Genomic DNA, 144179 nt, shown 5'->3' with positions numbered 1-144179 from the left:
ACGATAACATCTCTTGGGATACCTTGCTTTAAATTAGGGGGCTTCCTTATTCTGTGTACCCTGTCGATCTTCAGGACCTCTTCTTCTCGTCTTCCCAGGATAGGGTTGAATATCTTCCTCATCTTCTCACCCAGGTCCTCGTTTTGTTGTTCTGGGATGAATCGGATGCGCAGATTTTGCCGCCGGCTCTGGTTCTCCTGTTCTTCTAATCTAAACACCAGTAAACGGTTTTCATTCTGCATTTGCCTGACTTGATCTTGTAAGTCCGAGATTTTTTTGGCTTGAGTTCCTGAGACCTCTTCTACTTCCTCTACCCGACAGAGGAGGTGTCCCATGTCCGAACGGACATTTAGAATCTCAGCTTTTATCGAATTTTCAAGTTTAGTAAACATTTCGCTCAGGTCTGTTTTACTTGGTACCAGGGCCATTATTCTTTGCTCATCAGCAGCACTCCACGCAGATGCACCCTCTAAGTCAAGCTCTTCACGGGTTCTGTCCCCCTGTCCTCCCTTTTGTTTCTGCTGCTCCTTCTTCTTGTCCTTCATTCCTAGTTGTTTCGCCTCCATTCCGGGCTCTTTGTACTTGCTTCTTTTAAGTATTTTTGAATAGAGCTAGTATTTAAGCTCTCTCTAGTTCTGGGGTTCCGTAGTTCTGGATGAATGACCTCTCATGCTTCCTCTCCTTATCAACAGATCACCCCTAATAATACGTAAATGAGTAGGGGGGAAACTAAGTCGCTACCACTATGAACTTCACTATCCGGAAATCTCCTTCCTGCCCTATGCTGTAGGTCTGGGAGGTCTGCTGCCCTTAAAAAAAACAAAAAACTGTAAGTTGGTGCAGACCGTCCTGCTTATACCTGCCTAGTCAGCCAGGTGAACTAGTAGGCAATAACTATACGAGAGAGTAGGCAGGTAGTAGATGTACACCAGACAGTCACAACAGGAGCTTCAGGGCAAGAGCACAGCATCACCAATCATTAGGTTTAGGTCCCTGTTTACACAAATTTAATAGTAGCTTCGGCCCTAGACCGTACGTTGGTAAAGCTATCTTATTTATTTAGCCGTATGGAATGTCGGCACACCAGAGACCATATGTTCACAGCTAATATTCTGGGGGGGGGGACCAGGGGGAATCTCTGATTTCATTCGACCCCTTCCTTAGTAAAGCTAATAACTATAGACAGGTAGAAGTCCTGATAATATGTATCCTCCAGGCCTCGCTCTCTCACAGCAAGCAGCTCAGGACGGATACCATCAGTTCTTAAATGAGGATTGCTTAAAGGGTAGAAAAAGAACTGTAGAGCTTCCCATACCTTGCTTTCTCCGTCTCCAGACGTTGCCACCATTCAGTGCCTGGCTAGGTTCACTTTATTGTAGTACTGTGCTCATACACCGGATTCTTTTAGTTAGCAGCCGCTCCTGCCCGAGAGTCCACAGACCCGGACTCACAGGCTCTCCCGACTCAGCTTGTCCTCCGCGTCTCAGGTTTCCAGGGGGGGAAGTCGCAGCTATGATCGATTCATCTCTCACCAGCCAGAAAGCATAGGGAGATGATCTGGCACTACTTCCGCAGCCTCAGCAGAGGGGAAGGGAGGGAGCTAGGCGAACAAGCGGCCGCTCACTCGTTCTCGGCCGGCCGTCCCGCGGGCTCTCACCCCACACCGCATCGCCAAGACTCTTGGATGCTCCGTCTCCACACCTCCCCCAGAGCCGACGCTAGGCTCCTCTCCCGTACAGACGCCACATGTGCATCACGTCCCTCCCAGTCCCTCAGACTAAACAGTCAGATCTTGATAGAGAATGAGATTTTTAAAGGATAAATCTTACCTTATTATAGTCCTTCTGCAGGACCTAGATGATGGCAGAACAGGTCTCCGGGATAATGATCCCCAGAGCCTGGGGGGAGATGCCTGTCGAGAACTTGAGGTCCTGCAGGCTTCTCCCTGTCGCCAAGTACCGCAATGTGGTGACTAGCCTCTGCTCCGGAGTGATGGCTTGCCTCATGCAGGTATCCTGCCTGCTGATATAAGGGGTCAGCAAAGCCAACAAACGGTGAAATACGAGGTCCGTCATCCTGAGAAAGTTCCTGAAATCATCAGGATTATTCTCACGGATCCCACAGGGCAAACGCATGTGACAGAATTGGTCACGCTGGAGCAACCAATTCTCAGTCCATGAACTCCTCCCCACCCTGTTCATGGACTGGGCTTGTGTCAAAGTAAGAACCCGAACACCAAGCCCCCACACAGCACGAACTCTACGATGAGTATGTACACGCAACATGGCTTCAAAACAGTCGGCTGGTCAGAACGAAGTAACAGAATGCACTGAAGAACAACAAGGCCTGTGAAGAGCGACCTGAAAATCAATAATGAGTGGACAAGAATACACTGAATAAACCAATGGGAACTTACTGCACGCACTGAAGACCAGATACAAACCAACAAGCACAAACTGAACAGCAGAAAAACGATCTGAAAACCACGAGTCTGAAAAAGTGCAAATCGTCTCTCACCAAACTTTTACTAACACGAGATTAGCAAAAGGAGCCCAAAGGGTGGTGCGCTTGGTATTGAACTGCCCTTTTATAGTCTTGTCGAATGTGTTGTACGTCACCGCGTTCTTGACGTTTGGAAATTCCGTCAACTTTGTGCGACCGTGTGTATGCAAGACAAGTTTGAGCCAACATCTGTTGGAAAAAATCCGATGGATTTTGTTGTCGGAATGTCCGATCAATGTCCGACCGTGTGTACAGGGCATTTCTTTCCAGTATGTATTTGTTATTTACAGCTAACATTAAATTAAATCATGTTATGGTCACAGATGTTCTTTCATACAAACATTATTAATAAGCTCTGCATGGTTTGAGATTACCAGGTCCAGCAGAGCATCATTCCTAGTCTGGGCCTCTATGAACTGTACCATAAAAATGTCTTGTAATAGGTTTATACATTTTTGCCTTTTAACTGTTCCTGCAGTGCCATTACTCCAGTCAATTTCCGGGTAATTGAAATCTCCCATTATTATCACTGTTCCAGCCCTTGCAGCCCTTTCTGTCTCTGCAAGGTGCTGAGTCTCCACCTCCCCATTAACACTGGGTGGCCTATAACAAACTCAAATGATTACCTTTGTAGTATGCACACCCATGTGCAGTTCCACCAAGAATGCTTCAGCCTCATCACACTCTTTATTAGGGGTAGACAACCTTTGAGAGGTGGAGATTAACCCAGACAACATGGAAGAGATCAAAGATCACCCGAAAGGAGAGGGCTATCTCAAGTTCTTTTCAGTGGCGGTGGATCATCTTGAACATTTTCCCATCTTCTTTCTAATCCCTTTTCATCTTTGGATTGGATTTACAGATCACTTCATGTGGACTTTGCACACATATATGTTTGCATTTATTATGTGATTTTTATTCATGTAGATTACCTCACGTGGACTCTTTATACACGTATCTATACTGTTATTTATTTTATTTCTTTTCAGATTTATTAATTTGTGTTTATGAACATTACTATTATTCACTTAAGGTTTGTTTAAAGTTCAATCTTATATAGTAGCATGACTTTTTCCATTTTTATACAGGCTGTCTCTGCAGGCTGGAATTGGTTGAGTGTGCACCTGCACGCTATGAAGCTGTCGGGGAAAACAGAGTGTTGGCAACCTGGGGATCTCTTTGCGATCCACATGTCATCTGCCCGCAGTCCACAGGTGGGCTGCGATTGACGGATTGCCAACCCCAGCTCTTCATCAAAATTAGGTCCTTATTCGCACTTGCTTTGAGATCACTTCTCATATAGAGACAAACACCACCACCTCTCCTTTCTACCTTGTCTCTCTGAAAGAGAGCATAGCCAGCAATAATAATTACCCAGTCATGTGAAGAATGAAGCTAAGATTCAACAATACCAATTAAATCCTAGTTCTCTTCCTGCACCAAAGCATTCAATCTATTTTGTTTGGCAGACTTCTGGCATTGGTGAACAAACACTTCATTGTCACATTTTGCACATGTATTTTGCATTTTTTTTATTTAAGAATAAATAGTACCATTTACAATGGTTGTTTATAACATTGGAACCTTCTTATCACCTGCCATAGCCCTCCCCTATCTTTCCCCTTTCCACCCACCAAAAGGGACTGACCCCTGTCTGACCCGTATGCCCCTTTATAATCAAATTCTCCCTCCCCCCAATCCTAGTTTAAATACTCATACAGCCTTCCCATAAACCTCTCCCCCAGCACAGCAGACCCTCTTCCATTTAGGTGCAAACCATCTTTAGTATATAGGTTGTACCCCAATGAAAAGTCAGCCCAGTACTCTGGAAACCCACATCCTTCCATCTTAAACCATGTATTTAGCCATGTATCCAGTTCTCTAATCTCCCTCTGTCTTTCCTGTGTTACATATGGCACAGGCAATATTTCAGAGAATATGAGGTCCTTCCTTTGAACTTGCAGCATATTTCTTTAAATCTATTCTCAAGGAGACTCCAGACTCCACCTTCCATGTATTCTGTCATTATTTCCATCATGGGCCAAGACAGCCGGGTTATGCCCAGCCCCTCCCATTATGTTATCTCAAATTGAAGTGTAACTGAGTAAGGTGAGTGATCTGAGAGGACTTGGGTACCAAATCCGGCATTAATGAATTGCAACAGGAGGCTCCTGGACAACAAAATAAAGTCTATGCGTGATATAGTGAAGTGGGAGGAGGAGAAACAGGAAAAAGGTTTAGTAGTGGGGTATTTGTATCTCCAGGAGTCCACCAACATAAAATCAGAGCTGCCAGCTAAATCTAGTGGGGGATGACCTGGTCCTACTCTGTCTAAGTCAGGATAATGTACATTGTTGAAATCCCCCAGCCAAATAGCGGGGAATGTAGGGTACTGTGTCATAAATTCCAACCCCTCTTTCATAACTGTACATGTATAGGGTGGGGGAATATAACATGCCAACACTAATACAGAAATCTGAGCATGCATAAATATGAAGTGACCCTAGAGATTAAACTGAAGCGACAGCAATTTTAATTGAACTGTTTTGGCTACAAGTATAGCAACGCCTCGAGAGTTAGAAGTATACAGAACATGATAGGCCTGTCTACCCAAAGTCCTGTAGCCTCCCTGATGGTATTCCCGAGTGTGGCTCGGGGTTAAATTTCAGTACCATTAGCGGTAACCCCGAGCCACACTCGGGATTACATCTCAGGATCCTGGTGAAGGTTACTTACCTTGTCCCCAGGATCCTGCAATGTCCCCCCGCGCTGTCTGTGGGCTCCACCCTCTGCCTGAAGCCTCTCTGTGCCAGGCTCCGTTCCCTGCGAGCGTTGCGACGCATGGGGGTGGGGCCTGGTGGCAAATTAAAAAATGTAAAAATCATAACACATACAGTACTGTAAAATTACAGATTACAGTACTGTATGAAATCATTTCACTTCCCTTTTGTCCCCAGTGCTTTGGCCCATGCCATGCATGCAGTTTTATATTAAATATACTGTTCTTTCTGCCTGGAAACTTGAGATTGTCCATAGCAACCAAAAAGTGTCCCTTTACATCAAAAGTGGCTTTAGACCAGCTAGAAAATAGCGATAGTAAATTAGAACACTTGCAGAATTGAGCGATAATAAATCATGGGGAAATTTATTTTATTATTATTATATTTTTTTTTTAATTATTTATATTTATTTATTATATTATAATTTATGATTTTGTGTTTCAAACTTCATCATGCCCGGGATATCTATTAGACTCTTGGTGGTGTTATTGATAAGAATTACAGACCTACAATATAAAACGCCAAATTTCTATCCAAAATAATTGTACCGCTTTGAGATGCAAAAATTTGAAATAATCATACCACCAGGGAGGTTAAGGAAGAGCTGTAATTGACCAGTAATACTGTATGGGTTTAACCACTTGACCACTGGGCACTTAAACCCCCTTCATAACCAGACCAATTTTCAGCTTTCGGTGCTCTCACATTTTGAATGACAATTACTCAGTCATGAAACACTGTACCTATATGAAATGTTTGTCCTTTTTTTCACACAAATAGAGCTTTCTTATGGTGGTATTTAATCACCTCTGGGTTTTTATTTTTTGCGCTATAAGAGAAAAAAGACCAAAAATCATTTTCCGTTATAAAATTTTGCAAATTAGTAATTTTTCTTCATAAATTTTGGCCAAAATCTATACTGCTACATTTCTTTGGTAAAAATAACCTAAATTGGTGTATATTATTTGGTCTTTGTGAAAGTTATAGAGTCCACAGGCTATGGTGCCAATCTCTGAAAATTGATCACACCTGATGTACTGACGGCCTATCTCATTTATTGAGACCCTAACAAGCAAGGAAAGAACAAATACCCCCCAAATGACCCCTTTTTGGAAAGTAGACATTCCAAGATATTTAGTAAGAGGCATGGTGAGTTGTAATTTTTTGGAAAAAACAGAAAAGAAAGAGGGCGCACCAACCTAGTGCATTACCACTGATAAACTTTAATGCAGCATAAAAACAGTAAAAATTTATACTCACAAACGAGCTAATAAAGATAGCTTTCAAAAGGGCGCAAAAGCGCTGTTTCTGTGGATCGACACCCCAGGACCTGTTGCCGAGAGGATCAGACCAGCGCAAATGGCTGATGGCTTACGCGTTTCGGGGGAGCACCCCTTTCTTCAGAGCCTAAGCGGGCAATGGTTGGTCTCTCGAATTGCTCTCTCTATAAATGTAAATATGTGCCTGTGTCTACCCCACCCCAATTAGTGACAACGCCCACTCCCACAGATATTAGGCAGCACCCACCCATTAGGGTTAACCCTCCCTATCCCATCCCTCTGAGTGTGAGTCCCCATTTGTAGCCAAAATATAGAGGGCAAACATCTCTCTATGTTATCTGCTATAAGAATCATAATAATAATAATAGTACAAAAAGATTAAAAATTAAATATAAATATAAATATAAAATCACTGAGCCAGCAGAGCAATTTCACTCTCAGCATAGGCTATATACAACAGGGCAGGGGAAGGGGGATTGGGTGCGCCAAAACAAAGACACCTCACCTCCTGCATGCAGCTCTAATTGTGTCCCCATGCCTCCTATCTACTGGGTGGATGGTGCAGGGCTTCTCCGGCTCCCAGGAGCCATAATAGTGCCACATACCGTGTGTGGAACGCACGCTATTCAAAAGACCAGGAAGTGCGGGCGTTCCTGCGTTCCACCCGCAACTTCCGGCCAATCGTGGCGTCATTTCCCCCTCCTCCACAGGCGTCAGAGGTCACTGTGCGCCAGGAACACGGGCCGGAAGCGTGGGTGTGTTTGCGTTCCATCCACTGCTTCCGACCGTCATACCTGTGGTAAATAGTGCGCGCGCATCTCAATAAGGCCGCGCGCTCTCCACTACTCGCTCCACTACTACCATTACCATTGGCAGAGACGCGATCTGGCTATACAGGACAGGCAGCATTCTGGCGGGGGCTACTAGCAGCGCTCAGCCCACTTTTCTCTAAGCCAAAAACCATTGGTGAAAAATGGAGGGGGAAAGAAATGTATAATTTAAAAAATTAATTAAAATAAAAATAGAATTGAAAATAATATAATATAAATGTCGATTCCAAAATAAGGAAGGGGAAAAGGGATAGTGGAAAATGGATTCAAACCCATAATGTTGATCAAAATGTAAAATAGTTAAATCAATGACAGAAGTCCGCAGAAGTATCCTTCCAAGGTACAGTAGATCATACCATATCCATACAATTCATAGATTGGAATATAACATAAAATATACTTAATGTTAAAAGAACAACACATGGAAGTCCATAACAATTAGTCGTCATGATATCAGCATGATACTAATCTAGAGGAAGAAGGATTATAAAATAATAAATAATACATAGTAGAAAATACATAAAAATACATATAGGATCTCAAAGTGAATACTGAACCTCATCTGCCTATACCAATGTTATTCACCATTAGACACAGCAATAGAGTGTTCCTACTCAGAGGCTACACCCCACTCCATGTAGATATAAAATATATATAAATATAGTGACAAATATGTATATAAACCATATAATAGTAAGACATACTATGCCAAATGGCAGTGGTACCCATCACCTCAGCATATACCCTGGAGGATACCTCTGCGGACCGGCATACCATAGACAATAGAGAGAGAGAGGCACCATTGCCAGCTAGCATCTGGTGGGAATAGACACTAAACTGCAATGGCAGTAAATTATATTGGTGGTAAATTACATAAAATTACAAAAAGTACATCATGTAGTCAAATAAGCCAATAGGCGACTATCTAAAACCAACCACAACCTAAACCTAATAATAGCTCCTAAACAAATAACTAGCGGCTAAAACCTATTACTACACCTGCCAATGGTCTACCCAATTCCTAGTCCTTGACCTTGGTGCATCCCATAAACCCCAAAAGTACACCCCTACCAACATAGTGGAGGCGAAGGACACACTAGGGAAGTCACATCATGTTTAACTAACTGATGTTAACAATGGCTCGAAAGCTTGGACGGGAACTGAAGGAGTTATGCTACATTATTTAATAGAGATATTCCTGCGCTATCAAATATGGAGATGGCTAAAGGTGGAACAGCTGCATGCACCTATTAGGATAAACACCTGACCTAAATAGATATTGTATGGATGGGTGGTGCAGCGCTAATCCTATATGTAAACCTCTGGTGGCTTAAAATTGGGTCATATTAAAGTACACTAAAGTGTGTATAAATAATCTGGAAAAAACAGTGACGTGTTCTTACAAGTGATGTATCTCACTAAACAAAAAATAAAAAATAAAAATGTGGGTGTAAACAAAATATCAGCCTTAGGTCATCATTTCAATAACTAATTCACCATAAATGACCATACCAGTGACTGGTTCAGCATAAGTGAGAAAACTTTTTGCAATAAAGTGCAACGTGAATTATACTAATTAATTAGCAATTCAAAATAAGCAAAGTGCATTGTGCAAAACACTGTGCAACATAAATAACTACATCACATATTGGCTTATAGTGTTAGACAACAGGCATTTCATATAAAGTGCAAATGTGCAAAAAAACTCCAAACTATGTAATTAAAATGTTAGTGAATGTCCCAAAAAATTCTGATGCATAAAAAAGAAAAAATCACACAAAAAAACGTCCTTATTCTTGATGAAATGTGTGATAATAAAGTGCTGACATGCGTATGTGGCAGTTAGAGTGCCTGGTGACTCAAAATCTCATGCAGCTTCGTGTGCAAACACTACAGTGGGTAGTGGCCCCTTACCTCAAAGTAATGGGGCAACAGCTTATGACTAAACAAGTTCTTTATCTCTTCCACCTAGGGGCTCCTGCGCATTCCTCACCGTCCAGGGGTAAGGTTCCCTCAGATGTGATGCAAGATGGTATTTATAAATAAAGTAGAGTAGAAAAGAACCCAATAGTGTAATTCTGTTTTCATGGGTACTGGTTTATTAGGTAAAGAAAACAGGTACTCACATTGGCAATTAAATGATACAATGTTTGTATCCGACGAGCGGCGAGCTCGTAACCTTCTCTCAGTGTATCCAGCCTATCCTGTCCCTACGCGTGACGTCACACCACACGTGACTTCTTCAGGGGATAAGTATAGGCTGTAATAGTGTCCTTAAATAGTTTAGTATTGGCCGGCAATGAGCGGCCATTTTCCTGAAGTCTAATTTAGTATGTTACGGCAGCCATTTTCCTAGAGGTTTTTTAGACTCTGATTCCGCTTGAGATGTATGTCAGCTGACAGTTGATGGCCAATAAGGGCTGTCAGCTAGTTTGATGCCGCTTGTACTGTCAGCAAAGGGGGACAGGAATTCCTTCTAATGATAAAAGCCGAACGGGCAGGGCAATCAGATTAAAATTTAAACTACAAGTATGGGATTGCCTACAGAATACTGTATAAGGTCTAATAATGCCCTGATTGGGTGTAAATCGGGCAGAATTTATAACATGATAATATATAAGATAATAAAGACGAAGGAAGAGAGAGGCAGCAAACACTGATAGAGTGCTGGATATACATAATAATAAGTAAATAAAATTGAATATATATATATATATACAAAACAATATTACATAAATATTGAATATTAAAATTAGCATTAAATTGATACCAAAAACCTAAAAATTTGTTATTGGAGAAAAAATTAAAAAAAAAAAAAAATGTATAACTTTATTAGTATATATATAAAGGTGTATAAAAATCAATTATAATTAAGGTTAAAAAAAAGTCCCTACACTCGGTTAAAATTAGAAGAGAGGCTATTCTTATAGAAGCTAATGGCATACTCCCCTGAATGACACATCCGTAATCAGGGGAAGTATATAGAGGGGGATGTAAGAGGAAGGGAAAAATTCCAGAGAATAAGATCTTTACCCAAACATCTCCAGATGTTTTGGGATTGAGTACACTTTATATCTAATGGTGGCTAACAATAGGCCTACGTGAGTATTTAAAACTTGCCTAATAGGCAAGACAAATAAATAAATATACAATCTTAATTAAAATGGGTTTTGAATCTAAAAATATATTATTATAATTAATTTAAAATTATTTTGAAATATTTTAAAAATCACTCAGGAAACAATTCAAATCAAACTCGATGTTTAGGCCACGGGGCCAGAAAGTATCCAAGGTGAAGATCCATTTGGATTCCAATTTACTTAGGGTTCTCACCTTGTGACCCCCCCGCCAGTGTTTTATATAAGGGGTAATGCCCCAAAAAGTCAAATGGGTGGGGTCTTTGTTATGACAGGTGAGAAAATGTTTTGATACGCAGTGTTTGTCATAGCCGTTAAGGATATTTTTGACGTGTTCCTTGATACGGACTCTGAGGGGTCTTTTGGTACGACCTACATACTGAAGGCCACAGCTACATTCAAGTGCGTATACTGCCCCTTCTGTGTTACAGCAAACAAAGTCTTTAATTTTGTGGCTCTCTCCAGTACTGGTTGAAGTGAAATTAAACACTTTCTTATTTGGTCGTTTGGTCCTGAGGCACGCAAAACACCTCTTGCATGGAAAAAATCCCTTTCTGGAGAAAAAAGTAAAGGGTTTCTTGGGTGGGTCCACAACATTTTTTACTAATATATCTCTAATCGTAGGTGCTTTTTTGTATATGAATTTCGGGTTCTCAGGGAGAATGTCTTGTAATTGCCTATCTGCCCGTAGGATATGCCAATGGCGCTTAATTATCCTTTCTATTTTCCTATATTGTATATTGAAGTCTAGGATGAGAGGTATTCCTTCAATTGTGTTTTCTTGTTGAGTAGTTTTTTCTTTAATCAGTTGGTTCCGGTCTAGCTTGGCAACTTCATCAATTTTGGTCTTGATAAATTTTCGATCATAACCTTTTGTGGTAAATCTTTCGCCCATCTTTTCCGCCTGTTCAAAATATGTATCAATTTTGGTGCAGTTTCTCTTTATTCGCATTAATTGTCCTTTCGGGATGTTAAAAATCCAGTTTTTATGATGGCAACTTGTTGTTGGGAGGTAGCTGTTCCTATCAACTCCCTTAAAGTGCGTTTTAGTGCTAAATGTAGAGTTATTAAGTGAAATCTCTAGATCCAGAAAGTTGATTTTTTCCGAACTAATATCCCAGGTTAATGAGATGTTCCTATCATTGTCGTTAAGCTTCATAAGGAATTCGATTAGATGTCCTTCTTCTCCATCCCGTAATATAAAAATATCGTCAATATATCTTTTATATATGACGAGTTGGCTTGGGCGTTCACTAAAAACATTGTACTCTTCCCACTGTGCCATAAAAAGGCCGGCTATGCTCGGGGCAAACCTGGCACCCATGGCCACCCCAGTCTGTTGATGGTAATATGATTTGTCATACCAAAAATAATTGTTTTTAAGGCTGAATTCCAGACATTTGATTAGGAACTTCCTCTGTATGCACGGGAGTTGGGTATATTTCCTTAAACCCCATTTTGCTGCTTCACAGGCCTTATGGTGAGGAATAATTGTGTATAACGCCGACACATCAGCAGTGGCCATGACCCATGATCTATTCTCTCCCTGGATGTTATCTATGACCCGTAACATTTCTTTACTATCTTTCAAATACGCTTCAGTTTTTTGAACCACCGGTTGTAAAAAAACATCTATGTACTGGCCCATCCTAGCTGTTATTGACTCGATGCCATTCACTATCGGCCTTGGGGGTGGATCAGTTTTATTTTTGTGTAATTTAGGGACTGAATAGATAATTGGTGTCCGACAGGATTCTGGTATGAGGAATCTTGCTTCCTTTTTATTCAGTATCGCCTTTTTAACTCCCAGATGGACAACTTGTTTGAGCGCCTTGCGGCATCCAAAGACTGGGTTTTTTAATAATTTTATATATGTATTGCTATCATTCAGCATAAGGGTCATTGTGTTGTGATATTGTTCTTTAGAAAGTATCACAATCCCTCCTCCCTTATCGGCCGGCCGAATGACAATATCGCGCCTTTTGGATAGTTTGCGGATCCCACTTTTGATATAATTAGGTTCTTCTTTTTTCTTAATTTTTACATCTTTTATTTCATCTAAAACAATCTTTTTAAAAACATCAATATGCTTATTATCTTTCACTGGCGGGTTAAAAACAGATTTGTTCCTGAGTGAACTATGTAAAATCCCATTGTCTGGTAATTGTGTAATTCTAGATGTTGGGGGATTTCCTACCATATATTTTTGTATGTTTAATTTTCGTACAAATTTTTGAATACCTATGTAGGTCTCGAATTTATTAAGGTTTTTTGTGGGTGCATATTTCAACCCTTTATCGAGTACCCCAACTTCTTCATGTGACAATGCCAACCCACTGAGATTAAAAATCCCCTCTCCTTTTACTGTCTCTTTCTTTTGCTTTCTCTTGCCGGATCTTCATCCTCTCTTCTTTCGGGGCTTTTTCTGAGGCCCCGTATTTCGTCTAAATTTCTCACCGGGTGATTTTCTCTGCTCCGGTCTAAAAAAGGCTTGTTTAATTCTTGCTCTCCACATGGTGGAGGGTAGGATCTGGCTGATCTTTCATCTCCTTCTCTATTTGCCAAAGGGGCATAATAATTGTAAGTAGGGATTGGGCTGCGTTCCTCCGGCCGATAGTCCCTATAGGGTTGTCCTCTTCTATCATCATATCTGTATTCTTGTATGGGACTTCTCTCTCTTGGTCTGTAATATTCCAAATCTCTGTTCTCTCTATAATCTTGCATAGGTCTCCTTTGGTCTCTGTATTCGTATGGTGGGCCTCTATAGTCGCGTTCTTCATATGGGGGTCTATACCAATGATTCCGGTTGTTAGGTTTTCTGTAATTCTTCCCATAAAATGGTTTTCTACCTCCATTGCGTGGTGTCCGATTATTTTGTTGAGGCCTCCTTTCATTTCGGTATGGCGTGTAATTTTGATATTCGTAATTCCTTCTATCGCTCTCTCTTTGTCTGGGGGTCTCAATTCTAATTTCTTCTCTAGGATCTTGGTGGCTTCTAACTTCTGTAACTGGCCTGAGTGGTTCATTCTGGGGTTGAGGGTAGAGTCTTACAGTTTTTTCAGGTGTAGAGTATGTGGATGAGCATTCTATTTTTCCTACTTGGCTTTGCCATTTGAACACTTGGTCATTGCGAAAATCATTTGTGTCCCTCGTGTGTTTCTTACTTTTCCTTTGTTGGACTTCTTTATCTTTTTTAACAAGGTCCTTGTTCAGTTGAGTCATTAAAGTTTTGTATTCATTCGTGTCTATGTATTGTTCAATGCTTCCTTTGAGGTCTGCAATATTCTGGTCTATTATCTTTTCTTTCCTCTTTTTTCTGTCTAACAAAAAGCCTATGAGTTCAAGGCCTTTTCCATTGAAGAATTTGTACCACTCTTCGTTAGATTCCTGATCGGTGAGCCCATCGTTTGGGGGGACATCCCACCTTAACCTTCTGGGGACAATACTTTCTTTAAGATATGTCTCGAAGGTGCAGATGTCCCACCACAGGCTCACTTTCTTTTTCATATTGTGTCCTAGCTTGCGCATAAGACTTTCCAAATCTAGGTTGCTATTGGTTTTAGTTTTATTAATATTGAATACTTCTTCTAAATTTACTTGCCTTTTATCCATATATGAAAAAACATCCATGATTGCCGCAAGAATGGAGAGTGTATATAGTAGACAATTATTTAATAGAGATATTCCTGCGCTATCAAATATGGAGATGGCTAAAGGTGGAACAGCTGCATGCACCTATTAGGATAAACACCTGACCTAAATAGATATTGTATGGATGGGTGGTGCAGCGCTAATCCTATATGTAAACCTCTGGTGGCCTTAAAAACAATTATTTTTGGTACGACAAATCATATTACCATCAACAGACTGGGGTGGCCATGGGTGCCAGGTTTGCCCCGAGCATAGCCGGCCTTTTTATGGCACAGTGGGAAGAGTACAACGTTTTTAGTGAACGCCCAAGCCAACTCGTCATATATAAAAGATATATTGACGATATTTTTATATTATGGGATGGAGAAGAAGGACATCTAATCGAATTCCTTATGAAGCTTAACGACAATGATAGGAACATCTCATTAACCTGGGATATTAGTTCGGAAAAAATCAACTTTCTGGATCTAGAGATTTCACTTAATAACTCTACATTTAGCACTAAAACGCACTTTAAGGGAGTTGATAGGAACAGCTACCTCCCAACCACAAGTTGCCATCATAAAAACTGGATTTTTAACATCCCGAAAGGATAATTAATGCGAATAAAGAGAAACTGCACCAAAATTGATACATATTTTGAACAGGCGGAAAAGATGGGCGAAAGATTTACCACAAAAGGTTATGATCGAAAATTTATCAAGACCAAAATTGATGAAGTTGCCAAGCTAGACCGGAACCAACTGATTAAAGAAAAAACTACTCAACAAGAAAACACAATTGAAGGAATACCTCTCATCCTAGACTTCAATATACAATATAGGAAAATAGAAAGGATAATTAAGCGCCATTGGCATATCCTACGGGCAGATAGGCAATTACAAGACATTCTCCCTGAGAACCCGAAATTCATATACAAAAAAGCACCTACGATTAGAGATATATTAGTAAAAAATGTTGTGGACCCACCCAAGAAACCCTTTACTTTTTTCTCCAGAAAGGGATTTTTTCCATGCAAGAGGTGTTTTGCGTGCCTCAGGACCAAACGACCAAATAAGAAAGTGTTTAATTTCACTTCAACCAGTACTGGAGAGAGCCACGAAATTAAAGACTTTGTTTGCTGTAACACAGAAGGGGCAGTATACGCACTTGAATGTAGCTGTGGCCTTCAGTATGTAGGTCGTACCAAAAGACCCCTCAGAGTCCGTATCAAGGAACACGTCAAAAATATCCTTAACGGCTATGACAAACATTGCGTATCAAAACATTTTCTCACCTGTCATAACAAAGACCCCACCCATTTGACTTTTTGGGGCATTACCCCTTATATAAAACACTGGCGGGGGGGTCACAAGGTGAGAACCCTAAGTAAATTGGAATCCAAATGGATCTTCACCTTGGATACTTTCTGGCCCCGTGGCCTAAACTTCGAGTTTGATTTGAATTGTTTCCTGAGTGATTTTTAAAATATTTCAAAATAATTTTAAATTAATTATAATAATATATTTTTAGATTCAAAACCCATTTTAATTAAGATCGTATATTTATTTATTTGTCTTGCCTATTAGGCAAGTTTTAAATACTCACGTAGGCCTATTGTTAGCCACCATTAGATATAAAGTGTACTCAATCCCAAAACATCTGGAGATGTTTGGGTAAAGATCTTATTCTCTGGAATTTTTCCCTTCCTCTTACATCCCCCTCTATATACTTCCCCTGATTACGGATGTGTCATTCAGGGGAGTATGCCATTAGCTTCTATAAGAATAGCCTCTCTTCTAATTTTAACCGAGTGTAGGGACTTTTTTTAACCTTAATTATAATTGATTTTTATACACCTTTATATATATATATACTAATAAAGTTATACATTTTTTTTTTTTTTTCTCCAATAACAAATTTTTAGGTTTTTGGTATCAATTTAATGCTAATTTTAATATTCAATATTTATGTAATATTGTTTTATATATATATATATATATATATATATTCAATTTTATTTACTTATTATTATGTATATCCAGCACTCTATCAGTATTTGCTGCCTCTCTCTTCCTTCCTCTTTATTATCTTATATATTATCATGTTATAAATTCTGCCCGATTTACACCCAATTAGGGCATTATTAGACCTTATACAGTATTCTGTAGGCAATCCTATATTTGTAGTTTAAATTTTAATCCGATTGCCCTGCCCGTTCGGCTTTTATCATTAGAAGGAATTCCTGTCCCCCTTTGCTGACAGTACAAGCGGCATCGAACTAGCTGACAGCCCTTATTGGCCATCAACTGTCAGCTGACATACATCTCAAGCGGAATCAGAGTCTAAAAAACCTCTAGGAAAATGGCCACCGTAACATACTATATTAGACTTCGGGAAAATGGCCGCTCATTGCCGGCCAATACTAAACTATTTAAGGACACTATTACAGCCTATACTTATCCCCTGAAGAAGTCACGTGTGGTGTGACGTCACGCGTAGGGACGGGATAGGCTGGATACACTGAGATAAGGTTACGAGCTCGCCGCTCGTCGGATACAAACATTGTATCATTTAATTGCCAATGTGAGTACCTGTTTTCTTTACCTAATAAACCAGTACCCATGAAAACAGAATTACACTATTGGGTTCTTTTCTACTCTACTTTATTTATAAATACCATCTTGCATCACATCTGAGGGAACCTTACCCCTGGACGGTGAGGAATGCGCAGGAGCCCCTAGGTGGAAGAGATAAAGAACTTGTTTGGTCATAAGCTGTTGCCCCATTACTTTGAGGTAAGGGGCCACTACCCACTGTAGTGTTTGCACACGAAGCTGCATGAGATTTTGAGTCACCAGGCACTCTAACTGCCACATACGCATGTCAGCACTTTATTATCACAGATTTCATCAAGAATAAGGACTTTTTTTGTGTGATTTTTTCTTTTTTATGCATCAGAATTTTTTGGGACATTCACTAACATTTTAATTACATAGTTTGGAGTTTTTTTGCACATTTGCACTTTATATGTAATGCCTGTTGTCTAACACTATAAGCCAATATGTGATGTAGTTATTTATGTTGCACAGTGTTTTGCACAATGCACTTTGCTTATTTTGAATTGCTAATTAATTAGTATAATTCACGTTGCACTTTATTGCAAAAAGTTTTCTCACTTATGCTGAACCAGTCACTGGTATGGTCATTTATGGTGAATTAGTTATTGAAATGATGACCTAAGGCTGATATTTTGTTTACACCCACATTTTTATTTTTTATTTTTTGTTTAGTGAGATACATCACTTGTAAGAACACGTCACTGTTTTTTCCAGATTATTTATACACACTTTAGTGTACTTTAATATGACCCAATTTTAAGCCACCAGAGGTTTACATATAGGATTAGCGCTGCACCACCCATCCATACAAAAAGTTATGCTACATTGTGTAGTTCGATTTCCTCGTTCAGACCTTTCGGGGCCAAAGTTCCTAGGGAAAATATCCAGAAGGCCTCTCTATTACACAGCATTTGATATTTTTTACCACTATCTAGGTCGCTCGGCATTGCTTCTATGCCGAACACTTTGAGGCCCTCTGTGCTGCTACTGTGGGTTTCTTTGAAATGTTTCGGTATTGAGTAGTTGTCCTTTTCTGTCAGGATACTACTCCTGTGCTCGTTCATTCTTATCCTCATGACTCTTGACGTCCGTCCAACATAAAGGAGGCCACAAGGGCACAGAAGACCGTAGATGACATACGGGGTACCGCAGTTAATGAACTGCTTAATCTTGTGGACCCTACCGTCTGTTCCAAAGACTTCTTTCTTTCTGTGGCACATATGCACGCAGTTCCCACAGTTGCTGCTCCCACATCTGTAACTGCCCTTCTGGTCAAAAATTGTACTCCAGGTGCTGCTGAGTCCTCCATTTCTTTGTTTTCTCACCCTACTAGGGGCAATAATGCTCCTAAGGTCCTTCGGTCTCCTAAAGACCAAATTTGGACACGAAGGAAGGCTTGTCTTTAAGATGGGATCTGATTCAAGGATTCTCCAATTCTTTTTGAGGATTTTTTGTATTATGGGGGCCTTATTGTTATACCTAGTGCAAAACCGTACTTGTGGTTGTTCATCCACATGTGGGTTTGTCTTTTTTTCTTCTTCGCCAACACAAGTATTGTCGTACAACACAAGGTACTTTTGGAATGCCTCCTCTATATGCTCCTCTTCATAGCCCTTTTCATTGAACTTATTCTTAAGGATAAGGCTCTGTTCTTCATAATCTTGCTTCAGGGTGCAGGTTTGCCTAAGCCTGCAAAACTGACCAAAGGGGACATTCCTAATCCATCTAGGGTGATGATGAATGCATCGAGTTCACTTTGACCCACAACTACTTCACTTTCTTGGACAGGTACTATAGGCAGATAAGGGGTACAGCTATGGGTGCAAGGTTTGCCCCCAGCTATGCGAACCTGCTTATGGGTTATTGGGAACTCAACCACATCTGGGCCAATAACCCTTATGGGAAGAACCTGGTGTTGTACTCGCGGTACATAGAGGACCATCCTCTCAAAAACCCACTTTAAACCGAGCGCCGGTAATTCTTATCTCCATGCCCGGAGCCACCATCACCCTAGATGGATTAGGAATGTCCCCTTTGGTCAGTTTTGCAGGCTTAGGTGAACCTGCACCCTGAAGTTAGGCACTGGTGCTGGTGTCACAATACAGCAACCCCTCACAGATACTCTAGTTGGAGTGCAGGAATGAGCCCTGCTGCAAAGTATTGCATCAAAAATTGTAATTACACGCCCCTGTTAAGCAGGGGCTGAAAAATTGGGCCTTAGGCACTGGTGCTGGTGCCACAACACTGCAACCCCTCACAGATACTCTAGTTGAACGCAGCAACGAACCCTCCTGCAAAATATTGCACCAAAAATTGTAATTACATGCCCCTGTTAAACAGGGGCAGAAAAATTGGGCCTTAGGCAATGGTGCTGGTGCCATAACACTGCAACCCCTCACAGATACTCTAGTTGGAGTGCAGGATGGGGCCCTGCTGAAAAGTATTGCATCAAAAATTGTAATTACACACCTCTGTTAAACAGGGGCTGAAAAATTGGGCCTTAGCCACTGGTGGCGGTGCCCAGAACCAAAAATGTTCTTACAAGCTATTAGCATGATCATTGAGGAGGAAGAGGATAATCACTCAGCATAACAGGATAGTCACTCAGCATCAGCATAGGCAGTCTTGAAGGGATCTGACATTACAAAAAAAAATTATTCGGTTACATCAGCATCAGGTGCTTGGTAGCTGGTGATGATCCAAGACTGATACATTTTTATGAAGGTCAGTCGATCGACTGAGTTGGTGGACAGACGCACCCTGTGATCAGTTACAAAGCCTCCAGCAGCACTGAATGTGCGTTCCGAAAGAACGCTGGATGCAGGACAGGCCAGTAGCTCAATTGCATACTGTGCAAGCTCTGGCCAGTGATCCATCCTCAAGACCCAGTAACCCAGAGGATTTTCGGCGGGAAAGGTGTCCAAGTCAGATCTTGCCCCTAGGTATTCCTGCACCATGTAAAACAGATGCTGGCGATGGTTGCTGGAACCAATCATACCTTAGGGCTGCGGACTAAAAAATTGTCTGAACGCATCGGTCAGACGGCCACCTTCTCCACCACTCCTTCTTTGACTGACCGAAGCCTCAGCAACACGTTGTCCAGAAACAGGAGTTTGTAACCTCCACAGACCTTTCTGCAAGGCCTCCCGAAGATGTTTCATCCTCTGCTCCCTCTGCAACAGCAAGATAAGGTCCACAACCTTACCCTTGTAACGTGGTTCAAGGAGGGTTGCCAGCCAGTATTGATTCCTCTCCTTGATACCACGAATACGAGGATCCTTCCACAGGCTTTGCAGGATCAGGGAGGCCATGCAGCGTAGGTTTGCTGAGGCATTCGGTCCGGAGTCCTCTGGGTCATTAAGGACTATATGATCCTCAGCCACCTCCTCCCAGCCACGTACAAGTCCATGAGTTTCTTGGGACTGTAATCCCTTGATCCCTTGAAGACTGCTGCTGATGCTGAGTGCCAGGCTCCACCTCCATCATGACACAATCCTCCTCCTCCTCCTCGTTCTCTTCCTGTGTGATAAGTGGGCATGCAGGAACACTTTCTGGATAAAGGGGCCCTGAGAGCTAAGGAAGTCCTCCTCTTCCTGCCTCTGTTCTGCCTCAAGTGCCCTGTCCATTATACCACGCAGCGTGTGCTCCAACAGGTGGACAAGGGGGACAGTGTCACTGATGCATGGACTGTCACTGTTCACCATCCTTGTGGCCTCCTCAAATGGTGACAGGACAGTGCATGCATCCCTGATCATGGCCCAGTGGCGTGGGGAAAAAAAAACCAAGCTCCCCTGACCCTGTCCTGGTGCCATAGTCACACAGGTACTCATTGATGGCCCTCTGCTGCATGTGCAGCTGCTGCAGCATGGCCAACATTGAGTTCCACCTGGTGGGCATGTCACAGATTAGGCGGTTCTTGGGCAGGTTAAATTCCTTTTGAAGGTCTGCCAGCCGAGCACTGGCATTATATGACCAGCGGAAATGCACACAGACTTTCCTGGCCTGCCTCAAGACATCCTGTAAGCCCGGGTACCTGCCCAAGAACCGCTGCACAACCAAGATAAGGACATGAGCCAAACAGGGCACATGGGTCAGTTGTCCCTGTCGGAGGGCGGAGAGGAGGTTGGTGCCATTGTCGCAAAACACCATTCCTGCCTTAAGTTGGCATGGTGTCAACCACCTCTGAACATGCCCCTGCAGAGCTGACAGAATCTCTGCCCCGTGTGGCTCCTGTCCCCCAAGCACACCAACTCAAGCACCGCATGGCATCTTTTGGCCTGCGTACTTGCGTAATCCCTTGAATGCCTACGGAGCACCGCTGGTTCCGAGGACAAAGCACAGGAAGAGGCTATGGAGAAAGAAGAAGAGGAGGGGTGGAGGAGAGAGGTGTGCCAGAATCACCAGTAGTGGCATTTTGGAGATGTGGTGGCGGAACAACCTCCAACACTACTGCACCTTGTCCTTCATCCTTCCCAGCTGCTAGCAGAGTCACCCAATGCGCCGTGAAACTTAGGTAATGACCCTGTCCATGCTTGCTGGATCATGAGTCAGCAGTAATATGCACCTTACCGCTGACCGCCCTGTCCAGGGAGGCCAAGACATTGCCTTCCACATGCTGATAGAGAGCTGGAATCGCCTTCCCTAAGAAAAAGTGGCATTTGGGAACCTGCCACTGAGGAACCGCACATTCCACAAACTCACGGAAGGGGGCAGAGTCTACCAACTGAAAAGGCAGCAGTTGAAGTGCTAGCAATTTTGCCAAGCTAGCATTCAACCGCTGGGCATGTGGATGGCTGGGAGTGAACTTCTTTCTGCGGTGCAGCAGCTGGGGCAGGGAAATTTGCCTGGTACAATCTGACCTCGGTGTACAGATAGCAGATTGCCCCCAAGTACTTGGCTGTGACACACCTAATTCTACACCTTCATTCCTCTTAGTGCAGGTCTCAGAGAGGACTGAAGGTATAGTGGGGTTGGAGATCCCAGCTGATGAGGAGCAAGGAGAGGTCCTCTTTGTTCTTTGGTACTCTTGCCAATGAACTGCATGGCAGGTCAACATATGTCTGGTCAAGCATGTGGTGCCCAAGTGGGAGATGTTTTGGCCACACAAGATACACTTGAGACATATGTTGCAAATAGCGGTGTGATCTGATGCACTCGTCTCAAAAAAGGCCCACACCAAAGAACTTTTGGAATAACACGCAGAGACAGAAGCACCCTGCACATGCGGAGCTCTGTGGTGTGATGCAGTCAGTGTGCTGCCCTTAGGCTGGCCCCTGGAGGACATCCTGCCTCGTTGGTGATGTGCCTCCTCCTCCTCCTCCTCCTCTCTCCTATCAGGCACCCACATGGAGTCAGTGACCTCATCATCCCCTCCCTCCTCATCACTGGAACAAACCTGGCAGTATGCTGCAGCAGTATTATTAGTATGATAACACCTGCACTTGTCTTCAGGTAGCTATACTGTAGGTGCAACTGTGCAGGGTACACAGTACAGTAACTGGAAATACTTCAAAGAGCCTACACAAGCACTTGGCTGCAGGTAGCTATACTGTAGATGAGACTGTGCGGGGTACACAGTACAGTAACTCAAAATACTTTAAAGAGCCTATACAAACACCTGGCTGCAGGTAGCTATACTGTAGGTGAGACTGTGTGGGGTACACAGTACAGTAACTGGAAATACTTCAAAGAGCCTACACAAACACCTGGCTGAAGGTAGCTATACTGTAGATGAGACTGTGCGGGGTACACAGTACAGTAACTGGAAATACATTAAGAGCCTACACAAGCACCTGGCTGCAGGTAGCTATACTGTAGGTGAGACTGTGCAGGGTACACAGTACAGTAACTGGAAATACTTCAAAGAGCCTACACAAGCACCTAGCTGCAGGTAGCTATACTGTAGGTGAGCCTGTGCAGGGTACACAGTACAGTAACTGGAAATACTTCAAAGAGCCTACACAAGCACCTGGCTGCAGGTAGCTATACTGTAGGTGAGACTGTGCGGGGTACACAGTACAGTAACTGGAAATACTTCAAAGAGCCTACACAAGCACCTGGCTGCAGGTAGCTATACTGTAGATGAGACTGTGTGGGGTACACAGTACAGTAACTCAAAATACTTCAAAGAGCCTACACAAACACCTGGCTGCAGGTAGCTATACTGTAGGTGAGACTGTGTGGGGTACACAGTACAGTAACTGGAAATACTTCAAAGAGCCTACACAAACACCTGGCTGAAGGTAGCTATACTGTAGATGAGACTGTGCGGGGTACACAGTACAGTAACTGGAAATACATTAAGAGCCTACACAAGCACCTGGCTGCAGGTAGCTATACTGTAGGTGAGACTGTGCAGGGTACACAGTACAGTAACTGGAAATACTTCAAAGAGCCTACACAAGCACCTAGCTGCAGGTAGCTATACTGTAGGTGAGCCTGTGCAGGGTACACAGTACAGTAACTGGAAATACTTCAAAGAGCCTACACAAGCACCTGGCTGCAGGTAGCTATACTGTAGGTGAGACTGTGCGGGGTACACAGTACAGTAACTGGAAATACTTCAAAGAGCCTACACAAGCACCTGGCTGCAGGTAGCTATACTGTAGGTGAGACTGTGCGGGGTACACAGTATAGTAACTGGAAATACTTCAAAGAGCCTACACAAGCACCTGGCTGAAGGTAGCTATACTGTAGGTGAGACTGTGCGGGGTACACAGTATAGTAACTGGAAATACTTCAAAGAGCCTACACAGGCACCTGGCTGCAGGTAGCTATACTGTAGGTGAGACTGTGTGGGGTACACAGTACAGTAACTGGAAATATGTCAAGAGCCTACACAAGCACCTGGCTGCAGGTAGCTATACTGTAGGTGCAACTGTACGGAGTACACAGTACAGTAACTGGAAATACGTCAAAGAGCCTACACAAGCACCTGGCTGCAGGTAGCTATACTGTAGGTGAGACTGTGCAGGATACACAGTACAGTAACTGGAAATACTTCAAAGAGCCTACACAAGCACCTAGCTGCAGGTAGCTATACTGTAGGTGAGCCTGTGCAGGGTACACAGTACAGTAACTGGAAATACTTCAAAGAGCCTACACAAGCACCTGGCTGCAGGTAGCTATACTGTAGGTGAGACTGTGCGGGGTACACAGTACAGTAACTGGAAATACTTCAAAGAGCCTACACAAGCACCTGGCTGCAGGTAGCTATACTGTAGGTGAGACTGTGCGGGGTACACAGTATAGTAACTGGAAATACTTCAAAGAGCCTACACAAGCACCTGGCTGAAGGTAGCTATACTGTAGGTGAGACTGTGCGGGGTACACAGTATAGTAACTGGAAATACTTCAAAGAGCCTACACAGGCACCTGGCTGCAGGTAGCTATACTGTAGGTGAGACTGTGTGGGGTACACAGTACAGTAACTGGAAATATGTCAAGAGCCTACACAAGCACCTGGCTGCAGGTAGCTATACTGTAGGTGCAACTGTACGGAGTACACAGTACAGTAACTGGAAATACGTCAAAGAGCCTACACAAGCACCTGGCTGCAGGTAGCTATACTGTAGGTGAGACTGTGCAGGATACACAGTACAGTAACTGGAAATACGTCAAAAAGCCTACACAAGCACCTGGCTGCAGGTAGCTATACTGTGGGTGAGACTGTGGGGGGTACACAGTACAGTAACTGGAAATACTTCAAAGAGGCTACACAAGCACCTGGCTGCAGGTAGCTATACTGTAGATGAGACTGTGCAGGGTACACAGTACAGTAACTGGAAATACTGTAAAAACACCTGTCTGCCTGTCAGTATATTAGGAAGAGAAGAACAGAATCTAGATAAACTGAATACAGTGTGTATATATATATATATATATATATATATATATATATATATATATATATACAACCCCTGGCAAAAATTATGGAATCACCAGTCCCTGAGGATGTTCCTTCAGTTGTTTATTGTTGTAGAAAAAAAGCAGATCACAGACATGGCCAAAAACTAAAGGCATTTCAAATGGCAACTTTCTGGCTTTAAGAAACACTAAAAGAAATCAAGAAAAATAATTGTGGTGGCCAGTAACAGTTAGATTTATAGAACAAGCACAGGGAATAAATTATGGAATCACTCAATTCTGAGGAAAAAATTATGGAATCACCCTGTAAATTTTCATTACAAACACTAACACCTGCATCAGATTAAATCTGCTTGTTAGTATGTAGGTAAAGAGGGTAAATCATCACGCAGTGTTGCACAAGATGTTGGTTGTTCACAGTCGGCTGTGTCTAAAACATGGACCAAATACAAACAACATGGGAAGGTGGTTAAAGGCAAGCATACTGGTAGACCAAGGAAGACATCAAAGCGTCAAGACAGAAAACTTAAAGCAATGAAAACAGAAAATGTACAACAAAACAAATGAGGAACAAATGGGAGGAAACTGGAGTCAACATCTGTGACCGAACTGTAAGAAACCGCCTAAAGGAAATGGGATTTACATACAGAAAAGCTAAAAGAAAGCCATCTCTAACACCTAAACACAAAAAAACAAGGTTACAATGGGCTAAGGAAAGGCAATCGTGGACTGTGGATGATTGGATGAAAGTCATATTCAGTGATGAATCTCGAATCTGCATTGGGCAAGGTGATGATGCTGGAACTTTTGTTTGGTGCCGTTCCCATGAGATTTATGCAGATGACTGTCTGAAGAAAACATGCAAACTTCCACAGTCAATTATGATATGGGGCTGCATGTCAGGTAAAGGCACTGGGGAGATGGCTGTCATTAAATCTTCAATAAATGCACAGGTTTACATTGAAATTTTGGACACTTTTCCTATCCCATCTATTGAAAGGATGTTTGGGGATGATGAAATCATTTATCAAGATGATAATGCATCTTGCCATAGAGCAAAAACTGTGAAAAAATTCCTTGAAGAAAGACACATAAGGTCAATGTCATGACCTGCAAACAGTCCAGATCTCAATCCAGTTGAAAATCTGTGGTGGTAGTTAAAGAAAATGGTCCATGACAAGGCTCCAACCTGCAAAGATGATTTGGCAACAGCAATCAGAGAAGGCTGGAGCCAGATTGATGAAGAGTACTGTTTATCACTCATTAAGTCATTGCCTCAGAGACTGCAAGCAGTTATAAAAGCCAGAGGTGGTGCAACAAAGTACTAGTGATGTGTTGGAGTGTTATTTTGTTTGTTTGTTTTTCATGATTCCATAATTTTTTCCTCAGAATTGAGTGATTCCATAATTTATTCCCTGTGCTTGTTCTATAAATCTAACTGTTACTGGCCACCACAATTATTTTTCTTGATTTCTTTTAGTGTTTCTTAAAGCCAGAAAGTTGCCATTTGAAATGCCTTTAGTTTTTGACCATGTCTGTGATCTGCTTTTTTCTACAACAATAAACAACTGAAGGAACATCCTCAGGGACTGGTGATTCCATAATTTTTGCCAGGGGTTGTATATACAACACCTGGGATGCATATATATACACAATACACTGTAACTGCAGCTAACTCGACCTGCCTACTCTATCTAACTTAAATCAAATGACACTGTCTATCTCTCTCTCTCTGTCTCTGTCTCAATGCCGGAATACACTACACAGGGCCGACGTGCAGGCGGCCTTATATAGTGTGGGTCATGTACTAAACCCCCTGAGCCATAATTGGCCAAAGCCTCATTGGCTTTGGCCAATTACGGCTCTCTGTACGCATAGCACTGTGATTGGCCAAGCATGCGGGTCATAGTGCATGCTCGGCCAATCATCAGCCATCAATGCACTGCGATGCCGCAGTAATTTATGGGCCGTGACGCGTCACTCAAATTTGGTGCGAACGGACCATATCGTTCGTAATTCAGCGAACGACCAAACACACAATGATAGCCCATCCCTATCCACTGTATCCAGTTTAGCTAGATCTCACTGCAGACCGTTCCTGGTGTACGTATTCAAATACACTTTCAGGCAGGCAGGCAAGTGATTCAGTTAGCTGCAGTGCATTAAATACATATACAGTGTCATGGACACTGGCTACAAGGACCTTTTTCTGTCCACATTCACCCTGTTATTTGGTTGTTAATTCTGAACAATACATGATTCTTGAAAGAGCTGATCACATTGACATGCGGAGACGAACTGTCTGGTCACCAGGGCTGCCTTAAGTGTTGTGTTAATTAACATGTTAATTATATAATTGTCTTTTAAGGTTTTGCTAGAGGAGAGGGGGGGAGTATCCATGAGTCAGCCCTACCTCGTTATATAACCCCTTGTGTTAAATGTGTATAAAAAGGCTGTGTTCTGTCCAATAAAGGATTCAAGATTCTACAAGCTATTTTTGGCTAGACTTGTATTCAATGCAGCTATAAGAATATATCTTTCTAATGGTCAGACTGGAGGAAGCAGTATTACTGATGGATGCACTCAGCGGAGTGTGGGATAGGATCCGTCACAATTGGTGGCAAGCTCTGGGATGCTTCCTCTTGCCTAGGCACACCCAAATCACCACCGGGACCCCCTGCTCCTAACAGCAGATGGAACATCACTACGCCAGACTCAAGCGCAGCACCTTGAAGGATCTCTTGGAAGCCCGTGGAAAAGTCTCCAGCAACAAATCCAAAGCAACTCTCATCACTGAACTAATAGAGATTGACCAGGCCAGCAACCCACCAGCAGATACCTCAGAGGCGACAGAGTTCCAGCGTGATGTCCAGTGGTGACTGGCCTTGTATGGTACTAACCCCCCCGCAGGAGGTTATCAGTCAAGTGTCACAAGAGGTGTCCCAGCTGCGAATGGCTGAACTCCAACGGGACCGAGGAGCTTCAGTTATGTTCAACCGGGAAGCTCCAGCAGCCCGCAAAAAGCTACCCTATGCCGCCTTCCGCATGTTTCAAGATGGTGAAGATGAGATGGATGTTTACCTGCAAATTTTTGAGCGGAAATGCGGTCTCCAAGGTGTTAATAAAGCAGATTGGGTCACGCTCCTGGTCAGCCGGCTCACAGGAAGGGCTGCAGAGGCATACAATAATGTCCCTGACAAGATCAGCCAGGACTATGACCGGGTAAAAGAAAGACTATTGGCTCGCTTTGGCATTACTCCAGAGGCACACCGCTTGAGGTTTCGCAACCTCCGCTGAAAGGAGAGAGAGCCTTACACAGAATGAGCTCATCAAATGACCCAAGCAGCGAAGAGTTGGATGACCGGGTGCCAAGCTGTTACCATGGCAGATGCGCTCCAGCTAATCCTCCTGGAGCAATTCTACGAGCATACCCCACATGGAGTTAGAGACTGGGTAAAGGATCGGTGGCCAGTCACAGTAGATGAAGCTGCCACCCTAGCTAACCAATACGTTGATTCAAGGCGGACTGTACAACCAGAGCACACCAAAGAACAAGGCAGACCTCTCCTTGCTCCTCATCAGCTGGGATCTCCAACCCCACTACACCTTCAGTTCTCTCAGAGACCTGCACTTCAGGCCTCTCAGAGACCCAAGCACTTGCGGGCAATCTGCTAGCGGTACACCTAAATCTGATTGTAGCAGGCCAATTTCCCTACCCCAGTTGCTAATCTGTCGAAAGAAATTCAGTCCCAGCCATCCACATGCTCAGTGGATGAATGCTAGTTTGGCTAAATTGCTAGCACTCCAACTGCTGCCTTTTCAGCTGGTAGACTCTGCCCCTTTCGAGAATTTGTGGAATGTGCGGTACCTCAGTGGCAGGTTCCCAAATGCCATTTTTTTTCTCGGAAGGCCATTCCAGCTCTCTACCGGCATGTGGAAGGCAATGTCTTGGCCTCATTGGACAGGGTGGTCAGCGGTAAGGTGCATATTACTGCTGACTCATGGTCCAGCAGGCATGAACAGGGATGTTATCTTTCTTTCACGGTGCACTGGGTAACCCTGCTGGCAGCTGGGGAGGATGCAGGACAGGGTGCAGTAATGTTGGAGCTTGTTCCACCACCATGCCTCCAAAATGCTGGTAGTGGTGATTCTGCCACACCCCTGTCCTCCACCCCAGATTTGACCTCAGAACCAGCGGTGCTCCGTAGGCGTTCTAGGGGCTACGCAAGCACTCAGGCAAAAAGATGCCACACAGTGCTTGAGCTGGTCTGCTTAGGGGACAGGAGCCACACTGGGGCAGAGATTCTGGCAGCTCTGCAGGGGCAGGTTCAGAGGTGGTTGATGCCACACCAGCTATAGGCAGGAATGGTGGTTTGCGACAATGGCACCAACCTTCTCTCCGCCCTCCGACAGGGACACTCGACCCATGTTCCCAGCTTGCCTCACGTCCTTAATTTGGTGGTGAAGCAGTTCTTGTGCAGGTACCTGGGCTTACAGGATCTCCTGAGGCAGGCCAGGAAAGTCTGTGGGCATTTCCGCTGGTCATATAATGCCAGTGCTTGGCTGGCTGACCTTCAAAAGGAATGCAACCTGCCCAAGAACCGCCTCATCTGTTACATGCCCACCAGGTGGAACTCATTGTTGGCAATGCTGCAGTGGCTGCACACGCAGCGGAGGGCCATCAAAGAGTACCTGTGCGAGTATGGCACCAGGACAGGGTCAGGGGAGCTTGACTTTTTTGCCACACCTGTGGCTAATGATCAAGGATGCATGCACTTTCCTGTCACCATTTGAGGAGGCCACGAGGATGGTGAACAGTGACAGTGCATGCATCAGTGATACTGTCCCTCTTGTTCATCTGTTGGAGCACACGCTGCATGGAATAATGGACAGGGCACTTGAGGCAGAACAGAGGGAGGAAGAGGAGGACTTCCTTAACTCTCAAGGCCCCCTTTATCCAGACAGTGTTCCTGCAGGCCCGCCTATCACACAGGAAGAGGAGGAGGAGGAGGATTGTGTCAGCATGGAGGTGCAGCCTGGCACTCAGCATCAGCAGCAGTCTTCAAGGGATCGTTTTCAGTCCCCAGAAAACCATGGACTTGTACGTGGCTGGGGATCATGTCGGCCTTAGTGACCCAGAGGACTCCGGACCAAATGTCTCCGCAAACCTATGCTGCATTACCTCCCTGATCCTGCATAGCCTGTGAAAGGACACTCAGATTTGTGGTATCAAGGAGAGAGATCAGTACTGGCTGGCAACCCTTCTTGATCCACGTTACAAGGGTAAGGTTGCGGAACTTATCCAGCCTTCGCAGAGGGAGCAGAGGATGAAACATCTTCGGGAGGCCTTGCAGAAAGGTTTGTTCAATGCGTTTCCAGAGCCTGGGAGGTTTCAATTTCCTGGTCCTCCTGGACAACGTGTTTCTGAGGCTTCGGTCAGTCACAGAAGGAGTGGTGGAGAAAGTGGCCATCTGACCAATGCGTTCAGACAATTTTTTAGTCCTCAGCCTTAAGGTCTGATCAATTCCAGCAACCATCACCAGCATCTGATTTACACGGTGCAGGAATACCTAGGGGCAAGATCAGACCTTTCCAACCGAGAATTCACTGGGTTACTGGGTCTTGAGGATGGATCACTGGCCAGAGCTTGCACAGTATGCAATTGAGCTACTGGCCTGTCCTGCATCCAGCGTTCTATCTGAACGCACATACAGTGCTGCTGGAGGCTTTGTAACTGATCACAGAGTTCGCCTGTCCACAGACTCAGTTGATCGGCTCACTTTCATAAAAATGAATCAGTCTTGTATCACCAGCTACTAAGCACCTGATACTGATGTAACCAATTAATTTTTTATGAATGTGAGATCCCTTGAAGACTGCCTATGCTGATGCTGAGTGACTATCCTGTTATGCTGAGTGACTAAACTATTCCTCCTCAATGTTCATGTTGATACCTTCTAAGAACATTTTTGGTTCTGGGCACCACCACCAGTGCCTAAAGCCCAATTTTTCTGCCCCTGTTTAACAGGGGCATGTAATTACAATTTTTGCTGTAATATTTTGCAGCAGGGCTCGTTCCTGTGCTCAACTAGAGTATCTGTGAGGGGTTGCAGTGTTGTGGCACCAGCACCAGTGACTAAAGCCCAATTTTTCTGCCCCTGTTTAACAGGGGCATGTAATTACAATTTTTGCTGTAACATTTTGCAGCAGGGCTCGTTCCTGCACTCAACTAGAGTATCTGTGAGGGGTTGAAGTGTTGTGGCACCACCACCGCTGCCTAAGGCCTAATTTTTCTGCCCCTGTTTAACAGGGGCACGCAATTACAATTTTGATCTAATATTTCACAGCAGGGCTTGTTCCTGCGCTCAACAACAGAATCTGTGAGGGGTTACAGTGTTGTGGCACCACCACCACTGCCTAAGACCCAATTTGTCTGCCCCTGTTTAACAGGGGAGTGTAATTACAATTTTTGATCTAATTATTTCACAGCAGGGCCCGTTCCTATGCCCACCAAGAGTAACTGTGAGGGCTAACAGTGTTGTGGCAACACCACCACACCACCACCAAAGGCCCAATATTTCTGATCCTGTTCAACAAGGGCATGCAATTACAATTCTTGATATAATATTTCACAGTAGGGCCCGTTTCAGCGCCCACCAAGAGTAACCGTTGAGGACTTATGCCCCGTACACACGGTCGGACATTGATCGGACATTCCGACAACAAAATCCATGGATTTTTTCCGACGGATGTTGGCTCAAACTTGTCTTGCATACACACGGTCACACAAAGTTGTCGGAAAATCCCATTGTTCTGAACGCGGTGACGTAAAACACATACGTCGGGACTATAAACAGGGCAGTAACCAATAGCTTTTGTCTCTTAATTTATTCTAAGCATGCATGGCACTTTGTGCGTCAGATTTGTGTACACACGATCGGAATTTCTGACAACGGATTTTGTTGTTGGAAAATTTTATAGCCTGCTCTCCAACTTTGTGTTTCGGAAATTCCGATGGAAAATGTGTGATGGAGCGCACACACGGTCGGAATTTCCAACAACAAGGTCCTATCACACATTTTCCGTCGGAAAATCTGACCGTGTGTACAGGGCATTACAGTGTTGTGGCAACACCACCACACCACCACCAAAGGCCTGATATTTCTGATCTTGTTCAACAAGGGCATGTAATTACAATTCTTCATATAATATTTCACAGCAGGGCCCGTTCCAGTGCCCACGAAGAGTAACTGTTGAGGACTTACAGTGTTGTGGCAACACCAGTACACCACTACTAAAGGCCCAATTTTTCTGACCCTGTGCAACAGGGGCATGTAATTACAATCCTTGATATAATATTTCACAACTGGGCCCGTTCCTACGCCCACCAAGAGTAATGCCCCGCACACACGGTCGGATTTTCCGATGGAAAACGTCCGATCGGAGCGTGTTGTCAGAAATTCCGACTGTGTGTGGGCTCCATCGGACATTTTCCATCGGATTTTCTGACACACAAAGTTTGAGAGAAGGCTATAAAATTTTCCGACAACAAAATCCGATCGCGTCAATTCCGACCGTGTGTGGCCTGTTCCGACTCACAAAGTGCCACGCATGCTCAGAAGAAATTCCGACACGGAACAGCTCGGTCTGGTAAACTTAGCGTTCACAATGGATACAGCACTTTCGTCACGGTGCAATGTAAAAAATGGTTTAATACAGCGCACTCTCTTCTTCTTTAATACAGACTTCTCACAAACTTCTTTCTTTATTATTTAGCGGGATTCCCTTAATATATTTTGATTTGTCACATCTGACAACATTATTTTGGTGTAGGATTTTTTTTTTGTTTTGGTTTTAAGGCAGATTAGTTATTTTTGGTTTGTATTTTTTTCAAGGCTGATCTTTGTTTTATTGGATTTTTATTTGGACTCCAGAATATTTTTGTGTGTGTTTTGTGTGTCAAGTTACCACAACACCATTGATATCTTATATTATTTAATCTGTAGGAGATTGTTTGGTGTTGTTGTCTCTTAATTTCACATTGTACTTTAGAAATGTACCTGAATCCTCACCAACAAACTGTCCTTTTTGAATGAAAACACACATAGGCAAGTATAATTTTCATTAAAAAAACATTTATTAAGGGCTCACAACTAAACAAAGAGGGAGGCAACACTGGAGAAACAGCTGAAATGGGTGAAGCCTTGGACCCCCAGGGCACACATCAACTATTTTGAAGCAAAATTAGTGGCCTGAGGAGTCCATATCTAAGGGAGTGCAGTCTGGTCCAGAAGTCCCAGAGATCCGGAAAGCAACAGATGACATGTATGTCCCCAGGCTGTGGTCATACGAGAGACTGCATCTTTTGTCAGACCAGACTGAACCCAGAGTCATCACTCTCTTGTCTTCTTTCCATGCCTCCTTCCATGCTGTGGCTCTGGTGGAGGAGTTGTGGCAGCAGGAGGAGGAGGAGGAGGATGGTCCAACTCAATCACATCGGTCTTGGGTGTTAGTTCCCCACTCACCCCCTTACTTAGGACTTTATAAAGAAGGTCCTCACATAGCTTGCGTTGACCCTCCTGCATGCCCTGCAGTTTTGTGGCAGCCATGCAGGCAAAGGCCTCTTCAGGAGTGGGTAAGGCTCGGAGGGACGCAGAAGCCTCCTGAATCAGCCTGAGTGCAGAATCCTGCATGTGAGTCGCCTTCCTCGCCCTTTTGTATGGAAGGCGGAGGGGAGGAACCTGCAATTCAGTCAGGCTGCAACTTGTCCCAGGCTTCTCTTGGCTGACACTTAGCCCCGCCTCCTCCTGGCTGCCACTAATCCCCGCCTCCTCCTGGCTGCCACATTCCACAGCCTCCTCCTGGCTGAGGTCTTCCTGTGTATGAAAAAGGGACATTGTTTTATTTTTTTATTCATCAATCACACACAATTTTCACCTCCTGACTGTTGCAAATTAAATGTTAACAAATATAACAGACTATTATTCTGAGCCCAGCATTTTTCATTCTTGTCCCAATTTTGGGTGCCCACTACTGTCTATTGATATGTAAAACACTTTTTTCAATCATCAATTAGTGATCAATAATAACATCTAGTAAACATCATATATTTATTGACCAGAAATCTGTAGAACAATGCTATACCTGACTCAAGCTGGGCTCCTCCATTTCTTCCTGGCTGGAAGGCCCAGGTTGGACATCGGAAGCTTCAGCTGGGGTGGAAGGAAGAGTGGAAGGAAGAGTGGAGAGGGATTCCCTGACTTCAGTCTGGTCTGACAGAAATCGCAATCTCTCATAGTACCACAGCCTGGGGACATAAATGTCATCTGCTGCAGCTCCGGACCTCTGGGAATCCATGACCTTCTTGCGCTCCCTAAGATAAGTGCTCCTCAGGCCACCAATTTTGGTTTTTAAATAGGGGATGGTTGCTGTGGGGACCACCGGCTTCACCAACTCCAGCAGTTTCTCCAGCGCTGCCTGCCTCTTTTGTTTATGATTATAATGGGGATGTCTCACCTGCCACAGACAGGGCAGCTCCCTGTATTTGTCTATGAACAGGGGGAGGAAGTTGTGGTCATTGAAGCCATCCATTTTCTCTGCAAGACACAACACGAGACAAACCCTAAGGTCAGGCCAAACTCTCCTAATCTTGTTACAATATAGGCTTCAATTTCGAAGCAGTATAGGCCCAAGTTTAGATCTTACCTTCGTTATCACGATCGGCGCCTCCGATGCTCCTTCCCCCGCTCACAGATCGTACGTAATATGCACGCGTGTTACGCTTTATACACACTGCACATGCGTCTAACTCCACCTGCCCCTGACGTTCGTGTTAGGCTATTGCCCGCCCCTTTTCATTCTGCGCAGTGGGGGAGAGCACATGGCGGATACACAGCAGGTGCGTGCTAATTACAGCAACGAGGAGGAGGAGGAGGAAAGCCCGGAGCCTGAAATGTCTGGATCCAGAAGGAGACGATTTAAGGCCTCAAATATGTCCTTTGGGGAGATGTTGGAGATGGTTGACATCCTGAAGAGGGCCGACTATGACGGGAAGTATGGACCTTACCCCAACCCCAATGTCAGAAAGGCCAAGATCATGGCAAAAGTGGTCAGGAGTCTGCACCGGAATTTCGGGGTATGACGATCAAAAGATCAGTTCAGGAAGCGGTGGTTGGACCTGAAATTACTAGAACATGAGCAGTACAGAAAGATCCGGAGAGTGCTGCAAAAAAGTAAGTAGTTGTCCTGTGTTCCTAATCTTTTTCTGTACATTACGTTCTAAAAGTGTACATTTTAAAATGGCAACTTTCATGTTCATGGGCACATTATTCGTTCGTATCAAACATTTTTATTTCGGACTATAAAACACCATTGTTTTGGGCATATGCATTTGGCCACATGTTTGATGCCCTACTTGTATGAAACTAATTTGGTTGTGTAGATGGGTTTATTACTAGAATGAAATGCAAACTAGATTCTGTGTAAGGAGAGGACACTCAGCAGCAGTTTTCACATCTGGACACTGGAGTACTAGTGTGGGACACAAGAACACCCTTTTTATTAGGGGGCCCACACAGGTGCTCCAGTGTATACTATAGGGGGGTCTCCATCTATGAAGCTTGTTTAAAACAGGTAAAAAGTATTGAAGCTTGACAAAGGACACTGAAAATGCTACATTTTGGAACTCGGCCAAAATAGACAATTGTACCCAACTTCCAAGCAATATTTCCTATTTATAGTTCTGCCATCAAATATCTGTGTGCTAAGTATACCATTTTTATTTTGCATAGGGGAGAAAAGACTCAGAGGACACCCCTCATCCGAGGAGACCAGAGACCCCCTACCTCTGGAAGAAGGGGAAATACCCCCAACCCAAGCAGAGCAGGAGGAGGAAGAAGATGTGGTGGAAATTGTCACCACAACAGGTGAGTGTCTGTGACCACAGGCTCAGGTAAGAGATTGATGCCGGCATATTTTTGATACCTGTTTTTGTTTGGTTTCTCTCTTTTTAGGTGATCGTGATGTTGTGGATTCAGATCCTTTCATATCAGAAAGTGCCCAGATCCTGATCGGGGAGATCATGGGGTGTAATTTAGAATTGGAAACCTCAAGAAAAACATCAATGATGTTATTCAAAAAACTAAAAACATCATTGATGTTTTGGGGCGAGTTTAAAACGCCTCCAAATCCCTTTGTTTTGTTGTGTGCTACAATCTTAAAAATGTTTGAGCGGTTTTTAGAAAAGCCAAATTTGGAGGATGCACACAGTGTGTCAACATGTGCTATCTGCCATTACGGGAGATCGATGGACGCGTTTTGGGGGTGAAACCCCTTCCTCAATAATAAAGTAGCTGAGAGGAAGGGGTTTCTCCCCCAAAACACATCCCTTGATCCCCCGTGATGGCAGCTAGCACATGTTGACATTGGCAAAATTGTGTGCATCTTGCAAATTTGGCTTTTCCTGGGGTGACTTCACCTCATCTGAACGCAATATCAAACACAGTTCCTAAATACTCATGTATGATATTGCCTTCAGGTTCTACCAAATGTGAACTTTGTAAGTTCAAGATTTGTGTCTTTCTTGTTGGTTTTACACATGCCTGTTTTAGCTTAAATGGATATTTCTCTTTTTGATAATGTCACCCCAAAAAAGGTTATACAACAAACATGTTAGTTTGTTTTAAAAACCTTTTCTAAATGCACATGTGATTGTGCAGGTATTAAAAAGATTGTGAATCAAGAATGTGTGGATTATTGTCTCAACGCTACAACACTTTTGTAGTGATGTAACTGCTGCTTTCTGTGAAAATGGGGGTTATTTCCTAAGGGCAAATCCGCTTTGCACTGCAAGTGCAGTTTCAGTGCAGTTTCAAGTGCACTTGTAGTGCAAAGTGTCTTTGCCTTTAGTAAATAACAGCCAACAGTGCTTTGGATAAGGTTACACAATCACACCATTTTCAGGACTACCCACATTTCAGTCAGGGTCAGCTAAAACAAACACAAGCAGTAAATGTCACCAAAGATTTATTTTTTTTCTTTTGTTTTTATTTGATAAAGGCTTCACAAATTGTCTGGCATATTGATGGCCCCCCTACCCGCAAAGAACTCAAGGTATCTTAACCGGACATCATGGGCACTCAGGGAGGGCAAGCCAGGACGGCCACTTTCAAGCGCCATCAGGGTTGTTTCATTTAGAATTCCGGCCTCAGGCCCAACTGAACCAGCATAGTTGGCAGAATGTTGGCGTAAAAAGTTATGGAGAACACAGCACGCCAGGATTATATGATTAAGTTTATACTCCGCCATATGGATGGGTGTCAAAAATAGGCAGAACCGGCTGGCCATAATTCCAAATGTGTTCTCCACCACTCTTCTGGCTCTGGATAGCCGGTAATTAAAAACCCTCTGTTCCGGGGTGAGGGTCCTCATCGGGAATGGCCGCATAAGATGGTCCCCCAGCGCAAAGGCTTCATCCGTAACAAAGACGAATAGGAGTCCTTCCACATTGTCTTCTGGAGGTGGCAAGTCCAAGCTGCCATTCTGGAGATGCCTGTAAAACTCCGTCTGGGCGATGACTCCACCATCGGACATCCGGCCATTCTTCCCCACGTCCACATACAGGAACTCGTAATTAGCCGACACCACCGCCAACATCACAATACTATTGAACCCCTTGTAATTATAATAGTACGACCCCGAGTTGGGGGGTGGGACAATGTGGACGTGTTTCCCATCAATTGCCCCTCCGCAGTTAGCAAAGTCCCACTGCTGGGCAAAGTGGGAGGCCACAGTCTGCCATTCCTGTGGCGTTGAAGGAAACTGTTGAGGAAAACATAAAAAAATTAGTATTTTTGAGCATAAACATGGCAAGCAGATTAGACACAAACATTCTTGGCCAACATCCAGATAACATTTATTAAGGGGAATTTTACAACACCAAAATATAAGGTACACCTATCATATCCCCCCCCCTTCTCATGGGCCATTTCTAACATTATAGGGGGGGAATCTTGGACAGGTAACCCTCTCCACTTCATTGAGAGATGAATGCCTAAATACAGGGTATTACTTGGAACAGCCCCTCCTTAGTTACACTATTGGCAGACCACAGGACAGGTAAGAAGTGTCATAATACAAAGATATAAATACTCTCTGTACACATTTGAGCACATTTGGACATTCTGCTATTACCTATCAAGATAATAATAGGATACAAAAACTTTAAACAGTACCATTTGAAAGTATACAGGCAGGCCCTTGCACTACATGCTTTGGGGAATTCATCAATAATTCTGAGCACAAAAGAGAGGGGTATAGTGTGTATGGGTTTCACAAAGTCAGCAGATAGATGATTGAGGATAGATAGAGAATTGGGATCAGCTGACTTAGCAGTTGGGGGAAGGGAGGGTTACTAAAAATGATTTGGGGACACCACAAAAAAAAGTCTCTGGCACTCTGCCTGAATTTATAGCACAAATCACATTTCAAAACATTTTAGGGGGTGTTTGGGGTAAAGCACTACTATAGAGCTGACAAAATGCATTGTTAAGTGACTACATGAGGTGAATATAGGGCAGGAGAGCATGCTGGGGAGGTTAGTGAAGGCAAATATGTATGAAGGACAAAAAAAATAATTACATAAAAATCCAGCATGAATGAGGACAAAGGGGACATTCACAGCATATTACAATCATGGTAATTAGGGAATGAGGAAAGAAATACATTACATTAGCAAACATTATATACAATAAAATGTGATATTAAAGGATAAAAATCTTACCTTCATATACTCCTTCTGCAGGACCTGGATGATGGCAGAACAGGTCTCTGGGATAATGATCCCCAGAGCCTGGGGGGAGATTCCTGTCGAGAACTTCAAGTCCTGCAGGCTTCTCCCTGTCGCCAAGTACCGCAGGGTAGTGACTAGCCTCTGCTCCGGAGTGATGGCTTGCCTCATGCAGGTATCCTGCCTGCTGATATAGGGGGTCAGCGAAGCCAACAAACAGTGAAATACGGGGTCCATCATCCGGAGAAAGTTCCTGAAATCATCAGGATTATTCTCACGGATCTCACGGAGCAAAGGCATATGACAAAACTGGTCACGCTGAAGCTACCAATTCTTGGTCCATGAACTCCCCCCCACCCTGTTCATGGACTGGACTTGTGTCAAGGTCAGCACCCCAACACCAAGCCCCCGCACAGCACGAACTCTACGAGGAGTACGTATACGCAACATGGCTAGAAAACGGTCGGCTGCTCAGAACGAAGTAACAGAAGGCACTGAAGAACAGCAAGGCCTGTGAAGAGCGACCTGAAAAACAGTAACGAACGAACAAGAACACAATGACTAAGTCACGCGGAACTTGCTTGCGCGCACTGAAGAACAGATACAAACCCACAAGCACAAACTGAACCGCAGAAAACGATCTGAAAGCCACAAGTCTGAATAAGCGCGAATCGTCTCTCACCAAACTTTTACTAACACGAGATTAGCAAAAGGAGCCCAAAGGGTGCCACGCTTGGTTCTGAACTGGCCTTTTCTAGTCTCGTTGTACGTGGTTGACGTCACTGCATTGTTGGCGGAAATTCCGACAACTTTGTGCGACCGTGTGTACGCAAAACAAGTTTGAGCCAACATCCGTCGGAAAAAATCCTAGGATTTTGTTGTCGGAATGTCCGATCAATGTCCGACCATGTGTACAGGGCATAACTGTGAGGGCTTACAGTGTTGTGGCAACACCACCACAACACCACCAAAGGCCCAATATTTTTGATGCTATTCAACAAGGGCATGTAATTACAATTCTAGATATAACATTTCACAGCAGGGCCCGTTCCAGCACTCACCAAGAGTAATTGTTAAGGACTTACAGTGTTGTGGCAACACCACCACACCACCACCAAAGGCCCAATTTTTCTGACCCTGTTCAACAGGGGCATGTAATTACAGTTCTTGATATAATATTTCACAGCAGGGTCCGTTCCAGCGCCCACCAAGAGTAACTGTGAGAGCTTACAGTGTTCTGGTACCACCAACACCTAAGGCCCAAATTTCTGCAGAGTATATAGGGCAGGACATATAGTATATACAGGCGGTCCCCTACTTTCAAACATCCAACTTACAAATGACTCCTACTTACAAACGGAGGAAGACAACAGGAAGTGAGAGGAAATCTACCCCTGGGAAAGGAAATTCTCTCCTGTAAGAGTTAATATGGGAAAAAGGTGTCTCCACTGATGCTTTATTATCACCAATCCTTGTTTCCCTAAAAACCCCAAATTTTCAAAATCCAACTGTCATTGGGACAGAACAAGAGGTGAAATCTTCTGAACAGGGGCACAGACAGCAAAACAGGGGTTACAGGGGTGATGATAACCCTTCCCTCTATGTTATCCAAAAAGCTTTAAATTTTTTTGGCTGGAGCTACACCTAAAAATGTACCTGTTCCAAATTACAAACAGATTCAACTTAAGAACAAACCTACAGTCCCTGTCTTGTTTGGATCGCCTGTATACTGCTGTTCAGAGTATATAGGGCCTGGGGGCCCCACGCCTTTTCTTTTTTTTAATTTGGGTGCGGGGTTCCCTTTAATATCCATACAAGACCCAAAGGGCCTGGTAATGGGCTGGGGGGTTACCCATGCCGTTTTTCTCAATAATTTTCATCCATATTGCCAGGACCTGACATTACATTACAGACGCAAGCAGTTTTGAATTACTTTTATTCCTTTAGAAATGTCATTTTGTGCAGGGACTGTCCTAAACATGGGAAACATGTGCCACTTTACAGGCATAATATAGATATGTACGATATTTAAAGGAATATTTCACTTTTATTCTTTCACTTTAAGCATTATTAAAATCACTGCTCCCTAAAAAACGGCCATTTTTAAAACTTTCTTTTGCATTGATACATGTCCCCTGGGGCAGGACCATATTAGCACTTTTGATTTCTCACGTTCGAGTCCCATAGACTTTAACGGTAAAAAAGAGCTGGAAGTTGAGGGGATTTTTGAGGTGCCAATGAAGATGCAAGAAAATTACATGGGTTAAAAAGAACAATAAGTTTTATTACTACAAAGATTTAAAAAAATATACAAAATATGTATTCGCAATAATGACAAATATTGGTGGTCATATTGAATGATCAATTCAAAATCGGTAGAAAATACATTGCACACTAGCCCAACATATTTCACTATTTGCTTCTTCAGGGGTTGTGCAAAATCAATTGAGAACACTAAACAAAATGAAAACACTAAATTATTATAACAAACATATGGATTATATGAATAAATTAAATGAATAGGATAAGTGAGCTTGGTTTCCAGAGAACACCACAGGTAAAGCCACTTACCCAAACAACTGTTACCACCAGCAAACAAACCAGGCCGGACTCAACAATCACCTCAAATACCCCAAATTGAGGAAATCGGTCAGAGATGTGGCCATAGAGGACAGAAGGATGAAACTGTGGAACAGAAAATCATTGTAGAATTAATAACTGAATTGGTGAATGTCTGATTCAAAAAGGTATAGAACAACAGAGGACAATTGTCTCATGTATTAAATGCTTACTGAAAGATATACTGTATTTATTGGCGTATAACACTCATTTTTTCACCATGAAAATCGGGTGCAAATAGCGTGTGCGTGTTATATGCCAATACTTCAATTTCGGCTGCCTCGGAGGCAACGGGGGGGGGGATGGGAGGAGTGCCGTCAGATTTCATACAGTGAGAATCTCCTGTTTACTTGGCGGCCTCTGTAATAGGAAGTCAATAGATGGCAATGGCGAGGCTGCTGCATTGATGGCAATGGCGAGGCTGCTGCATTGATGGCAACGGTGAGGCTGCTGCATTGATGGCAATGGTGAGGCTGCTGCATTGATGGCAATGGTGAGGCTGCATTGATGTGGACTAAGGACTAATAAGGCTGCATTGATGGCACTTGTGAGGCTGCAGGTGGGCATTGGTCAGGTTGCATTGATGGCAATGGTGAGGCTGCAGGTGGGCACTGACCCTTATTTTGCTTCAAAGTTCCTTATTTAAAATTTAAGTTTTTTTCCTGAAACTTCCCTCTTAAAATGAATGTGCGTGTTATACACCTGTGCGTGTTATATGCTGATAAATACGGTATATGTTTAAGACATATAAGGCTTAAAAGCAGCTTTAAAATACCTGCTTGGAATTAAGTGCAGACAAGCTGAAAAAGACATAAAAAGGGAGAATCTGAATTATAGTATGGGAAACATAGATGTAAGACTCAACTGTTGTCAAAAAGTAAATATTCTGATATGTAATTTTGAAAGATATAAAATAGCAGAGATAGCTAAGTTTATTGAAGAGTTAATAGAGAGAAAATGTCTCCAATGAGTCCAGATTGATTGGATAGAAGAGGCGCTAATAATAAAGCGATCCTGGGTTGTATAAATAGGTAACAACCATAAGGCAATTGTGAGGTAAAGTAAATAGAGATAGTTGTACAGTGGGAGTAAATAAATCATGGAAACAGCAAACACATAGCAGGCTGGGGCCCGGCTTACCAGTTTCACAAGCGCCCCATGTTAGAGTGTCACCCTCCGGCTCTGGCTAAACAAACAGCCAGATAAGCCGGTTTTATCTGTCCTCCAGCGAGCCAGCGTGTGACGTCACCGTCTCGAGAAAACGCCAATGCACATATGCAAGAACTCGGGAAGTCCCTCAAACTACATCACCCATAGGGCTTTGTGAGGGAGGGAGGAGTCAAGTCCATCCATGAATATCATGGGACGGACGTGAATAGACCCAGCTTCCCTGCAACAGCCCAGAGGATGCAGAGATGGAAATACAAACATCAATGATGGTGTAATCCAGGGTAGCAAGAAATGCCATCCATAGGATTAGGGAGGCCTCGAAGCACAGCCAGGCGTAGAGGGGGCATGAACTAGGATGACAGAGCATGCCCTGGGCATCCGTATGACCAATTAAGACCTAATCCTCAAAAGGGAGAAAAGGGGAACCGAGGACCGGCATGGGTAGGCTAGATAGGGAACACCAAGAGAAGGCAAAGGGGCACAAGAGCAAGACCACAAAAACTCTAACCTATCTGGGTGTCTATGTGGGGGACCAAGCTCACTCATAGAAAGTATGTAATATATTACGAATAATATTTGAGTAAAAAATGAAACACATATATATACTTTTTGATAAACATAATACTATTCATAAACAATAAGAATACCTATATAACAATAAATTTAATAAATAAAGGCAATAGCACATGAGAACAGGGGGAAGGGGGAAAAAGAAAGAAGGGAAAGGGTGGGGGGAAAAAGACCAGGGGGAAGGGGAAGGGAACTACACAGTTGGGATAAAATAAAAGAATAGACAACCAAACATGGAAAACAGCCAATGAAGAGAAATACCCTAGGGGGCAGACATTCATTGAAATTAAAGAAAGGACTTGAAACTTAGGCTCTCCTTAAATCCAGGGAATAATGTAACTTTGAGGTCATAGATCCAACGAGCCTCTAGCTGTAATAAAGTGCGGTCAACACTACCCCCTCGGGAATCCAGAGGGACATGTTCAAGTGCCAAAAATTTGATATATTGGGGATTGAAGTTATGATGTATGCCAACATGTCGGCTAATGGCAGTGTCCATCCTATTTTTTTTAATTGGTTTAATGTGATCTTGTATTCGTTTGAAAAACTGACGTTTTGTCTTCCCAATGTAGAAGCCACCGCTCAGACACTGAGCCAGATAAATAACCCCAGGTGTCTTGAAGGTGACCCTACACTGGGTAGAGTGTCATTTGCCATTAGGGAGTCTAAATTTGTTTTTTCGATCAACATATTGGCAGACATCACAAGCTCCACTGGGAAAAGTGCCCCAATTAGTTTGAGTTATAGAAGCTGGAAAATTTTCAAAATGGCTATGAACCAGACGATCCCTGAGGGACGGAGCTCGTCTGAAGGTAATCTCAGGAAGGTTCTTGATATATTTGCTTGCAATAGGATGTGCTGACAAAAGTGGCCAAAATTTAGTCAGTATTTGTCTAATTTCTTTGTGTTGAGTTGAATAGCGAGTGATAACTCTTATGCCCTGTACACATGGTCGGACATTGATCTGACATTCCGACAACAAAATCCATGGATTTGTTCCGACGGATGTTGGCTCAAACTTGTCTTGCATACACACAGTCACACAAAGTTGTTGGAAAATCCGATCATTCTGAACGCGGTGATGTAATACACATATGTCCAGACTATAAATGGGGCAGTAGCCAATAGCTTTCATGTCTTAATTTATTCTAAGCATGCGTGGCACTTTGTGCGGCGGATTTGTGTACACATGATCAGAATTTCCGATAACAGATTTTGTTGTAGGAAAATTTTATAGCAAGCTCTCAAACTTTGTGTGTTGGAAATTCCTATGGAAAATGTGTGATGGAGCCTACACACGGTCGGAATTTCCGACAACAAGGTCCTATCACACATTTTCCATCAATCCTATCGTGTGTACAGGACATTACTGTATCAGGTTTGGCAATCTGTTTATTAGAAAAAATCAGTGAGCTTCTATTTTTGGCATTGGCCCGATTGAACGCTTTTTTAAGGCAAGCGTGGCTATAACCTCTAATTCTGAGTCTATTATATAGATCCCTAGCGGCAATTTGGAAGTCAGAGTCCTTGCTATAATTTTGTTTGGGCCATAGGTACTGGCTGTAAGGGATACTTTTGATTAGAGAAGTAGGATGCGAACTTTGGGCGTGAAGGATAGTATTTCCCGCTGAAGGCTTTCTATAAATAGATGAAACGAGTTTACCTTTTGCGTCAATAGAAATTTCCAAATCCAGGAAGCTGATATTATTCTGACTACAGTGCATGGTGAATTTCAAATTAAAGTTATTAATTGAAATTATTTGTATAAATTCATTTAATTCAGATTGAGTCCCAGACCAAAAAAATAAGGACATCATCTATAAAACGATACCATGCAATGATTTTGTCGTGAAAATGATTCAGATCCTCCCTAGAAAGAACCTCTTTCTCCCACACCCCCAGGTACAGATTTGCATAGGAGTCCAGCAGTCCCAACATTCAGGGGAGATTTCTGATCAGGACCTGGACCAGGCCTTTCTTAGACTACAACGCCTTTTAAAACGTAAAGTAAGAATATTTTGGCATAAGAGGTACTTCCAGAAATACATAGACAACAATATAGTCCCCTGGGGACTTAGAATACAAATTTTTCCCAATCTGAAAAAGATAGAGGAACCATTGAAATCTAGTTGGCAGACAAATTTACAATCTTGTTCATGTGGTATGATGTCTCTACTCTGTACACAGTATGATGTTGAGCTAAAATCACTTGATGACTCCATTCCCAGGTGGTATGAGGACTATGAACTCATAGTCACAAGCACCCGATTTAAGAAAAAGGAACAAAAGCTCAAAACACATACTGTATAGAAAGATATACTTTGGATATTATTTGCACAAAAGAAAATAAATTCATACAGGATATGAGTGCACATACCAATGGTTTTGCCTATAAACGGGCTCAAAATACAAACATAAAGAAAAACCCCCCTAACTACACTAATGAATGTAATGTTAACAAGGATGATAACGTTACTAATTTGTCCTCTTCTTCTTCATCCCTTTCCTCCAATCAATCTACCATTTATCGTGATCTGTCGGGTGACTGTCAGGTTGCCCAAAAGGCGCAAAGGCAATTCAGACGCAGCTTCCACCAAGTCACTAACACATCATTTCGGTAACTCTTCATCACATAGCTCACAATCTGTCCAACCTAAACAGGCACCTGCATGTTCGGTACCCATATCTCACCCTTCACTTCCGGTCACTCATGGCCCTCAAGTATCGGCTTCACATACCATGGTTTCCATGGCACCTACTACTTCGATCACTGCTTCTCCTATGCATTCCAATATCTCTAATAAGGTAAGCACTACTGAGGTAATTATCTCTCCTTCTGGAACTCCCTTACCAACCGACATTAAATTAGCACCCCTTTTTTTAAGGAAGGATTAGGACCTGGGTCCTTGCCAGATTCTCTATCTACTCAGACAAATGCTACCCACAATGATCAGCAATTATCTATTGTTAATCTGTCCTCTTATGATTTAATGGATGTAGAAACACAAGTCTTACAACTAGGCCTAACGTTCTGTCCCGATTCCCAATTTGAAAAATTTTCACTTATCAAAAATTTGCATCTATTTGCACGTAGGCTTTTATATAGGATTATTTTTGACAAACTCCCACTAGAGACGCACTCAGCAGATTCCAACTCAAACATTCAGGAGAACATTGAGGAACATCAAGCCCTTAAGGATCTGATGGAACCTTGGGAGGAGGGACATGCCACCGACGATGACGCCGCTGTTATCCCCCCAGCAGCTTTGTCGGTCGCGGGCGTGTCCTTCCCCCCTCCCCAATCCTTTAAACCTAAGTCTAGACTTTTTCCACTTTTGAATACTAATCCCAATATATGGGCATTTATCCAGCAAACATCCAAAGCGATAGAGGAATTAAAAATTTCCTCCATCAGGACCTCTAACTTGACTTTAGAACAAAAAGATGCCATTAAATCCTTGCAAACAAATTCTAAAATAATAATCAAACCCTCTGACAAGGGCAGAAACCTGGTTGTTATGGGTATTTCCCAATATGTAACTATGTGCAAGAAAATTCTCATGAATCATAATTGGTATCGTCCCATCTCAAAAACAGTCATTGATAATTATAATGCATAATAAGAATTTTTTGAATGATCCGAGGATCCCCACCTTTTACCCATTACCCAAGGTGCAGAAATCTTTGACTGAACCCCCAGGGCGTCCCAAAATCTCAGGCTGTTCCAGCTTCACTGAAAATGCCAGTTCTTTAGTAGATAGTTACCTTCAACCTCATGTTATTTCACTTTCTGCGTATATTAAAGATACTATTGACCTCTTGAGAACTATTGAAGGCATCTCCCTCCCCCTAACACCTGGCTAGTAGCCCTTGATGTTGAAAGCCTCTACAATGCTATTCCACATGACAAAGAAATTAAAGTGATACAACATAATTTAGATGAAAGAGGTCCTTCCTTCGCCAAATATAATACGTTTGTATTGGATTTGTTTGATTACATTCTGAAACATAATGTTTTCCAATTTGACTCCTCCCACTACCTCCAGGTACAGGGAGTTGCAATGGGGACCAAATGTGCCCCCTGCTATGCAAACCTGTACCTGGGGGGGTGGGAGAAAGAGGTTCTTTCTAGGGAGGATCTTAATCATCTTCACAACAAAATAATTGCATGGTATCGTTTTATAGATGATGTCCTTATTTTTTGGTCTGGGACTCAATCTGAATTAAATTAATTTATACGAATAATTTCAATTAATAACTTTAATTTGAAATTCACCATGCACTGTAGTCAGAATAATAACAGCTTCCTGGATTTGGACATTTCTATTGACGCAAAAGGTAAACTCAATTCATCTCTTTATAGAAAGCCCTCAGCAGGAAATACTATCCTTCACGCCCAAAGTTTGCATCCTACTTCTCTAATCAAAAGTATCCCTTACAGCCAGTACCGACGGCTCAAACGAAATTGTAGCAAGGACTGACTTCCAAATTGCTGCTAGGGATCGATAGGATTTTCCGATGGAAAATGTGTGATAGGACCTTGTTGTCGGAAATTCCGACCGTGTGTAAGCTCCATCACACATTTTCCATAGGAATTTCCGACACACAAAGTTTGAGAGCTTGCTATAAAATTTTCCGACAACAAAATCAGTTGTCGGAAATTCCGATCGTGTGTACACAAATCCGCCGCACAAAGTGCCACGCATGCTCAGAAGAAATTAAGAAACGAAAGCTATTGGCTACTGCCCCGTTTATAGTCCCGACGTACGTGTTTTACGTCACCGCGTTCAGAATGATCAGATTTTCCAACACCTTTGTGTGACTGTGTGTATGCAAGACAAGTTTGGGCCAACATCCGTAGGAAAAAAAACATGGATTTTGTTGTCGGAATGTCCGATCAATGTCCGACCGTGTGTACAGGGCATAAGAGTTATCACTCGCTATTCAACTCAACACAAAGAAATTAGACAAATATTGACTAAATTTTGTCCACTTTTGTCAGCAGATCCTATTGCAAGCAAATATATCAAGAACCTTCCTGAGATTACCTTCAGACAAACTCCGTCCCTCAGGGATCGTCTGGTTCATAGCCATTTTGAAAATTTTCCAGCTTCTATAACTCAAACTAATTGGGGCACTTTTCCCTGTGGAGCTTGTGATGTCTGCCAATATGTCGATCAAAAAAACAAATTTAGATTCCCTAATGGCAAATGGCACTCTATCCAGTGTAGGGTCACCTGCCGGACACCTGGGGTTATTTATCTGGCTCAGTGTCTGTGCGATGGCTTCTACATTGGGAAGACGAAACAACAGTTTTTCAAACAAATACGAAATCACATTAAACCAATTAAAAAAAATAGGATGGACACTGCCATCAGCCGACATGTTGGCATACATCATAACTTCAATCCCCAATATTTCAAATTTTTGGCACTTGAACATGTCCCTCTGGATTCCCGAGGGGGTAGTGTTGATCGCACTTTATTACAGCTAGAGGCTTGTTGGATCTATGATCTAAAAGCTATATTATTCCCTGGATTTAAGGAGAGCCTAAGTTTCAAGTCCTTTCTTTAATTTCAATGAATGTCTGCCCCCTAGGGTATTTCTCTCCATTGGCTGTTTTCCATGTTTGGTTGTCTATTCTTTTATTTTATCCCAACTGTGTAGTTCCCTTCCCCTTCCCTCTGGTCTTTTTTATTTTTCCCCCTTCCCCCTGTTCTCATGTGCTATTGCCTTTTTTTATTAAATGTATTGTTATATAGGTATTCTTATTGTTTATGAATAGTATTATGTTTATCAAAAAGTATATACAGTATATGTGTTTGATTTTTTTACGCAAATATTATTCGTAATATATTACATACTTTCTATGAGTGAGCTTGGTCCCCCACATAGACACCCAGATAGGTTAGAGTTTTTGTGGTCTTGCTCTTGTGCCCCTTTGCCTTCTCTTGTTGTTCCCTATCTAGCCTACCCATGCCAGTCCTCGGTTCCCCTTTTCTCCCTTTTGAGGATTAGGTCTTAATTGGTCATACGGACACCCAGGGCATGCTTTGTCATCCTAGTGCATGCCCACTCTATGCCTGGCTGTGCCTCAGGGCCTCCCTAATCCTATGGATGGCATTTCTTGCCGCCCTGGATTACACCATCATTGGTGTTTGTTTTTCCATCTCTGCATCCTCTGGGCTTTTGCGGGGAAGCTGGGTCTATTCACGTCCGTCCCATGATATTCATGGATGGACTTGACTCCTCCCTCCCTCGCATAGCCCTATGGGTGATATAGTTTGAGGGACTTTCCAGGTTCTTGCGCATGCGCATTGGCGTTTTCTTGTCCGCTTGTGCGGCTCGTCGGAGGATAGATAAAACTGGCTTATCTGGCTGTTTGTTTAGCCAGAGCCGGAGGGTGACACTCTAACATGCGGCGCTTGTGAAACTGGTAAGCCGGGCCCCAGCCTGCTATGTGTTTGCTGTTTCCATGATATATTTACTCCCACTGTACAACTATCTCTATTTACTTTACCTCAGGATGGCCTTATGGTTGTTACCTATTTATACAACCCAGGATCGCTTTATTATTAGTGCATCTTCTATCCAATCAATCTGGACTCATTGGAGACATTTTCTCTCTATTAACTCTTCAATAAACTTAGCTATCTCTGCTATTTTAGATCTTTCATAATTACATATCAGAATTTTTACTTTTTGACAACAGTTGAGTTGTACATCTACGTTTCCCATACTATAATTCAGATTCTCCCTTTTCATGTCTTTTTCAGCTTGTCTCCTGCACTAAATTCCAAGCAAGCATTTTAAAGCTGCTTTTAAGCCTTTCCGTTATATGAATAAATAAGCATATATATCTTTCAGTAAGCATTTAATACATGAGACAATTGTCCTCTGTTGTTCTATACCTTTTTGAATCAGACATTCACCAATTCAGTTATTAATTCTACAATGATTTTCTGTTCCATAGTTTCATCCTTCTGTCCTCTATGGCAACATCTCTGACCAATTTCCTCAATTTGGGGTATTTGGGGTGATTGTTGAGTCCGGCCTGGTTTGTTTTCTGGTGGTAACTGTTGTTTGTGTAAGTGGCTTTATCTGTGGTGTTCTCTGGAAACCAAGCTCACCTATCCTATTCATTTAATTTATTCATATAATCCATATGTTTGTTATAATAATTTTGTGTTTTCATTTTGTTTAGTGTTCTCAATTGATTTTGCACATCCCCTGAAGAAGCAAATATTGAAACATGTTGGGCTAGTGTGCAATGTATTTTCTACCGATTTTGAATTGATCATTCAATATGACCACCAATATTTGTCATTATTGCGAATACATATTTTGTATATTTTTTTAAAACTTTGTAATAATAAAACTTATTGTTCTTTTTAACCCATGTAATTTTCTTGCATCTTCATTGGCACCGCAAAAATCCTCTCAACTTCCAACTCTTTTTTATGATTATTGGGATGAGGTGCCTGATTGATGGGTGTTGTACCATGAACCAGACCAACTCTTTGCAGACTTTAATGGTATTTGAATGTTAGTGCAAACTTTCAGTCTGTTTGCATGTTCTGGATGTGAACCAAACCGGGGGTGTTCGGCTCATCCCTAGTGGAGAGCAGGCACTGCATGGTTTCGGTGAATGATTGAAGGGGGGAGCTCATCTGCCACCCTGTTGATTCTCACCTCAACCTCTGTTGCACGCTTCCCAAGTTTCTGAAAATCATGTCACAGGAGGGATATGTTCACCTTCACCTCCTCTATTTTGGTGCTTAGGGAAGCCTGGCAGGCAGAGATCACGTCAAGGACTTTGACAGCGTCCGACGTAAGCTCCTCTGATTCAGTAGATGACTGGGCGCCATCTTCCCCCTGCCACCTTCCTTCTCCTGTTGGCGGAATGTAGCTATGCTAGTACTTGTCTCTGAGGCTTTGCGAGGTGGGGATCTCTCGCCATGGGTGAGGAGAAGGTCACCTGGTTCTCGAGGAGTAGAGATCAGCCAGCGAGTGCTCACAAGGATGGGAAAACAGGATAAGCACGAGTGGAGCTCCTAAACTGTGCACCCTAGGTCAGCCCACTCCAGGCCACGCCCTCTAAGTTGTAATTTTAAGTTATTTCTTACACATAGCATAGGCATACTTGCAATTACATCCCAAAACGCATTCTGCTATTTCTTCCAAGTAAGGCAATACCACATGTGTGAAACATTTTCACAGCCTGAATGCATATAGAGGGGTGCAAAATTAAAAGAGCATCTTCAGGTTTTCAAGGAGCATACATTACATAAATACATACTGACTACCTATCATATTTCTTAAGACTCTGATGTGCCAGGATAGGAAAAACATTTGCAAAATTACCACAAAAAGGATTTTTTTGAAAGGGATAGTGAGTCTTTTGAAAATGTTAAGTTTTTGTTAATAATAATAAGTTATATTTCTAAAACACACCATAGGCATACTCAGAATGAGACCCCAAAATACATTCTGCTATTCTTGCAAAGTATGGGGATACCACATATGTGAGACTTTTTCACACCCTATCTACATAGAGGCCCAAAATCCAAGGAGCACCTTTGGAAGGTTTACCTTCCAACAAGACAATGACCCTAAGCACACAGCTAAAACAACTCCGTGACTGTTCTTGAATGGCCCAGCCAGAGCCCTGACTTAAACCCAATTGAGCATCTCTGGAGAGACCTAAAAATGGCTGTCCACCAACGTTTATCATCCAACCTGACAGAACTGGAGAGGATCTGCAAGGAGGAATGGCAGAGGATCCCCAAATCCAGGTGTGAAAAACTTGTTGCATCTTTCCCAAAAAGACTCATGGCTGTATTAGATCAAAAGGGTGCTTCTACTAAATACTGAGCAAAGGGTCTGAATACTTAGGACCATGTGATGTTTCAGTTTTTCTAAAAAATCTGCAAAAATGTCAACAATTCTGTGTTTTTCTGTCAATATGGGGGGGTGCTGTGTGTACATCAATGAGGAAAAAAAATGAACTTAAATTATTTTAGCAAATGGCTGCAATATAACAAAGAGTGAAAAATTTAAGGGGGTCTGAATATTTTCTGTCCCCACAGTATATATATATATATATATATATATATATATATATATATATATATATATATATATATATATATATATATATATATACTGTGGGGACAGAAAATATTCAGACCCCCTTAAATTTTTCACTCTTTGTTATATTGCAGCCATTTGCTAAAATAATTTAAGTATATATATATATATATATATATATATATATATATATACATACAGTGTGTCACAAAAGTTAGTACACCCCTCAGATTTTTGGAAATATTTTATTATATCTATTCATGTGACAACACTGAAGAAATGACACTTTGCTACAATGTAAATTAGTGAGTGTACAGCTTGTATAACAGTGTAGCTTTGCTGTCCCCTCAAAATAACTCAACACGCAGCCATTGATGTCTAAACTGCTGGCAACAAAAGTGAGTACACCCCTAAGTGAAAATGTCCAAATTGGGCCCAAAATGTCATTATTTTGTGAGGCCACCATTACTTTCCAGCACTGACTTAACCCTCTTGGGCATGGAGTTCACCAGAGCTTCACAGGTTTCCACTGGAGTCCTTTTCCACTCCTCCATGATGACATCACAGAGCTGGTGGATGAGATCTTGCCTTCCTCCACCTTCTGTTTGAGGATGCCCCACAGATGCTCAACAGGGTTTAGGTCTGGAGACATGCTTGGACAGTTCATCACCTTTACCCTCAGCTTTTTTAGCAAGGCAGTGGTTGTCTTGGAGGTGTGTTTGGGGTCGTTGTCATTGTGGAATACTGCCCTGTGGCCCAGTCTACGAAGGGAGGGGATCATGCTCTGCTTCAGTATGTCACAGTACATGTTGGAATTCATGGTTTCCGCATTGAACTGTAGCTCCCTAGTCCCGGCAGCACTCATGCAGCCCCAGACCATGACACTCCCACCACCATGCTTGACCGTAGGCAAGACACACTTGTCTTTGTACTCCTCACCTGATTGCCGCCACACAGGCTTGACACCATCTGAACCAAATAAGTTTATCTTGGTCTAAATCAGACCACAGGAAATTGTTCCAGTAATCCATGGTCTTAGTCTGCTTGTCTTCAGCAATCTGTTTGTGAGCTTTCGTGTGCATCATCTTTAGCAGAGGCTTACTTCTGGGACAAAAGCCATGCAGACCAATTTGATTCAGTGTGCGGCATATGGTCTGAGCACTGTCAGGCTGACCCCCCACCCCTTCAACCTCTGCAGCAATGCTGGCAGCACTCATATGTCTATTTCCCAAAGACAGCCTCTGGATATGATGCTGAGCATGTGCACTCAACTTCTTTGGTCGACGATGACGAGGCCTGTTCTGAATGGAACCTGTCCTGGTAAACCAGTGTATGGTCTTGGCCACCATGCTGCAGCTCAGTTTCAGGGTCTTGGCAATCTTCTTATTGCCTAGGCCATCTTTATGTAGAGCAACATCTCTTTTTTTTAGATTCTCAGAGAGTTCTTTGCCATGAGGTGCCATGTTAAACTTCCAGTGACCAGTATGAGAGAGTGAGAGCACTTTACATTGTAGCAAAGTGTAATTTCTTCAGTGTTGTCACATGAAAAGATTGAATAAAATATTTACAAAAATGTGAGGGGTGTACTCACTTTTGTGAGATACTGTGTATATATATATATATATATATATATAAACAATCCAAAGGGTGAGGTGCACTTCAGTCACAGATGGTCGTGCTTAGCAAGCAAGCCTTCCCACAGGCTTCAATATGTAAAAAATTCAAATGGGATTGCTGCACAAACTGTATTTATTCAAAAGATATCAATAACACATGATAAAATCAGGCTTACATGACATAAACATTTTCGGGCTATTGCAGCTCGCGCCCTTCCTCAGAAAATCATGCCTGAGGATGGCATGATTTCTGAGGAAGGGTGCGAGCTACAATAGCCCGAAAACGTTTATGTCATGTATCCCTGATTTTATGATGTCTTATTGATACCTTTTTGAATAAATACAGTTTGTGCAGCAATCCTATTTCAATTATATATAGATATAGATAGATATATATCTATCTATATATAGATAGATATATCTATATATATCTATATATATAGATATATCTATATATATAGATATATATATATATATATATAGATATATATCTATATATATATATATATATATCTATATATATATATATATATATATATATAGATATATATATATATATATATATAACATATATATATATATTTATATTTATATATATATATATATATATATATATATATATATATATATATATATATATTTACATACTGTCACCAGTATCACTATAGTAACATTTTACTGTTGTGGCTATTAATCAGAGACAATAGCATACAGTGTCATCAGTGCACAAACTAGTGGGGTTGGTTTACTAAAATTAAAACTTTTTTCCTTTTTTTTGTCAATGTTTAATTGAACAAGCTAAGGTTAAAAGCTGATTGGCTGCTATGCACAGCTGCACCAGGTTTTGCAGTATCCAGTTGTAGTGAATCAACCCCAGTGTCTTTGATCAATAAACCGGGCAGTACAACGTCACCATAGCCAATTGCTGTGAAAAGAACCCATTCAAAGGCTGCACCATGCCAATTATTGTGTCTAAAGGACACAGCGAACACAGAGCATGCTGCTTTGCGCTCTAGAAGGACGAGTCTCTGATGCTGGAGGCCATATAGATACACCCTCCCTCATCAACTCTACTCCCGTCTAGCCATTTTTCTATCTAAACCAGATGATAAGTGTTTAATAGACCACAATATTTGTTTCAGTAAGTGGGTTTAACAGTAAACCAGTAACAGGTCCCCCAGACGACGTCATTATATGACGAAACATCTAACGTCTAAGAGGACAGGCGTTCGCACAGTCGGCCGGCTATTTTGCTGTTTTTAACATTATTTTCTTTAAGTTTAATTTTAAATTTCTATTAAATGGTACTTTATCGGAATTATGCTATGGTGAGTTCCTTTTCATTCTGGGTAACATTTGACCACTCCTTATGGGACCTGCCTGATCGGGGTATCCTGGCTGTCTGCTGGATATATCCTTTACATCATACCGACCATTTGGAGGTACTGATTTCAAATCACCCCTGGATAATGGCCCCGGCTGGGTAATTGGCCGCAAGCTTGCCTTGTGGTAAGCGTGCATTTTGTGTGGTGTTAGCAGATTGTTTGTGGTGGAGGAATTTGTCTCTAATTATTCATCTATTTATGTACACCTGTGTTCATGGACTTTGTTTTACAATATCTTTATTGGGGATGTGTATATCCTACCATCACACACGTTATACAATTTTGGACTTTATGTAAATTTTGGATATTATTTATTTATTGATTCAATTTTGTTATGCCTTTTGACATAACCACACATCATTAACTGGTTTATACTCAGTTTTTCATGTTTATATTTGTATTTTGTATATGTTTTAGTGCTGCTATAATTTTTTCTTATCTTATTTAGTGTATATCTCACTTTTAGTGGCTGCTTAACTTTATTTTTATTTATTTTATATTTTTCTTATATTTCCTTGTCAAAAGAAGTTTATTGAGTATACAATGTTATAAAGATACATAAAGTAAGTTTACAAGGATCTATAAAGTAAGCTCATTGTTTTACAGTAGGGTTTATATAGGTAAATATCATGAAATTTCAAATATTAAACATTGGGTTCACGTAAACCTAAATTAAAGATATATATCATTTCCTTAGTTACTTTTGTAGGTATTTAAATGATTTATGCCTACTATACATATTGTTTACAAGTAGAGTGTATATAGGTCAAATAAATTCTGATAATGAGCTTTAATCGTAAGGTGGAGAAAAGGAAAGAGAAAGAAGAAAAAGGGTTGAAAGGTAGAGGTATGGTCCACAAGGTTGTCCCGCTCGTCAGTTTATTATTCTTTTTAGTTCTCTTTGAAGCCTTAGAATGGGTGTCTCTGTAAGTCATTTAATCTGTTACCATGGCAACAGGACAGAGTCATTGAAGTTTGACAGGAACTGTTGTTTTATCCAAGGATGCCAAAGTTTTTCAAATTTTGGAATTTGATTTTGATCGATGGCAACCATCTTAGCATGGGACATTGTATTATTCATTCTGTGAATTGTTTCTGCTAGTACCAATGTAGGAGATTTCCATGCTTTGGCCACTGTTTGTTTTGCAGCCGTTATTAGTTGGATCATAAGTTTGAATTGAGAGAGTGTTAACCATTCCGGTTTTAGATTAAGTAAAGTTAAATATGGATCTGGTTGTATTATTTTTTTAAATATTTTAGATGCAATCACGAAGACTTCCTTCCAGAAGGTTTGGATTACTGGGTACGTCCACCATATGTGTAAATATGTGCCTATTTCTGGGCATCCTCGAAAACAAAGAGCTGAGGTATTAGGTGAATATTTTGCCACTCTAGCGGGTACAAGGTACCAGCGAGTTAGGACTTTATAATTTGTCTCCAGTGCCAAGATGTTGGGTGAAGATGACTTAGATGTGAGCCATATGTTAGACCAGTCCGTGTCTTCTAAAGTTCATCCCAGGTCCTCCTCCCACCTCTGAACGTAAGAGGGTCTATTAAGATTTGCTACTCCATATAATTGATTATAAAGTGATGAAATTGTACCTTTAGCAAATGGATCTTTTGTACAGATTGATTCAAAAATGGATAATTGGGATAATGGCGTATCCCCCTTTAGGAATGGTGTATAGAAATTTTTGATTTGGAGATATCTAAATATCTCAGAGTTTGGTAGATCATATTTTTCTCTAAGCGATAGGAATGAAAGGAATGATTTAGATGCTATGAAGTCATTTAGTGTCTGAATGCCTGATGTTGTCCAAGCTTTAAAAGAATTTGGGTAGATCCATGCCGGATAAAAGGCCGGATTTCTGATAAAAGAAAGGAGAGGATTGTGTGGAGATTGTAACTGATATTTGGTTTTTAGTTTATCCCAGAGAGATAAGAAGTGTTTAGTTATGGGATTATGAATTTTAAAGCGGTCTTTAGGATCAAGCCATAATAAATTTGATATTAATAGAGGGTCATTTTCTGAAGCCTCTATAAATACTCATAATGGGATTTCCTGTTTTGCATGGTATTTGGACAGACTGGCCAAATGTGCTGCTCTGTAGTAGTTAGTAAAATTAGGGTATCCCAGGCCTCCTTTATTTTTGGGAAGATGTAGTGTGTGTATAGGTATACGTGGTTTAGAAGAGCCCCATATAAACGAAGTTGCTCTTTTTTGTAATATTCTCAAAAAATAGGAAGGAATTGGAATAGGGAGGACTCTGAATAGATAAAGCAATTTGGGTAGAATAGTCATTTTGATTGCATTAATCTTCCCTATCCAGGATAAAGGAAGTTGCGACCATTGTTTTATTAGATTTGTGATCTGTCTTAATACAGAAGGATAATTGGTTGAGAATAAGTCAGAATGAGATGTTGTTAAATGAATTCCAAGATATGGGATTGATTTTTCTGCCCATGTGAATGGGAGTGCAGCCCTAGCCGGGATCAATTCCATGTTTGTGAGTGAAATATTAAGCACTAGGCATTTCTTAGGATTAATCATAAGGCCGGATAGGGCTGCAAATCCATCAAGAGCTGGTATTAAGTTAGGACCAGAGACCTGTGGTGATGATAGAAAAAGTAATATATCGTCTGCAAATATACATAATTTGTGTGTAATACCTCCTACTTCAATGCCAGTTATAGTTTGGTTTGTTCTGATGTATTGGGCCATGAGTTCGAGTATAAGGGCAAATAATAAGGGAGATAATGGGCAACCCTGTCGGGTACCTCTTTCGATATTAAAGGTTTCAGATTTGTATCCAGCATATTTTATATAGGCTTTGGGTTTATTATATAATGCTTTGATCCATGTTAAAAAGTGGGGTCCAAAACCCCATTTTTGTAATGAATAATGCATATATTGCCAGGATACTGTGTCAAATGCCCTCTTAATATCGAGAGATAGAAAACATAAAGGGATTTTCCGTTTTTTAGCAATATGTGCCAATAACACTGCCCTGCGTATATTATTGCCTGCCTGTCTATTTGGCATGAAGCCTACTTGATCTCTATGTATTAATTTTCCTATAATGCTATTGAGGCGTTTTGCTATTATTTTTGCTAATAATTTAATATTGAGGTTTAACAGAGAGATAGGCCGATAATTCACACAGGAAGTATCATCAGAAAGGGGTTTTGGGATCATACAAACAATTGCCATTAGTGTTTCTTGCCGAAAAGAATGTCCATCTAGAAGTTTGTTAAAAGTTTCAGTGAGAATGGGAGAGAGTATTTCTGAGAATGTTTTATAGTATAAAGCCGAGTAGCCGTCTGGGCCTGGTCTTTTGTTAAGTTTTAGGTCTTTTATGGCGTTAGCAACTTCATCTATAGTTATAGGCTCATCCAAACTGCTTTTTTGATTCTGAGATAACTCAGGTAAGGTTATTTTTGAGAAGAAGGATTTAGCCTCTGTAGGATTAAATTCATTGTTTGTCTTGTATAAAGTTGCGAGATGTGAGTGAAATTTATGGACTATTTTAACTGGATTACAAGTGTAAACATTTTTTGATAATTTCAAACGTATTGGTTTGAAAGATTTGTTAGTTGAATTTAATGCCCGAGCCAAATATGTACCTGGTTTGTTTGTATTCATGTAGAAATTGTGTTTGGAGCGTTTGAGGGATTTATCAACTGACTCAGTGAGAAATAGATCGTATTCCAATCTAGATTTTTCCAGATGAGATTTTGTACTCTGAGATGGATTATCTTGAAATGATATGTAGGCTGCATTAAAATTGAGTTCTAGTTTTTTTGCTAGATTTTTGCGTTCCCGTTTAAATAGTGCCATTTGTCTTTGTATTGTACCACGCAAGACAGGCTTATGAGCTTCCCACAGTGTTATTGGGGAGATGTCTGTTGTATTATTAATTGATATGTATTCCTTTAAAGCTTGTTCAATGGCCATCTGATGTAGTGGGTGTTTGAGCATTATGTCCGGTAAGTACCACGTTGGGTCATGCGCTTTTGGTATGGCTGAGGCTATAGTAGTGTATACTGCATTATGGTCAGACCACGGAATCGGAATTATATCTGATGCAATAATTTCTGGTATCATTCCTATTGTTAGAAAAATATGATCTATTCTGGTGAAGGTTTGATGAGGGTGCGAGAAATAAGTGAATTTCTTTTTCATTGGGTTACTTTCTCTCCACGAATCTACCAGATTGTATTTGGAAAGAAGTTGAGAAAAAGGTAATCTAGAGGTTATTTTGGATGGTGTAAAAGGTGATTTATCTAGAAATGGGAGGAGGACCTGGTTCGAATCCCCACACATTATCACTGTTCCTATTTTGTGTGTATTAATCACTTGTAATATATGTGAGAGGAATGGTGTAGGTTGTTTGTTAGGAGCGTAGTAGGAAATCACCGTGATTGCTGTATCCATTATATAACCCATGAGTATCAGGTATCTACCTTCTGGGTCTTTAATTTCTGATGATAAGGTGAATGGTGTGGATCGGTGAAATGCAATTAGAGTTCCCCTTTGCTTGGTACAGGCAGAAGCCGTGTAAATTTGTTGATAAAAAGGAGAAATATATTTTGGAGTAGAATCTTTGGTGAAGTGTGTTTCTTGGAGGCATACTATGTGAGCCTTTTTGTTATGGAAAGTACGGAAGGCTTTGGTCCTTTTTTGAGGGACATTTATTCCCTGAACATTCAGGGAAAGTATATTCAGTGGTGCCATGGCAATAGATCAAATAGTTTTGACTTACTTTTTGTTCTGCAGAGCTGACTGCGCAGATCAACCTGTGTGGACTGAAGAGATGAATAGATAGAAAAGAAACCAGTGAATTCTGGAGTAAAGAGTAAACAAAAAACATATGAGATTAGATGATACATTGTATAAATTATTTTTTGCAAGTAATCACAATTTACCCGTGAAAGAGAATAAATATCTCTCTCAGGGGAATAAGTGCCTTCGTCACACTCCCACATAATATGGTTGGGAGAATGAGGAGGGCTAATGGGGGTACACGGATCTTCCGCTTACAGGAGAGAAGTGCTATGTCAAAAGACATCAAAATGATGTTTCATTAATTGGAGTGCAGAATATAGTTTTTGTTGAAATTATTTATTCCAGGGTGGTTGTATATGGTTAGTCTTGCCCTAGGCTAAATAATTCAGTTAGAAAGGTACTGTTAATAACTTTGGTATTGATGAAGATAGTTTGAATTATTTTGGGATTTTAACCCTTTTAGAGTAAACAATTACATATTTTATTCATATGTAACTGTTTAGATATGTTAACTCATAAAATTGAGGTTGTATTGCTTCAGATTAGAATAAACAAAAACATAATTCTAGGAACTAGTTAGGTAATAATATATTTGTTTTAAGAAAAGAAAGAAAAAGCTTCCATTACTTCTGGGTTATTGAACATATTTGTCTTAAAAAGTAATAAATCTATTGTTATTACCTGATAATATATAACTGAACAAGAATTTCCTTATTTCACTTATATATTCTAAGGCTATATGAATCAGAAGTAATAAGAAATATAACTGGAATGTAACATGATCCCACACAGTGTGTGACTATCAGAATGCAGTTACATTCAGTTATAAATATAGGTTTTTTTATAGAGAACCATCTCTTAGTATAATAAATGAAGAGATACCAGGAATTAGGATGTCAGTCCATTGAATCTTCTTGGTCCATGGATGATGTGGCATAACGGCCTCTTTTGTGAGAATGATGATTCCCATTTTGTTCTGAAATTTTCTGGGTGCTGCCTGAAGGTGAAGATGATGCCATTCTTCTGCGTGTGGGAGTGTTGCTGCTTGTGGGTTCTGTCAGATTTAATTTTAAAAGGGTTTGTTGTAGTTCATCTGCTGATCTGCTTCTGTAAATTGTACCTTGGTAGTTAAATCTGACTGAAAAGGGAAAGCCCCATTGATACATAATGTTGTGGTGTTGCAGTTCCATTAGTTGGGGTTTCATGGATCGTCTTTTAGTAATAGTAAGTTGGGATAGGTCAGCAAAAATTTGATAATTGTGTCCTTGAAAATTAAGTTCCTTTTTTTCTCTTGCAGCAATTAGTATTTGTTCTTTCGTTCTGTAATAATGAAATTTTGTGATTATATCACGTGGGGGTCCATCTTTCTTTTTGGCTGTGAGGGCTCTGTGTACTCTGTCCAGTTCTAAACGTTCAATAGGGATATCTGGCTTTAGTTCTTGTAATAGAGCAGTAATAGTAGATTGCAGGTCTGTCACAGTTTCAGGTATTCCCCTTATGCGCAAGTTTGAACGTCTGGCTCTATTTTCGTAATCTTCAAGCTTAGTTTGAAGTATTAAATTCTCTTTTTTTAATTGTTCCAATTCTGTTATATTTTCTTGGGTTGTAATTTCAATTTCATCCATTTTTATTTCTAAGGCTGCGGTGCGGTTTCCCAGCTCTCTTATTTCTTTGGTTAGGCTTTTTGTTATTTGGTCTGAGGTTTGTTTTAAAGCCTTATGAAGCATCTTTTCAAATTGTAATAATATTATTGGGGATGCTGAGGAGTCTTGTGGAGAAGTTTGTGAGAGGATTTGTTCTGTATCTGACTCAAATGGAGAGTCTTGCTGTGACATTTTCTGTCTGTGAGAGCGCCCTGATGCTGTATATTGTGAGGTGACTGGAGCTGCTTCAGCTGCAGTGAGTGCCTGTGAGCTCTTTGTGAGGTGATTTTTATTTCTGCCACGGTTTCCTCCCAGTACCATATTTCCTGCCCAAACTTTCACAGTTTGTTCCCTGGGGCAAAAAGGTTCAAATGGATACCTTTTGAGCCTGCAGGCTCCGCTTTGTCCTTCTCTTCTCTCCTCAGCGGTGTGGAGCTCTAACAATGCATGTCTGCTCTGCTAGGCTCCGCCTCCTGCCCCCTTTTTCTTATATTTCATGTTTTGAAGTAGCGCAGTATTTTTCCTACTGTTTATTTTTCAATATGAGCCAGATGGGAAGTGGTTAATAAACAACAATATTTGTTTCAGTAAGTGGGTTTAACAGTAAACAAGTAACAGTGCAAGTATAGTTTGTTCAGTAATAACAGAGCATCAATTTTGAGGTACATATTGTATAATATATATATATATATATATATATATATATATATATATATATATATATATATATATATATCCTTTCACATGATAATTTCTCATTAGCAGCTGGTCTGATGGAGACAAAGTTGTCTTCAAAAGACATGATCAAAAATGTGTTACATTCTACCAGCAATGTCTTTACGTGCTGTATATTTTCTTTATTAGCAGTTCATTCTGAGAACTGATTACATGCTGTTTTATTATTTTGAACATCTGTCCATAATACACTTTGACGGGTTAATGACAGTATGTGGTTACATCAGGACTTTCTAACTCTTCTGGTAACTTAGATAAATGAAAATGAATTAAACTCAGTTGGAGTCGATGGAATTACTATGCAGTTAAAACTATAGAGTGAGAGTCTAACTATATTGCTCAAAAGTGATTGCCCTATATATATAAATAATGTAAGGGTGAATGTAACCTCTCCTCAAGAGAAAATCTTATAGAACTAATTCGATCTGTCTGTGTTAAGGGCCCTATGTGTGCATAAAACTGCATATACAGTTGTGTATATAGTGCTACAAAGGGGAGGGGGGTTCAATTTCTAGACAAGTACTTTTTACAATTCTGTTAGCATAGATAAATAATAAAAAGCAAAAAAAGATGCTTAAAATCTAATTCCAATCAACTCTGCATATGCATGTTTTGTTGAATATGAAATAAACACAGTAATGCAAGAAAGTGCATTAGCTTTACCATATTCACTATGCATTGTAAATTGACAATGCATGATGTATATACATTAATCTTTAGCCAATAAACTTTATATTTTGATGATTCCGGTAGCATATATGAAAATTTGCTAAGAGAGTAAGACAAATTATTTGTACCAAGCCATTAATGCTTCTTTGCAGGAGGGTTCAACAAATATGTCCAAAAAAATCTATCTGCAAAGTGTTAACTTTAATGCAAACTCCATTGAAGTCAATGGAAGAAAAATCTTAAAGATCAGTTCTCTCAATTCAAAGCTGATAGGCAAGGCATTGTCAAACAAAGTGCATTTGGAGCTGGGCACTGCCAGGGTGACAAGTACCAATGTAAAAATAGAAAATCATAAAAATACTGTCCAGCAGAGAGCAGCTCTCTTATTAGAGCTTAAATTTGATAGTAAATGTGACATTTACCAAAAATTCACTGCAGGTAAATTAATCATTGTAATTGTAAAGAGTCTACTATTTTCAGGAATTCAGTTTAATTTAGATTTTTCCAATTCTTATTTCTGGCTACCATCAGCACAGAGAGGTCTTCCACAGTTCACAGTCTTGAGAATTTCATATGTGATGTGATTCAAGCAGCCATTTTAAGTGTCCCTAGTAAAATACCGGCCATGTAAAGGTCAGGAGCAGAAGCAATTATGAACTCATCCATTGACATTTGAAAGAACTTAAAGCAGAACTCCAGGAAAAAAATGTACACAGCACAAGTCAAGTAAGTTACTTTTACTGATGATTATCCTAGGTCTGGATAACTGATGTTCACTGTACAAAAACTCAATATAATAGATAAAGCCCGATCTGTTATGCGGTGTTTAATGGCCATAATGTGGGAACTTATAACAACAAAATATCCAGGGAGATTTGTTATTCGACCCATGAATCCCATGACCCATGACTCTAAGCCCTAAAAACATAAATTTAAATGTCAACCCCTACCTTGTAAAACAACCCATTCAGTTTAGAGTAGATACATTACATTATAAACACCTTTTTTTTCTTTTTTTTTTTTTTGTAAGTGATCACATACTGTCTGTTTTCAGCTGCATAAGGAGCCAGAGGAGGAAAAACAGCACTACACTGATCTTCTCAGTGAATGGGTGTGCAGGTGGGGGGGGGCATGTCAGCACCAGTTTGACCATTGGAGGAGAGCAGGCTGAGCACCCAACACAGACAGAAAACTGACCACATTGTGCTCTCCATGCCTAGTATGGTTAGCTCTTAACAGGAAAGCAGAGGGACTGGCAGGGACACCAGGTATTGTACACAAAGGAAGCAATGCAAAGAGAACAGAACACTTTTTCATACAAGTACATGGTACAACAGGTACATATCATGAATATGAAATGTTTGGTTAACACATTCTTTAAATTTGAAGTTGAAATTCTATTATATTTCTGTAAGTAAATTCATATACCAAATGTGCCTTTAACTACTAACAGAGGGAGCACAGACTTAAGGGGTCAATCAAAATAAAAATACCCTCAAATTTACAAAATTTGTATTACTATACCAGTGAGGTGGGTGAGGATATTAATTGACCCTCTAAGTCTGTACTACCTCTGTTAGTAGTTAAAAGACATATTTGGCATTTGAATTTACTTACATAAATATAATAGAATTTGCTTACTGTTTTAATTTATTTTTATTAATTTAACAAAGAATTACAAAACACATTACATCATCATAAAATGCATCCTGTATTACAAAAAAACATTCATATCTCAGACACAACAAAACATAAATACAATACCTACATATAAATTTACTTACTCATTGAAATCTACGAAAATATATTAGAATTTTAATTTTCAGCAATGAAAGATACATTTTTGGCCTTAGAAGGTTGGGTTGAAAACGCACCACTCGTGAATGTTTTGTTGTAAAGAATCTTAACTTCCTTGATGCCAGATACAACAGACAGCACTCTTCTAGCTCTGCGGCTGAGAGCTACGGCTCTCATATAGTGAAGGGACCCTGCTGTTCAAAGCAATTATGAAAGAATACAAGGCATTCTGTGAATAGATAATGCTAATAGAAAATGGAGTGTGAAAGCCTGTATGATAGCTAGTGCTTTCAACTGCGGGAACTGAAGAAGTGTGCTGTCTTTGGTATCTAAAAAAAGAGCTGCTGTTAGAAATCATGGGGCCCCGTACAGCCTGTTTGACAGCCCCCCCCCCCAAAAAAAATATCAAAACAATATTTTCAATAAAAATACACTAAAATCATTATTAGCGGACACAAGCATAAAAACTTACAAAATTCGTGCCAAATTAAACAGCTCAGCAAATCCGTCTTCAAAACGAAGGAGCTGGGTGGAAAATTATCAGCCAAAAAATGACTACATCCACTCAGATGCAGTCACTGTCTTGGTATTCAGACAGCCATGGATTTTCACAGACAACCATGTAGGGGGAAATTTCTACACTGACTGCCAATTTAGGGGGGCCCTAAACTGATAACCAATGTAAGTGGAGATTTCTACGCCGACCACCAATGTAAGGGGGAATTTCTACACTGATCACCAATGTAAGGGGGAATTTACACTGACCACCAATTTAAGGAGGGGATTTCAACACTGACCACCAATATAAGGGGGGACTCTACACTGATCCCCAATGTAACTGGGACATTTACACTGACCTCAACACAACAGGAGTATTTACACGAACCACCAATGTAATTGAGACATTTACACTGACCAGCGATGTAACAGGTGTATTTATAATAACCCCCCCATTCTCTGCATTCTTATCTTCTTCTCAGTACACCTTTGCATCCCAAACCCTGCTGCTACCCTTTACACCCCAACCCCCTACTCTACTAACCTCTGCACTCCAAACCTCTTTCTGTTAAACTCTGCCCCCAAACTCCTCCTCTGCTAACCTCTGCCCCAAAACCCTTTCTCTACTAACCTCTGCTCCCCAAATTCCACATCTGCTAACCTCTGCCCCCCAGACCCCAAATCCCACCTCTGATAACCTCTGCACTCCAACCCCCCATTCAACTCTGTACCTCAAATACCTCCTCTGCTCATCTCTGCACCCCAAACCCCCCTCTCTGTTTACATCTAGATGCCCCCTACATGTCAAGTGGATCTGCCTTCTCAGAAAGGTATCTCTCCACTGATCCCCAATGAGCAGGCAGATGATGTGCCTGCTCCACTGATGCAGAGTGGATATGGATCCAGCCCGCTGTTCTCTATGGGGTGGTTGGATGGAAACGGATTACCCATCCATTTCCATCTGACTGTCATCCGATCCAATCTGCCGGACAGGGTCAGACAGTGGACAGGATCGGATGCCGGCCAGCAAGTGTCAGCAGACATACATGTGTCCGCTCACATCCTCAGCTCCATAGAGACCTATGGATGGTCCAATTGGGACCACCTCACAAAACTGACAGGCGGACCTGATCTGTCTGTCTGCTGATCCCTTCTTTGTACCTTTGCATTCCAAGCAATAACCCTCTTACTCTACTCACCTCTGCAGCAGGGCTGAATCACTTTGCAAGTGCAGTATGTGGTGGCAGGGTCAATGGGAGTAGAATTGGCTGTTTACATCCTCTAGGTGGGCGGCATGTAGAGGCGGGGCATGATTTGCATATGAATCTTGGCAGGTTGCTGACCTAATTTGCCCACGCGATTTACATGTGAATAGCGGTCAATTTAAATTTACATATGAATGCCAACCCCTGGAGTTAATTACAGACCAACGCCCTGTGTAGTCTCTCCCTACAGAGGCTGAAAGCCAGTGGGAAGGGGAGAAACAGGCGTTTAGCTGCTGCAGAGAGCCATGCAGTGCATCGTTTTGGTCCTGCACCGATCCCCCTCCCTGGCCTGGGCCCCCCTTTGTGGCAGACCCCCTACAGGAGGATCGGTGGTCCCCCCTATCGGCGGCCCTGTCTAAAACTCCATATGTGAGCACTTAGATTTTGCTCTAACATCAATGTTACTACTCTAGGGGAGCTTTCTCTTTTCTTTTGTTGGGGCACAATTCCAAGTTTTGAGGCAGAGCTGACATACTAATTGTAATATTTAAAGAGGAATCACTGGCAATGTACTGTATATGATCGGCTTGATTGGATTAGATAGTATACACTAATTTTGACCTTCATATGATCTGGAAGGCCATATTTGGTGAGTGCTTTTTCTATGAGGTGATGGCACAATGGTGATTCTATGGAGTTAATTCACTAAGAGTTAAATAACGGCCAATAAAAAGCGTTTGTAGTAAATCATTGTGAAAGTGCAATTCATTAAGAATTTTGCGTTAAATAATGAATGTGATGTCTGTTCGATTGAGCGGTAATTACCACATTTTTTCATGCGGTAATTTATAGCATTGAGCTGGTTGATAAGGAGCGGGCCACCGTGTCACAATGGATGACTCGTGTTTTTGCATTAGATTTCCTTTTTTTTTTCTCCTTAACAAACAGTGAATAGCTGGTTGTTAAGGAGCGGGTGGTTGCTACGTCCTTAACAACCGATGACTCATCAGCTGTCAGCTGGATTCTCTGCTGACAGCTGAATATGAACCAAACAATGCTGGCATCAAAAAAATGTTTTTTTAAAACTACATGGGGTCCCCCCTCAATCCATTACGAGGCCCTTCAGGTATAGTATAGATTTTAATAGGGACCCCACACCAAAATTAAAAAAAAATGGGCATGGGCACCCTGAAATGCATACCAGACCCCTAGCCGAGCATGCAACCTGGCAGGCCATGAAAGAGGGTGTGAGCGCTCTCCCTCCTGAACCATACTAGGCCACACGCACTCAACATGGGGGGGTGCTTTGGGGCAGGAGGGCTCTGCCCCCCAAAGCACCTTGTCCTTATTTTGATGGGAACAAGGGATTCTTCCTCACAGCCCTACTCATTCACCAAAAACATGTCAACAATAAATAAAAACACAGAGACAGTTTTTGACAATTCCTTTATTAAAAAAAAAACAATGTTCCCGGAAGTAAATCCAGCATTAATCACGATGGACACAGCCAATGACAACCCAAAAAAAAAAGAGTCCGCACCCAACAAATGGCTCCCTCCATCTGCCAGCTCCACAGTCTGACAGTTCTTAAATAACTAGGGGGTAAAGTGGGGAATCCTGTTGAAAGTTGATGAGGAAATACAGGGCAATTTAGGTAACAGCGATCACAGGTCAATTGGCTTCAGTATAAATCACACAAATAGGAAACATAAAGGGAATACAAAGACACTGAATTTCAAAAGAGCCAACTTCCCTAAACTATGAGCCTTGCTAGAAGGCATAAATTGGGATAAAATCTTAGGAACAAAGAACACGGAGGAGAGATGGATTTTCTTTAAGAGCATATTAAATAAGGGCATTAGCCAATGCATCCCATTGGGTAATAAATTTAAAAGACCGAACAAAAGTCCTATATGGCTTAACTCCAATGTAAAAATGCATATAAAAGCAAAGGAGAAGGCCTTCAAAAAATACAAGGTTGAGGGATCATCATCAGCATTCAGACTTTATAAAGAATGAAACAAAAAATGTAAGGGTGCAATAAGGACGGCTAAGATAGAACATGAAAGACACATAGCTGAGGAGAGCAAAAAAAAATCCCAAGAAATTCTTTAAGTATGTAAACAGTAAAAAAGAGAGGACAGACCATATTGGCCCCATAAAGAATGAGAAAGGACACCTGGTTACAAAGGATTGGGAGATGGCGAAGATATTAAAATTTATTCTTCTCCTCAGTCTTCACAAGGGAATTGAGAGGCTTCAGTAACCAAAACTACAGTGTTTATCCTCATGACACATCACAGGAAGCACCTCCATGGTTAACAGAGGACAGAATTAAAATTAGACTTGGGAAACTTAACATTAATAAATCACGGGGACCAGATGGCTTGCACCCAAGGGTACTTAGGGAACTCAGTCAAGTAATTGCTAGACCATTGTTCCTAATTTTTACTGACAGTCTACTGACTGGAATGGTACCAGCTGATTGGAAAAAAGCCAATGTAGCACCAATATTTAAAAAGGGCCCAAAATACATCCCTGGGAATTACAGACCAGTTAGCCTAACATCAATAGTATGTAAACTCTTGGAGGGGATGATAAGGGACTACATACAAGATTTTATTAATGAGAAAGGTATCATTAGCAGTAATCAGCATGGATTCATGAAGAATCTTTCTTGCCAAACCAATCTATTAACCTTCTATGAGGAGGTGAGTTGCCATCTGGATAAAGGAAGGCCTGTAGATGTGGTGTATCTGGATTTTGCAAAAGCATTTGACACAATTCCCCATAAACATTTACTGTACAAAATAAGGTCCATTGGCATGGACCATAGGGTGAGTACATGGATTAAAAAATGGCTACAAGGGCGAGTTCAGAGGGTGGTGATAAATAGGGAGTACTCAGAATGGTCAGGGGTGGGTAGTGGGGTCCCCCAGGGATCTGTACTGGGACCAATCCTATTTAATTTGTTCATAAACGACCTGGAGGATGGGGTAAACAGTTCAATCTCTGTATTTGAGGACGATACTAAGCTAAGCAGGGCAATAACTTCTCCGCAGGATGTGGAAACCTTACAGAAAGATCTAAACAAATTAATGGGGTGTGCAACTACATGGCAAATGAGGTTCAATGTAGAAAAATGTAAAATAATGCATTTGGGTGGCAAAAATATGAATGCAATCTATACACTGGGTGAGAACCTCTGGGGGAATCTAGGATGGAAAAGGACCTGGGGTTCCTAGTAAATGATAGGCTCAGCAATGGCATGCAATGCCAAGCAGCTGCTATCAAAGCAAACATAATATTGCCATGCATTAAAAAGGGGATCAACTGCAGAGATAAAAGATAATTCTCCCGCTCTACAAGACTCTGGTCTGGCCGCACCTAGAGTATGCTGTCCAGTTCTGGACACCGGTCCTAAGGAAGGATGTACTGAAAATGGAGCGAGTACAAAGAAGGGCAACAAAGCTAATAAAGGGTCTGGAGGATATTAGTTATGAGGAAAGGCTGCTAGCACTGAACTTATTCTCTCTGAGACGATAGAGAGGGGATATGATTTCAATATACAGATACAATACTGGTGACCCCACAATAGGGATAAAATGTTTTTGCAAAAGGGAGTTTAACAAGACTTGTGGCCACTCATTAAAATTAGAAGAAAAGAGGTTTAACCTTAAACTACGTAGAGAGCGGCAAGGATGTGGAATTTCCTTCCACAGGTGGTGGTCTCAGTGGGGAGGATTGATGGTTTCAAGAAACTATTAGACAAGCACCTGAACAACCGCAACATACAGAGATATACAATGTAATACAGACATATAATCACACACATGGGTTGGACTTGATGCACTTGTGTCTTTTTTCAACCTCACCTACTATGTAACTATGAGTCATGGGTTGTTAAGGACACCGCGGCCGTCCATTCTTCAACAACCAGCTATTCACTGTTTGTTAAGGAGAAAAAAAAACACAAGATGCACCGCAAAATGCTGTGAGGTGAGATGTGATGTGAACCTAGCCTAAATGACAGTGATCCAGATCTGGATAAATCATCATTAGAGGTAACTTATTTGACTTGTGTATTTTTTGCATATTAGGGGCTGCTTGACATTTTTTTGAAGCAGGGTGCATGGAATTAAAGGGTTTGTGAAGTCAGTCTCCAGCGATGTCCACAAGTCCCTTAGCCATCCGGGACTCTCCTCCTGATTAGCTGAGACACATAAGCGGTGCAATTGGCTCCCACTGCTGTCAATCAAGGTCAGTTAGCCAATCAGGAGAGAGAGGAGACTGGGCCAAATGGGGGCTCTGTGTCTGAATGGCTCTGTGTTTGTGATTAGGCTCAGGTGCCCCCATAAGCAAGCTGCTTGCTGTGGGGGCACACGACAGGAGAGAGGGGCCAGGGGGGTTTTATGGTTTTAACACAAAAAGGCTATTTGTACTGTCCAAAAAAAATGTTATTACGAAAATATGTTGGTTTGTCACCACACAATGTAAAACACACATGTCCCCACACAATGTCCCCAAAACACATGTCCCCAAAACACATATCCCCAAATAATAAAAACACCTGTTCCCCACATATGTCCCACTAAAATCACATGTCCCAATGATTATCTGCACACATATGTCCGTGATCACCTGCGCACATCTGTACATGATCATTTGCGTACATCTGCCCGTGATAACATAAACCAATTATTATAAACTTAATGGAAATTTTTATACCAAAAATATGTAACAGAATACATTTTGGCTTAAGTTTATGACAAAATTCAATTTTATTGGATTTCTTTTAAAATAGAAAGAAGAAAATATTGTTTTTTTTCAAAATTTCCGCAATTTTTTCACTTATATCGCAACAAAATAAAAAACGGAGTCGTGAATAAATACCACCAAAAGAAAGCTCTATTTGTGTGAACAAAATGATAAAAATTTAATTTGGGTACAGAGTAGCATGACCGTGCAGTTGTCATTGAAAGTGCGAGAGCACTAAAAGCTGAAAATTGGTCTGGGAAGGAAGGGGGCGAAGGTGCCCAGTATTGATGTTGTTAGAAAGTTGTGGAGAATGCAGCATGCAAGGATTATATGGTTAAGTTTATATTCCGTCATGTTGATTGCCGTAAGGAATAGGTGGAACCGGTTGGCCATTATCCCTAAAGAGTTCTCCACTAGGGATGAGCTTCGAGTTCGAGTCGAACTCATGTTCGACTCGAACATTGGCTGTTCGCAAGTTCGCCGAACAGCGAACAATTTGGGGTGTTCGCGGCAAATTCGAATGCCGCGGAACACCCTTTAAAAGTCTATGGGAGAAATCAAAAGTGCTAATTTTAAAGGCTAATATGCAAGTTATTGTCATAAAAAGTGTTTGGGGACCTGGGTCCTGCCCCAGGGGACATGGATCAATGCAAAAAAAAGTTTTAAAAACGGCCGTTTTTTCAGGAGCAGTGATTTTAATAATGCTTAAAGTCAATCAATAAAAGTGTAAAATCCCTTTAAATTTCATACCCGGGGGGTGTCTATAGTATGCCTGTAAAGGGGCGCATGTTTCCTGTGTTTAGAACAGTCTGACAGCAAAATGACATTTTGAAGGAAAAAACTCATTTAAAACTACCGCGGCTATTGCATTGCCGACAATACACATAGAAGTTCATTGATAAAAACGGCATGGGAATTCCCCAAAGGGGAACCCCGAACCAAAATTAAAAAAAAAATGACGTGGGGGTCCCCCTAAATTCCATACCAGGCCCTTCAGGTCTGATATGGATATTAAGGGGAACCCCGGCCAAAATTTAAAAAAAAAAATGACGTGGGGTTCCCCCTAAATTCCATACCAGACCCTTCAGGTCTGGTATGGATTTTAAGGGGAACCCTGCGCCAAAAAAAAAAAAAAAAAACGGCGTGGGGTCCCCCCAAAAATCCATACCAGACCCTTATCCGAGCACGCAACCTGGCAGGCCGCAGGAAAAGAGGGGGGGACGAGAGTGCGGCCCCCCCTCCCTCCTGAACCGTACCAGGCCACATGCCCTTAACATTGGGAGGGTGCTTTGGGGTAGCCCCCCAAAACACCTTGTCCCCATGTTGATGAGGACAAGGGCCTCATCCCCACAACCCTGGCCGGTGGTTGTGGGGGTCTGCGGGCGGGGGGCTTATCGGAATCTGGAAGCCCCCTTTAACAAGGGGACCCCCAGATCCCGGCCCCCCCCTGTGTGAAATGGTAAGGGGGTTCTTACCCCTACCATTTCACTAAAAAACTGTCAAAAATGTTAAAAATGACAAGAGACAGTTTTTGACAATTCCTTTATTTAAATGCTTCTTCTTTCTTCTATCTTCCTTCATCTTCTGGTTCTTCTGGTTCTTCTGGCTCTTCTGGTTCTTCCTCCGGCGTTCTCGTCCAGCATCTCGTCCGCGGCGTCTTCTATCTTCTTCTCCTCGGGCCGCTCCGCACCCATGGCATGGGGGGGAGGCTCCCGCTCTTCTCTTCATCTTCTTCATCTTCTTCTCTTCTTCATTTTCTTCTCCGGGCCGCTCCGCAACCCATGCTGGCATGGAGGGAGGCTCCCGCTGTGTGACGGCGCTCCTCGTCTGACAGTTCTTAACCACTTACCAACCGGCCCATAGCCGAATGACGGCTGCAGGGCGGTTGGATAACTCTGGGTGGACGTACTATGACGTCCTCCCAGAATTCCCCTCTCGCGCGCCCCCTGGGGCGCGCACCCGAACACATCCGTGACCGCCGGGTCCGGAGCACCCAGCGCATCACGGATCCCGGTAAATGGTCGCGGCCGTTTACCATGTGATCGAGCCGTCAAATGACGGCGCGATCACATGTAAACAGACCGGCGTCATCTGATGACGCCGGTTCCTCTCCTCCCCGCCTGTGTACCGATCAGTACACAGTGAGCGGGGAGGGGGGTGGAGGGATGTCTGCAGCGCTGTGGGCTGTATGTGTAGTGCCCACAGCGCTGCACAGAGACATCCAGGCATCCATCCATCCATGCTCAGCCATCCCCACTACACTGCAATGCTGAGCAATACTCTGCAACACCCCCACAATACTCTGCAATACCCCCACAATACTCTGCAATGCTGTGCAATACTCTGCAATACCCCCACAATACTCTGCAATGCTGTGCAATACTCTGCAACACCCCCACAATACTCTGCAATGCTGTGCAATACTCTGCAATACCCCCACAATACTCTGCAATGCTGTGCAGTACTCTGCAATACCCCCACAATACTCTGCAATACCCCCACAATACTCTGCAATACCCCCACAATACTCTGCAATGCTGTGCAATACTCTGCAATGCCCCCACAATACTCTGCAATGCCCCCGCCATACTCTGCAATTCCCCCGCAATACTCTGCAATGCCCCCGCCATACTCTGCAATGCCCCCCGCCATACCCTGCCATGCCCCCGCCATACTCTGCCATGCCCCCACCATACTCTGCCATGCCCCGCCATACCCCGCCATACTCCGCAATACCCCGCCATACTCCGCAATACTCCGCCATACCCCGCCATACTCTGCCATACTCTGCCATACCCTGCAATACCCTGCAATACCCCGCCATACCCCGCCATACTCCGCAATACTCCGCCATACTCTGCCATGCTCTGCAATACCCTGCCATACTCCGCAATACCCCGCCATACCCCGCCATACTCCGCAATACCCCGCCATACTCCGCAATACCCCGCCATACCCCGCCATACTCCGCAATACCCCGCCATACCGAGACATGCTCAGCTGTACTCGGCCTCTGTATGTGGCCAGGCTGTGGAAGTCTCACACATGTGGTATCGCCGTACTCAGGAGGAGCAGGGGAATCTATTTTGGGGTGTCATTTTTGGTATGTACATGTTATGTGGTAGAAATATTGTATAAATGGACAACTTTGTGTTAAAAAAAAAATGCGTTTTAACCACTTCCCGCCCACCGGCCGTCATACAACGTCCTTGACTTTGTGCGGAGATATCTGAATGATGGTTGCAGCTACAGGCATCATTCAGATATCGGCTTTTTCAGCCGGCGATTCCCTACACCATGAGAACGATCACAGCAGCTGTTCCACTGCTTGATCGTTCTTACGGGAGGCGAGAGGGGATGTCCCCCCCTCCCGCGCTTCTACCGACTCACCGCTACGATCGAAGCCAGGGTCGTTTTTTTTTTTTTTTTTTTATTTCAGGCTTCCCAGCCTAGAGGTGAGATGTGGGGTCTTATTGACCCCATATCTCACTGTAAAGAGGACATGTCATGCCATATTCCTATTACAAGGATGTTTATATTCCTTGTAATAGGAATAAAAGTGGTCAAAAATTTTTTTTTTTGGAAAAAAGCATCAAACTAAAATAAATAAAGTAAAATGAACAATAAAAAAAAATAAAAAAATTTTAAAGCGCCCCTGTCCCTGCGTGCTCGCATGCAGAAGCGAACGCATACGTAAGTCCCGCCCACATATGAAAACCGTGTTCAAACCACACATGTGAGGTATCGCTGCGATCGGTAGAGCGAGAGTAATAATTTTGGCCCTAGACCTCCTCTGTAACTCAAAACATGTAACCAGTAAAAAATATTAAAGCGTCGCCTATGGGGATTTTTGAGTAGCAAAGTTTGGCGCCATTCCACAAGCGCGTGCAATTTTGAAAGGTGACATGTTGGGTATCTATTTACTCAGTATAACTTCATCTTTCACATTATGCAAAAACATTAGGCTAACTTTACTGTTTTGGTTTTTGTAAAGCACAAAACAGTTTTTTTCTCAAAAAAAACGCGTTAAAAAAATTGCTGCGCAAATACCGTGCGAGATAAAAAGTTGCAATGACCGCCATTGTATTCTCTAGGGTCTTTGCTAAAAAAACATATATAATGTTTTGGGGTTCTATGTAATTTTCTAGCAAATAAATGATGATTTTTACATGTAGGAGAGAAATGTCAGAATTGGCCTGGGAGCTACAGAACGCCTGAAGGTGCTCCCCTTCATGTTGGGCCTCTGTATGTGGCCACGCTGTGTAAAAGTCTCACACATGTGGTATCGCCGTACTCGGGAGTAATAGCAGAATGTGTTTTGGGATGTAATTTGTGGTATGCATATGTGGTGTGTGAGAAATAACCTGCTAATATGACAATTTTGTGGGAAAAAAAAAGTAAAAAAAAAACCTTGATTTTGCAAAGAATTGTGGGAAAAAATGACAACTTCAAAAATCTCACCATGCATCTTTCTAAATACCTTGGAATGTCTTCTTTCCAAAAAGGTATCATTTGGGGGGTATTTGTACTTTTCTGGAATGTTAGGGTCTCAAGAAATTAGATAGGCCGTCAGTACTTCAGGTGTGATCAATTTTCAGATATTCGCACCATAGCTTGTGGACGCTATAACTTTCACAAAGACCAAATAATATCCACCGATTTGGGTTAATTTTACCAAAGATATGTAGCGGTATAAATTTTGGCCAAAATATATGAAGAAAAATTACTAATTTGCAAAATATTATAACAGAAATGAAGAAAAATGCATTTTTTTACAGATTTTTCGGTCTTTTTTCTTTTACGGCGCAAAAAATAAAGAACCCAGCGGTGATTAAATACCACCAAAAGAAAGCTCCATTTGTGTGAAAAAAAGGACAAAAATTTCATATAGATACAGTGTTGCATGGCTGAGTAATTGTCATTCAAAATGTGAGAGCACCAAAAGCTGAAAATTGGTCTGGTTAGGAAGGGGGTTTAAGTGCCCAGTTGTCAAGTGGTTAAATAATGGGGGGCGGGGCCACCCGGTGACCCCGCCCCCTCTGACGCACTGGACATGACAGGACTTCCCTGTGGCATTCCCCGTGATGTCACAGGGAAGTCCCGTCAAGTCACCGTGCGTCAGAGGGGGCGGGGTCACCGGGTGGCCCCGCCCCCCGTTATTTAAGAACTGTCAGACGAGGAGCGCCGTCACACAGCGGGAGCCTCCCTCCATGCCAGCATGGATTGCGAAGAAGAGAAGAAGAGAAGAAAAGAAGAAGAGAAGAGCGGGAGCCTCCCCCCATGCCATGGGTGCGGAGCGGCCCGAGGAGAAGAAGATAGAAGACGCCGCGGACGAGATGCTGGACGAGAACGCCGGAGGAAGAACCAGAAGAGCCAGAAGAACCAGAAGAACCAGAAGATGAAAGAAGATAGAAGAAAGAAGAAGCATTTAAATAAAGGAATTGTCAAAAACTGTCTCTTGTCATTTTTAACATTTTTGACACTTTTTTCGTAAAATGGTAGGGGTACTTATGTACCCCCTTACCATTTCACACAGGGGGGGGGCCGGGATCTGGGGGTCACCTTGTTAAAGGGGGCTTCCAGATTCCGATAAGCCCCCCGCCCGCAGACCCCCACAACCACCGGCCAGGGTTGTGGGGATGAGGCCCTTGTCCTCATCAACATGGGGACAAGGTGTTTTGGGGGGCTACCCCAAAGCACCCTCCCAATGTTAAGGGCATGTGGCCTGGTACGGTTCAGGAGGGAGGGGGGGCCGCACTCTCGTCCCCCCCTCTTTTCCTGCGGCCTGCCAGGTTGCGTGCTCGGATAAGGGTCTGGTATGGATTTTTGGGGGGACCCCACGCCGTTTTTTTTTTTTTTTTTTGGTGCGGGGTTCCCCTTAAAATCCATACCAGACCTGAAGAGTCTGGTATGGAATTTAGGGGGAACCCCACGTCATTTTTTTTTTTTTTAATTTTGGCCGGGGTTCCCCTTAATATCCATACCAGACCTGAAGGGCCTGGTATGGAATTTAGGAGGACTCCCACGTCATTTTTCTTTTTTAAATTTTGGTTCGGGGTTCCCCTTTGGGGAATTCCCATGCCGTTTTTATCAATGAACTTCTATGTGTATTGTCGGCAATGCAATAGCCGCGGGTAGTTTTAAATGAGTTTTTTCCTTCAAAATGTCATTTTGCTGTCAGGCTGTTCTAAACACGGGAAACATGCGCCCCTTTACAGGCATACTATAGACACCCCCCAGGTACGAAATTTAAAGGGATATTACACTTTTATTGTTTGACTTTAAGCATTATTAAAATCACTGCTCCTGAAAAAACGGCCGTTTTTAAAACTTTTTTTTGCATTGATCCATGTCCCCGGGGCAGGACCCAGGTCCCCAAACACTTTTTATGACAATAACTTGCATATTAGCCTTTAAAATTAGCACTTTTGATTATTCATGTTTGTGTCCCATAGACTTTAACGGTGTTCGCGTGTTCGAACGAACATTTTTCCTGTTCGCATGTTCTGGTGCGAACCGAACAGGGGGGGTGTTCGGCTCATCCCTATTCTCCACCACTCTTCTGCCTCTGGCCAGCTGGTAGTAAAAAACCCTCTGGTCCGGGGTGAGGGTCCTCATGGCTTCAAATGGTCAGCTGGTCAGAACGAACTAACAGAAAGCACTGAAAAACAGAAAGGCCTGAGAAGAGCGAGCTGAAAATCAGAAACGAGCAGACAAGAACGCAGTGAGATTCAAATATGTACTATAATAATACGCATTGAAAAACAAATGCGAACTGACTACACACACTGAAAACCAGATACGAACCCACAAGCACAAACTAAAGAGCAGCAACAATCGGAAAAGCACGAGGCTGAAAAGCGCGAATCAGGGGGCGCATGTGCGGCAGCCTGAGGTGAAGGTAATGTTACCTTAGAGCTCCGCTCCTCGGGAGTTTTCATCGGAGGACTACAGGTCCCAGTGAACCAGCAAGTATCCCAAAACTGCAGAAAATCCTACCTAATACTGTCAGCTTCACTGACAATGGTCTTGAGAGCTCCTAAAACGAAAATTAAAGCAGGAAAAATGAAGGAAAGGGCACACAGGCTGGCGGCTGGAATGGCGGCGGCATCCTCTCCCCCACAGCACAGCGGTGAATACACTAAAAAATCTTTACCTCACAGTCAGCACAGCGGTAAATACACTGGAAAATCTTTACCTCACAGTCAGCACAGCGGTGAATACACTGGAAAATCTTTACCTCACAGACAGCACAGCAGTGAATACACTGAAAAATCTTTACCTCACAGTCAGAAGACACAGGCAGCTAATGGTGAGTCTGAGTCTGAATATGAATACTGTGAATTACAAGCTGCTACACAGTCTGACATCTTCAAAAAATTTGAATGCATGCTTCAGAAAGTCCTCAAACAGACTTCTGATCATATAACTGACCAACTGACTAAAGAAATTAGAGAACTAGGTTAGAGAACAGCTGACTTAGAACTGAGGGTTGATGAAATTGATAATTTTACACAGAACTACATGTCTGAGATGAAGGTACTAAAAGAGGAAAACCTTACATTACAAAATCGTTTAGAGGACCGTCGATCGAATCTGCGAATCAGGGGAATCCCTGAATCTGTTCTAGACCTGCAGGCTAATATCACGGCGCTCTTTCAAGAATTATTACCTGGAACTTTTTCGAAGTTCCCTATTGACAGGTTCGAAATGGATAGAGTGCATAGAGCATTAGCCCCACGCAAAATAAATGGTCCCCCGAGGGATATTATAGCTAAATTGCACTTTTACAGAACCAAAGAAAGATACTAACAGCTGCCAGAGGGAGAGAATCTCTTAGCTCCCAGGGCAATACCTATCAACTCTTCACAGATTTGTCCCCACTAACGGTTGCAAAAAGACGTGCACTTAAACCTCAACTCCAGGTACTCCAGAGAAATCAAATTTCCTATCAATGGGGATTTCCTTTTTGTCTCAGATTTACTCATTTGGAAACAAAATATGTTTGTCGCTCTTCAGAGGACTTGAAGTCAGCCCTATTTGATATGGGCCTAACCAAAGCAATCTTACCAAATGACCAGTCTCATAGGCGCTCAGCTTTTCGTTCTACACAGCAAAACAAAGACACAAAACCCAGCTATTCCACATCTTCCCATCAAAATCTTAACAAGCGAGGTCAATATGAACATTCACCACCAAACAATGAGGATTCAATGGACTGACAATCTAAGCCAGACTAGTTATTTGTCCTTGCTACTTTTTTCCAGCACAGTATGCTGACAGAGATAATAAACTGGCCATATTCATGACTAAAATGAGTTATGGCTACATACTACTGTTATGTTACAAATTTTTTTTTTTTTTTATATTAACTTTTTTTCTGTTTTTTTTCCTCTCAAGTTTTTGAACTTTGTTTTTTCTTTTTTTTGTAACAATTTAAGCAAAATTTTTCCATGATAGTAATGGAATAGTTCCTGTGGTCCTCCAATGTTATACATCCCTTAGGAATTTCTTGTTGCCCTTTATTCCACCTAAGGACTCCTACCATTGTTATGGGGGTCTTTATTGGTGGTCCCGGACCCTCTCAGAGAGTTCTAAAAACTCTCCTGAGATGCTCCTACACCCTATTATTTAGCCTTTATATACTGCTAAATTGTCTTCATATTGGGTTTGTTCGATTCTCCTCTCCTTTTTTCTTTTTCTATTCTATTGCTTCTTTCTTTAATCTTTGCTATTCCCTCCTGAATCTCGGGTTGGTGATCCTGGCTCTCGGTGAGTACTCTGCTTGTTATGCTATAATATTCGCATTCGTTGTTTTATGGCTCCTATAAATATCTTGTCATTAAATGTACAGGGGTTTAATACTTCACATAAGCGAACCAAGGCTTTACGCTCTTTTGCTATGAAAAAAGCTAATATTATATGTTTGCAGGAAACGCATTTTACTGACAAAGTTTATCCCAAATTTCTTTCATCATCATATCCACAATTCTATACTGCTTCAGCTACGGTTAAACAGCGCAGAACTCTCATTGGTTTTCACCGTTCCACTCCGTTTAACCTTGTATCCAAAATAACAGACCCTGAAGGACAATATGCTCTCCTAACAGGATTTATTTCTGATAATCCTATTACTATTGTGTCTTATTATGCCCCTAACAAACGCCCAACTGCTTTCTTATCCCACCTTTTTCAACTTATAGAAGTACATAAGTTTGGTACTGTTGTTATTTGTGGGGATTCTAATGCTACTATTTTCCCGTTCTTAGATAAATCTCCCCCTGGACCTATCACAAACTCAATAAACCTAACTTTTCAACATCTACTCACCACTCATAGCCTGGTAGATACTTGGCGAGAGATAAACCCTATTAGTAGGCGCTTCACTCATTATTCTTATCTGCACAACTCTTTTTCACGAATAGATCATATTCTAATCCCGTCAAGTATGCTACCAGAAATCATATCATCCAAAATCATTCCTTTTCCATGGACAGACCACTGCGCAGTATTCATTACCATTGATTCCACAATTCCTAGATCACACGATACCACTTGGTGTATAAACGATTCAATTCTGACCCACCTTTCTCATCGTGTTGAGATTAAAAAAAGCACTTTCTGATTACCTAAAATCCAATGATACAGACGATGTCTCTGCTATTACATTATGGGAGGCGCACAAGGTAGTCATTAGGGGTAGACTGATACAACAAGCAACTAACCTTAAAAGAGAACGCAAACTGTAGTTTGCAAAACGTGAATCTACCTTTAATGACTGTCATCAAACTTTTCAAACCTCCCCGAATGCTACCAACAGTACCAAACTAGAAAAAGCCTGCCTGGATCTAGATCTTTTTCTTACTGATACCGCAGATAAACTTATAAGTAAACGCCAGCATGTTCAATATCGCAGGGCAAATAAACCTGATACACCTATGGCCAGAATTTAAAAAAATTCACAACATATACATACGCCTATCAGATTGAAAGTATCCCAGGAATCTTACACTAGTAACCCAGTGAAAATACTTGAAATTTTTCGCTCTAAGTTATCTAAACTATATTCTTCTGCCTCAAATTTTGATAAAACTAAAGCAGACACACTGTTCTCCAATATCACGCTTCCTAACCTTGATCAACAACAGAAAGATCTTCTTGAATGTCCAATTACAGATACTGAAGTCCTTAACGCAATAAAATCTTTAAAATTACGTAAAAGACCAGGCCCAGATGGATTTTCGGCAACATATTATAGACAATTTGCATCAATCTTAACACCTGTCTTAACTAAAGCCTTCAATTCGATCCTTAAAGGTAACTCATTTAGAACAGAGACTCTCACTTCTATAATAGCAATGATCCCCAAACCACATTCTGACTCCACCTCCTGGACTAATTATCGTCCTATATCCCTCCTAAGTCTCGATATAAAATTAATTGCTAAAATTTTGGCCACTAGACTGAATAATATTATTGGCCTACTAATCCATAAAGACCAAACAGGCTTTATGCCTAAACGCCAAGCTGGAGATAATATCAGGAGAGCACTCTTACTTATTAATGCAGCTAAAACTAGATGAATCCCAGCTTGCCTTGTATCCTTAGACATAAGGAAAGCATTCGATTCGGTTACGTGGCCTTATATGGAATATGTCCTTGGTAAATGGGGATTTGGAAACAATTTTTTAACCTGGGTCTCATCCTTATACAATAATCCTAGAGCATATATCAAATATGCAGGCTATAAGTCAACAATGATTGATATCAAAAGAGACACTAGACAAGGATGCCCTCTTTCCCCTCTACTTTTTGCCCTAATAATAGAACCCTTGGCACACCTTATTAGAACCATTCCTGACATTAAAGGTATCGAACTAGGTGGTTATCACCATAAACTATGTCTCTTTGCGGATGACATTCTCATATTTTTGTCTCATCCCCATATATCCACCCCTAATCTACTAAAAACACTAGATAATTTTGCCCAAATATCAGGACTACATGTTAATCCAACAAAATCAAATGCATTAAATATTTCCTTATCTCAATTAGAACTTCAGCAGGCACAAACTTCCTTACCCTTTACTTGGGTTCCAAAACAGCTTCCATACCTAGGAATAAAACTCACAATCTTTCTTAAAGACCTTAAATTACTTACCCCTCCTTAAACAAACTTCCAGCTTCCTGAAACAATGGGCTCTTCTATCATTGTTATGGTTGGGAAGGATTAATGCGGTAAAGATGTCAATCCTGCCGAAATTCTTATATTTATTTAGGGTACTCCCTATTTCTTTACCATCTTACTTTCTTAGACTTATTCAACATAGAGTTATGTCCTTCATTTGGGGTACCACCAAACCTCGTATACTTAAATGTAAGCTTTACCTTAATAAATTGAGTGGTGGTTTGGGATTGCCCAACTTTTCCTCCTATTTCTACGCTGCACAGCTAGCACTTATACCCAAGTATCATACTCCTGTAGAAGCTTCCCTATGGGTAGCTATTGAATAAGTTGAAAGTGACCCTATCTCAGTGGCAAATATGTTTTGGCTCTGTCCTGCTGATAGAATACATCTTTCTAATCCTATCACGAAACAGACCCTAGCAGTATGGGATAAATGTAAATTTGCACATAATCTTCAATCAACACATAATCCCTTGCTTTCATTTCTTAATAATCCAGCCTTCTATCCTGCCTGGAAATTCCCAAAATCATTCTCTGCATGGACCTCTACGAACCTAACTCGTTTATACAATCTTTCCTCGACTAAAGCTATTTATACATTTCCTGTACTATGTGAAACCTTTGGGTTACCTAAAACTGAAATATTTCGATATTTACAAATTAAACATTTTTATGAACCACTTCTTAGTACAGGCTCAACTCTTAATCAAATGACTCAATTTGAGCGGATTTGTATAAGTGATCCACACATTAGAGGACTTATCTCAATATTATATTTCCAACTTAATATGATATCTAGTGAGTTTCTACCCTCATACACAACTAAATGGGCACAAGATATGAATCGAGTGTTTAATAAACAAGATTGGTCGAATATATGGTCAGCCACCAAAACTTCCTCTCCAAATTGTTTTGCTGTAGAAACTAATTACAAGGTTCTAGCACGCTGGTACCTTGTACCAGCTAGAATAGCTAAATTTGTCCCCACATATTCACCTAATTGCTTTAGAGGATGTGACACAGCAGGAACACATTTTCACATATGGTGGCAATGCCCCGTAGTTGAAGAATTCTGGAAGAATATATTTCTTATGGCTTCTAAAGCCCTGGAAATCACGATTCCTTCAGATCCTGCAACGGCGCTCCTAAACCTTAAACCCACAATACTCACCCATACTCAATTCCAATTGTTTATCCAACTTAGCACTGCAGCTAAACAAACGATTGCCAAGGCGTGGAAGTCCCAAAATCTAATTCTTGCTGAAGCTAAACACAGAATGAACAGAGCACTTTTATACGCCAAGATGACAGCTATTGAAGAAAATAAAATAAATAAATTTCGCAAAATTTGGCAACCATGGGTTAAAAACTACCTCCCTACAGATTTTGACCAATCTCTGTTGTTACCACACTAAGATATATATCATATTATTACTGAAATATATATTATATTTGTATACCTAATGAGAGCTGGATCATCATCCCGGGAAACTCTCTTTTTTTTTTTTCTCTTCTTTCCTTCTTTCTATCTTTATCTCTCCTCCCTCTCCTTTTCTTTTATTATTTCCTAAAATATTCCTACGGATACTTAGTCTAATAACTTGATTTATTTCTCTAATCTTACATCTAGAATCCCAACTAGTGTATAGTAAATATGGTTGTAAGATATCTCTAAAATTACTTTATTTTATTAACTTATTTATTTATCTTTTTTATAATACTGCAAAGATCTTCTGATGATTGATATGTATCCATGTATTGTATCATTTTATTTCTTCTTCTGTGAAAACTCAATAAATATGTTTAACAAGAAAAGCGCGAATCATCTCTCACCAAACTTCTACTAACACGAGATTAGCAGAAGGAGCCCAAAGGGTGGCACACTGGCTATTGAACTTTTCTTTTCTAGTGCCATCATACGTGTTGTACATCACCGCGTTCTTGATGTTCGGAATTTCCGACAAGATTTGTGTGGCCGTGTGTATGCATGACAAGTTTGAGCCAAGATCTGTCGGAAAAAAAACATGGATTTTGTTGTCGGAATGTGCGATCGTGTGTATGCGGCATTACTCTTATGTTTTATTTTATTGATACAAATTTCACATTCATTGGACACATTGTTACCACACTTTAATTACATTTGTCTGTGGTACCTGTGGTAATGGCCAATAATGGAAATGAATAGATGGGGGGGACCATCATCCTAACACTTGAAATTTAAAAGCAGACTTGGGAGTAGACATGTGCACACTGAAATATTTTGTTTCGGAATTTTGCTTTCCTCCGAAAAATACATTTATTTAGTTACTCCCGAAATTCGTTTTTATTTATTTTGTTTTTCGTTAAAAATTGTATTCGTCCGAAGATCCAAATTAATTAAGGTCCAATCTGTCATTGAAGGCTTATGGTGTCTGTCGAATGTTCAAAGAAGATTTGACATAGCAGCTAAACTGTACGATGCCATATAGTTTACCTGCTCCGTCGAATCTTCTTAGAACTTTCAACAGACACCATAAGCCAAAGTACGTGTGTACTTAGTTCTAGCTATTTTACTGCTCCTCCTCTTTGGTTACAATCAGCCAATAACATTCATCATCATCATTATTTTTATTTTAATTCCCCCACCCAATTCCAGCAGCGATCTTTTCTCCCCTACGTCCAATCTTTTCTCTCTACGTCAAATCTTTTCTCTCTACGTCAAATCTTTTCTCTCTATGTAGAATAATCTTGGACTAATAGAGTTAAGGTTAGGCACATGAGACCACAGGTTTGATGGACACAGATTGTTATTTTCAGCATCATGTTGAATCTCCTATCTATATCAAACTATTGTAGCAACGAAAACAAAAATAAAGCATTTGTTTATGTCGGATCTTTCGTTTTTCGGATTCTGCACTTTCATTATCATTTGTTAAAACGATAATGAAAATACCTGAAATTTGGACAAAAATGCATTCGGACGAAAACGAATGCACATGTCTACTTGGGAGCACCCCTCGTGTGCCCTCGTGTGCCCTCAGGTGCTTCCAGGTCTGCTTTCGAATTATTTGATAAGATGTTTAAAGCGGGGTTCCACCCAAATTTTGAACAATATCTGTATGTATTCTCTTCCTTGCCTAGATGCTGACATGCCGTTTAAAAAAATTTAAATCGCCGTAATTACCTTTTATTTTTCTATTCTTCTTTGCACTTCCTGGTTCTCCTCCCGTGGGAGTAGGCATGTTTCTAGCCTCTCCCAGACTCCTGGGAGCTAGTCTCAGGCTTCCCAGGATGCCACTGAGCATGTGCAGGAATGAGCGGTGAATGCTGGGAGCACAGCATTCACCACATCCAGGAAATAAATGCTTGTGGGCTTCAAATGCCCACAATGAAGATGGAAACCGCCTGCAGTGAATAATATAAGTTATTCTTTCCGACAAAATCTGACACAGGCGGACATATTCCACACAATATGTCAGTATGTAATGCTGAGAAGAAAAGTTTGTGAATGAACCCAAAAAAAAAAAAAAAAAACGATAGATAGGTGGACCCCCACTTTAATGCTTTACATTTAAAAAAAAACAAAACTAAATAATTAACAGCATGTACAATATGTACATATGTACACATTATTAATCCTTTGAATAAAAATAGTTTTAAACACAATTAAACATATTGATTATGCTTCTCTCATTAAGGCCATAATATTCACTTATTTCCCCTGAAAAGAGATGATGTAGAAAGATAATTATATACTGCTAAGTACAAACTACTGAATTTGTTTAAAAGAAAGCCTCCTTTTTTTGTTATTTTGAAAAAAACATTCTATTTAAAGAGGAGGTCCAGCCTGGGTGAAAAAAATTAAAAGTCAACAGCTACAAATACTGTAGCTACTGACTTTTAATATTAGGGCACTTACCTGTCCAGGGAGCCCGCGATGTCGGCACCCTAGCCGATCTTTGTATTGATTCCTGGGTGCTGCCGCCGTCATTCCTGGTAGGGGAACTAGGCAGTGAAGCCTTTCGGCTTCACTTCTGGTTCCCTACTGCATATGCACGAAGCACGCTGTGATGTCTAACTGGCCCGGTGGCGGGGGAAGGAGGGGAACCCGTCTCCAGAAAGTGGGGCCCATCCCTTCTCCCGGAAGTGCGGAAGGGTACCTGTCAAAAACGGGTTCCCGTTCCCCCCTCCCCCGGAGGGGGGAAGCATATAAGCGGAAGTTCTACTTTTGGGTTCACCATCTGCCCGTGTTTTTCAAAAACTTTTAAACATCTGGGCTGTAATTACACTTGCTACATCTAGGAGATTGATCATGCAAGTATACTAAGATCACCCCACTTAAAGACAAACTAAAATAATATATTTTATGTAGGCAAGGGCCGAATACCCCCCTGTTTGTTTTGCAAGAGAACTCCTGAACAAGGGAAATGTTCTAAACCGAATGGCAAACCCCACTGAAGTCTATGGGAACCAAACAGGAAAAATCAAGTGCCCATTTTGAAGGCTTATATGCAAGTAACTGGCCATAAACTGGGTATGTGGGTCTGGGTACTGCCTTGGGGCACATGTATCAATCCAAAATGTTTTTTTAAAAACAATCATTTTTTCAGGAGCAGTTATTTTAATTATGCCTATAGTGCAACAATAAAAATGAAAAAACTAATTTAAATATAGTGCCTGGGGGGGTCCCCTTAATGTGCCTGTAAAGTGGCACATCTGTAGCATGTATGGAAACATGCTGCAGCAAAAATGACATTGCTAAAGAAAAAAATCCCATTCAAAATGACTCGCGGTTACAATTGCCAACACCCGGCTATTAAAAAAATAAAGAAAAAATGGTGTGGGCCTTCGGGTCTGGTATGGATTTGAAGGGGAACCCCATGGCAAAATTTTAAAAAATGGCATGGGACCTCCCAAAATCCATACCAGACCCTTACCCGTGTATGCAGCCTGGCAGGTCAGTAAAGGAGATGACGATGATCCCCCCTCCTGAACCATACCAAGCCAGATGCCCTCAACATGGGGGGTGGGTGCTTTGCCCCCCCCACCCCAGAGTACCTTGTCCCCATGTTGAAAAAAGGGCCTCATTCACACAAACTTTGCTGGTGGTGGTGGAGGTCTGTGGGAGGAGGGGCTTATCGGAATCTGGAAGCCCCCCTTTAACAAGAGGGCCTCCAGATCATGCCCCCCATGTGAATGAATTTCAGGTACATGGTACCCCTACCCATTTACCAAAAAGGTGTCAAAAATTAATAAAAACAAGAGACAAGTTTTTGACAATTTCTTTATTAAAAAATAAAAAAATGGTGTCCCCCAATGTAAATCCATCATCAATCATGCCGACCACCGACCCAAAAAATAAAAATAGAAAAACACTCTGCCTTCTGGGATGGCCTCCCGTCGAATGCCTCCTCTGCATTTTGACATTTCTTAGATAGGTAAGGGGTGGGGCCACCAGGCTACATCACCTGGTGGCACGGCCCCCTTCTGACATCACAAACTGGTGCATGCTGGGCCTGTGATGTCAGAATGGGGCGGGACCACCAGGTGACATTGCCTGGTGGCCCGCCCCTTCATTGAGAGACCGTCCCAGAAGGCGGAGCATTTTTTTGGGGGGGTCAGCGGGTTGCGTGATTGACAATGGATTTACATTGAGGGACACTGATTTTTTATTTTTTAATAAAGGATTTGTCTAAAACTTGTCTTTAGCTGTTCTATGTTTCTAGATGCTATTTCCTTTCTGTCCCTGACTGGAGTTTCACAGGGAGCTATGTAAAGAGACTTGTGAGATAAAAAGCACACAGGAGCCTTAACCAAATTCTGGAAATAACTGTTATTGATTCATCAGTTAGACAGGGTATCTTCTCAACTTGCTAAAGCAGTCAAAACCAAAATAGGGAAAACCAAAATGGGTTACTCTTCCAAAGAGCTGAAAATGGAATACCAGCCACGGTATACAAATTTAGAAAAAATGTTTATTAAACACCAAAAACTAAATTTTATAAATGATGTAGAGCTAATTAGCTCTTACCCTCTAAGCACCCACATTAAAAATGAATTGACAACGTTGTCACTTACATACAGCACATCGGGGCCCCACGCTCACATACATCCACTATGCAGGAAAATGCCACACAACAAGCCTTTCAATAGATTTTCATGTTAGGGTGTGTGATGGCTGTGCACACCACATACAGTGATGAATCAAATCTTAGAACATCTGAGGTTCTCAGTGACTACACACCCAGTTTTCAGATTGGGGACATGCAATCTGGGCTTAGGTGGTATAGAGATTCAAGAGGCACCATCTTTCCATAGAAATGAATTGACTAGGGGAATGATATATCCGGAATATTGTAGCATCTTGAGATATACTGTATGTAAAATCAACTCCCATAGAGTACACATACAACCACAGTCTATGTTCAACTGACTGAGTGAGAGTTCATCTGGCGGGATGAGTAGAGGCGGCTGCATGCTGTGGCAGTCCACATTCAGGATACTTCCGGTCTAGCTCACAACATGCTTTGGGACCAGCAGATAGAAGAGCTCTACACAGTAGCCAGCTATATAGTGTAGCAGACTACTGAAATGTGCATCAGTCTAATTGTCCAGGCACTGACAGAGTAGACGTTAAACAGCGTGGTACTGATTCCTGCTGCTTAGTGCTGACATAGGCAGCCCCAGTGAGTGTGGAATAACATTGATTTCAAAAAGATCTTTGAAAATTAGCATCACAGTTCCATATGGAAAAGGCAATATGGGGGCTTGCCCGGGGGCTCTCACCACTCCTCAGCATTCTAGTATTCCAACCTCTACTGCTATTCTCTCCTCTTCTATATTGCCAATGAATGCGATCCAGCACTCCACATGTATGGAGTCATGAAGTTGCCGCAGTGGTCCAAGCAGCGATCTGCTAGATCCTCATTGTGGGTGTGAGGGAGTCCAATAAACTCCGGTTTATTAAACTGCCTGTTGCAGCCCTGCAAGTGGCCATAAAAGTGCTGCTATGATGGTGGAACGCATGTTGGAGTGCAGGGCCACGCTGGTGCTGCCTACGTCAATGTGTTTCGCACATGTGACAGTGTGCTTCGCCACTATGTAAAGCAGCTGCCAAGGAAGGAAGAAAAAGGAGATAGCTCATTCCTCTAGCTTATTCAATGGTGGATGCATATTTTATCTTGCGCTACTGAGTTTTAAAAAACACACTTTTTATTCAACAGTGAAGCTAAAGAGAGCCTTTTAATAATTAGAAAAATAGTCACACACTCCACCTGCTGGTTTAATATGAAAATGTAAAGTATTCATATGCAAAACTTCATATTCACCTGACTATTTTTTAACTCTGGCCATAGTAAATGAAACAAGAAAATACATACATTACCGCAATGCATTCCCTATAACACAGATTTTGAAAGGTGTGAGCATGAAAACACAATAGTAGCTGATAAAATTCTTGTAAAGGGTATAGTTAATATTTACTGTATTTTTTTCCTCAACAAAACTAATGCCACGTACACGCGGTCGGACTTTTCGTCTACAAAAGTCCAACGGACGCCAACGGACAAAAGCTGGCTGACAATCCGATCGTGTGTGGGCTTCCCCGGACTTTCAGCGAACTTTCAGCGGACTTTTCCAGCCTCAAATTTGATGGACTTTAGATTTGAAACATGCTTCAAATCTTTACGTCGTAACTATGCCGGACCCAGAAATCCGCTCATCTGTGTGCTAGTCCGACGGACAAAAACCCACGCTAGGGCAGCTATTGGCTACTGGCTATCAACTTCCTTATTTTAGTCCGGTGTACGTCATCACGTACGAATCCATCGGACTTTTGTGTGATCGTTTGTAGGCAAGTCCGTTTGTAAGAAATTCTGCCGCAAGTCCGCCAAAAGTCCGCCAAAAGTCTGACAAAAGTCCGTCGAAAGTCTGTCGGACAGGCTGTCGGACGTTTGTAGCCAAAAAGTCTGACCGTGTGTACGCGGCATTAGTTTAACTTTAAATACTATAAAAGCTGATTTGCAATAAGAACACACAGCAGGAACAGCTTCCCAAAGCAAAAGAGATACAGGACACAAAATCACACTGGACAATAGGAAACAAATATAGGTGGAGATTTACTAAAGCTGGTGCACTCAGAATCTAGTGCAGCTGTGCATGTTAGCCAATCAGCTTCTAATCTCAGCTTGTTCAATTAAGCTTTGGCAGTAAAACCTGGAAGCTGATTGGTTTCTATGTAGAGGTGCATCAGATTTTGCACTCTCCAGCTTTAGTAAATAACCCCCATAATGTATGTAGGCATTGGGCATGAGGGTAAAAACTGCTTTAAACTTCGGTACTATATTTTGAAAAAAGGACAACATATGATGAAAACCTCTTCAGCTTGGTTAAATATAATGTAATAAATATATCAGTTTATGTTCCTTTATATTTTTTGTCAGAAATGAATTGCAGCATGCCTTTAAATGTACCATTTTGTGATATCTTGTCTTTCTTTACATTTTTAAAGTATTGTTCAGTCATCAGTTGAAGCCAACTTAGATTAGTGTTAAGTCAAATAACTTGTATTTGCTTTGCTATCTTTATCCCAAGATTGACAGCTTACTTGAATGGCTTTTCTCATTTTTTTGTAAGGTGGGCCAGATTGATTTAAAAACAGCTTCTCCTTCTAACCAGCTATTTCCTTCTACAGCTGAAGCACTACACTTTAATATTTTCTAGTCTAAATACTCAACTGAGGTCTTGACCTCATTTCTGTACAAACACGTTATTGCTTCATGGCAATCTGCTTTTACAGTTACAACTCTTGACAGAGTTGATTTCACACCAAAAATCAAAGCTTGTGTTCTGAATCCAGTCTTTTTCATTACCGCTTTCCGTGTGCTGGTAATTGGCAAAAACATGCAGTTTCATTACTGGTACATCAGCTCAGAATCAATGCAGATGATCTATCATTCATGTTTTTGGGCACAGTTCTTTGATTGCATTCCTAAAGTTTCATTATTTATGGAGTACAAGGGTTACTCTACTGAGAGATATATTTTCTGTTTTAGGAACTGAAAGTGTTAATGTGATTATCAGGTTTTTTGGGGTTCTAAATTACTTTTTCAGCATTATTTTTTTGTAATTAAAATTAAATTGTGAAAATGTTTTGCTCACTTTTAATACCAATTTAATATTAGTTTTTGTACTGTGTGGTATGCCTAATTATTCAGATACAGTATAACATGGTTTCAATAGACTTGTTTATAACAATAAACTTTAATATATGGTAATTAGGTCATTTTTGAGTTTATTTGTGCATCGGTGTTTGAATTTTTCTTATATCTCTCTCCCCATTTTAGGGCTACTAGCTCCAGTGGTGGTCCTGCAATTTCGGATTTATTTCTGAGCTTGCATGTCTGGATTGTGGAGAGCATGAAAGGGCTTATAGGACAAGTCATGTGACATTTCAAATGATTTTAACCTATGTTGAGCTGGGCTTTTATTGATTTTGTGCATAACCTCTTATAATGTCTTCTTAGCAAAACATGTCAGGGATCCACTGATTTGTGCTTAGCATGATACCATGTGTATTTTTATTTGTAACGGTCTTTAGACAAGGGCCAGGGGACATGCTGTTTGGCATGTGTAAAATACTTGTATTAACCTACTTAAGTAGATTTAGATTGTAAGCTCTTATGAGCAGGCCTTACCCTATAATCTTGAATTGAATTGTAACTGTACCATTTAGCTTTATTTTTTAAAGTGCTGCACATAATGTTGGCACTATATAAAGCCATAATATTAATAATAATATGATGATGATAATTGAAACTTTATTTTTAAAATTAATGCCAGAGTTCCTTACCATATACTGGCTCCAGTATGTACATTATTTTGTTTTCTTCTACCTAATAATAACCTCTTTCAAACTGCTGAACCTTCCAAATATGCCACTGCAGCAACTTGTGCAAAAGTATGACAAAACTGCCAAAGCAGCTCTCTAAGTAGGATCAATGTTGTTATCATTTAAATGCATATTCTCATTGTGTACTAAAAGTGAACACAAAGATGAACACCACATCCGCAAATTCAGCTTGGTAACACATATCATACATTGGTATGGATTTTTCCTCTAAACATGCAATGTCCTAATTTTAAGCAAATATTTTCATTTTTATTTTGATGACTTTTTTTGTCTTTTGTTCTGCTCAGCCAGGTGCATTCTTCCATACATGATTTGTGTGGGGACATATATGACACATGATGGAAGGGAATGGAGGAATGTGACATATAGTCGAGCTATGTCTTTAGCTTGGCATGCACTTATATTGACCCTGTGGGTTAATAAGTTTTTGTGTATTTTCATTTTTTTAACACAATGAGATATTTATCTATATATGTATAATGGACTTTAATGTAGCATTGATTTTGTTTGGTTCTGTTAGTTTTAAGTAATTTATGCTGATATGGTTAAAAAAAACAACTTATGCATGCACATCATAATGCTGCAGATTTTGTTCAGTTTATATACAGTACATGCTCAAGATGGCTGAGGGGTTCTACCTCCGTCCTCTAGGTGGGGTATAGTAGACTATATAAATATGGCAGATATCGGATACTAGAGGACCCCTTGAGAATGTCTGATTGGATGAAACGCGTTGGAAGGATACATAGTGCTACATATACATAGTGCTGATGTCACACCACTGCCCAATTCCGGGTCAGCAGCAGCTTTCAATGTGAGTGATGCACTTTTTTTCTCCTAATATATTTGCTTTGTATGGTATCTGCCCTGTTGCTTAACAACTTTAATTTAAAATGCTATACCATGATGGGCTCTTTGCTGGCTCCATGGGATACCAGTGACACTTCTTCCTGCTGCCAGTGTAAGAGGTGGCATTCTGAAGGAGAAACACATTTTTCTGTGGATGGCTTGTGACTACAATTCATGCTGCATTTGTTGGGCTTGATACAACTCATATTTTGTTGAGTGCGCATTTCTACTAAATTCTACTAACTGTTCTGACACTTGGAGAATATTTCCTGAATGGTGTAAGATTTATTTATTTTCTGTACACATGGACTGCTTTATTTACTATTGACTTTTTGCTTATAATTTGCTTTATTATTTGATACTGATTAACAGAGGTGGGGGACTCGAGTCACATGACTTGACTCGAGTCAGACTCGAGTCACCTGTTTGAGGACTTGCGACTTGCTTGACAAAATTAAATAAATGACTCGACTTGACTTTGACTTGTCACTAATGACTTGCGACTTGACTTTGACTTGGGCTATTTGACTTGCAATGACTTGCAATGACTTGGCACCACCAGTGCTGTGTCTTGGCCTAGGCAAAAGCTCCCCCCCAAAAGAAAGCTCCCCCCGAGTCCCGGGTTCGGGGTAGATCAGTATTTTGACTTAATTTGTGACTTGACCAAAATAAATGACTTGACTTGACTTGCTTGACTTCTAGCAGGGACTCGACTTGACTTGTTTGCTTTTCGCCACAGTAACTTGGGACTTGCTTGTGACTTGAAGGTTAAGACTTGAGACTTGCTTGTGACTTCCACATGTGTGACTTACTCCCATCACTGCTGATTAATGCACCGGCGCTGCCCTATTTTATATTTTTTAGGTTGAATGATGCTAGGTGACATTTTGTTACAGAAGATAAATACTGGGTTGGGAAGGGAGGGGAGCTCTGGTCTGAAGATGGATAATGAAGCAAAAACTTCCTTTTTTAATTCTATTTTTTAATGGGATTTACATTTTTATTTTTTTTGTTGGAATTTTGCTTGAACCTGAACTGTCATTATCTGAACTGAATACTGCGGTTGTTATTAGCTTGTCCAATCCAGGTAACTGTTTTTTAATTAACTGGTAGATAATATAGTATGACCCTGGAATTCAATACCTTTTATAACGGAGAAATGCAAATAAATAGGTTTATTAAAGAAATGCTATTAAAATGATCCCACAGAAATAGAAAATATTTAAGAATGCCAAGGTTTATTCTTTCACCAATGGTTATTATATTGAAGTGAAATTGGTCTCTATAAGAACAGTGGAGGAACATGCTGCAGCAGCTTCATATGAAATCTATAAAAAAAAACTGTGTACACATTATTTGAAATAACACCCCCCCCCCCCCATCCAATTATTTATTTTTAAAGCCAAGGACTGTTGTACTTTAACAATATTAAGAGCAAATTAATTGAAACATTTTCTATGCTAAAAAAATGAATACATTTTTGTCAGTGTTGCACAGGTGTATGAATTTAAGACTAAACTGAAATGTAAGGACTGTATGAAACAGATTTGTGACCTTCAAGGGTTTGTTCTAAAGAAAGATGCATGAGCACATGTTTTACGTGTTTTAACAATAACTGTGTGTAATTCTAACAAAAAAAGTGAACTTCTGATGTTATATAAATATAATCAGTACAATGTGTTGCAGTTTCTCTTTTGGCAGAACAAATATTATGCATGGTGTGTTAGTGCTGACTACATTTTCTTTTTGTCAAAATTGATGAGAATAGTTTGAAAATATTTTAACTAAATATAAACTAAACACCAGTGGTTCTTAAATAGACATTTTTAAATGATTTCAGAAATTTGTCAAATACAGGACATAATGCTACATAGATATGAGTAACCTTGCACTCCACCAATGTTTTAGCACACTATATTTTTTTTTGCAGGACGATTTTCTGCAAAATTTGAAATGGGGAAATGATAAGGTACTATTTTGTTGTATGTGAGAAGAAATTATTTTGGCATCCTATACACTGTCGTGCTTATGAGAATAATTTTTCAGCACAATAATTCTGAATGAGTAATTTTTAAACGATAATATTTTTAAGATACAGGCTCAATCAAAATGAACACAGACTAAAAATAGGAGATTTATTCACCAGACATGCATTCATACAAAATAGTTATATGTATTGGTTGACAGAAATAAATCTTACATAAAATATAAGAAAACTAATTGAAATACCAGCTAATGGTAATGCTGTACTTTTTAAGTGACACAGAAATTATAACATTCCCCTGTAGAGTCAATAACCATATATATATATATATATTTAGACAGAATGTCTGTATTTCACAAATTCAACCGTTACTATACTACAGGTAAGTAACTGATAAACATAGAATAGAATAGACGTCTGCTATGTCAACAGAAAGAAAAATTACAAAAATTGCAATGTGAAAATGAAGCTTAGGAAAATAGTTATCTAACTGTATATTCAAAATAAATAATCAATATTTTCAAACAAAAAAATGAATATAAGGTAAAAATCAATACACTATAATTACCCTTTCCAAAATGGTTGCTAGTCTAAAATGGTGGTTACTAGAGTTTCCTAATGTGTATCTGACTGGATAGTGTTGCTAGTATATCTAAAATATTTAGGAGCTCTGATAACAGTACATTATAAGGGTACAATTTTACTCAATATCACATAACATTATTGAATATGACTCTTGTAGGTACTATGAATACTTATGTATCTAGGTAAAAACACATGCTACATGGATATATATTTCTGTGTACATGGTTAATATATATATATATATATATATATATATATATATATATATATATATATATATATATATATATATATATATATATATATATTATCAACAACAATAATTACTATACTGCTATTTTTACTTCTAATTTATGTAGGGTGGATCAACAGGTCTTGACATCACCACGCATTAGCTGGCTGGCTTGAGCCACGGCTGTTTTGAATGTACTGAAAAACGTTTTTTGGCTGTTAGTGCCTACGATTTTGAATAATTCTTTTTAAAGTGAAGTACTGCACCATGAAGTGTCTTCGTTTTATCCTATGAAATACCCCATGGTTGGAGATTACTCGGAGAAAGTTTTTCTGCCTTATCTGTGAGGAATATTGCATTATTGGAGAGTTTGCTATAGGAGAGAGGATCCTGTTACTGGATGAGCCTGTGGATGTGCTTTCCTCGGCTGAGTGATCCCTCTTTTGTATGCCCTTTTGATCTCTATAATTTGAGATCCAACAATTCTGGTATGTGGCGCTGATTGATTTGTTGTTTAATGAACAGAACAACTGATTGATCCACTGAATGTCCGGCACCTTTATTTGCACTGATTGAAGCACTTTATGGACTACAATCTACACGTTAATATTGTACCCTAATTACATGGTTATATCACATGTTTGCATTTTTATATATGCAGGGAGTTATTTTATATAATTTCTATTCAATTTTTTCCAATTAATTAATTGATTTTTGGTTGCGTACTTTATCTGTTACACAAAATTACTATTGTGCCAGCATACACTGAAATCATGACTATATCTATGAGATGGAATATGATATTTATTTTGTACACCTTTTTACCATATACTTTTAAAAATAGACAAATATAAACTTCATATGCCACGTACACACGGGCAGACTTTTCGACCGGACTGGTCCAACAGACTTTCCAGCAGATTTTTGACGGACTTTTGACGGACTTCCGATGGACTTTCTAATGAACGGACTTGCCTACACACGATCACACCAAAGTCCGATGGATTCGTATATGATGACGTACACCGGACTAGAATAAGGAAGTTGATAGCCAGTAGCCAATAGCTGCCCTAGCGTCGGTTTTTGTCCGTCAGATTAGCATACAGACGAGTGGATTTCTGGGTCCAGCGGAGTTACGATGTAAAGATTTGAAGCCTGTTCCAAATCTAAAGTCTGTCAGATTTGCGACTGGAAAAGTCAGCTGAAGGTCTGGTGAAGCCCACACATGATCGGATTGTCTGCCGGATTTGGTCCGTCAGCGTCCGTCAGACCAGTCCGGTAGAAAAGTCCGACCTAGTGTACGCCCCATTAGTGAAGCGAGTATGTTTTTCTCTGATAGTTGCCTTAAAAGAGACTTTGGACAACCTTGATAACTATTTAGACAATGTCCAGCTTGATCAACAACTCATAAAACCTCCTTGATAGATTTTGTTTAGAGATGTGTGATTGCCTCTGGAAAGTCATTCAAATGATTGTCTTCATATCCTTTTATTATGTGTACAATGTCCCTTCCATTCATTTATTTAACGGACAGAGGTGCCAGGTCATTTGGCCCTATGGCTCAGCTCTACAAACAGTTTGTTTGGTATATTCAAGGATAGGTGAGTCATTAAAGTTTGGAAATAGCTGAAGTAACTGTGCCCTTATTTTAGCTCTACATTATGGGGCTTATTCCATATAGAAAGTAAGAAGATGTTAACAACACATTGAACCCTATTTGAGCTGAGAACACATACTGTATACAAATGTGTCCAGATATACTTTTTTGGAAAAGTGTTTGAGAATTTAACTTTTTCTCTCATTAGCAGCTTTAATATATTTTACTAAAAAAATTATGCTAAAACAAAAAGTAATAAGTAGAGTAGATTTGTTTTTTTGTTGCAATAGTCCCACTACAAAGCAGCCCCATCATCCCAAAATGAGCAAGATGGATGATAGTTTTGAATACAATAAATTAACAATTATCTACAATTTATTTTTCTTTTCTTTTTTAAAATCAATATATTTTTATTGAATATTTCACAGAACATAAGTGATAAAATATGTAGAAAAATAGTCACTTAGACATGCATTTCTACAGCTTATGACACAGTCTTGAGGATTATTCCATAACAAAGTCTGTATACAATAGACATGTTTTATTTATTTATTTCAGGTACTTATATAGCGCCGTCAATTTACGCAGCGCTTTACATATACATTGTACATTCACATCAGTCCCTACCCTCAAGGAGCTTACAATCTAAGGTCCCTAACTCACATTCATACATACTAGGGACAATTTAGACAGGATCCAATTAACCTACCAGCATGTCTTTGGAGTGTGGGAGGAAACCGGAGTACCCGGAGGAAACCCACGCAGGCACAGGGAGAACATGCAAACTCCAGGCAGGTAGTGTCGTGGTTGGAGATTCGAACCAGCGACCCTTCTTCCTGCTAGGCGAGAGTGCTACCACTACACCACTGTGCCGCCCCACATGTAAACAAAGGTAACAAAAAGGTGATATATAATATATAACTTGCTGGAACAAGAGTGAGGAACACCACCCCCCTGCCCAGGCACCCCAACTGGGAACACGCTGTGCTCAGGAGGAGAGCGGCGACCCCCAACCCTCTTTTGGGGGTTATTGCACCATTTTCATTGTTAGATAACATCTAGTGTTAGTCTAAGTAATATATGAAATAGAAATTGGTGTTCAAAAAAGAAAAATGTAAGAAATATAAAAGGATAAAATACTATAAAATAAAATTAAGAAAAAACACAGATAGTTACTTCCCTTTGGTAGTACAGTATGGTGTATAAGTGATACATTTAGGTCCTATGTTTTATTGTGTACCAATCTACCCATTTTTCCCATATGTTTTGGGCTTTACTGTAACTGTTTTTGGTTGGTGCATATAACATCTCGTGTTAGTCGTAGTTATTACTTCATGTAGAGACGGGGTTTGTTGATCTCTCCAATGGCGCATTATCGTTAATCGTGCACTCAAAAGAATGTGTACGGCTATAGTCCTGTATTCTGGTGGCATTATAACTCTATGTCTATGGATAAAATTGCATTTCCTGGTGACTTTTCTTTTTTTTTTTTTTTTAACAGGTAAAAGATGCAATTGCACTACAGAAACATGTTAAGGATATATAACATTTGTTAACTAGAATTAGTGTATAAGTAAATACATTCCAGTCACTATAATGCCCCATACACACGGTCGGACATTGATCGGACATTCCGACAACAAAATCCTAGGATTTTTTCCAACGGATGTTGGCTCAAACTTGTCTTGCATACACACGGTCACACAAAGTTGTGGGAAAATCCGATCGTTCTGAACGCGGTGACATAAAACACGTACGTTGGGACTATAAACGGGGCAGTAGCCAATAGCTTTCATCTCTTTATTTATTCTGAGCATGCGTGGCACTTTGTGCGTTGGATTTGTGTACACATGATCGGAAATTCTGACAACGGATTTTGTTGTCGGAAAATTTTATAGCCTGCTCTCAAAGTTTGTGTGTCGGAAAATCCGATGGAAAATGTGTGATGGAGCCTACACACAGTCGGAATTTCCGACAACAAGGTCCTATCACACATTTTCTGTCGGAAAATCCGACCGTGTGTACGGGGCATTAGAGTATTTGCAAAACACCTAGTAGTAGTAGTAGAAGTGGTGCAATATATATTTATTGATAATGTTAACACAATAAATAATATTTACAACATAATGTAATGTATACTGTAAGTATACTGTAAGTATGGTGGGTTACATGATATTTACAAATTACACACAAAAGTATATGCAAAATATGTACTGTACAAGTATGGAATTAATTTATCTTCCAGCTTCAGATCTGGTCATGTTGAATGCTGTGGTGCCCCAGGTTGAAAATAAACAGCCAGCTTGGTAAAATTAATTTTCTACATAATACATATCCACTCTCCATTCCATATAATGTCTACTTTAACCACTTACCCACTGGGCATTTAAACCCCCTTCCTAACCAGACCAATTTTCAGGTTTTGGTGCTCTCAGATTTTGAATGACAATTGCTCATGCAATACTGTACCTATATGAAATTTGTGTCCTTTTGTTCACACACATAGAGCTTTCTTTTTGTGGTATTTAATCACCGCTGAGTTTTTTATTTGTTGCGCTTTAATTGAAAAAATACCGAAAACTCTGTAAAAAATGCATTTTTCTTCGTTTCTGTTATAAAAATTTGCAAAGTAGTAATTTTTCTTCATAAATTTTGTCCAAAATTTATACTGCTACATATCTTTGGTAAAAATAACCCAAATCGGTGTATATTATTTGGTCTTTGTGAAAATGATAGAGTCCACAAGCTATGGTGCCAATCTCTGAAAATTGATCACACCTGAATTTTCTTGAGACCCTAACAAGCCAGAAAAGTAGAAATACCCCCCCGAATTACCACTTTTTGGAAAGTATACATTCCAAGGTATTTCGTACGAGGCATGGTGAGTTTTTTTAAGTTGTAATTTTTTCCCACAATTCTTTGCAACACAATTCTTATTTTTTTCACAAAATTGTTATATTAGCCGGTTATTTCTCACACACAGCATATGCATAGCACAAATTACACCCCAAAACACATTCTACTACTCCTTCTGAGTATGGCAATACCACACGTGTGAGACTTTTACACAGCGTGGCCACATACAGAGGCCCAACATGCAGGGTGCGCCATCAGGTGTTCTTGGAGCATAAATTACACATATAATTTCTTGACTACCTCTTGCACTTTTGAAGGCCCTGGAGCACCAGGACAATTGAAACGCCACAAAAATGACCCCCGTTTTGGTAAGAAAACACCCCAATGTATAATCTATGAGTCATAATGAGTCTTTTGAACATGTCATCTTTCTCTACAAGTTTTTGGAAAATGTGGAAAGAAAATGAAAGCGCATTAGCAAGCTGCTTGCTGTGGGGGCATTCAACAGGAGGGAGGGGCCAGGAACAGAGAAGAGGGACCCAAGAAGAGGAGGATTTGGACTTCCCTGTGCAAATCTATATAATGTTTGGGGTTCTAAGTAATTTGCTAGCAAAAAATATGGATTTTAATTTGTAAGCAACAAGTGTCAAAAAATGGTTAGGCATGGAGGGGTTGAACATATACTCACATTTCTGTAAAGATGGTGATATGTGTTAAATACATTTATTTTTTTAATTTGCTGAATAGTGAATCCAGAGCCCTTAAAAGAAAAGTATGGCCAAAGCTTTTTTGGCCATTCTTCACTTCTGGGTCACAGTAGTGCACTTACTTTTGCTCTCCAAAGACTCCCACTCTGGACAGATTCAGAACTGAATGGCCAGTGGGCATGTGATCACACAAATCTTGGGCTTAGACCTGGTGGGGCAAAGTTGCATCATCTCACTGATACTGCAGCATGGAGGTGAGTTTGTATTTTTGTTTTTTTATTTTTTTAATCCAGTCTTCTTCTTTAATGCTGCAAGCTAAATCTTCCTAATGCTTCACAATTTACAGAAACTCTCTTCAATTCTATTAGTAGTTGAGGTATAAGAAAGGTAATCCCTTAATCCCCGGGGAAAAAGAAAAATAACCACTATTCTCTTAAATAATTTAACAATAACACTGCTAATCACTGTTTGCATCCAAGCAGGTAACATAAAATATAGAAGTATATTTAGAAACAACCCTTTCTGTAATAAACAAAACAAAACAAAAATTTATAGGATCAAGACAACAGTTAAATGTGAGTGAATTAAAATGGTTAGGAAATGAATTAATGGGTAGGAAAACATAAATAGCTTGGTACACTATCCAGGTGCTGCTGTGTTTCTGCGTGTAATGAGTGTTTAATGAGTTAAGCATATAAGAGGTAAATGTGAACTTAGATTGCTGAATACAAGGGAACTTTCTGTATGAATTTTATTGATGACAAGTCCATAGTACAGGTGGGATTATTACTTAAGCCTTTGCTAAATTGCTGCTATCTATTACCCAGAGTGTCTGTCTGGCACTAACTTATACAGACCATCTACCCCCGTCAAGAAAATGATTTATCACTGTCAGGAGCCTAATTACACGATTAATTAATAATCTAGCTTTAAAGTGATTTCCAATGCAACTTGACATTCATTAGTATAATTTATGAATAATTAGTTTTTCAGCACAGTATATTAAATATATTAATCTGTCATATAAAACTGAAAAACAAACCTACAGTATGCAGTATTATTTGCAGTGCTAACACTGTACAATGCAAAATATGTAGCATCAGAGAACTTTTAATTGTATGTATCAGTCATACACACAAAAAAGTATGACAGCTATACTCTCCTTTTGGAGATTCTGCAAATGATTAGCAGCTTTGGGAAAGCTACTTTAAGGAAAGAGAAATTTTATGCTAAAAAAAATACAATATCACTTTCATCCCCTCTTAAAAATGATACTGGTAAAGTTGTGTTTGAGCTTCAGAAAAGTCAGGTAAGTTAGTTCAAAATAAAAAGTAAAAAAACATTAATACTATTATTGTATGTACTATATACAGTATATTTTGTGGGAGAAAATGTAAATATGTATGTACAACAGACAAACCAATAAAAACATAACCACAATTCCTAAATTTGGCCACTACCTATGCTTTTAAACACCTCAATACTGGACACGTTCACCCACTTCCTGCCCAGGCCAATTTTCAGATTTCAGCGCTGTCACATTTTGAATGACAGTTACTCAGTCATGCAACACTGTACCCAAATTAAATTTTTATAACTTTTTGAGAGAAATAGAGATTTTTTTGGTGGCGCCACTGGGATTTTATTTTATTTTTTTATATATACTTAAATGAAAAAATATTGAATGTTTTAAAAAGAAATGTCTTAGTTTCTGTTATAAAATTTTGCACATAAATACTCTTTCTTCATAGATGTAGGGCAAAAAGCATTCTGCTACATATAGATATTTTTTAATCAGTGTGAAAGTTATACAGTCTATAAATTATGGTATGTGTATATATACAGTATATATATATATATAAGGGCTGTTACTGATTAAAATTTTCGTGTTCGATTAATCGATTATTTTTTAATCGATTAATCAACTAATTTCGATTATTTATAACGCACATACAGATCCAACTACTTTTAGATGATCTCCTTGCATTGCAACTCTGCATTAGTCAGTGGTAAATGTGGTATACACTATATACAATCACCTGACACTAGTTAGTTTCCACAATCCATGACTTAACTTCACAGTTCACACAAATACGTTTTAAATTCTAACTGTAGCAAGCGCCATCGCCATGGCAACAGCAGAAGCTGATCCACACAGCAAAAATATCACAGCTTATCAGCCTCTAAGGACAACAATGTTAAAAATGGAGGTTATCAAATTTGCCTACACTTAGCTCACTGAATGATCCCAAATAACCACATCCATATTTACCATCACTGTTCAGGCTGTCCAGTGACATCATGGACATCAACGTCACCAGACTCCTGGAGGAGTCCGGCGACGTCGATGTCTGTGACATCACCGGATCTCCGACGGAACTCCCTGAAGACCTGGAAGGCGGTGGAGAGGTGAGTACCAATCAAATGAATTTTGATTGGTCAAAAAACATTTTTTTGATCAATATATATTATTTTTTAAAAAATTTTTTGAAAGTTAATTGTTAATTGATCAATCCTGTCGTATTGACTGCCTATCTAATTTTTTAGCCCTAAAATGCCAGGACAGTGCAAATACTCCAATATGACCTATTTTTGGAGAGTAGACAGTCCAAGGTATTTACTAAGAGGCATGGTGAGTTTTTTGAAGTTATAATTTTTTGGCACAATTTTTTGGAAACTTATTTCTCACACAAAGCATAGGCATACTAATAATTTACACCCCTAAACAAATTTTGCTAATCCTCCTGAGTATAGAGATACCACATGTGAGACATTTTCACAGGATAGATGCATAGAGGGGCCCAAAGTTCAAAGAATCACCATTGGGCTTTCAAGGAGCATAAATTATGCTTAAACTAACCACTTCAGCCCTGGATGGTCCCCCCTTAATGACATGCCATTTTTTTGCAATACGGCGTCCACCACAATACGGCAGTGCGTTACTTTAACTGTCACATTGCGCGGTCATGCGACGCTGTATCCAAATAAAATGCATGTTCTTTTTTCCAAAAGATAAAGCTTTTTTTGGTGGTATTTTATCACCTCTGCAGTTTTTATTTTTTGCACTATAAGCAAAAAAATTGCGACAATTTTGAAAAAAAAATATTTTTTACTTTCTGTTATAAAACACATCCAATATTTAAAAAAAAAAATCTAATTTCTTCATCTATTTAGGTCAATATGTATTCTGCTACATATTTTTAGTAAAAAAAATCCCAATAAGCGTATATATAGATTGGTTTGTGCAAAGGTTATAGCGTCTACAAACTTTGGGATATTTTTATGCCATTTTTATTTATTTATGTTTTTTACTAGTAATGGCAGACTACATCCTGAATAAAATATGGACCTAATAAAAATAGATATACAAATAAAATGATCAGCGATTTTTAGCAGGATTGTGGCGGACGAATGAGAAACCTAACTGACACTTTTGACAATGTTTTGGGGGACCAGTGACATTATTACAGTGAACAATGCTAAGCATATGCACTGTTACTGTACTAATGACACTGGCAGGAAAGGGGTTAACATCAGGTCCGATCAAAGGGTTAAATGTGTGTCTAGCTGGTGCTTGCTAACTGTGTGGGTGTAGCAGGAATATAAGATCTCTATCTTCTCCCCTATTAGAACGGCGATTCACCTTGTTTACATAGGCAGACTGCCGTTCTGCCTCCCTCGGGAACGATCACGGGTGGACCTGAGAGACCCACTGATTAGCTCCCCCTCTGCCCAATCAGCATGCGATCGTGCCTCCGGTGGAACGCATGCGCCCCCCAGTGTCTATTGCACTAAATGACGTACGGGTATGTGATTTTGTGCAATATAGCCGACCTGCCAAAGTACAAGTACGTTAGGCGGTCAGCAAGTGGTTAGGCATCTAATTTCCTGACTACCTAACACAATTGTGGAGGCCCTGGAGCATAAGGACAGTGGAAACACCCAGAATATGACCCCATTTTGGAAACAAACACTCCAGGGTATTTTCTGAAAGGCAAAGTGATTCTTTTGAAAATTTAATTTTTCTCCACAATTTTTTTGAAAATGTTGGAAAGAAAATGTTTGGCTGTTTTATTTTTTATTTTTTGCGATATAAACAAAAAAGAATTTTGAAAAAAGCAATACTTTTTTACTTTCTTCTATAAAACATTCAATAAATAATAATAAAAAAAAATCTTCATAGATTTTTATAAAATGTATTCTGTTACATGTCTTTGGTAAACAAAATCCCAATATGTGTTTATTGATTGGTTTGCATGAAAAATATAGCATTTACAAACTATGGTATATACATTGGAATTTTATTTTTATACTACTAATGTTGGTGATCAACAACTCATAATTGGACTGTGATAGTGCGGCAAGAAATCTGACACTAACTGATGCTGAGGGGGAACTGACTAACTGCCACTGATATCACCAGTGACACTAATACAGTGATCAGTGATACTATTATACACTGTCACTGTACTAATGGCACTGTCTGGGAAGGGGTTAACATCTAGAGTGATCAAACGGTTAAATGTGTGCCTAACAATGTGTTAGGTGTGCTAATTTTACAGATCTCTGTTTCTTATGCCTGGAAGAAAGATTGGTCCCTCTGTACAGAGCCCATTGTTTATTGTAAACACAGGGCTCTGGGCTGTGATTGGACACAGCCAATCAGCAGGTTCCAGCCATGAATCATTGGTTGGAACTTGTTGACAGACTTCCAATCTGTACAGTCACAGCAGGTGTCAGTGGGGGGGTGCACGCATGCAGCAGCAATGTGCTGGTTGCCTGCTCAGGTTGCCCGTCCACAGTATATTACGGGTGGGCAGTCCACAAATGGTTAATAAGATATGCAGTGTGGGTATACTTAGAATTACACAACAAAACATATCTGCTACTCCTCCCAAAAATGGCGATATCACATATTTTTTACTGTTTAAACTAATTATGTACCAGACATTCTTGTGTATCACACAAATCAAGCAATTGTGTCAAAACAAATGTACTGTAATAGTGACCTCTATACAAGTGGGTAGGAAATTTAGTGTAAAAAACACAACAACAAATAGCAGCACAAATTACAATATGAAAAATGTAAAACACAATGCAAAACGTCAAAATAGTCCTTTGAGAAAATTACAGCTCCTTGTGAGAAAGTAAGTCTATTTGCAGGGCAGCCTTGTAGGGGGAGGTGAAGCCACTCCAATATGTAAAAGAGAAAAGACACAGCAACAGTTGCCTCTTAGTAAGATTGTAACATTTAATGGCAAGTTAGCATTAAAAACACTCACATGTAACAACATGTTTGTCCAGCACAGGGGATTCTAGTAAGAACCATAGATGATCTCTGCAGTCTTAGATGAATGAAAGCATTGTTCCTCTATGCTGTTGGCTAGACTGTCTGCAACGGACTTCCAGGATTCGATCGCGATCCAAAATGAGGCTTGCAGCGCAGCCCAGCAGTCACAGGGAGGGCTGGAGTGCAGAGTCAAAGTATGGACTGTACTGCCGTCAAGCAATGCATTTCAGAGCATGCGCTGTGGGACGCACTCCTTTCTCAAGGAAATTTAGTGTAGTGTAGCATACCCTCTAGTAGTCTCTGTTCATATAAGCCAAGTAAACCTAGCCTACTGGTACTTGACTGCCCCCAGGAATGTCATGTTCACTGGCCTGGTGTCTCACAGGAACATATTCAACGGGATGTGCAGATACAGTTTAGGCTGCAGGCAGAGACATGGTCATCAAACAGGCAAAGGATCGGCCCAGGCATCAGGCAGAAACATGGTTAATAAACCAACCAGGTTTAGCACAGGCAAAGGCAACACTGCATTGGGCTGGTGGTTATCAGGGACGCTGTAACTGGAATGGTTTTGATAAGGGACACTGTCACTTTTGTGACAGTGAGCAGAGACACTATGGTGTTGATTTACTAAAGGCAAATAGACTGTGCACTTTGCAATGTGCAGTTGCAGTCTGCAAGTTCAGTTGCTCCAGAGCTTAGGAAAATAAGCAGAAGCTCTGTTGACTTCCATCGTCCAATCATGTGCAAGCAAAAATGTTTTATATTTTCCTTACACTTGATTGGGTATTCTTTGCAAAGTGAAGCTTTACCTCATTTACTAAGCTCTGAAGCAACTGCAAACTTTGCAAAGTGCACATTTGCCTTTAGTCTATCTACCACTATAACTGATGTGGTGGTGATCGGAGACAATGTGGCTAGTGTGGCAGTGATTAGGGACAATGTGGTTGATGTTGTGTTGATTAGGGACAATATGACTGGTATGACAGTGATCAGGGACTAGATATGTTCAATTAGTTTTGGCCCCAATGTAAATTTGGACAATTTTTTGGTTATTCTGAGACACTTTTTTGATGTAGTGGTACTATGTATCCTATACTCATTACTTATTTACATAGAGGGTGAGATCTGGGGACTCCGTTGTTAAAGGGGGCTTCCAAATTCTGAGCACTCAGTCCGCAGACTCCCTAACCACCACCCAGGGTAGTGGGGATGAGTTTCTTGTCTCCATTAACATGAGGACAAGGTGCGTTGGGGTAGGGGGGGAAGAGCACCCTCCAATGTTGAGGGCATGTGGCCTGGTATAGTTCAGGAGGGGGGCACTCACCCGCCCCCCCTTTCCTAGTCTGCTGGGCTGCATGCTCAGATGAGGGTTTGGTATGGATTTTGGGGGGGAACCCCTCACAGTTTCTTTCTGAATTTTCTATTGCTGGCATTTTTTTGTTTACATTTTAGCTCTTAGCGAGGAAGGAAAAGGCGGCCAGCTTCCCGGCCCACTCCTTTACAGCCAGCTATTCTTCACACAGCATTTGAATCAGTCGATCATTTTTCGACCAATCCAAATTTGAATCGTTCCAATATGACTGGTGTGGCAGTGATGAGGGACAATATGACTGGTGTGGTGGATGTTAGGGATAATATGACTGGTGTGGCAGTGATCAGGGACAATATGACTGGTGTGGCAGTGATCAGGGACAATATGACTGGTGCAACGATGATTAGGGACAGTGTGAATGGATGGCAGTGATTAAGGATACTGGGCTCCATTCACAAAGCGGTGTCTTACCACATACGAGTATGTGGTAAGATACCATACAGCGTTTTTCAAAATGTTTTTTGAAATTCACCAAAAATCACTACTAAAATAGCACATACGCTATTTTATGAAGTCATGCAGTATTTTAGTAGTGGTAATTTAATGCCGGCGATAGCTGGCATTTTTTACAAATAGTGTGAATAGCTGGTTGTTAAGGAGCAGGCAGCCACCATTATCCTGAAAATCCAGTAAACAACATGGTTGTTAAAGAGTTTGTTACCCTAACACTTCAAAATTCCTGATATGTACCTGCTTTGCCATGTGTATTGTGTTAGAATTCCTGTTCTCTTTGTATACTTCTGTAGCGCACTTCCCCCGTAGGAACTGCTATTTTGTGTTCTATCCATAAATCACATTCACCACCAAGCACATCGCAGCTCATAGAAATAGAAACAGTCCATATTATACTTTTTATCTTGCTTTTATTTGCATAACTTGAACTGAGACAGAGAAAGGGTTTTCTGAGATGCTCTTTTTCTTGCTTCATAATCTTTCCTTTGCCTTTCCATGCAAATACTTAGAGCAATCCGGATAATGAAAAGTCCCTTGAATAACTTCTCATGGGAAAACTGGAGTACTATGGTCATCTGAGAATAATTAAAGTGAATAACAAAGAGCCACTCTGAATAACTCTTTGCCTATAGGCTTTGGTAGATTTATTTTAGAGAATACATAAGCTGTTGTAGCAAAGAGTCACTCTGAATAACTTCTTCACCCGTAGACCTTTATAGAACAATCTGTATCTCTATTTATGCTCGGAGCTCTACCTCCGCCTTTTGACCACTACTTCCCGTCTGTACAGTACTTCCAAGTTGGGCTAAAGAAGACATTACTCTGAATTATTCCTCCCGCCTGACTGATTGGATTCCCTGGGTTTTGTTGAACCAAAAGTCACAGGTTACCGTCACCTGTCTCACTGACTTGCGTACCAACATCCCTCAGCCTCTGGTAGTTCTGCTCCCCTGGGCTTTCACTCACTTGATCAACAGTCCGTGTGCCACTCACAAACAGTCAATTGCCCAGTCTTCTTCTGCTTAGTTGCTACTTCTTCCTGATGATTCCTCCATCCCTCCTCTCCGGTTTGGTACGCTCCCCTCCCCGCAGGGGGCGTCCAATGGCACCAGTGACTACATGCTGTGCGGTGTCTCTAACTCCTCTTCTCCGTGTGGCCTGGTCCCCCCCGTGTGGGGGCTCACCTTCTCTCCCTCCCCGAAGGGTGGGCTCTCTCTCTGATCTCTTCTCTCTCTCAAATTTCCTCCCTGGCATGTAACCCCAGCTTATATGGGAGTCCTGCCTCCTGCCAAACAAATTAATGATTGGCCAGAACTCCACACATGAGCTGCCTGCCACTCAGATCCCAAGTCCAACCTTTCTTCCAGAACCATTTCCACTGAAAGCATAAGGAGGCATCTCTGGGTCCAAGTACAAGTGGCCACACCCTGCACTACACTGACACTCTCAGTTCCCAAAATAAACATCCAGGCCTGAGATAGGAATACAGGCCAGCCTAAATTTACCTGAAACTGTACCCTGTCATATAAACACAGAAAGATCACCTACCTTAAGGTAGTGACCGCTACACTTCCTTTGTGTGAAATCCCTGGTGTTCCTGCTAGTCCCCTTCCTTTCCAATAAAAACTGACCACATTAAGCAGGAAAGCACACTGTGGTAATAATATGCTGGGAACTCAGTGTACTCTCCTCCAATGATCAGACTTGTCCTGACTTGTCTTCACTGGCAAGCTCAGTGTGCGGCTGCTTCTCCTCCCCCAGCTCCTATGCAGCTGAGAACAGAAGGAATGTGAATAAAAGGATATTTCTATTTTTTATATACCTTTTCAAAAATGTTTTGCCTTTCATTTCTATTTTAAACTGAATCGGTTGTTTTACAAGGTGATCATTTACAATCACTTTAACCACTTCAATACCGGGCACTTATACACCTTCCTGCCCAGACCAATTTTCAGCTTTCAGCTCTGTCGCACTTTGAATGGCAATTTCACAGTCATGCTACACTGTACCCAAACTTAATTTTTATCATTTTGTTCCCACAAATAGAGCTTTCTTTTGGTGGTATTTGATCACATCTGGGATTTTTATTTTCTGCTAAACAAATAAAAAAAAAGACAGAAAATTTTGAAAAAAAAATTTTTTTCTTTGTTTCTGTTACAAAACTTTGTAGATAAGTAAAATATAAAGGTAAGTAACTTCTGCGCTGTCAAGATGAAGGTGAAGATAAGGGGCTAAATACACTGCAGCAAGCATCTGATTAACTGATCCTAAGCAGAAAAAATATATAAATGTATTCGTGATGGCGTTGCGCTGTGTGTGGTATACAAATGCGTATCAACTCAATATACAAAATATATAAAATATTATGTGATGAGAAAAGTTTAGAACCAAATATATGAAATCTATATAACAAAATGTGACACTGAACGAATAAGTGAACAAATAAATAAACAGTGTGATAAAGTCCAACATGCACCACTGAGTGTGCAATAAAGCTGGATTAAACCAATATAGTCTGGTAGTGAGAGTGATAAAACAAGAAACAAATTCCACTGTAATGCCCTGTACACACGGTCGGATTTTCCGACGGAAAATGTGTGATAGGACCTTGTTGTCAGAAATTCCGACCGTGTGTGGGCTCCATCACACATTTTCCATTGGAATTTCCAACACACAAAGTTTGAGAGCTTGTTATAAAATTTTCAGACAACAAAATCCGTTGTCGGAAATTACGATCGTGTGTATACAAATCCGACGCACAAAGTGCCATGCTCAGAATAAATTAAGAGACGAAAGCTATTGGCTACTGCCCCGTTTATAGTCCCGACGTACGTGTTTTACATCACCGCGTTCAGAACGATCGGATTTTCTGACAACTTTGTGTGACCGTGTGTATGCAAGACAAGTTTGAGCCAACATCCGTCGGAAAAAATCCATGGATTTTGTTGTCGGAATGTCCGATCAATGTCCAGTCATGTGTACGGGGCATAACAGTCTGAAATAATGTTCCACACAAATAGTGAATCCCGTGCCGAGCTCATATGAACAGCCAGTTCCTGGTAAACCTATTGGAGCAATGCCAGGAACTGGCTGTACATACAAGCTCAGTGCTTGTGGATTGCTGCTATTTTACTGCTTTTAAACGTGAGTGTTTGTTTTTACTCTGCTTGTGTTTAATAAACCTTGTTATACGGGGTTAAACTATGGGCATTTCCTTTCTTTGTGCCTAAAACTCCCCCTGAATACTGAGGATATTAACAGAGGGACTTGAACATCTAACTACAAAATCTGGGCAGAAGGATATGAGCTTGGCGCTTGTGGATTGATGCCAGCTATTAGATATAATAAGTGAGTCAGTTAATTTATTATGCGTGTCACCACAAACTACCTCATATGGGATTACGCTATGGGCTGTCTTTTTCTCTCTTTTAATGAAACCCTGCATACTGAGACCACGATCGTTTAGGTTCACTGGAGCTGGTCAAAAGGACGTTTGAAGATCACCTATAATTCCTTCTATGCCGTATACCTTACGGCAGTAAGGTGAGAGGCTTGTGCACACAGAGGTGCCACCATTAGAAGATTAGCTGGGCATCGATTGATTGATTGCTCACGGTGGAGGGATTCACTATTTGTGTGGAACATTATTTTAGACTGTTACAGTGGAATTTGTTTCTTGTTTTATCACTCTCACTACCGGACTCTATTGGTTTTATCCAGCTTTATTGCACACTCAGCTGTGCATGTTGGATTTTATTACACTGTTTATTTATTTGTTCACTTATTCATTCAGTGTCACATTTTGTTATATAGAATGCATATATTTGGTTCTAGACTTTTTTTCATCACATGGTATTTTATATATTTTGTATATTGAGTTGATACACATTTGTATACCACACACAGCGCAACGCCATCACGTATACATTTGTAAATAAGTAAGTTTTCTCCTTCACTGATGGGCACTGATGGGGCTGCACTGACAGGCACTGATAAGGCAGCACTGATGGGCACCAATAAGGTGGCACTGATGGGCACTGATGATGGGCACTAATATGCGGCACTGATGGGGTACTGATAGGCGGCACTGATAGGTGGCACGGATATGCAGCACTGATGGGCACTGATAGGTGGCACGGATGGGCACTGATAGGTGGCACGGATGGGCACTGATAGGCGGCACAGATGTGCACTGATAGGTGGCATGGATGGGCACTGCTAGGTGGCACTGATGTACACTAATAGATGGTACTGATGGATCCCAATCAGTGCCAAACTATAATGTCTGCCAATCAGTGATGCCCATTGTGGGCACTGATTGGCACCCATTGTGGGAACTGATTGGAATCCCTGGTAGTCTAGGGTGGCATACCTGGTGGTGGCATCCCTGGGGGTCCTGGCGGCATCCCTGGTGGTCCAGTGTGGGTATCCTTGGGGGGCTGTGCTGATAATCAATCAGCACAGACCCCCCCTGTCAGTGGAGCAGCCGATCAGCTCTCCTCTACTCACGTCTGTCAGACGCGAGTGAGGACAAGCCGATCAACGGCTCTTTCTGTTTACACTGTGAACAGCCGTAATTGGACACGACTAATCACGTGGTAAAGAGTCTCCATCAGAGACATCAGACTCCATCAGAGACTTTTTACCTAGATCAGTGTTGCGGTGTGTCAGACTGACACACCACAACAACGATAGCCGCGATGCATGCCCCCGGGGGTGGTTAAGGAGTGGGCGGCCGCCGCGTCCTTAGCAACTGATAAGCCATCAGCTGTCAATGGGGTTCCTTGCTGACAGCTAAATGTAAAGAAAGGAATTGCCAACATTTAAAAATTGCTGAAGTCCTTCGGCCCCCAAATCCCACCCTCCCATCTCATTCACTAATAGAAAAGTGTTGTGTTATTAAACACAAGAGACAGTTAAGTCCTTTATAAAAGAAAAACAAAAAAAAATTATCCCTGGGGTAGATCCTGTTTCAATCATGATGAACGCCAACCACTGACCTGAAGAAAAAAAAGAAAGAGGTCCACACTCAATGAAGGCTCCCACCAAAAAATAGCTCTGCTGCCTCCTGCAACTATATAAACTAAGACACAGGACCACAGGTGGGGGGGCTGGGTTCGGGGGGCCTCCTTGTTAAAGGGGGGTTCTAGATTCCGATAAGCCCCCTGTCCACAGAGCCCAAAACCACTGGCCAGGGTTGTGGGGAAGAGGCCTTTGTACTTATCAGCATAGGGACAAGGTGCTTTGGGGGAGCCCACCTGCCCCCAAAGCACCCCCAATGTTAAAGGCATGTGGCCTGGTATGGTTCAGGAGGGGGGGGGGACACTCACCCCCTCTTTGCTGACCCACCAGGCTGCATGCTCAGATAAGCATCTGGTATGGATTTAGGGGGGGATCTTGTTTTTTACTGGTTGATAAGGATGCCAGTGGCTGCCAGTTTCTTAACTATTGCATGCCAGGACCTCTACTTTTTTACTGCATGCATTTATTGATTTATTTCCTTATGTGAATGGACTTTAACTCATGTTTATGTGGTATTTACAGAACATGTTTGCTATATGTGGTAAATACTGCATAAAGCAATAGTGAATTTACATTTTCAGGATCACATGAAATATTTGGGAAAACACCTAAATACCACATGTGATCTGCTTTTGTGAATGGAGCCCACTGTAAGTGGGTGGCAATGATTAGGGATACTGACTGGCAGCACTAATCTGGCAACAGTGCTCTGCTGTGGTAGTGATCAGAGATAATGACTGATGGCATAGCCAGCCATTGTACATGATCATTGCCACAGCGGTACAATGTCACCATAGTGAAACAGCACTTGCCCTGATGAGAGTATGTACATGAAAAAAAAACTTTTTTTTTTATAATTTTTTAAAATTGTTTTTACAATTTTATCAATCTTTTTTTTAATACAATCTGGGGGGTGAACAGGGATTTTTTTACACTCTAATTGCTTATTATGCCCTGTACACACTGTTCCGTCAAATTTTCCGACGGAAAATGTTTGGTGGGAGCTTGTTGAAATTCTGACCGTGTGTAGGCTCCATTGGACATTTTCCATCGAAATTTCTGTCACACAAAATTTGAGATCTGGATCTCAAATTTTCCGACAACAAAATCCGTTCTCGTAAATTCCGATCTTGTGTACACAATTGCGATGCACAAAGTTCCACGCATGCTCTCAATCAAGTACGAGACAGAAGCTCTCATTGTGGTAAAACTAGCGTTTGTAATGGAGATAGCACATTCGTTGCGCTGCAAATTTTAAAATCTTTTAATGCAGCGCATTCTCTTCTTCTTTATAGCGCTAGAATAATGAAGTTGTTTTGCTGCTGATATTCACACAGAGTTCTGACAAACTGATTTCTTTATTACTTTTCGTGATCTCATGAATATTTTTTTTTTTTCGTCAGATCTCCATAATAATGTTTGGAATTTTTGTTTATTTTTTTATTTATTTTTTTTATCCAGATCTCCTATTTTTTTTATTATAGTGATCTCCATAATTTTTTCTTTCGTTTTGTGTCAAGTTACCACAACACCATTATTATCTTGTATTTTTTAACCTCAAGGAGGTTGTTGTTGGTGTCCCTTGTTAATTTAACATTGTATTTTTGAAATGTACCTGCCTACTCACAAACAAACTGTCCTTTTTAAAGTAAAACACATAGGCGAGTATTTGTGAAAAATAAATAGCCATTTATTATGGTTCATAACAAAATAAAGAGGAAGGCAACGCTGGAGAAACTGGTGAAATTTGCAAAGCCTTTGTACCCCAGGGCAGACATCAATTATTTTATAGTCAAAATTGTTGGCCTGAGGAGTCCTTATAATAGTGATCACAATCCGGTCGAGGAGTACCACAGCCTGCATCTTTTGTCAGACCAGACTGAACCCAGGCCATTACTTTCTTGTCTTCCTTCCACGCTTCCTTCCACACTTGCTTCCAGGCTGTGGCTCTGGTGTTTTTAGTTGTGGCAGGAGGTGGAGGAATGGGAGGAGGACCATGGTTGAACTCACAAACGTGGCTTTGGCTTGTGAGTTCGCCCCTCAACCCCTTATTTAGGGCTTGTAACATAACTTCCTCATATAAGAGGCATTGGCCCTCCTCCATTTCCGGCATTTTGCAGGCTGCCATGTAGGCATAGTCCTCTTGAATATTGGGGGGTGTTCTGAGGGCCGCAGTAGCCTTCCGAAATAGGCCAAGTGCTGCCTCCTCCAGGTTACTCCTCTTCCTGGGAAGGCAGAGGGGAGGGACCTGGGATTCGGGCAGGCTACTGGGCCCGGCCACCTCCTGGCTGCCACTTACCCCAGCCACCTCCTGGCTGCCACTTTCCATAGCCTCCTTGTCAGATAGTCCCCCTGGGCAGACCCGCTGCTGGTGTGCATCGCGGTGCGTTGGGGCGCGTCGGCAGGCGCGCCCGGCATTTGGCGCCAATCTGCCTACTTAGGCTGTCTGCACAGGGGGCTCGGTGCTGTCCGATCTTCAGCTCCCTGTATCCCTGCACCTGCTTCCTGCTTCCTGTTTTGAACCTGACCTCCTGACCACCGGCCTGTCTTTGATTCTCCTTGCTTGCTGCCTGCCACTGATCCCGGACTGTCCTGACTACAAATCTGCCTGCTCCTCTGTACCACGTTGCCCGCCTGTTGCCGACCTCTGCCAGTGACCCGACCTGCTTGCTCCACTCCTGCTCTGCACCTGCTGCCTGTGCTTCAGTTGACTGGTGATCTCAATAACCACCTTTACCGGGATCCTCCTGCAGCTAACCTGCCAGGCTCTCATACCATTCTGTGCTCCCGTGCCTCCTGTCCATACTACCAGGGGCCGGGAACCAGATACGTAAGGGAGGCCTCCCCCTGCTACATCAGGCTCACCTGTCTGTTACGTGGAAGTCTGACAGTATCGGACAGCCACGTCCGAGCCCAAGCAGGGAACCTCCCCCATGGAGGAACTGTGTAAACACCTGGCGGGTCTCACACAAGCCGTGAAGAGCCTCCAGGAAGGCTATACAAGGTTGGAAGAACAAGTCCAAGTCCTGTCTGCTCCAACCCATCCGCAAGCCGCTTCATCTGCCAGAGCACCATCTGCACCCTCAGTAGTAATGCTACCTCCGGAGCCTAGGGTACCCATACCCGAAAGATTTACTGGGGACCGTAGTAAATTCTGGGCCTTTCGCAATGCCTGTGAACTATACTTCGCTCTGCAACCTTGTACTTTTTCCTTGGAGGCAACTAAGGTGGGCTTTGTAATTTCCCTCTTGTCTGGTGAACCACAGTCCTGGGCTCACCGCCTTCTGGAGCAGAAATCTGGAGCACTGGATAACCTTGATGCTTTCTTTACCATCATGTCTCAGTTGTATGAGGATCCCCAAGTGACAGCGACTGCCGAAGCCGCCTTGTGGCGTAGAGCCACAGAGGACTATGTGGTGGAATTTAGGCGGTGGAGCTCCGACACTGGTTGGAATGATGCGGCTTTACGTTATCAATTTCGCATGGGATTGTCTGATCCTTTGAAGGATGAGTTAGCACAGGTCGGAATACCCCAAACCCTGAATGAGCTCATCAATCTGGCTATCCAGATCGACCGACGCCTCACAGAGCATCACTCCGAGAGATCTACCAGCCAATTTCGCCCCCCCTGGATGCTTCCCAAGGTTCCGAGCTCTCCCAGCCAGTCCTTTCCAGCACCAGCCACACCGGTTCCTGATACCTCCGAACCAATGCAACTCGGGCTGCTCCATCCCTCTCTCAATCCAGAAGAGCGCCGAAGAGCTAACAACCTCTGCATGTACTGCGGGGAGCCTGGACACTACGTGAGGTCTTGCCCAAACAAGACTCTGCCAATCTCTTCAATTTGTGCATCTGCTCTCTCTAAACCTGCTAATCACCTTGCTCTCTCTATCACCTTATAGCTTCCAGGAAGGATTATTCCAGCTACAGTCATAATTGACTCAGGAGCCTGCAGCTGTTTCATTGACCATTGACGCTGCCAACCATCACATCCCTCTCCAGTCTAAAGTTCGGGGACTTGCTGTACATCTCGCTGATGGCTCCTCTCTTCGTTCTGGTCCCGTCACGCAGGAAACCATCCCTTTGTTAGCCACCATGGGCCCTAACCATCAAGAACTCCTGCGCCTGGATGCCATCTCCTCTCCTCTTTTTCCCATCATACTGGGGATGCCATGGTTGCAGGCCCATAACCCCAGCATTGACTGGTCTAGCGGGGAAGTCAAGTTCCTTTCCGAATATTGCTGGCAACACTGCCTACATACGAATCCTGCTGAATCTACCCAATTACTCTGTTTAGATACCAAATCTGAGTTACAACAGGTGATCCCTGCACCCTATTGGGACTTTCTGGACGTTTTTAGTAAAAAAGGAGCAGAGACTCTACCTCCCCACAGGCCTTACGATTGCCCAATCGAGCTATTACCTGAAGCGGAAGTTCCCTTTGGAAGGATTTTCCCATTAACAGAGCAGGAGTTGGACACCCTAAAAATATACATTGATGAGAACCTGAAGAAAGGGTTTATCCGCCCATCTACCTCTCCGGCTGGGGCTGGTATATTCTTTGTGGAGAAAAAGGACCATTCCTTACGTCCTTGTATTAATTATCGGGAACTGAACAAAATAACAATCAAAAACCGTTACCCGCTACCTTTAGTGCCTGAACTCTTCCAGAGATTGGGATCCGCAGTAATCTTTACCAAATTAGATCTCCGTGGTGCCTACAACTTGATTCGTATTCGGGAAGGAGATGAGTGGAAAACAGCTTTTCGCACCAGATTCGGGCATTTCGAATACCTTGTTATGCCCTTTGGCCTGTGCAACGCACCCGCAACGTTTCAGCATTTTGTCAATGACATTTTCCGTGACTTCCTGGACCTATATGTTATTGTTTATCTAGACAATATTCTGATCTTCTCCTCCTCAGTCCCCGATCATCGCAGGCACGTCAGAAATGTGTTAGCTCGCCTTAGGCAGCATGGACTTTATGCTAAACCAGAAAAATGCCAATTCGAACTTCAAATTATCCAGTTTCTAGGCCTAATCATCTCTGTTGAAGGTATTAAAATGGACCCTCAAAAGGTATCAGCCATTCTGGAATGGCCCGCTCCCTCCGATAAGAAAGGGGTTCAAAGGTTCATTGGCTTCTCTAACTTTTACAGGAAGTTCATTAGGGGCTTCTCTGCAATAATTGCCCCCATCACCGAAGTAACCAAACAAGGGAATCGGTTCCAGTGGTCTTCTAAGGCGCAGTCCGCCTTTGAAAAACTCAAGAAGCTGTTCACCTCTGCTTCTATCTTAAAACACCTGGACCCTGCTCTACCATTCGTACTCGAAGTGGATGCTTCAGAGGTTGCAGTCAGAGCTGTTCTGCCCAACGGCAAGGTCCAAAAGCTCTTCTCTACCCAGTGGCCTTTTTCTCCCGCAAACTCTCTTCAGTGGAGAGAAATTATGATGTTGGTGATCGGGAGCTTCTGGTCATCAAGTCCGCTTTGGAGATGTGGCGTTATTTACTGGAGGGTGCAGCACATCCCATCCTGGTCTATACGGATCATAAGAATCTGGAGTACCTCCGAACAGTCAAGAGACTGAAACCACGGCAAGCAAGGTGGGCCCTATTTTTCTCCAGATTTCAGTTCCATATAACATACAGACCTGGTTCCAAAAACATCAAGCCGGACGCTCTCTCCTGTATGTTCCCTGATTCCGGCAAACCTGTACATCCGGACACTATTCTTCCATCCGGAAATTTTCTTTTACTCCAAGGGGATCTGCTATCCCGCATAAAACAAGCCTCCTCAAATTGGATCCCGACTCTCCGGAGATGAGGTGAGGGCCCAGGATGGCCTCTTTTGGCACAAGGGTAAAATCGTGGTCCCTGAAGATCTGAGGGTGGCAGTGCTAGAGCTCTGCCATGATCACAAGATGGCTGGACACTTCGGTGTGCTAAAGACGACTGAATTAGTCCAGCGCACATTTTGGTGGCCTCTGTTGGTGAACGACTGCAAGAACTATGTAGAATCTTGTACTATCTGTGCTCGTAGCAAAAATAGCCGGACAAGAGCCTGGGGTCTGCTAAAACCATTACCCGTCCCGGAAATACCATGGAAGATATTTTATCGTAGAGCTTCCCCAGGCAGAAGGCTTCTCTACCATCTTCATCGTCGTAGACAGGTTAACCAAGATGGCTCACTTTCTGCCTATGAAGGGCTTGCCTTCGGCTATGGAGACAGCAAGGGTCTTCATCAAGGAAATTGTTAGGCTGCACGGAGTCCCATCAAATATCATATCTGATCGTGGTGTTCAGTTCACCTCTCGGTTCTGGAAGGCTCTCTGTGATTCCCTGGAAATTGAGCTGGCACTCTCCTCTGCTTACCATCCCCAGACTAATGGGCAGACGGAGAGAACTAATCAAACCCTGGAGCAGTACCTCCGTTGTTTTTCATCTTTCTCACAGGACGACTGGGTTTCTCTCCCGCCAATTGCTGAGTTCTCGTACAACATCTCTTTACATTCGGCCATTAAGCAAACGCCCTTCTTTGCCAATTATGGCTTCCACCCGTCCTTCCTGCCCAGGTCTTTACCCGAATGTGCTATCCCTGTGGTCTCTGAAACCATGGACTTTTTTCTTACCAACAACAAACTCTTGCAGGAAACCATGGCTAAGACCCAAGAGTATAATAAGAAAATGTTTGACAGGAAGAGGCGGGGAGAGCTCATCCTGGAACCTGGCAACCAGGTTTGGTTGTCCACAACCAATGTAAGAATGGCCTGCCCTTCAAGGAAATTGGGCCCCAAATTTATGGGTCCGTTCTCAGTCAAAAAGAGAATTAACAACGTGGCCTACGAACTCAACTTACCTAGTACCCTGAAGATTCACCCGGTCTTTCATATATCATTGTTGAAACCTGTTATACCCAACACCTTTGCTGGCCGAAGTACTGACCCACCGGAGCCCATAATTATCGATAAAGAAGAAGAATTCGAAGTGGAGGCTATCTTGGATTGCAGGAAAAGACACAACCAATTGCAATACCTGATCAAGTGGAGGGGGTACGGACCGGAGGACAACTCCTGGGAGCCAGAGGGCAACTTACATGCCGAAGAGTTCCTGAGGACGTTCAGGAGTACTCACACCACCAGATTGGCTCAGTTGGACATCCGGAGGCTGCCCTTGGGGGGGCACTGTTAGAGAGTCCCCATGGGCACACGCGCTGCTGGTGTGCATCGCTTTATGTAGGGGCGTGTCGGCGCACGCGTTCCCGTGCACGCCGCCGCGGGTGCCAGCATGCAGGTGCATGCGTGTGTGCGGGAGCGTGCGCCAAAGCGTCAGCGTGCACGTGCGCCCAGCGTTTGGCACCAATCTGCCTATTTAGGCTGTCTGCACAGGGGGCTCAGTGCTGTCCGATCTTCAGCTCCCTGTATCCCTGCACCTGCTTCCTGCTTCCTGTTTTGAACCTGACCTCCTGACCACCGGCCTGTCTTTGATTCTCCTTGCTTGCTGCCTGCCACTGATCCCGGACTGTCCTGACTACATATCTGCCTGCTCCTCTGTACCACGTTGCCCGCCTGTTGCCTACCTCTGCCAGTGACCCGACCTGCTTGCTCCACTCCTGCCCTGCACCTGCTGCCTGTGCTTCAGTTGACTGGTGATTTCAATAACCACCTTTACCGGGATCCTCCTGCAACTAACCCGCCAGGCTCTCATACCATTCTGTGCTCCCGTGCCTCCTGTCCATACTACCAGGGGCTGGGAACCAGATACGTAAGGGAGGCCTCCCCCTGCTACATCGGGCTCACCTGTCTGTTACGTGGAAGTCTGACACTCCTCCTGGCTGAGACTTTCCTGTGTATAAAAAAGGGACACAGTTTTAGTTTTTGGTTCGTCGATCACACAATTTTCAGCTCATGACTGTTGCAAATTGAATATTAATAAATAGAAAAGATTATCATTCTGACCCCAGCATTTTTCATTCGTGTCCCAATCATTTGTGGCCACTACTGTCTATTGATATGTAAAACACTTTGTAAAATCAGAAATTACTGATCAATAATAACATCTAGTTAACATCATGAATTATTTGACTAGAAATATGTTGAACAATGCTATACCTGTCTCAAGCTGGGCTCCTCCACTTCTTCCTGGCTGGAAGTTCTAGGTTGGATGTCGGGATAACAAAAAATTCTGCGCGGCCAAAAAAGGGTAAAAATAAGCATCTAACACAACCAATAGGATATAGGCATATAACAATCAATAAAACTTATGTGTAGCGCTAAAAGTACAACATAAAATTAATACCCAACCAATGATAAAGGGTATCAAAGAAAACGTAAAAAAAAGTCCTCCGTATATATAAGACTCATAAGGTGGTAGATGTATTTTCTGTGACTTCATGCAAGGAACATATCAAATGTGTGACATCTGGAGTGAACACAGAAGAGACACACCACCACCAACAATAGGGATGGCGTGGACCAAAAAGAGCGTACGCCCAACTGGGTCAAATCAGGCTTGGGTGGTGGGTATTGATAGATGTTCCAGAGAAGTAATGGAGGTAGAAGTCCGAAGGCAGACCGGAAGATGATAGGTCCCTCAGGATAATGTTGAAAAGCAAACGGCCATAAGGTGTAATAAGAAGAAGAGAAGCCACATAGTGTAATTCCGTAAAAAAATACCAAATTTATTTAAAAAAAGGGTACACTCACACGAAGTTCTAAAATCAGCGCTGTGAAAAGAATGGCAGCAGTGGGGTCCTACCCGACATGTTTCGTCCTCTTAGACATCGTCTGGGGGTCCCCCCACTGCAGCCAGCAAGGTATATATAGGCGGTGTGTTGCTATAGAGGGGAGGCTACTCAAAACCGTACATAATTACCACTTCCTGTTTACTGGCAAAATGGCCACTCGGCGTGTGTTCCACGCCTCTCTGTGGGGCCGGGTGCCGGTCCCGGAAGTTAAACCAATGGGGTTAGTGAGACCACAATAGAGCAAACCCAATATTTCATTAAAATCTGTGATCAGATATAAATGATGGATATATGGCTGTGCAAAAGTATTGACAGTGAAAAGAAGATGTATTATAAAACGGCCATCAGAAGTGCGTGGGCGCGCCATGATATGTCATGGCCTGTGCAAAGAAATGTGCTGTAGGTCAGCCACCAGTGGTGCGCGCGCATGCCATAACGCGTCATGGCCTATGTAAGACATAGAATGAACTACGATGTGCGCGCGCACCGTGGGCATGCGCACTCGTTTAGTTAAACGTGGCTGTGATGACAGACCTTGCAGACAGCGGTCCGCCCCCCCGTTTAGGAGAGACTCCGCCCCTGAGAGCAACCCCCAAACACAGGGAACTGCCTGCCGCCTTGCAAGGCGTGGTGACGTGTATATGTGCGGTGGCTCCAAAGAAACAAGAATGGTGGAGTCACCGTGAACATTGTGTGCTAAACACAAAAAACAAAAAAAAAATTAATTTTTTCTTATTGTGTGTGCCTATATTAAGAAAATGTTGCATGAAGAGATATCTCTGCCCGTGAAGAGACAACGAAAATATTGGGTATGCATAGATATTATATGCAAAAATCCAATGAATGTACAGAACAGAGGCCAATGTAATGAAGTGATTAATGTACAAATGTGTAGTGGACTCCCCTCACAATAAAAATACATTTCATTCAAAAACCATGAAAGTATAAGAGAATGCATACAGATAAAATTACAAACATGTAAGAGCAAATATGTCAAAAATATAAAGAATACAAAATAGGAAATTTATGGTTGGATTCCCACAAAGTTACTAAATAGAGATAAGAGAGAGCATATACATAGACCAAGAATGAGGGGGAATATAGTGGTGGAGCCGGGTGTCAAGCCGTGTTGATGAAGGCATTGACGTCCAGCTCCACATTGATGCCAAGGGGGGAATAGGTACGGAGCTCATGGATCCAGAAGGTCTCCAAACGTGACACCCCTCTGATCCTGGCTCCCCCCCTCCAAGGGGGAACATATTTGTCAAATACTACAAATTGCGTTCCATCTATTACCCGATTATGATTAAGCTTATAATGTCTGGGGACGGTATGTTTGGTGTCACCATTCTTAATGAGTGCAATGTGTTCTGCTACTCTGACCGCAAAAGAGCGAATGGTGCGTCCCACATACTGTTTACCACAATGGCATGTGATCAAGTATACAATGTAGCTGGTGGTACAGGTACAGAACTGCTTGATGGAGTAGCGTTTGTGAGTAACCGAAGATGAGAAAGACACAGTCTTGCGTCCTATCCCAGAATTGTGCTGGCACACTACGCACTTTCTGCATGAGTAGAAACCTTCCATCTTGTGAAAGAAAGCCTGGCGTATGGGGGGGTTAATGACATTTGGAGCAATTTTGCTCTGTAAAGTAGGGGCACCTCTAAAGATGACCTTAGCTCGATCTGGCAAGACTGAATTTAGAACTCGATCACTCTTCAAGATACCCCAATGTTTGGAGATAATGGCTCTAATCTGTTTATGTTGAACAGAGAAAGAGGTGAGCATAGACCATTTAAAGCTGTCATTTTGTTCTTTCTTAGGTCTTTCCCTTAATAATGACTCTCTATCGATCGCAAGAGCATGCTGGAACTCACGTTCAACAAGGCCAGGATCATAGTCCTTATCTAAGAACTTAGTTCTTAGAAGTTCCGATTGTACTTTAAAAGTGTCAATATCCGAACAATTTCTGCGCAGCCTAAGAAATTGGCTGCGAGTCAAGCCAGGATCGATGGTGACAGCTGTCTGGTGGTATGAAGCTGTTACGATCCGTGGCTTTGAAGCGTGTCTGAAATTGGAATTGGCCATTGTATATTCCTCTTTCCAGATCAAGGAAATTGATCTTGTCTCTACTGGTGGTATAGGATAGAGAGATGCCTCTGTCATTATTATTCAAATATTTGAAAAATGAATTGAGGGATTCGGCACTCCCCCTCCATAGGAGGAGGATGTCGTCTATATAATGTGCCTACATAATCAGGGAAGGATCCCTGTTGGTATAGACGGCATCCTCCTCCCACTTGGCCATAAATAGATTGGCAAGGCTAGGGGCGTATTTAGATGCAACGTCTGCAGTCGCAATAATGTGGTCTCCATGTAACTCCAAACTCTCTAGCAGACGGATGGTGGCACCTGTGTCCTTTAAATAGGATGGCATCCGTCTTAACAGGGGTTGAAGATAAAAATCAATGTAGCGGCCTATACGTGAGGTGACAGAATCAATCCCGCTCACAATAGGCTGACCTGGGGGTTGTACTGGGTTCTTATGGACCTTGGGTAAATAATATATAGTTGGAACCCTGGGTGCCAAAGGAACCAAAAAGTCTCTCTCCTTTCTATTCAAAATACCCTGATCATAACCTCTCTCTACGATATTGGTCAGCTCTCTCTTATAAACAGAAGTGGGATTGTTGGGTATGATTTTGTAGGTGTCAGGTTCATTAAGGATTCTATACATCTCCAGGTTGGATGTCGGAAGCCTCAGCTGGGGTGGAAGGAAGCCTTGAAGGAAGACTGGAAAGTGCTGGCCTGGGTTCAGTCTGGCCTGCCAGAAAATGCAGTCTGTCATAGTACCAAAGCCTGGGCACATAAATTTCATATGCTGCAGCTCCTGATCTCTGGGAATCCTGGACCTTCTTGCACTCCCTATTACAAGTGCTCCTCATGCCACCAATTAGGGCCTTCAAATAGGGGATGTCTGCTGTGGGGATCACCGGCTTCACAAATTCCAGCAATTGATCCAGCGTTGCCCTCCTCTTTATTTTATTGTTATAAAAGGGGTGGTTTACATGCAACAGACAGAGCAGTTCCCTGTACATATCAATGAATATGGGGATAAAGTCCTCATCATTCAATAGATCCATTTTCTCTGGAAGACACAACACAAGACAAACCCTAATGTCAGACTAAACTCTCCTAATCTTGTCCCAAAAATAGGTCTCAATCTATAAGCAGTATAGGCCACTGATGCACCAAGTTAAAACTGTACCTTCGTTCTAACGATCGGCACTTCCGATACTCCTTCCTCCTCTCACAGAACGTACGTACGACGCACACGTGTTACGCTTTATATACACTGTGCTTGCGTGAAACTCCACCCACCCCTGACATTCTTTCTAGTCTATTCCCTGCCCCTTGTCTTTCAACGCAGTGGGAGAGCACATGGCGGAGAAAGAGCAAGTGCATGCAGACAGCAGCAGCAATGATGAAAGCCTGGAGCCAAACATCCCGATCCCAAACGTCCCGATCCCGGAGGAGATTTAAGGCCACAAATATGTCCTTTATAGAGATGGTGGAGATGGTGGACATCTTGAAGAGGGCAGACTATGATGAGAAGCATGGACCCTACCCAAACCCAAATGTCAGAAAGGCCAAGATCATGGCTAAAGTTGTAAAAAGGCTGCAAAGGAAATTTGGGGTACGACGATCGAAGAGAGTTCTTCAAAAAAGTAAGTAGTTGTCATGTGTTCCTCTTAGTATTATTACTTGCATGCTGCTCCATGTGCATTCCTTTACTGTTGTACAGTTTAAAATGGCAACTTTCAGGTTCGTGGGCACAGTAATCGTTCATAGTAAACATTGTTCGTTCGCCCACTAATACAATGTTTTTGGCAGATACAGGTTAACTACATTTGTTCAGGCCTATTTGTATTTATATATTTATATTTGTATTTATTTATACCTATTTTCTATTAAAGAAGTTTGTGGCATTGTTGTCTAGATACTACTAGGGGTGTCTCCATGTGTGAAAATTGTACAAAAAAGGTAAGTATTCCAGCTTTAGAAAGGGAAAAAAAAATAATGTCTTCAGCTTGGAAGTCTGCCAAAAAAGACAATTGTACGACACTTCCAAGCAATGTTTCATATTAGTATTTATGGCCTCAAATATCTGCGTGCTAAGTATACCTTTTTTTATTCACATAGGGGAGAAAAGACTTGGGACATCTAAGGAAACCAGGGACCCCCACCTCAGAAGGAAAATCAAATCCCCACACCACAGGAAGGAGAGGCTTATGAATTGGGTGAAATAGTGACCACAACAGGTGAGTGTCTGAGACCACAGCTTTAGGTAATAAATGGATGCCTGCATATTTATAATACATGGTGTGTTTTTGAATTTTAGGTGATGTGGATGTTGTGGAAGAAAATTTGCATTTCACAAGTGCAAGTGCACACGTGCTCATCAGGGAGATCATGGTGTGCAATCGTGATTTACAAAAGATCAAGGAAGACATCAGTGATGTGGAAAAAAGACTCAAAAACATCATTAATGTTTTAGGCAGAATCTAAAAAACAACAAAATTCTTCTAGTTTATTTTTATTTTTAGTATTTTCACACATTTTAAATATTTTTTAGAAAGCCAAATTTTGAAGATGTACACAGTGGGGGTTATTTACGAAAGGCAAATCCACTTTGCACTGCAAGTACACTTGGAAGTGCAGTCACTCTAAATCTAAGGGGTAGATCTGAAATGAGTGGAAGCTCTGCTGATTTTATCATCCAATCACGTGCAAGCTAAAATGCTGTTTTTTTATTTTCCTTGCATGTCCCCCTCGGATCTACAGCGACTTTACTTCCAAGTTTACTTTCAGTGCAAAATGGATTTTTCTTTAGTAAATAACTCCCAGTGTGTCAACATGTGCTATCTGCCATCACGGGATATCAAGGTGCACGTTTTGGGGGTGCAACCCCTTCCTCACAAATAAAGTAGATGAGAGGAAGGGGTTGCACCCCCGAAACACATCCATTGATCCCCCATGATGGGACCTAGCACATATTGACATTAGACATGGGATCAGGAGGGAAATCCCCATTTTGACTCTCAATTTGTGTGCATCTTCAAAATTTGGCTTTCACAAGGGTGACATCACCCCATCTGATGAAGGCAATATCAACAAAGTTTGGACATACTAATATCTGATATTGCCTTCACTTTGCCAAAATTGAACTTTGCAAGTTCCTGAGTTGTGTATTGTTTTATGGTTTTAAACATGCCTGTTTTAACACAAAAAGGCTATTTGTACTGTCCAAAAAAAAATGTTATTAATAAAATATGTTGGTTTGTTCAAAAACTCTTTTCTAATGCACATGTGAATGTGCACAGAGTAAAACGTTTTCTAATCAACAATGTGTGGCTTCTTCTTTCACAGCTCAATATAATTTTTTGGACTAAGTTGGTGTTTACACTGAAATAGGGGTTATTTACTAAAGGCAAATCCACTTTGCACTACAAGTGCACTTTCAGTGCAGTTTCAAGTGCAGTTTCATGTGCACTTTTGCAGTGCACTTGGAATGCAACGTGGATTTGCCTTTAGTAAATAACTCCCACAGTGCTTTATAATTTGCCACAAACATCCCATTTTCGTGACTCATTCATTCATGGTGCTGAAAATGATGTATATTTTTATCAGTAATGCATTACATACACTACCAACAAAAACAAGGTGTGTGTGTGTAGCAGACCCACAACATAATAACAGTTCGCTGAAGAAGAAATTGTCACCTCATGTATCAAATAAATTTGGTTTGCACTATTGAAGAAAATGTCAAAAATAAAAGACCATTGGAGAACCTAGGAGACAGCTTAAAAGAAACACAAGCAGTAAATCAAAGGAAATATTATTTCAGTTTAAATAAAAAAACATTTTTTGAAATGTTTATCAAACATTTTCTGGCATATCAATGGCCCCCCTACCCGCAAAGTACTCCATATATTTTATATGGACCTCTCGTGCGCTTTGGGGGGGCAAGCACTGAAAACCAGATACTAACCCACAAGCACAAACTGAAGAGCAGTAACGATCAGAAAAACACGAGGCTGAAAAGCGCGAATCATCTTTCACCAAACTTCTACTAACATGAGATTAGCAGAAAGAGCCCAAAGGGTGGCACACTTGGTATTAAACTTCCCTTTTCTAGTGCCGTTGTACGTGTTGTACGTCACCGCGTTCTTGACTTTTGGAATTTCCAACAAAATTTGTGTGACTGTGTATATGCAAGACAAGTTTGAGTCAACATCCATCAGAAAAAATCCATGGATTTTGTTGTTGGAATGTGTGTACGGGTACAATTGCGTGTACCGTATACGCAATTGTACGGTACAATCGCGTGTACGGGGCATTATATAAGCTATCTGTAGCACTGTTCAAAGGTTTCTTTTGTTATACCATTGCTTATTAATTGATGCTGTGGCTATCACATGGAACAGGGCTGCTGTGATTGGCAGAGATCACACTGTAGTAAGCAAGGCATCACAAATAACAGTCTTGTAACTGTAACTGTAAACGTTGTGATTGGTCATTGTGATCACATATTACCAGGGCTTCTCACAGTGGCATGGTGCTGTAACTGATTATCGGCTGTATCTGGTAGACACAGCAATCCAAGATTGCCTGTTGCACACCTGAGGGGGCATGTGCTTCTGGGAGAACATACGGATGCATCCCCTCAGAACTAGAGAGCATCCATCCGACGTTTATGTACATTGGCCGAGCAGAAAGTGGTTAAGCTATTTTTTGCTCCCCCTCCTCTCTGAGACACCGTCATAGCAACTGTGGACACCCGGCCATGACAGCTTACGGCTTCACGGCCGGGCATGTACTGCGCATGCACAAGATGCGCTGTGCTCTGATATTCTTCTGTGACCTGTGACATGTCCCAGAAAATTGCAGGGAGGGAGGGGCCACCTAGAGGGAGAGGAGGATTTGCCTAGGTGGCTGAGAAGCAGAAGGAGGAAGTGGGACAGGAAGTCTCTCTAATAAGAAGGTACCCACTCCCCCCCCAAAAAAATGACATGCCAAATATGGCATGTAAGGGGGTGAGGAGTGCTTAAAGCAGAAGTTCCACTTTTGGGTGGAACTCCGCTTTAAAAGCTTAGGAAGTAGAAAAAACTAGACCTAATCACCACTAAAAGTAGTAATCAATTTTATTAATATTATAATTAAAACCAAAATGAATTGAAGATCATTACATAAACAACATTTATGGTCTTTCAACTCACCCCTAATGCCACTTCTAAACCATCACTTTTTCCTTCCTGGTTCCATGGGTCATGGATTTAAATCATGGAACCCAGATGGTCCTTTACTATTACACCACGTTCTTCATAATCATACAATAAACCTTTACAATCCTTCCTGGGAACAAGGCTTGTTACCTTTATTGGCAGATGAAGATACACTTAATTGACGCAATTCGTCCGCTCCCTGCCTCAACCCATACAGGACATACAAGACCTAAATCCTGTGGAGACTCTTCTTTACACTGTATTTCCCAATTTTATAAAGCACTCATTTCCCTCCAGGGATCAGCATACTCGGACTACCTTACCAAATGGGAAACTTAATTTGATGCTACCCTCACGGATAAACAGAAGGACAAAATTCTACAGCTCTGCTATTCCTCTTCTATGTCTTCTAAAGTAGCAGAGATCAACTACAACTTCTCACCAGAAGGTATTGTACCCCTGCTAAGCTACACTCCATGTTCCCCTCACACTGGCTCTGCTGAAGAAACTGTGGAAGCAGATCCACCCATGCACATGGACCTGCCCGGCTAGCCACTCATTTTGGCATGATGTCCTTCAGCATATTCGTTTGATTACTGGGACCATGCTGCCCTTTACTCCTTGAGCAGTGTTATTCCATTGTAATGCCAAACCAGTTGACCCATACAAACGTTCCATTATACCACACCTTCTTAATGCCGCTAAAGCCCTTAGTCCCACATTATGGGGCCAATCAAAGATTCCCACTTTATCTCAGTGGGTGCGTAAAGTCAACTCCCTTTATCTCCTAGAGGAATTGACATTTATTTCTAAAGGCAAAATTGAGTGTCATACTAAAATATGGGCCCACTGGTTTGAATTCAAATCTTCTCCACTGTATAATGAGATTCTTTTAAAATCCCCGGATCAATATTTCTGAAACATTTTCTCCATATTGCTACTGTAATTTTTTATTGTCAATTTTCAGAATGTTCCTATTGACTATTGACCTCGTATACCCATCATCCCCAACCTTCCTTTTCCTTCCCTCTCTCTATTCCCCCTTATCCTCCCCCCCTTCTTGGTATTCTGTATATATTTATTCCCTCATATTATAGTGTGCCACATTAGTCATTCCTTTTTTCTCTAGTTAGAACCCAGGTAATATCTTTCGCTTTACACCCCTTTTAATGATCCTATTTGATCCTGTAGGTCCTGACATTTTTTTTGGTCACTCTCTATTTGTTAATTATATCCCACTCACTTTGTACCAGTCCCTTTTTCAAACTATACACTGTTAAAATGTCACACACTGTAATATGTTGATATGTTTGTTCTAACCTGATGATTCTTAATAAACATTTATTAAACAAAATGAATTGAAGACTAATTGAATTTTTTTTTGCTTCACATAGAGTGGGGAAGAATTAAGAATGACGTCAGATATATATTTATGTCTGTGACCTCATTGTAGAGATTTTCACTCAGTTCCTGTCACTGTAACGCCTGTGCAAGAAAATTGGTATGTTGCTTTCATTGGGACAAAAAGACAAGGACACAAACAAAAACTTAAATTCTAACCCTTCTAACCACAATAACAATTGTCTTCCTATTTGACTACTTGTTAACCCTTAGATAAGCCTAATTCACTTTAACTATAATTTTCCTTCCATTTACGACATAAAATGATTGGTGGGTGATCATAGGCACTACATCCCTAAACACATCAAAATGCACACATGTGGAACTTTTTGGTGCCGAAAATACATAACGCATATTTTATTTAATGATTATGATTTTTTTGGTGGTGTTTCTCAGTCTTCTCTTTGACTTGAAACACATGATTGTGTTTTTTTATCAAATTTCATGAGTAAAAAACAATAATGAATTAGTTATGATTAAATGAAAATGCATGTAATAATAGAATTTCGGGCTTCTAAAAATGAACGTTACATTTGTGTCACAGATTCTCAAATTTTTCCTATTTTCTGAAGAAGTTAACTGCAAAACATATTATTATTATTATTATTATTATTATTCAGGATTTATATAGCGCCAACAGTTTACGCAGCGCTTTACAATATAAAAGGGAGACAATGCAGTTATAATACAATACAATACAATAGGATTAAGAGGGCCCTGCTCAGAAGAGCTTACAATCTAATAGGGTGGGGCAGGTGGCACAAAAGGTTTTAACTGTGGGTAATGAGCTGGTGGAAGTGGTGGGAGATTAGTTGGAGACGTGATAGGCTTTCCTGAAGAAATTAGTTTTCAGGGATTGCCTGAAGGTAGCAAGAGTAGGGGATAGCCGGATAAATGGAGGTAGCGAGTTCCAGAGGATGGGGGAGGCTCTGGAGAAATCCTGGAAACGAGCATGGGAGGAGGAGATGAGAGAACTTGAAAGCAGGAGGTCTTGAGAAGAGCGGAAAGGTCGATTTGGGTGATATTTGGAGACAAGATTAGTGATGTAGCTTGGGGCAGAGTTGTGAATGGCTTTGTATGTTGTGGTTAGAATTTTGAATTTAATTCGCTGGGTGATAGGGAGCTAGTGTAGGGATTGGAGGAGAGGGTTGGCAGACACTGAGCGGTTGGTAAGGTGGATAAGTCTGGCAGCAGCATTCATGATAGACTGAAGAGGGGATAGCCTATGGAGAGGTAAGCCAATGAGAAGGGAGTTGCAATAGTCAAGGCGAGAGATAACAAGGGAGTGAATGAGGAGCTTGGTGGTTTCATTTGTTAAAAAAGGGCGAATTTTAGAGATGTTACGGAGGTGAATTCCACAAACTTTTGACAACGATTGGATTTAAGGCTGAAATGACAAGTCGGAGTCTAGGATTACACCTAGTACCCTGGCGTGAGGGGAGGGACTGATGGTTGCATTGTTGATTTTGATGGAAAAGTCATTGAGGGGGCACAGGCGGGGGGGAATATTAATAGCTCAGTTTTAGAGAGATTTAGTTTAAGGAAGTGGTGCAACATCCATGCTGATATGTCAGTTAGTAAGTTAGTAATGCGAGAGGAGACTGAAGGAGTGAGGTGAGGAGTAGACAGATAGATTTGGGTGTCATCAGCGTATAAGTGGTATTGGAAGCCGTGGGCAGTTATTAAGTGACCAAGGGAGGAGGTGTAGATAGAGAAGAGAAGGGGTCCAAGAACCGAGCCTTGGGGGACCCCCACAGAAAGGGGCAATGGAGAGGAGGAGACAGAGTTGTAGGTGACACTGAAGGAGCGCTGTGATAAATAGTCAGAGAACCAGGATAGAGCAGAATCTCGGAGGCCAAGGAAATGTAGTTTATTGAGAAGGAGCAGGTGGTCAACAGTATCAAAGGCTGCAGAGAGGTCAAGTGGTAGGAGTATGGAGTACTGGCTGTTGGTTTTAGCAGTTAGTAAATCGTTAGTGAGTTTTAGTAAGGCAGTTTCCGTGGAGTGCTGCGAACGAAAGCCAGACTGTAAGGGGTCAAGAAGGTTATTTTTATTGAGGTAGGAGCTAAGACGGTTGTAGACTAAGCATTCTAGAAGTTTAGAGGTGAATGGGAGCAATGAGATGGGTCTTAAGTTGTTCAGGTCGGTAGGGTCCAGTGAGGGCTTTTTAAGAATGGGAGTGATCTGCGCATGTTTTAGAGGGGAGGGGAAAATGCCACTAGAGAGGGAGAGATTGAAGATGTGGGTGAGGGAGCATAGGATAGAAGAAGAGGGTGACCGTAGTAGTTGTGAGGGAACAGGATCCAAGGGACAATTGGTTAGGTGGGCATCCGAGAAAATTTTTGTAACCTCTTCCGTAGTAGCCAATTCAAAGGAGGGGAGTGTTGAATGTGCTGCTAGGCAAGGTATGTTGGGTGGGGAAGACGTACGCACAGTGGAGATGTCCTCACGAATTGCATCGATCTTGTCTTTGAAGTGATTGGCAATCTCTTGGGCAGTGAGTGAGTTAGTGGGTAGAGGGGGTGGTGGACGAAGCAGAGAGTTAAAGGAATTAATAAGAGAGACAAAGTAGGCTTGTTTGGCAGCATGGAGGCATGAATTGTATTTTAGAAGGGCACATTTATATGGGGTGAAGTCTTGCATGCATTTGGTTTTACGCCACAGTCGTTCAAGAGCACGGCAATGTCTCTTGAGATTTCTAGCGTTGTCAGTTTGCCAGGGTTGTAACGGTCTAGACCTGATTCTGCGTGTGGTTAGAGGAGCAAGTGCATCTAGTGATGATGAGAGTGAACTGTTGTAGACAGAGGTGGCCAGGTCAGGGGAGAGATTATGTCATATAGGTGGTCAGTAGCAGAATAGAGAAGAGAAGGGTTAAAGTGGCGAAGGTTTCTACAAGTAATTGTTTCCTGCTTGGAGGGATGGGTGGTTGGAGGCAAGGATACAGTGAAAGTAATGAGGTTGTGATCAGATAGAGGAAAGGGGGTGTTGGTGAGGTTGCCAGGGTTGCAGAGATGGGAGAATACAAGGTCAAGGGTATTACCATTGGAGTGAGTGGAAGTATGTGTCCATTGGGTTAGGTCAAAAGATGAGGTTAAGTCGAGAAGTTTAGCTGTAGTTGGGCTGTTAACATTGATAGGAATGTTAAAGTCACCAAGAATAATGGTGGGTATTTCAGAGGAGAGAAAGTAGGGTAGCCAGGCAGCAAAGTCATCAAGAAAGCGCGATACCGGTCCTGGAGGCTTATAAATTGCTGCAATCCTCAGAGAAATGGGAGAAAACAGACTAATGCAGTGCATCTCAAAAGAAGAGAGGGATAGAGAGGGTAGGGACAGGAAGGACTTGGAAGGTGCTTTGTGGGGACAGAAGGAAGCCAACTCCACCTCCTTTCTGTCTGTTGGGTCTGGAGGAGTGAGTCCAATGGAGACCACCATGGGAGAGGGCAGCGGGAGAAGCTGAGTCAAAATTTTGAAGCCAGGTTTCTGTTATGGCGAGTATGTTCAAGCCATGAGAGATGAAGAGGTCATGTACAGATGTTAGCTCGTTACAGATGGAGCGGGCGTTCCAAAGGGCACATGAGATTGGTGGGCTGCTTTGAGGAAGCAGGGGGATAGAAATTAAACTGAGTGGATTGCGGTGGTTGCCAGAAGGGGAGGGGTATTGGATATGTGGCTTGCATTTGGAAAATGTCGGACCAGGATTAGGAGAAATGTCACCTGAGACTAGGAGAAGGAGGGGGGTGAGGAAGGTAAGGTGGGAGTGGGATGTGCATGAGCGCACGTGTCTAGTGGCCCTGGTGTTTATGTCAGCATGTGGGTGCAGCAACTGCAGGAGATGATGGGTGCCATAGTAGGGAGAGGGTAGGAGTGAGGGTGATATGTGCATGCTGCAGGGAAGAGAGGAGGGGTAGAGTAAAGATAATTTGAGGATAGAAGACACCAATGTGAGAAGGAAGAGAATAAGAAGCATGTTAGTGGATAGAGAGTGGGAAACTAACCTAATATAAAATAAATGTCAAAGCTGGTTTGCTTGTCGTCTTGCAGAGTGGAGCAGAGCTCTTGTTGTTCATGCAGCTTTAGTTATCCTGCTTTCGTTAAACTGCGTCGGTGAAACTGCACATCACTTGTGACAGAGCCACTCAGGACAGAGCCATGATGTCTGCGCCTTGCCCCTGTCTGCGCCACCCCAAAACATATCAAAATACAGATATCTTCCTGGTATTTATATTATGTAGTCAATGTTAAATTTATGTACAATGAAGGGAAACAAGCTACTATACAGCACAGTATATACTGTGATACTGGAATATGCTTTCAGGGATAACATATCATTTTGTAATTAAAGCAAATCTTTACTCTTAAAGCATAAGTTCACTGTTCATAACATGTTACATGTTACACCCACATTCAGAGCGTAACATGTAACATGTTATGAATGCATGGCCCCCTGCGCCCCCTCCATTACCTGCTGTGACAGCAGACCAGGAATCTTCTCTCCTTGTCTGCTGCCACAATTAAAGAAAGATGCGGCCGCGCGGGGCCCACCTGGCTGTGTCACTCATTCACGGTCTTCTGTGAATGGAAAACTATAAGGTCCGGCAGCCTTTGCGGCTGTCAGTGTGTAGTTTTAAATGAACTACCAGGGAGCTGGTAGTTAATTGAGTCTTCTTGTCAGAATGTATTGGCATCCCCATATGAGGTACAAGCAATCAGATACACTGACAGATCTGGAGGAGACCTGCATGGCATCAGCAATCTGCTGATCGCTGGTGCAATGTATTACAGGCTCCCAAAACAATACATGTACTTTCTTTACATGCAAAAGAATGTGCATTCATTTATTTTTTTCTTGTTTCACTTTTTTACATTAAAATGCTTCAGGTCCCCCCCGCACATCATTCACCTAAGTGAACAACATGCATTATGTCCACTGTGCCTCCTGGGATATGCACATCACATATCCCAGGAGGCATAAGTCATCATTGAGAATGGAGGAGGGGGGCAGGCCCAGTGGTGTGTCATTGTGAGGCCTGGTGGCTGAACCTGAAAGAGCTGGAGGGCCTCACAATGACATCACCTAAGAAGATGATGGTGTGGGACTGAGTGGGGGCAGAATTCAGAGTGGATTCTGGAGGACACAACTGGATCTGCTGGGCAGGTAAGTATACTAAATGGTTGCAACCCACAACACTGTGTACATTGGGCTCAGAAAATAAAAATAGGTCAGAGAGACCAGAGATCCACTTTAGGCAACTGTTTTGCTATTTTTTTTTTTAATGTATTTTGGTGCTATATGTATTCTATGGAAGTAGTCAGTTTGTTTCTGTTTTTGTACTAATAAAGAATTCATAATATTTTATGAAATGACAGATGTGTTATTTACTTTTGACAACAAAGAAAGTCCCACTTCCCTTTTTATTTTATTCTTATCATTAATATTTAATATTTTTAATTTTCCTTTGTTTTGTTTGTTATTTTTTTTTTCAGTGTTGCATGGTAAAAAAGTGCATTTTGTTAATCAGCAAATAACTATGCTTGGCTTTGTACCACAGACATAATTTTATGTAATTTTAAATGGAACAACGCTTTATATTTAAAGTTAAACTACTTATTTTAAAATGAGCACATGTCAAAATAGAACAAAATTTTTTTTTTAATATATTTTCTCTATAGATTCCATAGATGATAAATAAATGTAATGAATGACACATTTATTAATCAATTAACAGGCCCATAGTGAAAATGTAAACATTGCTCAAGTCCATAAGGTCTCATTCACACTGGGTCAGAGACCTGTACAGTGTGAATGAGTCATTTGTTTAATGTGCCTGGCTCTCTCCACAGCTGCATGCTTCTGTAAGTGAACATACTGTAGATGTAGTTGCTGTACAGACTCACCCGCACAGTCAAGTTTGACAGGAGTGCAGGGGTAGTGCATTACCCAGAATGCACATTCTCTGCATTTGAGGCTATGCACCCATCTCTACTTGCCTGTAAAATTCAGAAAAATATACTCACAGGAATTGGGAACTTTTAGACTTGCAAGTGTAGTCAAATGAAGGAAAACTTCAAACAAACTCAATAGCCCTGATAAGGAGGCTCCCACATAGCAAGGTTTGGGCACCCAACCATAGAAACACAGAAAAGAACACCAGTTCTAGACCAGATAAGGGCCCACAATACAAACCTGATAATAAAGTTCAAGTGACAATTTCTAATTGTTGGTAAAAAAAAAAAACATATAAAGACAACCAATGTATTTCAGGGGCAACACCATTCCTTCATCAGGGCTCAACATATAAGCATACATTCATTTTGCAAAGTGTGGAGGAGGGATGTAATGGAAATAACATAATAACAGTAGAGTTCCTCATTAAGATTACCATTCTGAAAAACAAATTACATTTCTGAATTATAAGTTTACAATTTGGCATGCTGCGTTTATATTCCTGATTTGCATAGTTTTGTAACCCCACATAGATTTTTTAATTTATAGAATTGAAATTCTGTGCATATATTTAGGAACAAACTGAAAATAACTTTTACAATTTTGAAACTGAGCAAATGACCATTGGTGATTAATAATTGTATATGCTTTGTGTCTTTTTTTTTCTCAGAACAATATATTTGTTGGAAGGTTAACAATAATTTATTTATATCCAATTTTCCATTTTACTTCCTGAATAAAGTGTTCTTATGTATAATCAACTATTATTTAATAACCACAATGTTACATATGTCCTTGCACATTGATTGCTACCGTGACTTTAACTCAATATTAGTTTAACATTTTAGAATTTCAATAAAAGCAAATGAGTTCACTATCAGACACTTTTATTAGTCCACACGGTAAAATAATTGAACCAAAGACACCATGCATCATTTGAGTGTACAAGTATTAATTTTTCAAAAAGATTGCATGGAAAGTTGCACATTCTTTTTCTATCTTGGACATAAGAAATGATGCATGATGAGCCCTACTTATTATTTAATCAGAAACCTTGTTCTCTGCATTGAGAGATAAAGGACTCATTTTGTATATTACAGTTTCAAAAGGAAATCATGCCGTGTTTTTCTTTAACAAACAGGATTAAAACTATAAAAGCGGGTTACTCTGCAATTCTAACTATGGCTCTGATCTGCTAAAAGGTTTTGGAAAATAACAGTCATTGTCATGACCCACCATTTACCATTCTATACCTACAAGGGTGTCCAGCGTTAGCAATGCATATTACAGTGTCAATAATCCTCCCGTGGTATTTCAAAGCTCGTTTGCATTTTTATTAAACCTTTCCGTTAGCATTTCATAAAAATGGAATTTATTAATTATCAATTTAAATCCATACTTTGATACCATGGGTCATTATTAAATGGGTCACTTCAGCATTAATAGCTCTGGCCAAGTGCAATATTTCAATTTCATCAGTCATAATCGCTAGTAATTAAAATGTGCATGCACAGCATAGCAATCTATTTATCATGTTAACTAGACAAAACAAGACATTAGCACTCTACAAAGCATTATCAGAATAATGGCTCTTCCTCTGTTATTCAGAAATAAATATACATTTACAGTATCAAGAATAATTAGTTTTTCAAAAAATGGTTACTAATACGAGAAAGTGAAAAAGGAAAAAGATCTTGTAGAGATTGCTCTGATCAAATAACACAGCATTTTTTTGTATAAATAACACCAGCTACATGGGGGCGTGATGACATAGTGTCCGTCACGGAGGGAGGGGCCCGAGTGTGCTCGCCGGAGTCCGAAGCCGATACCGACCCCGAGTAGGCTGTGGCGGTAGTAGGAAGGAAGGGAGAGAGGGAACCGCCTAGCCCCTGTGTATGACGTCCTGGCCGGCTGACGGAGACCTAGCCTGGAGACTCGAAACGCACTAGGAGGATGTTATGAGGCCGGCTAGAGGAGAGATTGAGGCGGGCTGCGGGCTGGGAGCGCGAGTAACAGGCGCCTTCCCCCTCCGCCTCCCTCCCCCGCCTCCCAGGTGTGATTCTCTCATACAGTGGAGCAAGCTGCTTGGAGCTCTGCGGTTTGAGGACAGACCCAGCTGCCAGCAGAAGAGAGGACCTGCCGGTCTAGTGAGAGGAGGACCTGGATGAACCCCGGCAGGGAGAACCAGAGAGAAAAGCACGGAGCACCGCCGGGACATCTTTGAAAAGTAGAAAAAGGAGGTACCCCCTTAGGAGATGGATTGATGTATTAGGAATCACCCTCAATTGCATGCATGATATAGCTTTTGGAGAAGAAAAATTGCACTAGAAAAGCTCAGGGAGAACAAGGAGTTGATCAATGCAGAATGATTCTGAACTTTAAGTTTGTGTTTTGTTTTTCCCCTGTTGTTTTCTGCCTCATCCCCTCGGTCTATACAATAGGCTCGTATTAAAGAGCCTAGGAAGAGAATAACTACTGCAGATGAATAGATATTTGGATGGGGAGGGGATACTGACATACGCTGAGAGACTATGTACACCGAGTGACACTGCTGGGAGGAGTGCAGGACTGGTCAACAGGAAAGCAGAGTACACCTAGATTGCAGACCTGAATAGGAAGGGAGAAGCAAACGAGGGGAATATTCCCCTCTGGTCAAGTAAGCTGGAGGTACTACAAAGTGATGTCCTAGGTTAAAAACGTAGGGGTGACTGGAAGGTGCCTTGTATCCATATTGGAGATATATTAACACGCACACACTATGGGCACTCTGTAGATGACACATGTGCAGGACACCCTAGCGGGGTCATAACAAGGGTATATGCCTAGAAGGGAAACCCGGGGACACTAAGCAAAAGCGAAGCGAAGATAAGGACCAAAGGCCTTAAGTAGTAATTGCTGCAAGATTCTGGAACAGATAAACAACACTCACTCTGGTATACAAAGGTTAAATGTACAAATAAGAAATACTTAGGAGGGACATACTGTTTGTTACACCTACCTGCTCATACAGCCTTGGGGCACCTGTCTGGGAACATTGTAACATCACCCCCCCCCCCCGGTGAGGCAATATACAGGAAGGCAAGAGGAAATGGAAAAAAATTAAAACTGGGGAGACAGTTGAGGAAAAGAGGGGGCAGTATGAGTAGAGGAGCAGCTAAAACATCTAAAGGGGGAACCACTAAAACCCCTAAATCCCCAAAAGACAGAGCTCCAGGCAGTTCTATTAACAATACATGGCACAGGGAGCCAGCCCCAGAAATATAGACCTGGAGGGACAGAAACTGACTAAGATAGAGAAAAGGAAAAAAGGGGAAAGAGCAGATCACTCTAGAGAAGACACGAAAGTTGAAAGCGAACTGGAAATGAGCAGAATAGAGGAAAAAAGAGTTAATGATCAAATCCCCACCAAAGGCGAAGTTATGGACATGTTCCAGAGACTGGAAACCTCAATAAAAGCAGATATAAACCTTTTGAGGGAAGATCTGGGAAATCTGCTGGAAAGAGTGGAGACAACAGAGAACAGGGTGGAACAACAAGATCAGGAATTAAGTAGGTTAAAAGAACAAATAAAAATGACGCAACAAAATCAGAAGAGAATTCTCTATAGATTGGAAGACCAGGAGAATAGAAGCAGAAGACAAAATATAAGAATTTGTTTTGTGCCAGAAAATAAGGGAGAAGACCTGAGGGTTATTATAGGGAACCTGCTGAGTCCAGTGTTGGAGAGAGGATCTGAGGACTTCCCGAAAATAGGATACACCGGGTAGGAAGACCATATAATGGAGACCCTAGTAGGCTGAGAGACATAATCATAAGATTTAGATTTTATGAGGATAAGGCGAAGATTATGGCAAAAATGAGAGGCAAACAGCCTGTGGTCTTTGAAGGAACAGAGATACAGATATATACAGATCTCGCACCAGATACACTAGCTAGAAGGAAGCTTTTGAAACCCCTGCTGGAAAAGATGAGGCCCCAGAATATAAAATATCATTGGGGTTTCCCAGCATGCTTAGTAGGTTATAGGGAAGGGAGATCTGCGAGGCTACGGTTCCCTGAAGAACTGTTGAACTTCTGTAAAAAACTGGACTTACAGGTCCCAGAGCTGCCTGGGTGGGCTGAGGAATATTAACGTGAAAAAGGCGGCGGGGGGCTGGGGTGGGGGGGAAAGATAGGGGTTGAAGGAAAGAAGGTACTAGATATATAACCGGTATAATCCACTTACTTTATTCAATCTAGTAGGATGGGTTTAGGGGCACACTGGGAGCTCCACCATAAGAGGAAAGGATCTGGGGAGGACTATAGTATCCAAAGCCCTCAACGATCAGGAGGCCCGATATGGGTCTGGGGGGTGGGGGGGGTCACTTTGTGTAAACTGGGTGAAGGGGGGGTTAGGGGGGAGGGGCTAAACTGTGCAAACTATATAAAAGAAGAAGAACAATCCGTTACAGGCTAGAGGAGCAGAGAAGACAGAGTTAAATAGGAGAAAAATGACAACACTTAACTTTTTGACATATAATGTTAGAGGATTAAACTCACCTTCCAAAAGACACAAGATCTTAAAAGAACTTAAAGGATACGGTGCAGAAGATGTCTTCTTGCAAGAGACTCATCTGTCCCATGAATCAAACATTAAATTATAGTCCAAGGAGTTCCCGAATTGGTATTATGGGGATAAAATCACGAAGAGAGCAAGGGGTGTAGCAATAGGGTTTGCGAAGGGTGTACAGTTCAAGCTTGAGGGAAGGCTGCAAGATCCAGAGGGGAGATTCCTATTTCTGAAAGGTACACTTGGGGAAATAGAATGCACCCTGGCGAATATATATGCCCCGAATAAGAATCCGACAAAATTTCTGATAGGGATCTTGGAGAAACTAATGGATTTTAGGAGTGGGGGATTGGTTGTGATGGGAGATTTGAATGTTTGCCTGGAAGGTAGATAGTACGTCCAGTGCACAGGGGATGAATAACGCTCAACTAAAGAAGATAAGACAGAAAATATATAAGAGTCAGTTGGTGGATATTTGGAGGATTATGAACGCCAAAGCCCGGGATTATACGTTTTACTCCCCTGTGCACGGGACGTACTCCAGGATTGATTATATATTAGTGGAACATGGGCTCTTGGATAGGATAGTTGAATCAAATATAGAAATAACTACACTGTCAGATCACGCCCCTGTAAGAATGAAAATGTGGATATCAAAGAATTTGAGACAGCCCTCCGCGTGGCGACTAAATGAAGACATATTGCAAGATGAAGAAAGCTCAAAGATAGTAGAAAGAGAACTAGAACAGTATTTCCTAATAAATGAAACGGAAGAGATCTCGGGGTCTGTGGTGTGGGAGGCCCACAAGTCCTATATAAGGGGGATTTTAATGCAAGAGGGAGCAAGGAAAAAAAAAGAGAGGAGAGAAAAAATGGGAAACCTCACTAAAGAAATATTTAACATAGAACAAGAACATAAAAAGTATAGAGGCCTTGATCGAGTGACATACCAAAGGCTGGTAGTTAAGTGGAATGAATTAAAAGATCTTATGGAACAAGAAACAAAGAAAACATTTTATAAAATAGCTAAAGAAAGACATCAGTGGGGGAATAAACCCAGCAAACACCTTGCTAGAATGCTTCGAAGGAAAAAATCCCTAAATTTCATAGGAAAAATTCAAACTAAGAGAGGAGATATGGTTTATGAAACAAAAGAAATAGGTGAAATATTCAAAAACTACTATAAAGAACTGTACGCGGAGGAAAAAAAGGGGGGACTGACAGGGGAGAAAAGTAGAAAGATAAGTGAATTTTTAAAAGAGGCCAGGTTACCAACAATTCCCAAAAGTTCTAGAGAGACACTTGAGAAACCAATAACGGAGGAGGAGATAAATTACATCCTAGCAGACTCAGCACAGGGGAAAGCCCAGGCCCTGATGGATTCACAACCTACTACTACAAAAAATACAAGAATATACTGACGCCTATATGTCAGTATATAAACAGACTGGGAATGGACTTTGAGTTGAGTAAAGAGGCGCTATTTGCCACAATTACAGTTATTCCAAAGGAGGGAAAGGATGAGACCCTATGTTTCAGTTATAGACCAATAGCATTGCTTAATGCCGACACTAAGTTGTTTGCCAAAGTACTAGCCAGACGGTTGAAAGGGTTAATATATATGTTGCTACACCCGGACCAAGTGGGTTTTATTTCAAGAAGGGAGGGGAGAGACAATGGGGTGAGAACCCTACTCTTGCTCCAGAAGATAAAGGTGGGGGGGCCCCCAGGTCTTCTCTTGTTGATTGATGCCGAAAAGGCTTTCGACAGAGTGGACTGGGGGCTCATGTTTCAAACACTGGATGTAATGGGAATGGGCCCAAGGATGACCCGGTGGATCAAAACACTGTATGGACACCCTGGGGCATCTTTTAAAATCAATGGATCCCTCTCAACTCCCTTCGAAATGAAGAACGGGACGAGACAGGGCTGCCCCCTGTCCCCCTTGCTCTTTGTTTTGTCCCCTTGAACCACTCCTAGCAACAATCCGAAATATTCCGGATATCAGCGGATTTAAAGTAGGAGGAGCACAAACTTGCCGCATTTGCGGATGATGTGCTCTTCTACATAAGCAACCCCAGGATTACAATGCCAAACCTAATAAAAACCCTCAAACAATATGGTGAAATATCAAACTTCAAAATTAATTTGGGAAAATCTGAAATTTTAAACATAAACCTAAGTAAGCCTGAAGAGGAGAGGTTGAAAAGGGAATTCCAGTTCATTTGGAAGAAAGAAATAAAGTACTTGGGAATAAAATTAGCAAGTTCCTTGGAATAGATCTATAAAATAAATTTTATACCCTTATTAGATGAAATTAGAACCGGGGGCAAAAAGATCCCTAACAGACTGTTATCTTGGATGGGGCGTATTAATGCCATAAAGATGGTTCTCCTCCCAAAAATTACATATAAGCTCCAAATGCTGCCAGTAATGCTACTGCAGTTTTATGTTAAAAAGTTGAAATCAATAATAATGAACATTATTTGGAAAAATAAAAAAACAAGAGTATCCTTACAGACATTAAAAGAGGGAAAAAAAGAGGAGGACTGGCTGCCCCTGATATTCAAAAATATTACAAAGTTATAATTTTGTCAAGAGTGATTGAATGGGTAAGGGATAACAAAGAAAAAAGATGGGTAAATATTGAAAAAAATTACAGTAAGGCACATCTGGGAACCATAATTTGGAACCCTCCTCACTACAGAACGTTTGACGACAACACACACATATTGACACGGGCCGCATTGAGGATTTGGGACACAATGTATAAGCACTTTAATAAGATATATAATTCACCTTTAATAGCACTAAAAGAAAATGAATACTTTGCACCAGGGAAAACAACTATAGGGGGGAACTGGATAAAAAATGATAGGGCCCAACTTAGAGATATAATAAAAAAAGGGAAAATAGTCTCACTTCAAGAATTAAAACAAAACAATGAAGCATGGGTGATTGATGAATGAAGGTACATGCAACTGGAACACTTTGTGAAGAAACTACCTCAGCCAATAAGATCAGGAGACAAGCTGACTTAGAAAGGCTGTGTTTAACAGATAACACAAAAAATACTATATCCGAGGCTTATAAAATGTTGCTAACGGAGGACGAGGTGGAGGTCCCTCCATTCATCAAAAAATGGGAAAGGGAATTGGGGATGCAGAAAGACACAAACACTATTGGGAAAATTCTGGACCTAGCCCATAGTTCGGCAGTTGACATAAAAATGGCCGAGATGAACTACAATTGT

The sequence above is a fragment of the Aquarana catesbeiana genome, linkage group LG02 (assembly GCF_042186555.1).
Source record: "Aquarana catesbeiana isolate 2022-GZ linkage group LG02, ASM4218655v1, whole genome shotgun sequence".
Taxonomy (NCBI): domain Eukaryota; kingdom Metazoa; phylum Chordata; class Amphibia; order Anura; family Ranidae; genus Aquarana; species Aquarana catesbeiana.
This window is presented reverse-complemented; position numbering follows the sequence as displayed.